The 133738-nt window shown below is 61.4% G+C and overlaps 2 protein-coding genes and 1 non-coding gene across 12 annotated transcripts; 1 reads left to right on the top strand and 2 right to left on the bottom strand.

The window, feature by feature from the left end:
* Positions 1–1167: 1167 nt before the first annotated feature.
* On the top strand, positions 1168–63206 carry ARHGAP23 (Rho GTPase activating protein 23). 6 transcript variants are annotated; one of them, XM_036461386.2, is made up of 24 exons: positions 1168–1307; positions 25459–25620; positions 27131–27158; positions 28067–28162; positions 28326–28404; positions 28555–28609; positions 31340–32510; positions 34029–34184; positions 34375–34486; positions 34645–34702; positions 36272–36415; positions 41144–41458; positions 42693–42754; positions 43017–43147; positions 43953–44074; positions 44432–44587; positions 47907–47985; positions 50958–51031; positions 51245–51334; positions 52178–52303; positions 55315–55356; positions 55851–55947; positions 57966–57997; positions 60811–63206. In XM_036461386.2, exons 1-24 carry the CDS (start codon positions 1245–1247, stop codon positions 61837–61839), a joined length of 4479 nt encoding a protein of 1492 aa, XP_036317279.1. In that variant the 5' UTR covers positions 1168–1244; the 3' UTR covers positions 61840–63206. The 6 variants fall into 6 exon arrangements, with proteins under 6 accessions (XP_036317279.1, XP_045426779.1, XP_045426777.1 ...); XM_045570823.1 differs by having other exon boundaries at positions 28064–28162; positions 41390–41458; XM_045570821.1 differs by having other exon boundaries at positions 28064–28162.
* A 5104-nt stretch (positions 63207–68310) lies between these two features.
* Positions 68311–133148, bottom strand: SRCIN1 (SRC kinase signaling inhibitor 1). 5 transcript variants are annotated; one of them, XM_045570826.1, is made up of 22 exons: positions 132898–133148; positions 123551–123613; positions 108458–108756; positions 105167–105265; positions 98791–98814; positions 94441–94636; positions 93698–93896; positions 93212–93305; positions 91851–92704; positions 90217–90309; positions 89933–89976; positions 89450–89640; positions 88256–88431; positions 83290–83420; positions 82994–83141; positions 82462–82708; positions 81766–82000; positions 80089–80243; positions 79641–79793; positions 78494–78616; positions 72831–72977; positions 68311–68640 (listed from the first exon to the last, which is right to left on the bottom strand). In XM_045570826.1, exons 1-22 carry the CDS (start codon positions 133019–133021, stop codon positions 68506–68508), a joined length of 3930 nt encoding a protein of 1309 aa, XP_045426782.1. In that variant the 5' UTR covers positions 133022–133148; the 3' UTR covers positions 68311–68505. The 5 variants fall into 5 exon arrangements, with proteins under 5 accessions (XP_045426782.1, XP_036317283.1, XP_036317284.1 ...); XM_036461390.2 differs by lacking the exon at positions 78494–78616 and having other exon boundaries at positions 132898–133146; XM_036461391.2 differs by lacking the exons at positions 78494–78616; positions 105167–105265 and having other exon boundaries at positions 98791–98811; positions 132898–133145.
* Positions 84566–84756, bottom strand: LOC118702207. Its single transcript, XR_004982672.1, has one exon. It is a non-coding gene; the product is annotated as a U2 spliceosomal RNA (small nuclear RNA).
* Positions 133149–133738: the final 590 nt, after the last annotated feature.

Genomic DNA, 133738 nt, shown 5'->3' with positions numbered 1-133738 from the left:
ATATAAGATTTAAAAGCAAGTCAGTATCTCCGTCCTCGGGGTCACAGGAGTTGGGATGGCCGTGACCCCTGTCAGAGGCGAGGGGGCGGGGGCTTGGGCCTGGCTGGCTCTCAGGAGCCCGATGGCAGTTGTATGAGGTCTTGCCCCAGAAGGAGTGGGTGATTCCAAAGGATACAGAGTCAGCCTTCCCGCTTCCCTGGCCTGTCTTATCCACATCACACTCCTGTCTGCCTGTAGCCTCTCCCTTCCTTTCTCCATAATCTGCAAACGGCAAGAAGGCTTGGGAGAGAGGTAGGCATGGGCTGTAGGAAAGGGGAGGTAGGAGGGAGGTTAGATAGCAGAGAACACTGCCCCTCAGAAATGAGGGACCGAGGGACTGAGCCTCCAGGCCTGGCCGGAGGGTCTGCTTGGGGACAGAAAGATGAGGGGCTGCTCTTTGGGCCCAGCTCAGAGTGAAGCAGGGCTGCTTGTGCCTGGAGGCCCGAGGGGTCTGGCTCTCACTGCGGCCTGCTGCGGGGAAGGCCTCTGAGCGGCCGGGAGGCCTGAGCCACCGGCCGGCTGGGTGGGCGCCCAGAGGGCTGGGGCGCCTGGCAGCCTCTCTCCTCCAGCCTCTATTCCCGCCTCTGGAAGGGCCTGGGCCCAGACTCGGCCTTGGGAAGGGGGGTGTTCAGCTGAGGGGAGCATGTCCCCCTCCTCCCAAACCCTTGGCCACTTGGGTATCACCATCTCTGTCCTGGTCTCAGCTTCCTTGAGTCTCAGGATGGAACGTTCCCTAAGCTTCTTTCTGTCTTTCCCTCTCCTCTGTCCCAAGTCTTCCATCGCCGTCTCTGACTTTCCTGGCCTCGCTCACGCTTTCTGTGTCTCTGCCTCTGCCTCTGCCTCTGCCTCTGTCCAGCTGCGTCTCTCTCTGCCTCCCTTTCCCTTCTGGCCTCCCTCACTCCCGCTCCATCGGCCAGTTTGTGCCCTGGTCCTCTCTCCCCGGCCGGCACGGGTCGCCGTCTGTTTGGGCCGGTCCCCGGGAGGGCTGGCCCGGACGGTCTCCCCGGGACCACCTCTGGGGCCCAGGCCGAGCTCTGCCCTCCATCCGGCCCCGCTGCCCCCGGCGCCCCGCGGGAGGCGGCGCGTGCGCCCCGTCGGGAGCTGGGGGGGGGGGGGCGGGGGGCGGAGCTCAGAGCGGCCCCGCCCCCGGGTCCCGGCGTGCGCCCCCCACAGCGTCCGGGCCGCAGAGCCGCCGCTGCCGCCCGATGAATGGAGTCGCCTTCTGCCTGGTCGGGATCCCGCCGCGCCCGGAGCCCCGGCCCCCCCAGGTGAGGCGCGGGGTCGGGGCGGGGGGTGGCCCGGGGGCTGCCGGGCGCTGGCGGGGGGCCCGGGGCGCGGCGCCCCTGCTCGGCGGGCACAACCCGGGGCGCGGGGCGCGGGCGCCGGGCACGGCGGGCACGGCTGGCGGGGACGGGACGGGGGGCGGGGGGCGGGGGGCCGGCAGGGGGGCTGGAGAGAGTTGCCCGGGCAGGAGGTCGGGGAGGGGACGGTAGGCCGGGGCGGGCTCGGGGCTGCCAGGGCAGGGGGCAGGGGGCAGGGGGCAGGGGGCACGGGCCGGGCGGCGGTGCCCGGACCCCGGCGGCCGGCCAGGGGGCGGGCGGCCCGCGCCTTTTGTCCGGTTTCCCAGGCGGGGCGCCGCCGCCGCTTCCTCCGCCCGAGTTTTCGTTTTCCGTTGGCGAGGCCCCGGCGCAGCTGGAGCGGGGGGAGGTCCCGGAGCGGGACGCCTGGCCGCGGCGGCCGGACGCCCCCTCCCGCGCCGCACTCGCCCCCGGGGCCCCGGGGAGGAGACCCGGTTCGGGACCCCGGCTGCTCCCGACGCCCGCGGACCGGCTGTGGGTGGGTCCCCGCGGGGCCGGGATTACTCAGCGCCGGCCGCTCTGCTCGGGTCCTTTCATCCGCCAGCTGCGGAGGCCGGGAGGGGCCGGCGGGGCCCGGGTGTCCGTGGGGTCCAGCCCCGCGGCTGAGCCCGGCCGCCCGGTCCCAGAGCTCCGGACAGGCCCTCCCCTGACCCAGCTCCAGGGCTGGACTGTCAGGCCAGGCGGCCCCCGCGGGGAAAAGAAGTTCTCTGGGGGTCTATGTTGGGGTCAGGTCTGGGCTGAGGCCTCCTCCGCTGTTGACGGGGCCGGAGGAAGTGGGGGTGCGCCTCCCAGAGTTGGAGCTGGGGGTCTAGCGCTTTGCAAACTCCAAGCTGCTGAGTGTGTCTCCGGAGCTGGAGGGACGCGTGCTCCCTTCCCCCGGACTCCCCTCCGCCGCTCAGCCAGAGTGCTCCTCATTACAAACTTGAAATTCAGGATGGACAGGGGGTGGGGGTGGAGGTCATTAAGCCTGAGTCTCTTGGATTACACCCCCCCACCACACACACACACACCACCACATGCTTCATCTCCAGTCCTCTGCCATCTCACCCCCACCTTCTCCCGTGGCCTGGCCCGGGGTCCTCCCCTCTGCCAGGGCCACAGGCCCATTCCCAACAGTGGCCCAGCTCTCGCGCTGAGATGCTGTGCTCATCGGCATTCGATGTGAATCTCGATTACATAACGTCATCTCACCTCCAAACCTAACTCAAAGGCCCCAACCTCAGCCTCTTCCACTTGCTCACATGGTGGTTGAGTCCACCATGTGAGCAAGGGGCTAGGAGTTTCCGGTTTCTGCACTCCAGTCTCTCTCTCTGTCTCTCTCTCTGTCTCTCTCTCTGTCTCTCTCTCTCTCTCTCTCTCTCTCTCTCAGAAAGGAAAGGAGAGGGAGATGGAAACATCAATGATGAGAGAGAATCATTGATTGACTGCCTCCTGCATGGCCCCTACTGTAGATTGAGCCCACAACCTGGCATGCGCCCTTGACTGGAACCCAGAACCTTTCAGTCTACAGGTCGATGCTCTATCTACTGAGCCACACCAGCTAGGGCTCCCCAGTCTCCTGATGGGAGCCACACGCTGAGAGCTTTTGGAGGAGGGCGCTATCGGGAAGGTGGCTTTAGAACACCATGGGGGATGGGGCAGGCTTTTGAGGATCCCAGTCCAAGAGAGAGGGCCTGGGCCTGGGGACAAGGCCCTGGGTCTGGGCAGCCTGGGTGTCGTCGGCGGGCCCCCTCCTCAGGCTGACCCTGAGCTCATGGGAAAAGGGAGCAGGAGGCCACTCCGGTCGTCCAGGGGCGCAGCATTTTTGGCGTGAATGGGAGCGGGGGCAAGGGAGGGTGCGGGTACAGAACAGGGCAGTGCAGAAATGGGCAGAGGCACGTATTGCTTCATCCTTCATTGCAGGGATTCTTAGAGGGATCCCCTGGTGTGTGTGGTAAAGAGAGTCCAGAGGAGGAGAATGGAGTAAGTTACAGCAGGAGGGATTGCAGTTAGCTCTTGGGGAGAACTTCCAGGGAAAGGCTTACACACTGCCGCGTCCCAGGCCCGCCTGGGGCATCATGCAGGGAGCTCTCCTCCCCCACAGCGGCTCTGGTAGATTCCGACGGAGCTGGGTTCCAGTGCAGAAATACAGACGGTTCACAGGGGATCAGATATAGTCAAATGAGCATATACATTAGTGCCCCCCAAAATGTGTTTTTAAGGAGGGGGAGTTTCCTTAATAGTACAGCTGGTAGCTAAGACATGGGTAGCAGTTACTCTGGGCCAGCGTTTATATAAATGGCCTCTTTTATTTTTGCAACACAACCACGAGGTGCGGGTACCATCATTCCCATTTTACAGTGGAGGGCACTGAGGCACAGAGAGCTGATAGCTTGAACAAAATCACATCACTCACAGTGGCGGAGCCAGGGTGGGGTCCGGCAATCCGGCTGGAGTCCCTCCTCTCCCCCTGCTGTTCCTCGACTCAGGACCTGCCTTGTCCTGGTGTCATTCGCACCCCAAAGCCGGGTCCATCTTGGACACAACCCAAGGTCAAGGTCAGCCTCTTGGAGCTTGGTTGTTTTTCTTTCAGGCGGGGCAGGGATGGGCGCAAGAGGCCTCAGGGTGACGAGGGCTTAGGTGTCCATGGTTGGTGGGTGGGGAATCAGCTTGTTTACCCCTCTGACCCCCGGGCCCCCCGCCAGCCCAGAGCACTTGGTCACGGTTCGGTTCATTGGTGTTTTCCTGGCCTGTTGGTTCAAAGGTGAGACATTGGCTTGGTCAGGGATTTGGATAAAGCCTGGGCTTAGTTATCCCGCTCTCCCTCCCTCCCCAGAGAGAGCCATGAATAGGGCCTGTGGGAGCTGGCTCTGCCTTTCCCCTCGCGCCCCCACCCCTCCCAACAACCCGCCTTTAGATCCAGGCCCCCCTGTTCCACTTGAAATGGTGCCAGCTCATCAGTAGGGCAGTGCCAGTTCGTGCCAGGCAGGCATCTTCTCCCCACTGCCTCAGTGGGACAGCAGGCTGGGGTGGCCCTGGGACTGGACTCGGGGGCGAGTTTAAAGCCCTGTGGGGAGGGAGCATATTCATCAGCTGTCAGTGTGGGTCAGGACCAGAGGGGTCTTCTCTTTTTAAAAAAATATATTTTATTGATTCTTTACAGAGAGGAAGGGAGAGGGAGAGAGAGTTAGAAACATCAATGAGAGAGAAACATCGATCAGCTGCCTCCTGCGCATTCCCTACCGGGATGTGCCTGCAACCAAGGTACATGCTCTTGACCGGAATCGAACCTGGGACCCTTGAGTCCACAGACCTACGCTCTATCCACTGAGCCGAACCAGTCAGGGCCAGAGGGTCATCTTGTCTCAGTGTGGAAACTGAGGTAGAGAGTGCCCAATGGCAGGCGGCCTGTGAGTGGTGGACTCGGACCCAGGTGCTCCGATTGCCCGGCCCCCAGGCCATGCCTCCCCACGCACCATCGGTTCTGTCCTTCCTGCCCCCCTCGGTGCGGGGTTCTGGGACTGGGCCCAGGAGGGAGAAGGGAGGGCGGAGAGGAGCAAGGACGAGTGGACAATGTGTCCTGTTCATCTCTGTGTCCCTCGTGGCCAGCACAGTGCCTGGCACAGAGCGGGTCCCCATAAATGTTTGTGAAGTGCAGGCCAGGGAGCAGCCTGTCTCTCCTCCCCGCTACCCCTTAGCCTCCCAGGGTACACCGGGCCTCGCTCTGCCCCAGGCATTGTGACATGCGGTCTACAAGTCAGTCTCCCCGACCAGACTGGCATTATTTGAGGGCAAGAAAAATAATAATAGCAACTACTTCCGAAGTGCTTACCACTCTAGGTAGTAGGTGCATTATCATCATCCCATTTGACAGGCAAAGACATTGGCACAAAAAGATTACATGGCTTCCTCATGCCACACAGCTGGTGGCAGGGCTAAGGAGTCGACCCTGCTCTTAACCTCATTCCAGGAAGGCCCAGAGGTGTCCTGTTTATCTTGGTAGCCACAGAGCCTGGCACGCAGTGCTGTTTGTTGACTGACCCAGTGACTGACAAGAGTATGAAAAAACCTCAGAATTTGGTCATCTAACCCCGTGGTCAGCAAACTGCGGCTCATGAGCCACATGCAGCTCCTTGGCCCCTTGAGTGTGGCTCTTTCATAGAATACCACGGCCTGGGCGAGTCTGTTTTGAAGAAATGGCGTTGGAAGAAGTTTAAGTTTAAAAAAATTGGCTCTCAGGAGAAATCTCAGTCGTTGTGCTGTTGACATTTGGCTCTGTGGACTGATGAGTGTGCTGGCCACAGATCTAACCCTGTGGAAGTGGCCGGGATTGGTGTCTTGGGACGGCAGCCGAGAAGTGCATCACCGTGTTCTCTGCGCCAGGAGTGCCTGAGCCAAACCTGGAAAGAAAGGGAGACTCACCCACGCAGGGGCCACTGGGGACCCCAGTCCTCGGGCTTCTCTCTTGCCCTCCCTTCTCCCAGAATTCCAAGGGGACAGTGCTGGGCAGTGGGCACATGGGAAAGGTCTACAGACTGGACTAAAGAAGTCTTTCCTTTTTTCATCTCTCCGGCCCTGACATGTTCAGCTCCATAGTTGGAGAGCCCACGCGTGTTTGGTTTGGGGCAGGGCCGGTCATGGACACCAGTTCTCTCCGCCTCACAGGAAGGGGTGCTCACGGATTTCCAGTCCTAAGCCCTAAGACGGCAGGGTCATCTCCTCCACCTGCTCAGACCTGTGTGCTTCCCCTCTGACTCCCCCTGCTCCCCATGTGCTGGTTTGAATGAACATCAGACTCCATCACTTCATGTACTGACAAAGGCTGGTGGGGGAGCCGGACCGGAAAAAAGAAGACTCCGTGTGGGGTGTGGTCTGCCCCGCATGGCGCCTGGGCACACTGGGAGGAGGTAGGCTGAGTGCCTGGGCCCTGACTTCAGCCTTGCCGAAGTTCAAATTTCAGCCCTACCCCTTGTTCACTCTGTGACCTTGGCCAAGCTCAGTGTTTTGGGCCTCAGTTTTCTTGTCCCTGAAATAATCCCTCCAAAATTGTTTTGGATTAAATGAGGTAATATAGGTAAAGTGGCTGACATCTGTAATCTGCGCTCATAGTAACAACTGTGATTAAACAAACAACCATCAATGGATGGAAATGAGAACAACATACTTTGGGCTCAGTAAAGGGCACCCTCTGTGGTCTGAGTAATCCGAAGACGAAATGAGCTGCCCCTGGAGGTGACAAGGGCCCCAGTCGGAGGAGGTGAGCAAGCCCCGGCTGGACCAGAGAGAATCCAGGCACTGGGTGAGAGGTTGCCTCAGAGAACCTGCCGGGCTCTGCTCTGGGATTAGCGCCGTGTGGTAGGAAATTGGGGACTGGAGAGAGAAATGAGAGGTTCACTGCTGTGCTGGGAGGTTCCTCCGAGGACCGGAGTCCTGGAAGACTTCCTGGAGACGGCGGCCTGTAAGCATGGGCATGGTTCTGATGGGTGGGAGGCCCTTGCAGGCCTGCAAAGGGCTTGGTGGTTGAGGGGCCGTGAGGCTCCAGGACCCTAGTCCTGAAGTCGGCCCCAAGGCTGCCTCACATTCTGGCTACTCAATGGGGCGGGTGTTTGGTGGTGGTGGTGGTGGTGGTCGTGAGGGAGCTGGGAGCTCCCTGTCTCCCCCAGCCCCTAAACGCCCAGTCTCTCTTGGAGGAGGGACCAGGGCTCCTCCCAGTGGCAAAGAGCAAGGGCCTGCAAGGAGCGGAACTGGGGAAAGAAAGACTTCTTATGCCTACTGCGTTTGGGGGCGTCTGGGGTCGGAGGAACAGCGGAGCCTTTGTCCCCAGCCGCGGGAATCTGGCCGAGGAGCCGGCCCTGGGTCTGGCTGGGCTCTCCCAGGCAGGTCCTCTTTGAAGTGACCCTTTCAAAGCTCAGTCTGAACCCCTGGGTGGAGAGACAGCTTGGGGCGGGGTGCAAGGAGGACGGGATGGAAGCAGAGGCGGGGTCTGTGGGCAGCTGCGGGAGGTGTGTGGGCTGGAGGAATGCGGCCAGGCTGGGGCACTGGCAGGAGCTTTGTGGGAGGACGACCAGCCCAGGGTCTTGGCCTCCAGGTGGGGGGTCAGTACCGGGAAGGGCAGAGTTCATTTTGGCCCTGATAAAGGTTCCTTTGGCTCCTGTCATGATTTCTGTCTGATTCTGGGTTCCTAAATTCATAGCTTCTCTCTCTTTTAATATTTTATTGAGTTTTTATAGAGAGGGAGGGAGAGGGAGAGAGTTAGAAACATTGATGAGGTAGAAACATCCATCAGCTGCCTCCTGCACACCCCCTACTGGTGATGCGCCCCCAACCAAGGTACATACCCTTGACCAGAATCGAACCTGGGACCCTTAGTCCACAGGCTGACGCTCTATCCACTGAGCAAACCGGTCAGGGCCTTTCTCTTTTTTTAATTTCCTCAAAGACTGTGAGAGTTCCTTGGGGAGAATGGGGGTGGGGGATGGGAGTGGATGTGGGGCTTAGCCTTGGTAGGAGAATGGGGTAGAGAGCTGAGTCATCAGAGCTTTTCCTGCCCCTGAGAGCCCCCAAAAGGCTGACAGGACGGGCTGAAGTGGAGACTCCCACCCTCCACCACAGAGATTCCATATCTGGATTGTTCTCCAAAAGAGGGAGAGGGGCAGCGGGGGAGGGGGGACAAGAGGGTGGGGAATATGTGGGGGTGAGAGAGGAGTTCCCTAAGAGGAAACAGCTTCAAAAGTTTCAGCTGGTGCCCTGGCTGGTTCGGCTCAGTGGATAGAGAGTGTCAGCCTGTGGACAGAAGGGTCAGCCAGTCAAGGGCACATGCCCAGGTTGCAGGCTCCATCCCCAGTGTGGGGCATGCAGTAGGCAGCAGATCTATGATTCTCTCTCATCATTGATGTTTCTATCTTTCTTCCTCTCCCTTCCTCTCTGAAATCAATAAAAACAAGTTTTTAAAAAAAGTTTCAACTGGAGATAGGCCACCTCTACCTCCCTTCCTCTCCATTTGACTCATGGGGAAACTGAGGCCCAGAGACAGAGGCAGAGGGCGAGGGAGAGGTGAAGCGGGAGGAAGAGGAGGATGGGAGCCAGCTGAGAAGGGAGCACGGGGCGTTGAGTTACAGTCCAAGGGTGGTGGAGAGTCCCCAGTCTCCTGTGACCCCTGTGATTCCGTGGAAGGAGGGTGAGAGGAGTGGGTTTCTGTTAGATTTTGTTTGTTTGTTTGTTGTTGTTTTTTATTGAGGAGTGGACAGTGGAGCCTCTGGCTGCCCAGGTGAGAACCCTGTCCTGATGCTGTTTTCTACACACCAGTCTCTCGGCATCATGGCCTCTCTGTACTTGGGGAGACTCCCCTAAATCTCCCTTCCCTCCTCCCGGGATGTGGCCCTGGTTCCCCTCCCGAGAGGGGGCGGAGGGAGCTGCGGGCCGAGGGCCTGATGGGGCTGAGGCGGGCCTGGTCCTCTCCTGTATCTTGCACTGGCATCTGCAGAGCTGAGCCCTCATTAGTCTAATGAAGCCTTGGTGCTGTGCCCCCTCTGCCCTGCAGCACCTGTGGGGGTGATGGGGCAGCTGAGGTTGGGCCTAGAGACCGGGAGGGGGTGGGATGTCTGTAAGAGGAAGGAGAGCGAGTCAGGAAATGGGGGCCATGCCACAAGGCTAGGGCTGCTGACAGACGGAGGGAGAGGCACACATCTCATCTGGCCAGGGTGGCTCAGTGGGCGAGCATTGACCTATGAACCAGGCGGTCATTTATCCAGGCACATGCCCGGGGTTGCAGGCTCCATCCCCAGTGGGGCCGTGCAGGAGGCAGCTGATCAATGATTCTCTTTCATCACTGAGGCTTCAATCTCTCACTCCCTCTCCCTTCCTCTCTGATAGGAGGGATTCATTGATTGGCTGCCTCCGGTATGCCCCACACTGAGGACTGAGCCTGAAACCCAGGCACATGCCCTGATTGGAACTGAACCCTGACCTCCTGGTTCACAGGTCATGCTCAGCCACTGGGCCACACTTGCCGTGCTGTAATATGTTTGACAGAGGGTGTCAGGAAGTGCTCTGGCTGGGACCGGGTTGGCTCAGTGGATAGAGCGTCGGCCTGCGGACTGAAAGATCCCGGGTTCGATTCCCGTCAAGGGCATGTGCCTTGGTTGCGGGCACATCCCCAGTGGGGGGTGTGCAAGAGGCAGCTGGTCGATGTTTCTCTCTCATCGACGTTTCTAACTCTCTGTCCCTCCCAATTCCTCTCTGTGTAAAATCAATAAAATATATTTTTAAAAAAAGTGCTCTGGACTGGCAGGGTAGATGCAAACCTCAGAACCTGTGGTTACACAATCTTAGTGGGGCTGCTGGGTGGCAGGTAAAACAGAGAAGAACCCCCTGGAGAGCAGGGTTGTCTTTTTCATCCAGATCCCAAGACCCACAGAGAGCCCGAAACTCAGGAAATGAGAGGGCACACGGGAATAATCACCAAGTGAACAAAGGCCGGTTGGCATTAAGATCTGGCTGCTGCCTAGTTTTCCCAGGCACCGAACCTCCAGGCTCTGCAGTCAGGTCCTGCTCCTGCCCCAGGCTGCAATTAGGGTTAGAGAAAGATGGCACTCTGCGGAAGCCGGGCCTGGGAATGTCCTTAATGCTCCTGGGCCACACCCCGTCTCCCAGATAACACTTTCCCTGCACTGTGGGACCCGAGCATCTGGGAGACACTGGCAAGGAAAAGGTCCCAGCGGGGAAGGAAAGGGAGATGTGTGCATCTTTATATATATTTCAGAGAGGATGGGAGAGGGAGTGAGAGATTGAAGCATCAGTGATGAAAGAGAATCATTGATTTTATTAATTTAAGAAAATCCCTTGTGGACCACCAAACTAAGATTTGTTAAGCATCGTGTGGGTGCCAGACCCTCAGCGACCCCAGCCCACGGTTCTGGAATGCAAGAAAAAGGAGTGGGGCTGAGGTTGACTGACTTGTTTGGGGGTACCCAGGGGCAGGGCAGGGCAGGGCTGGGGACTGGGTTTTGGTCTCTAGCCCAGTGTGCTCCCCCCACTGCGGTCACTGGTGAGGAAAGGGGGTCCCCAGGCAGGGCAGGTGCCATTCTGAGGCTGATCTGGCGCTGGGGCGGGCAGAGACGGTGCCTGAGGGTGGCAGGCCCCTGACAGAGAGGGGGCGCGGCCTCCCGGGCACAGGATCGGTGGAATTGGAACCAGGGCCGCTCGGGGCTTGGGAACCGCGGACGCCAGGGAAGCGGAAGAGGGCGGAGGCCCCGCGCTGAGCCGAAGGACAGGGTGGGCGCTCGCTGATCCTGGTTGAGTGCCCATTGGGCACGCGCTCCCAGGCCGGCAAAGACTCGCCAATCAGATACGCCCGCTGCTCCGCATTTGCATGACCACGCCCCCCCTCACTCCGGCCACTCAGGCTTCGCCCCGGAGCCTGCCTCCTCCGGCTCCGCCCCTTTTCAGGCCCCGGGGGCTCCCGGGCTGGCGCGGGAGGCGTTGGGGCGGGAAGAGGGGGCGGGGGCGGGGGCGGGGGGCTGCGGGCGGACGGGCGGACGGGCGGACCGCGCTGCCAGCCTGGCCGCACTATTCATAGCTCAGGGCTGGCGTGGTTCGCATACTTGGCGTTTCTCACGTCTGGCTGGCCCGAAGCTGTCGCCACTTTGCGCTCCTCCCTGCCTCCTCCCTCCTCCCCTTACCCCCTCCTCCCCCTGCTTCCCCCCTACCTTCATCCTCTCTGCCAGTCTCCTAGAAGCCTGGAGTCCGAAGTAGGAAACTGAGGCCGTGAGAAGGGGCGCGCCTTTGGGCCGGGCCTCCCGGGAGAGCCTGGAGGGAAGGAGGCGGTGGCCGGAGCCTGGGCTCTGTGGGCAGACAGACCCCAGACAGACCCACCTGGTCCTGGGCTTGAATCGGAGCTGCCACTCGCTGTGGGACCCTGGCAAGCTCCTTAGCTCGCAGTCCGGAAGTCCACCGTCTGTCCGGGAAGCTTTTCAGAAGTAGTCAAACCGAGACTTAGAGGATAGGGATCCGTCAAGAGAAGGTCAGGGAGGGGAGAGACAAGGTTTTATTCTGGAGAGAGGGGACTGTGGATGTGGTGGGCCAGCCCTGAGTGGACCCCAAGGACTTGGCCAGCTGGACTGAGGGGACCGAGGACTGCAAAGGAGATTGAAGCAGCTCCCCCACTCCCACCCTTATCCTTATTCCAGCACCCCCACTTTCTGGACCTGGTCCCACTGAGGAAGGGGTAGGATGCAAAAAAAAAAAAATTAGATAAAGATCTGAAGCAGCCCAGGCAGACACCTCCCAGAGGCTCGCTCTGAGGAGAAGCTCGCCCATCCCTTCACAGTCAGAAATGGTAGGCCCAGCGCCCACCTTGTGCCAGGAGCCGGGGATCTGACACCAGCAAAGCAGCCGGTGCCTGCCTTCCAGAACTCAGCCCTGGGGTAGGGTAGGAAGAGGGTCAAAATAGCCTCATAAGTTTATAGACTCCAACTCAAGAGTGTGTGAGAGGGGGCAGAGGGGCCAGGCCTGGTTTGGGGCCCAGAGGAGGTGTCTCTGGGGAAGTGACTTTTTTTTCTTTTCTGAGAAATGTAGGGTGGGTAGTAGTTAGTCAGGGTGTGTGTTGGTAAGGCAGGAAGGGAGCTGGGGGAGAGAAACAGCATTCCAGAAACAGCATGTGCAAAGGGCCTGAGGCTGGAAGGGTGCCGGGCCCTCACAGGAACAGGAAGGAGGCCGGGGTAGCTGGAACACAGAGGGAAGGGGTGCGGTGGGTGTGTGCCAGCCTGGAGGCATGTCCCACGGAGTCTGGTGGTCATAATGTTAGAGCAACCAGTCTGGACTGCCAGGGGAGTGATGGCAGCTCGTGGCAGAGCAGTGGACACGGTGAAGTGGAAAACAGAGTTTGCTCTGATGGGTGGAATGGAGGGCTGGGGCCATGTCACCTCCCATTTATCAGTTCCCCAAATGCTTCCCCAGCAACTTTGTCAGGCTGCTAGCCCCAGCTTTATTTTGTAGCTAAAGAAATAAGAAAACCCGAGTGACCTAGCTGGAAAAGGTCACATAGCTGGGAAAGGGCTAGGGCCAGCACCAAGGGCAAGTGTGACCCTTTCTCTCCATGTCCGCCTTCTCGATGCTGGGACAGTGACCTCTCTCTGCTCCTGTGGGCTAGCCCAGCATTTCCTACCTAGCACTCGACTGGGGCTTGGAGGCAAGGGGCCAAGATGGTGTGCGTGCGTGTGTGTGTGTGTGTGTGTGTGTGTGTGAGACAGAGAGAGAGAGAGAGAGAGAGAGAGAGAGAGAGAGAGAGAGAGAGAAGAGGCTGTTCTGCTCTTAAATGAGGTCATGCATCTGCAGCCTGCCTGGCATATAGTAAGGACTCACCAACTATTAATACGGGGCCAGGCAACTGGTGAGGGGTAGGAGCTGGGGCTGAAGGCAATCCCATCTGTCCTCTCCTGACCCCAGAGCCCAGCCCAGAAACCGCCTCAGCTCCCTGATGGGCACGAGCCAGGGGAGGCTGTCCCCGCAGAGCAATCTGTCCCCTCCGCCCTCCCGCTGCCTCCGGGGCATCGTGGACTGGGTGAGGGAGAGGCTCAGCTCCCAGGCGGGGTGGAGGGATGACCTGGGCAGGCTGGGCAGGGCCTGGCTGAGGGGGTGGGTGGTTTCAGGGGTGGGGCTGAGAGCCTCTCTTCAGAGGGAGCCCCGGGTGCCCTGAGGGAGACTTTCGGAATCTGCAGAGGCCTGCCCTGGGAGGAGATGTGGTCTCAGCGTGACTAGGACTGCGCTCTCCCCTGAAAAACAAAACAAAACAAAACAGAACAACAGCGGGTGCACCTGCTGCCTTTGCCCAGGTGGTCAGACAACAGGCAGACATTCATAGGGAGAGCCACTCCCAGAGTCCTCCCCCCCTCCTCCCGGCTCCGCTGAGGTGGGCTGTCTCGGAATGGATGTGATGATCTGGGAGAAGAGTCATTGTGTGCATTCTCCTGCCTCCAGGAGTGACTGCCCTTAACTCCGTCTAAGAGGCTGTAGCCTCTCTCCAGAGCCCCCTGAGCGAAGGGAGAGCCTTCCTAAGGTTCCGCAGCCACCTGCTCCCCTGGAGGAGATGGAGGGGGTGGTCCTGGGTGTGGTTGGGGCTGAGGGGCTTGGAGGATGCCCTGAGGCAGGGTGAGGGAAGGACGGCCGTGGTGTGCTGTGCTGGGCCAGCAGGGGGCTCTGCTGCACACGGGACCTGCCTGCTCTCTGACAGGACCGCCTCCTTCAGGGGGCAGGCATGTTTGTCTTGGAGTGTGCGCCCAGGAGAGCATGTGGGAACAGGAACTGGCCCGTGTGTGCGCACCCGTGTGTGTGTGTATGTTATGGGTGTTTTGTAGGCTTAGCATAGACGTGTGCGCTGTGCGGGGTCAGCCCTCAGGGGGCAGGGACCTCACCTTCGCCCAGCTTTTGTAGGAAAGTTCTCCCAAGGTCCTGACACCACGGGCTAGGGCCTCCCCAGAGTCGGTGCCTCCGACAGGTCAGCCTCTGACAGATGGAGGTCCTCATCGATGCCAAGGACCTACGGCATCAGAGTTCAGACTCCCTGCAGCCCAGAGCTCCCCTGTGCAGGGAGTAGGAGGGCCTCCAAAAGTGACAATCAGGGCTCTGAGAGGCAGGGAGAAGGGTGGGAAGCAGAGGCTGCCAGCTGCCCCGGACAGTCTCTGGGTGGGCTTGCTTCTGGCCCCCAATGGGAGATTTATTCACTTGTTCTATCTGCTTCCAACAAGAGTTTTTTGTTTTTTATTCCCATTTGAATTCTGATCTTGCCATTTTTTTTTATTGCGGTAAAATATATATAACATAAAATATACCTTTTTTTGTTGTTGTTAATCCCTCACCCCCCCCCTCGCAATCACCGCACAGTTGTTCGTGCCAATGAATTCTTTCTCTTTTTTTCTTTTTTGCTCAATCCCTCCACCCACCTCCAGTCCACCCCCATTCCCTGACAGCTGTTAGCCTGCTCTCTGTTTATGAGTTTGTCTCTATTTTGCACGTTAGCTCCGCTGGTTCATCAGATTCCACATACCAGTGGAATGGTACGGTGCTTGTCTTTCTCTGGGCTCGTTTCACTTAGCATAGTGCTCTCCAGGTCCACCCATGCTGCTGCAAAGGGTAAATTTCTCCCTCTCTCTCTCTCTCTCTTTCTCTCTCTCTCTCTCTCTCTCTCTCTCTCTCTCTCTCTCTCTCTCTCTCTCTCTCTCTCTCTCTCTCTCTCTCTCTCTCTCTTTACAGCTGATTAGTATTCTGTTGTGTAAGTGTACCATAGCTGTTTTAGCCGCTCCTGGGCGGATGGGTGCTTGGGGGACCACGTTTTGTTTATCCATTCTTCGATGGATGGACATCTGGGTTGTTTCCACCGCTTGGCTTGTGAGTAACACCGCCTTGAACATGAGTGTGCACATATCTGTTTGAGGCCCTGCTGTCTTATCTTTCGGGTACAGAGGCGAAAGTGGAATTGCTATGTTTAATTTTTTGAGGAACCACCATACTGTTTTCCATAGCAACAGCACCATTTTGCATTCCCACCAGCAATAGCATAAGGGTTCCAATTTCTCCACATTCTCACCATCAACAAATAGCTATTGAGAGCCTACTGTGTGCAAAGCATGCTAGTAACACAAACCTATACCTGAAAGTCCAGTAGCTCCTGTCCTTTCGCAGCTCTCAGCCTGCTGAGGGAGACGCAGGCCATGCCCCTGAGCCGTCGTCTCCCATCTGAGGTGAAAGACATTGGCCGTGACCTCTGGGAGACCCTACACGGGGAATATGGGGCAAAACAAACAAACAAACAAACAAACAACAAACAAAAAAACCCAACCCCGCTGGAGGGCGCTCCCAATCCGAGGGAGGAGGCAGAGGCCCTCTCTGGGGGGAGTCCCAGACAGACCAGAGACCGGAATGGACACATGGAGGCACGCATGGAGGCATGCGGGGCTGCTGAGTGGAGTAAGTCGGGGGTTGGAGAGGGCTTGTGGCCACGCTGGCCTGCAGTTGCCTAGGCAATGGCCCTGCTGTTTACTTTGTGGCTGGCTCTAGACTCACCCTTTTCCTCAAGTGCTCATTTCCCACCGTGGGGAAAGATGCTGCTCTGGCGTCCTCCCTCCTGAGGAGGAAATGGGCTCTCTTGCTGGGAAAGGCCCTGCCAGCCTGGCACTTTTGCCAGGTTCCTTGCCCGCTGAGAGCAGGCCCCGCCCTGGTGTCTCACGTCGCCCACCTCTCCCCACTCCCACAGGACCTACAGGACAGGCGCTGGTCCCTGCCAGGGAAGGGGGCTCCCGAAGGTTCCTCTCAGCTTGGGGAGCATTGGGGCATGTCGGAGCCTGCGGGGGGCTGGCAGGGGGAGGTGGCCGTGATGCCCACATGAGGGGGTTCACCTGGCTCTGGGCAGATCTCCCTGCGGGTCTGCATGTGTCACCGCATCTTTGTGTACCTGTGGCTGAGTTGTCTGCATGTCTCAAAGTGAGTGTGGCTGGGCGTGTGAGACTATGAATATCCAAAAGACAATCCAAACAGCTTGCATTGACCTTGAGGGCACTATTCTAAGTGAAATAAGTCACACAGAGAAAGACAGGTACTATGTGATCTCACTTAGACATGGAATCCTAATAAAAAACACTCCAAACCAAAACCCCACCAAGCTCATAGAGGACGGATTGGCGGTTGCAGAGGCTGGGAACGGGGGCTGGGGGGGGGGGGAGTAAGGGAGTAAGGGGGGTATTGAGGGAGTTGGCCAAATGGTGAAGGAAGTCAAAAGGTACAAACATCCAATTCTAAAGTAAGTCATGGGGATGTAGTGTTCCGCATGGCAACTATCTGTTAATAATACAGTGTTACATATTTGAAATTGCTAAGAGAATAGATCTTAAACGTTCTTATCACAACAACAAAACATTCTGTAACTACAGATGATGACAGACGTTAACCAGACTCATTGTGATCATTTCACAATGCACACACATTTTGAATTATTATGTTGTACATCTGAAACTAATATAATGGTGAATATTAATTATATCACAATAAAATATTTTTTAAAAATATATTTTATTGATTTTGTACAGAGAGGAAGAGAGAGGGATAGAGAGTTAGAAACATCGATGAGAGAGAGTCATCGATCAGCTGCCTCTTGCACACCCTCTACTGGGGATATGCCTGCAACCAAGGTACATGCCCTGGACCAGAATCGAACCCGGGACCTTTCAGATCCCAAGCTGACGCTCTATCTATTGAGCCAAACCGGTTTCAGCACAATAAAATATTTAAAATATATATATATTTATTGATTTCAGAGAAGAAGGAAGAGGGATAGAGAGATAGGAACATCAATGATGAGAGAGAATTGAACCTGGGACCCTTCAAACTACAGGCTGATGCTCTATCTACTGAGCCAAACCAGATAGGGCACAATAAAAGATTTTTGTTTTTAAATAAAGGGAAAACAACAACAAAAATCTTGCATTTATTGAATCCCTACTATGTGCCCAGGGCCTGTGTGTGTGTGAGCTAGAAATTAGTGCCATTCCCATGTGGTCTGTGAGAAACCGAAGCTCAAAGAGATTCAGTGACTGGGGAGGTCTCACAGCCAGAAAGAGGTAGAGGCGAGACTCAGACCTGCCTGCCTCCAGGGCTGCAGACTCATGTGCTCGGCCCTGGACCGCGCTGACACTGAAGAACTAGGTGATACTGATCCTCCTTGAGATGACAGTGATATTTCTGGCACTGCAATTGCTCCCCCGCCTTCTCCTCCACCCCCCCACCCCCCGCCAGCCTTCCTTGGCTCTGGCCCAGTGTAAGGGTGGGAGAGGAGTGTCATGACTACCCCAGCTCAGGGCGAGCTTGGTCCTGGAGGGGAAAGCATGCGTCTGGAGAGACTGAGCTACGCCCTGTCCATGGCCCATACCAAGCGCTCCGGGCCCAGGGGTACCGGCACGCGGAGGGAGAGAGCGGGGAGACTCGCAGGCTTGCCGGGCCGGCTCCTCTGCTCGGCCTGCCGGGGCATGTCAGGATTGTACACAACCGGCGCTGGGAACCAGGCATCTGAGTGGGGCAAAAGGGTGGAGGAGGACCGAGGGGGCAGCTGCCCTTGAACGAGGAGACTGGGTCAGGGGTTGGAGGCCCAGGCGTGGGAGGGCAAGACGCAGTGGGTATGGCATTGCCGGCACGCCTGGGACGGAGGGAACCGGCGGCGGATTCGCTGCCTGGGTGTGAGGCTGTGGGGTGGTTACCGATCGCGTTTGGTGCTATGTGACCGCTGTACGGATGGGGCGAGTTGAAACTTCTGAAGTGCCTGTTCGTTCTCTTGGGGTGGGAGGTACTGTTTGTCTCCTGATCTGGGGCCTACAGAATCGACCCCAAGTCCCTCTCTCTCACTTCACCAGCCCTCCCAAGGTGTCAGTTTTCCCCCTGGTATCCTCTGACCTTGGGCCCCAGGACCCTCTCCTCGTCCTGCTCCTCCAGCCTCAAACACCCTCTGGTTCAAGGGCTGACCCGGGAGGCTCCTGGCCCCACCCTCAAACACACTGTCCTCTCTCCGGGAGAAGAGGCCCCGAGCCCCTGATGAGGCCCCCAGACTCTGTTGATATGGAAGTTTCCATTTGCTCTGGATGAAGGCAGCTGGCTCTGGCCTGACTCTGGACCTGGGGGGCCCCTAACATTTCTCCAGCTGGGGTGCTAATAAGAAGTCTAAGGTGTGCCCTCGTCTTATTCTCCCAGGCGCCCGGCACTGGCACAGCATCTGGCCCACCGTAGACGCTCAGGCACGGCTGTTGAAAGGGTGAACAGGAGGGAAATGGAAACAGGTCTGACTCAGGCTTTAGAACTTGGGGATCCGGTCCCAGCTCAGTAAAAGTGAAGCTTTGAACCAGTCGCTTTTCCTCTTTGTGCCTCAATCTCTACATCTGAAAAACGGGTATTAAAATTTTCCTGGACATCCATTTCTTAGGATAAGGGTCCAATAAGATAAAGCGAAGTGCTCTGAAGCAGTAAGAGATGACTATCTCATTTGGAGAGAAGACTGGATGCCCTCCCCCTGGGAGTGCAGCCCCCAGTACCTGCCCCAGGGACCCTCAGGGAGATAAGGTTGAATGGATTTTGCAAGCTGGTCAAACTAGAGGATGATGGGAGGGCCTGCTCGGCCGGGTCATTCCTGATCAGCGGGGAGGAAGCTGGGGAGGGTGTAGGGAAGGAGGACTCACGCTAGGCAGGAAGGCTTGGAATAGAATCTCAGCTACGCCTGGTATTTCCCAGTCCTTGGCCCCCTCCCCCTCCGCCCTCGGGGGCCCACCCCACATTCCTTTCCCAGAGGAAATGGGGGAGGGGGCCATAAGGCTCCCCAGGGCTGGAGGATCATTTATTCCAACTATGTACACCCTTTGAGGCCCTCCTGTGCACACCCCCCTCCCGAGGTCCCTGAGGACGCCGCTGGGGCTAAGGGGGAGGAGCGTGGGTTTGCGTTGAAGCGGCCTGTTGCCTCCGTTGTGGGCCTTGCTGTCCCTGCCCCGTCAGAGGGCAGGAAACGGGCATCATGTCTGTCTCATGGTTTCCCAGATGTCTACAGCCCTGGACTCAGAACCCCGAGTCACACAGCAGCACCTGTTGGCTATGAGAGGGGAGAGTGACTCCATTTCCTCAGAGCCTGGGGCACAGGGAAAGGAAGTTAGGTGTCTGGAAGGACGTACAGGCTGCGTCCGGACAGCCCCGTGGCCATCGCCCTCTGAGGGGCCACCCAGTCTGCCATGGCTGGCGGACATCTTGGTGCCTCCAGCCGGGCTCCGAGGGCCTGGCCTTTGGGGATGTGACGGGGCTCAGGGTGGGGTGCTGATGGAGATGTCATGAGTTCTGCTCCCTGGACGGAGGGCCTTTCCCGCCCTGCCCCAAGCCCTCCTGACTCAGCGGCCGTGGCAGCCTCACTCTTCCCGTCCGGCTTCCGCCAGGGTGGGGGCGGGGGTCCAGCTCCTGCACAGGGGACCCAGCAAGCAGCAAACAGGAAACAGGAGAACAAAACCGCTCCCTGGCCCCCGCATGCCTCACTCTCACCCTTCTTCCTCCCGTCCTTCTCCCTCCCTCCCTCCTGCTCACCCCTGTGGCCCCCTATTTCTCCTCCCTCCGCCCCAGGACCCTCTCCTCTCTGGCCCCTCCGTGTCACTCCCCCACCTCCCACAGGATCCACCTTCAGAGCTGTCCTTCCTCGGATGGGATAGGAGCCAGCTCTTCTGCTCGTTCTCCCTCTGGGTGGCTGCCTCCCCACACTCCTAGAATGGGCTGGACTGGAGCTGCCTCCGCCCCGCCCCAGCCTCCCTTCTCTGACCGCTGGCGAGAGTTTGGGAGGAAGATCCGACACTGGAGTGAGGGGCCCGGGGTGCTCTTGGGCCTCAGTTTCCTTCTCTGGAAATGGGGTCATAGCAGCGACCCCAGGCCACGGTGAGGGGCTGTGGGGAGAAGCATGCTGTTTGTGGACCGTCAGGTGGGATAGAAATGGAGGCAGCAATTACAGACCGACCAGCCAAGGCCTCTGCCAGCCCCTCCCGGGAAGGGGAAGGGGCGGAGGGAGGGTCTGCCATCAACATGGCTTCCTGTCTGACTCATACGCCAGGGATGGGGTGGGGGCCAGCGTGGAGCCATTGTCAGTGTGGTGGTGGCCCCTCTAGGCAGAGCGAATGGGAAGGGGTCCTGGGGACCCCACAGTGATGGTGGGGGCTCCACCTGTAGCCCTAGGGGGTGTGATGGGAGGGAGGGCTGCTCCCTGTGCGGCGCAGAGTGTGTGCACATGTGTGCGGCTCACGCCTGTATGGAGTGGGCTGGCTGGGTGGTATGTGCATGTCATCTGTCTGCTTTGGTGCGGGTTGTGGGTCTGTGGGGCGTATGCGGGATGGTTTTTTTTTTTTTTTGGGGGGGGTGGTGGTCGGGGTGCTTTTAGGCCACAGTGGGTATGCTTGCAAATGCGTCCCTGTGGGATGTGTGGACCAAACATATATGGGAGGGTGTCCAAAGTGTGTGTGCATACAGAATGGAGCCCACACACAGAGTGTATGTGAGGGGAATGTGTGTTGATGTGTGTTGATGTGTGTTTCTGTGGGGTATATGGACATTGGATGAGTGAACTGTGTGTGTGTGTGTGTGTGTGTGTGTGTGTGTGCGTGGTTGAGAGGGTGTGAGGTCTATGGATGTGTGCATGTAGTGCAGATCTATGTGGGTGGGAGGGTGTATGTATGTGTGCATGTATGTGAGGGCATGTGTACACACGTGGCTGTTTCTGTGTAGGAGGCGGGGTGCAGGGAGCGGTGTGAGGGGGGTGCAGTGGGCGTGGCAGTGGCTGCGGGTGTGTGGGTGTGAGTGGGTGTGAGTGTGGGCTGGGGCGCGGGGAGGGACGGGACGGGCCGCCCCGGAGGGGGAGGCGTCTGCCTGCAGACTCGCTGGCGTGCCCGGGCCTGGCGCCTTCAGCCCGGAGCGCGGGAGGCCGGAGCCGCCCCGCCGTCCTGCCGCCGTCCGCGCGGGCCGGCCGTCCCCTCGGGGCTCCCGGGCCCTGGGCCCGCGGCTCTGGGGGGCGGGCGGGGACCCCCGGGGGCCGCCTGCCACCGGGAGCACCGAGAGCTCCGACCGTGGGGCGCCGAGGAGCGGCCGCCGGCCCCCGGGAGGCGCGCCCCGCTCCGGAAGCCGGGCCGCGGGCGCCATGGGGCCGGGGCCGGGGCTGCCTGCCGGGCGCCGGGGGCCGGCGCTGGCAGCGCGCCGTCGGGGTGGACTGCAGCGCCCCCGAGCCGCGCTGCCTCTGGCTGCCCTGCGGCCGCGGCCACCGCCACGCGCCCGGGCCACGGCGGACCGGGGTGAGCTCCGGGGGGCGGACCGGGGTGAGCTCCGGGGGGCGGGCCGGGGGGGGGGGAGCTCCGGGGGGCGGGCCGGGGGGGGGGCTCCGGGGAGCGGGCGGGGGGGGGCTCCGGGGAGCGGGCCCGGGGGGGGGGCTCTGGGTAGCGGGCCGGGGTGAGCTCCGGGGGGCGGGCCGGGGGAGGGGGGAGCTCCGGGGAGCGGGCCGGGGAGGGGCTCCGGGGGGCGGGCCGGGGGGGGGGGAGCTCCGGGGAGCGGGCCGGGGGGGGGGGAGCGGGGGGCGGGCAGGGGGAGGGGGGAGCTCCGGGGAGCGGGCCGGGGGGGGGGGGCTCCGGGGAGCGGGCCGGGGAGGGGCTCCGGGGAGCGGGCCGGGGGGGGGTTCGGGGGGGCGGGCCGGGGGAGGGGGGAGCTCCGGGGAGCGGGCCGGGGAGCTCTTGGGGGCGGGCCGGGGGAGCTCCGGGGGCCGGGCTGGGGGGAACCTGGGGGGGGCGGGGGGCGGGTGGAGCTCGGGGGGCCGGGAGGGTCAGGCGGGGGAGAGCTCCGGGGAGCGGGCCGGGGTGGGGGCCGGTTGAGCCTCCCGGGGAGCTGGGCAGGGTAGGGGCCACCCACTCCCTGTGATCTCTGAGCTGCGTGCGCCCTGCACCCTGCGTTCCGGGACCAGGGCCCCGGGTGGGGAGGGGGGAGGAGCTGAAAGATGCCTGGGGTTGGGGTGGGGGCTGTGGCTGAGAGCTCTCCCAGGGTGCTGGGAGACAGCGGGCTGGGTGGCGGCCTCCAGGGGCTCAGCCTGCTGGTGTGCAGGCAGCGGGAGGATGGAAGGGACCAGGGCTGTTTGGAGAGATGCCAGGGCATCTGGGTCCTGGGGAGCTGGGGCGGGCAGGGGCCTGGAGCCAAAGGCAGGCAGGAGTGCCATGAATGGAGTGGTGGGCACCCCTGGCTGCCTCCCCCTGGTAGTGGGCTGGACACAGGGGCAGCCTCCTGGTGGGTAAAGGAGGCCTAGGCGGCAGGTGTGAGCGATCTGTGGGTGAGGATGGACAGGTAGGAACGGGGTGGGGGAGGGGACCGTGTTTCTGATGTTGGGGATTGACCCTGCTGGTGGGTGTGAATCACAGTGGGCGCCGTGCCCAGCGGGCGCGCCGTGCTCCCCGCAGTGACCTCTTTATGCTCCTGGGGGCGGAGCAGGACTCCTGGGTCCCGGTTCCTGGGCCTGCTCTGTCTAATTTGCGGCCCTCAGGCGGTCTCCCTTCCTCCAGAGACCGCTGCTATTTCTGTCGCCTCTTTCTTCCCTGGCACGAGGCGGGAACTTTGGGAAACGGGTCTGGGGCCGGAAAGGATGAGTGGTGCCCCCTGATCTCTGTGCCTATTGCAGAGAGCAGAGTTGGGGGTGTGGGCTGTGGGCGTACCCCATCCCAGTCTAACCACCTTCCCGCTTCTCACGGCTGCCTCCTGTCTGCCTCTGCCTTTGCCGTTAGGAGACCCAGCATTGTCCCCGGCCTGGGAGGAGGGAGGAAGTGTGCATGCGTCCTAGCGCAGAAGGAAGGGGACTTCCCAGGGCCGGGCTGTCCGTGGGGCTGCGGGGCGGGCTGTCCGTGGGGCTGCGGGGCGGGCTGTCCGTGGGGCTGCGGGGCGGGCTGCCCGTGGGCTGCGGGGCGGGCTGTCCGTGGGGTTGCAGGGCGGGCTGTCCGTGGGGCTGCAGGTCTCCTCTTCGGGCAGCAGCGTGGTGGCTGTGGCTGTGGCAGCGGTGACCGCCTGCCACTCTCAGGAGCCCGGTTGGAAGAGCGGGGGAAGGGAAAGAGCAGAGGGAGAGGCTGAGATAAGGGTGGGTGCACTGTGCCTGGGCGGGGAGGACAGGAAAGAAGGCGTGCCTCCTGCCCTGGATTACAGGCAGGCCCCCCAGAGGTCGCGCCCCCCCTTCACCCCCGGCAGCTGGCAGCTCCGGCAGGATGTGTGCGGAGGAATGGGGGGCATGCGGGGACCTGTCTCAGCCACTTCTCGTCACTGGGGCAGCTGGTGGCTTAAACCTTAATCCCGGACACCAGCAAACAATGGGCGGAGCGGGCGGAGGGCGTGCAGGGCGGCTGCCACGCGGGAGCGGGCTGGGCTTCGGAAGGAGGGCGATGAGGGTCTATGAGGCCCTCTCCTCCCCATCGGTTCATCGCCCGGTCAGCAGGGATAGAAATCCAAGGGAATTCAGACCTCAGCAGAACTACGGAGCATTTTCCCCTCTGACCCCCACGGGGCTGTGGGTCTGAGTGGGAGCATCCAGGCAATCGCCATAGGTGGAGGGGACGGAGGGCCATCGCTGGACCTCCAACCCCAGGCCGGATCCTAGCTCTTGCTTGGAGCCTTGCGAGGACAGTGTGCTCACAACCTCATCCGGGTAGTTTTCCAGATGTACATGTTAGGATGGTCACCTTGGTCCTCTCGTATCCCCCACCTAACTGTGTCCTCTGGGGCTGCCTCTGTCCTGTTTGTCTTTCACCTTCCCAGCCCCACGCAGAGTTCCTAGCATCGGCCTGGACACTGGCAGGCTTCCTTCCCCCGGATGTGCTCCCGGGGGGTGGATGGACAGATGCTGGAATTTCTTACTATCGGATTCGAGTGGCCAATCTGAGCTTTCTCAAGCTGTTAGACGGGGAGGAAAGGGGGGCTTAACAGTAAAGTGGAAGCTCCTCAACCCAGAACTAGCAGCCTTCCTCCTTCTGCACCCCGCCTCGCCTTCCTCCCCGGTGCCGAGGGGGAGTGAGGGGTGGGAGGACTGTTCCGGGTGGGGATGAAGGAGCTCCTCATCCTCAGAGGGATGAGGTTAGACGGCCCGAGGTGGGGGCTTGAAGACCCCCCAAGAGAGGGCCCATTCTGTTCTTTTAAAAAATATATACTTTGCCAGGACCAGTTTGGCTCAATGGATAGAGCTTCGGCTTAGGGACTGAAGGGCCTCGGGTTTGATTCCAGTCAAGGGCATATACCTTGGTTGCAGGCACATCCCCTGTGGAGGGTGTGCAGGAGGCAGCTGATCGATGACTCTCTCTCATTGATGTTTCTGACTCTCTATCTCTCTCCCTTCCTCTCTTTACAAAAATCAATAAAATATTAAAAAAAAAATATATATATATATATTATTGATTTTTTACAGAGAGGAAGGGAGAGCAACAGAGAGCTAGAAACATCGATGAGAGAGAATCATCCATCAGCTGCCTCCTGCACAACCCCTACTGGGGATGTACCTGCAACCAAGGTACATGCCCTTGACCGGAATCGAACCTGGGACCCTTCAGTCCCCAGGCCGACGCTCTGTCCACTGAGCCAAACGGTTCAGGGCCATTCTGCCCTTGGCTTCCCTTTCTTCCACTCGGCCCCCTGCCTCCCTGTGAACGCATCTCTCCTGTCACTCACTTTCCCTCTGAGTGTCTGAGCAGGGGACTGAGGGAGTCCTCCCTCAGGCACTGTCCGTCCTCTTGTCCCAGAAACAGTCCTGTGTGTCCCCAAACCCTTGCCTCCAGACATGTCATCCTGGGGAATCTCAAGTATTCCAGTGGGTGGGCCAGAGGGCAGCCAAGTGTTCCCCCTCCACCCACTTCCCGGTTTCTCACTCTGCTCCACTGAACCAGCCAGGCCCCCTGGTGGCTCTTAGTCCCCCCCTGCTCCCCTTGCTACTCCTGAAGGCTGTGTGTGGGGGCCAGCCTGTCTGTGCATGTGTATGTCTGCATGTGTGCATGAGACTGATTCTGTGTGGCGGTGTGCACATCTCCGCGAGTCGACATGAGTGCGTGTGTGTACGCCTCTGTGTGTGCACTTTGCACATGAGGGTGCTTGTCTGGGTGTCGCGGTGTGTTCTATGTGCATGAACCCATGTGGACATGTCTGCGTGTGCATACGTGTGCGAGCATGTGTGAGGTTGTGCAGCGGCAGGAACGAGCTCAGACAGCAGCAGGCACCGCGTGTGCAGCGCCGGGCACACAGTAGGTGCTTAGTGAACATTTGGGGAGCTGAACTGAGCCCACACCTGGCTCACTGCAGCGAGTCATTTCTTTGGAGGCAAAGGCGTTACAGGGGATTGAGAGGAAAGGAAGAAGGAAGAAGCGGTTGGGCTGATGAGTGTGAGAGGGGAAGGAAGGCCTGAGGAGGAGGAGGGTGCCTGGAGCCCCATGGACCCGCCTGGTCCCGGTCAGGCCCTCTGGGCTGCGGGAGGCAGGGTGCAGACTTGGGGCTGCGCGTCCCAAGGCCGCTCACTCGCCTCTCCGTGCTCCCACAGCTGCCGCTGGGCCCGAGAGATGGGTGCTCTCCCGGGCGCCCCCTCCCCTGGCAGGGGCCGCGGACCCTGCTGCTGCACAAAAGCCTCCAGGACGGCTTCGGCTTCACCCTGCGCCACTTCATCGTGTACCCGCCCGAGTCCGCCGTGCACTGCAGCCTGAAGGTACGTCCCGCTGGCCCGCCGCCCTCGCCGCCCCAGGAAGCCGAGATGGGGAGAGGAGAGCGCTCTGCAGCGGCCCCTCCTGCACAGCCCTCCTCCTGGGGCCCGGGCGCCTCGTCTCCATCTTCTCAGGAGCAGGCGGGTGGCTGGTTCAGGTGGCCGCCCGGAGGGGAGGGAGCCAGGGTGCCCGCTCACACCTCGGACTCTGGTCTCTGGACGGGGAACAGCCTGCTCGGAGAGATGCAGTCCCGGGACCCCCTTGTCCACTGGCCACTCCTGAGCGGGGTCTGTTGCCCCCTCCCAGCCTGAGCTCTCAGGGAGGCTGTCCTAACACACACCTCTCACCCCCTGCAGCGCCCCGGCCTGGCTCTAGCCCCGGGACAGCTCCTCACTCACGGCACATCTCTGGGCTTCCTCTTCCTGCTCGAACCCGAGGCATTTCTCTGCTTGACCCCTGAGGGCCCTTCTAGCCCTCATAAATGTCAAGGTCTTTGTGTCTAGGAGTCCGCTGCTCAGCCAGCCCGCAGTGTCAGCTGAGAGGAGGGGTCCCTTCAGGCTGGCGTGCCAGAGTCCTGGGTTCCAGCCCTGGCTCTGCATCTGAGTCCAAGCTAGCAGCCCTGGACCAGTCACCTGTCACACGGCTGATCTGCGGGGGGTTTAGATAAGATGGTGCCAGAGGTCGGATCCTGCTCTACACTGCTACCCCTGCCGGCCCCCTGTGTCTGTCTGACCTCCTCTCATTGGTTTCCTCCCCAAATCTAGTGCCCTCCCCCCTCACTCACCAGGATGATCCCAGAGGCCTCCCCAGGGGTCCCCCTTGCCTCGGTTTCTTAGCCCTGAACCCTGATGCTGGAACCCTCTTCTCTAACTGGTATTCTCACACCCACTCTCTCCCACTCAAGCACCTTCACCGACTCCCTCTTTCTCTCATTCAAACTCGAATGCTTCCGCCTGACCTCTGTGGCTTGCTGGTGTTGACTCTCTCCTTCTGCTCAGCTGGTTCAGTGCTGCATGTGCTTGCTTATTTCTGATACCAAGGCCTGCACACTCCACCCCTCACCCAGAATGCCTTCTCCCAGGCCTCAAAGGCCCCTCCCCCAGAGGGACACTAATCAGGCCTGCCCTCCCCTTCTCTAAGAGCCGATAGCCACTGTTTGCACTTGTCATGCCTGCTTATCTGTGTCTGTCTGGGTTCTCTGTGTGTAAGTATGTTTGGTTCGGGCTCCCCAAGGGGAGGGGTGATGGGTCCCCCATGGAAGTGGGGGCTGTCAGTTGGCTGAGATGCTGGCCTGGTGGGAGCAGCGTGAGAGGGAGCTCACGTCTTCGGGGAGTCATGCTGGGACCTGATGTCCCCATGGCCACCCCTCCTGCCCCCGGCGGGGCTATTTGGAGAAGATAAGAGGGTGGGCCGCTGGGTAGGGAGATGGAAGGGGCCCGCCCAGGAGGAGCTGGCCTCCCGCTGGGCTGCTGAGGCCGGGCTGAGGGCCAACCCCCACCTCTCTGTCCCCCTCAGGAGGAAGAGCATGGAGGCCGAGGAGGAGGTAAGGAGCGCCCCTCGCCCTCGACGGCTGTTCCTGTCTTTGTTCTTCTGTGTGGCCGCTCTGGACATCTGCGTGTTCTCTCTCCCTCTCCCCCCCCCCCCCCCCATCTTTTCCCACATTTGTCTCCCTCTGGGCCTTTCCGCTTCACCCTAGAGGTGGCACTGTGAGGACCTATTGATTTCTAAGACCTGGCCCCTCCCTGGAGTCACTCTCAGCCTAGACTGAGGCACACACAGGCTGCAGGGCTGGGGATTGGGGGCTGATGGGGGGGTGCAGCTGGTCAAGGGCTGTCCTCGTGGATACGCCGGCATAAGGGGACCCTGACGTCTTTTCTTTTCCAATGTGAGCCCCTGGCTGCCACCTTTGCTATTTCACTGGGTCCCTCCCTGGCACCTAGGCTCCCAGGGTGTTCAAGGCAGGAGCCACGGGCACGCTCTCTCCCCGAGTCCCCATCCCTGAGGCCCGTGACGGGGGGGGGTGGGCACTGACCCGGAACAGCCCGTTTCTGGTGGAGATGGTGGCAGCAGAGTCGTATTGTGGGGTACAGTGTGATGGCGGGGGTTGTGGGGCCTTTCCGCAGCTCCCCTGGCCTGTGGGTGTGGCTGGGAGTGTCTCCCTGCTGATGTGTCTGCAGGGCTTGATACAGCCTTTCCTCGGGCGCCCTTTCCTTTGTCCTGTGCTATGTGTGTGTGTGTCTGTGTGTGAGTCTGTCTGTCTGTCCCACCAGGGAGTGAGCTAAGGAGGGGAGGAATAATGTCTCCTTTTCTGTCTGGCATCTGGGCCCCTGCGGGCGTGCGGGTCTGTGTATCTGTGTGAGTGTGAGTGTGAGTCTTCTCTGAGTGTGTCCTCTGTGTGTGTAGCTGTGCATGGGTGTGACTTCAGCAGCTAACCTGGCTGATGCTCAGCAGGACCCTCCCCCCGGCACCGCCTGGAGCCCATGGATACCATCTTTGTCAAGAACGTGAAGGACCAGGGCCCCGCCCACAGGGCTGGGCTCCGCACAGGTGAGCTGTCCCAGTTTCCCGCTCCCTGCGCCCTCTGGGTCTCTCCTGCCTACCAGGAGTGAGGAAGGCTCCTGCCGCCCGCTGCCCATCCAAACCCAAACCGGACAGGGGTGCTTAGGTGGGCCTTGGCCTGCTCACACGCGGTCCTGTCCCTTGTCCCCAGGAGACCGGCTGGTGAAGGTGAACGGGGCGAGTGTCATTGGGAAGACCTACTCCCAGGTCATAGCTCTGATTCAGAACAGGTGAGCGCCCTGCCTCCTTCCCCCAGAGTAGCTCTGCCTCTCCCTGAGCCCTGCCCCCACCCCCTCGGCCCCGGGGTGCTGGCGACCAGGATCCCTGTCCTCCCAGACCCCGTGGCCTGGGCGGGCCTGACCCCTGCCCTGTCTCCGCAGCGATGACGCGCTGGAGCTCTCCATCATGCCCCGGGATGAGGACATCCTCCAGCTGGTGAGTCCCCTGCGGCGGCCGGAGCGGCCCTGGGCCCGGGGCAGAGCAGAGAGTGAGGGGGCAGCACAGGCTGGCATTGCCCAATGGGGATGCCAGGCCCGGCCCTGGGCTGGGGCTGGGTGTTGCTTCATTCAGGGCTGCTCTGGGGAGGGGGAGGCGCCAGGCAGGCAGGCAGGATTCCTGCCAGGGTATCTGGAAGGAGAGCGGCCAGACGGGCACGTTTCTGTCCACTCCCAGAAGACTCCTGCTCCCGCCCCTTCTCGCTGCCTGGTCCCACGTGAGTGTGTCCGCACACAGGCACACCCCGCTGTCGTGTGCTCTTGTTCACGCCAGAGCACGCCAGACACACAGCCGCCACATCACCCCTTCATCCACACGCCACCCACCGCGGGACGTGATACACACACACAGTGCACCCAGCACAGCACACCGAGCACACGCCACCACACACACGGCCTCCCCATGCTTCACACATGCTACCACACAGCCCCCCTCAACACACGTGCTCGCACTTCTCACCTCTCACTGACACCACAAACACTTGCTGTTGTCACACACAGATGCCCACAAACATCCCAGCATGCTTCAGTCCAGCCGGGTGCGAGCCTCACCAGCACCGCAGTCACCAAACCCTGCACCAAACCCTCCCCCACGGGCACTCAGCGCGCCTGAGCTCTGCGCCAGGCACCGAGGATACCAGGACACTGCAGGCAGCATATCCTGCACTCACACGTGTACCTGCTAACCCCGCACACTCCACGCTCACATACATGCCCATATACATGCACAGGCTGCCTCTCTCTGTTCCCCCTCCCAGCCTTGACCCAGAGCCCAGGGCTGTCCTCTCTGCCCGGTGTCCGGTGCCCTGGTCTCAGGGATCCCAGCCAGATGGCAGCTTGCTTGCCCCCAAGGTCACTGCCCCCCAAGGGAGGGCTGAGTGCCAAGCCCCAGAGGCCCCGAGAGCCACTGTGCTGGCTTCTGCCCTGGACGTGCTCCCACCATCCCTGCAGTCATCGTGCCCGCTTGGCACCGTGCCCCTCTGGGAACCTCCACCCCCTGACCTCAATTGTCCCCGGGCCCTTCCTGGCGAGGGGGAGGCAAGAATGGGGGCCTAGAGAGGTGTGGGGGCCCCCATCTCAAACACCCTGCCCGTACACCCGACGGCTGAGGCTAGGCGAGCTGTGAGATGGTGCCCCACCTCCAGCCCGGAGGGGGTGACAGGGCAGGGCCTGGGGGCGTGTCCTCCCACTCCCTCTTCAGCTGGGGGGGCCCCCAAGAAACAAGGGGGGCAAGAAAGGAGGAGGGCAGCCACTCAGTCTCCCGCCGGCAGCCCCAGATGTCAGCATCTGGGAGCCTCCGCTGGCCCCCGCAGCCTGTCCGCCGGAGGGTGGGGCGCAGGCATTCCTGTGGTTGGGAGCCAAGGATGAAGGCCAATGGGGCCGCGGCAGCCGCTGACGCCACCGCCGGCGCCGCGAGGCCCCTCCACACCCATCCTTCCCTCCGCCTCCCTCCGCCTCCCGCCTGCCGGAGCCGGTGGGGGCCGCCGGCAGCCGCCGGAGGGGGAGGGCAGGCCGGTGGGGCGCGGAGGCAGGGCTGGCAGAGTGGTCGGAAGGGGTAGCGAGGAGGCGGTGGGGGCGGGGAGGCGGGAGGATGCGGCCGCCGCCCGCCTGATGCGGGCGCCGCCTGCGGAGCCGGCAGGATGGCAGGAAGGAGAGGTAAGGGGGGCTCCGTGTGGGGTGTGGTGTGGCTCCTGTGAGGCATGTGCCCGGTCTAGGGGTGTAGTGATTTGTGTGTGTGTCTCATTGTGTTTGTCTGTCTGTGTTAGTGTGTTTCTGGGTGTGTGTTTTCCTGCGTCTCCTATGGTGTAGCGTGTGTGTGTGTGTGTGTGTGTGTGTGTGTGTGTGCTTATTTGGTTACACCCCCCCCCCCCTTTGATACTCACCCTGAGACAGGCCACCGGGCGGCCTGTCAGGGCCAGGCAGGGTAGGCCCCACTGCTGCTGCCCTGGGGGCTGCCTCCTTTTTTGGCCTGCCCGGGCACCGGCCTGTCACTCCTCAGCAATGCAGCGTCAGCCTCAGCTGCCGAGCCAAATTCCAGGCCTGGGTGGCAAAAGGTGGCCCACGGCCCCTCAGCCCGGCTGGCCCCGCCCCCAGCCTGGCTCAGAGGGAGCGGAGGTGAGCTCGGTCCTCCTCACCCCCCAGCCCCCGGCCAGGCCCGCCCACCTCCCCATCCAGGGGAAGCTGGGACAGCTGGGCTTTCTGGCTGCCTACCACCCCTCCCCCCAGACACACCCCTTAGCGGCTTTCTTCTCTGTCATTTGCCACCTTGACTGGTCTCTGGTGGGACTTCCCGGCTCCGCCCGCCCAGGGGCTGTGGGCACTGTTGGACAAGAGGAAGCAGGGAGGCAGCTGAGGCCAGCAGGGGGGAGGACCCCAGAAAACAGATGTTGGAATGTTTGTGGCTAAAGGCAGTCCTTGTCATAAGTCTTAGAGAAATCCTGGCTCTTTCTCCAGTGTGAGTGTGTGAGTGTGTGTGTGTGTGTGTGTGTGTGCGAGTGTGTTTGTATGTGTGTGTTTGTGTGTGTCTGAGTGTGTGTGACTCTCAAAGGCCTCTTATTTCTGTCCTCCACCCACTGTCTTTGGAGCACCCCCCTGCCCCCAGCACTGCTCCTGCCCGGTCCCTCTCTGTCATCTGAGCTCCGGGGCCGCTCACCTCCTCTGTCCCCGCCAGGCCTACTCGCAGGATGCCTACCTGAAAGGGAACGAGCCGTACTCTGGAGAGGCCCAGAGCATCCCAGAGCCGCCCCCCATCTGCTACCATCGGAAGACATACGCCCCGCCAGCCCGGGTCTCCGCCTGGGCCAGCATGGTGCCTGAGCCCCACTCAGCACTGCCCAGTGACCCCCGGAGCCCTGCTGCCTGGAGCGACCCAGGGCCCCGCGTCCACTCGACTGCCCGCACCCATTCGGACAGCCCTCCTTCGGGGATGAGCCAGCCCCGCCCCAGCCCCGGTGCCTTCCCCCACCTGCCCCCCGAGCCCCAGACACCCCGTGCCTTCCCGGAGCCTGGCGGCCGGGTGCTCCCCAGCAAGCTGGAGTGCCAGCAGGCCCTGTCACACTGGCTGTCCAACCAGGTGCCCCGCCGGGCGGGGGAGAGACGGTGCCACGCCATGCCCCCCCGGGTCCGCAGTGCCTCCCAGGACCGGCTAGAGGACGTGACTGCCCGCCGCCCGTGGCCCTGCTCCACCTCCCAGGGCGCCTTGAGCCAGCTGGGCCAGGAGGGCTGGCACCGAGCGCGCTCAGACGACTACCTGAGCCGGACCACCCACTCCGCCGAGGCGCTGGGGCCGGGCGCCCTGGTGTCACCCCGATTCGAGCGCTGTGGCTGGACGTCCCAGCGTCCATCGGCCCGCACCCCAGCCTGCCCGTCCAGAGACCCCGCCGGGCCGCAGGCTCCAGCCCCGCCTGGTCTGCAGGGCCTGGACGACGCGGGGTACATCGGGTACCGGAGCTACAGTCCCTCCTTCCAGCGCCGGACCGGCCTCCTGCACGCCCTCTCCTTCCGGGACTCGCCCTTCGGAGGACTGCCCACCTTCAGCCTGGCCCAGTCCTCCGCGCCGTTCCTGCCAGAGGCCTCCGAACCACCCAGTACCCGGGGTGCCCGGCCGGAACCCAGCGCCCGGGCCCTGGAGCCGCCCGCCGAGGACCGCCGCGACGAGGTGGTCCTGAGGCAGAAGCCTCCCACCGGCCGCAAGGCCCAGCTCCCCCCCGCGAGGCAGATGGACCGTGGGTTCGGTGACGAGTCCTCAGAGCCAGAGGCCAGCGGGCGCGGGGAGCGCCCGGGCAGGAAGGTGGCCCCTCTGACCACGACGGAAGACTCCCTGGCTTCCATCCCCTTCATCGGTGAGCGATGGTGCAGGGGCTGTCTGCGCGACGTGGTTATCTGTGCCCGGTTGTACCCCACCCGCTTGTCACCACGGGAAAGACTCTGGGTTGGGTGTTGACGGGATCGACCTGTTTCTTTGTCCGTCCATCCATCCATCCAACCATCCATCCATTTTTCTCTTCCTCCCTCCTCTCTTTGCTCAATCATTCATTTCTTTCTTCTTTCCACTCTTCCATCAGCCTTTCCTTTCACCCTTCTTTCCATCCTTCTAGCTTTTCTTTGTTCCTTTCGTTCTTTGTTCTTTCCATCTATCCTCCAACCTTCCACCCATCTAGCAAGTCGTTGTGTCAGGCACTGTGCTGGGCTCCACGCTCTCCTGGAGTGTGCGGTCCCACATGGGGATGTGTGACCCGACAAGACAGTCCCGTGGGACGGGCGTGTGATGGGAGTACAGGGGCCTCTGGGAGACGGAGAAGGGCCTCATAGCCTAGATTGGGATGGTGGCCAAGGAGAGAACCTTCGAGAAAGGAGATTTTGGCTAAGCCTAGAAGGCCGAGAAGGAGTTAGCTGGGGGGAGAGTGTTGAGGGGGAGAGACTGGAGTGTGCAAGGACCTTGAAATGATAGAGTCAGATGCCCTGCCAGGTCAACAGAATGGGCCTGGAGGGACCTTGTCAGGCCAGGGAGTTTGGACTGTATCCTGAGAACCGAGGGAATACGGAAAGTCTGCTGCCTCTAGGACAGATGTTGGACAAGGGAAAGATGGGAGGCCAGGCGACTCCCGGGTCTCTTGCTCGCTGGAGGAAATGGGAGGGAGGAGGGCAGGGAAAGGTTCCAGGTTTGTTGAATCCGAGGCACTTGTGAGGGAGCGGGGTGGGCTGGGCCGGGTCTGGGGGCTTGGGAGAAAGATTGGATGCAAAGTCATGGGACTGGAAGCCGGGGGCTGAGAAATGGAGCCGGGTTCGTGAGCTCACGGCAGGGTAGCCGTGGGAAGGAGGCGAGGAGACCCAGGCCTGCCCCCCAACAGCCAGGCCCCCTCAGCCAGCCTCAGTCTGATGGCAGACACAGCTCAGTGAGCTCCCAGGCGGAGCGGGAGGTAAAGCTTTACTTTCAAAGTGCTCCCGGGCAGAGGGGGGAACAGCCCAGCCTTCAGGGAGCCCTCGCAGCTGAAGCGGGAGACGGTCTTTATCCCCAAGCAGCCCCCAGTCTGGCTGGGGGACACAGCCCCTCCCTCAGGGGCATGGTCTCAGAAGGGCATGGTCTCAGAAGGGCATGGTCTCAGAAGGGCATGGTCTCAGAAGGGTAGCTCAGCCCCTTGCCTGGTGCCCTCGCTGTGCTGGGGAAGGCAGGGGCTGAGCCTCCATGGTAACAGTCTGGTTGGTGGGCCCCCTGGGCTGTGGGCATGTTGTCAGAAGGGCCCTGGAGACCTGAGGGGCCTTGGGAATGTGGTCTGGGCCCAGAGGCGAGCCTGGGGGCGGGGGGACAGGCAGGTTCGGCTCTCTGCCACCTTCACCCACCACTCCCTCCATTCCCGCAGATGAGCCCACCAGCCCCAGCATTGACCTGCAAGCCAAGCACGTCCCCGCCTCCGCTGTGGTCTCCAGTGCCATGAACTCGGCTCCTGTCCTGGGCACCAGCCCATCCTCCCCAACCTTCACCTTTGCCCTCGGCCGCCATTACTCCAAGGACTGCAGTGAGTGCTCCCCACACCCATCCCCACGCTCCCCCTTGCTGCCCAGCCTCCACAGTCTGCGGGGCCTGCTACTGGATGTCTGACCTCCTCCCGCTGGCTCCAGCTCCTGGCCCTGCCCAGAGAGGAGGCCCATGGAGGCGCCCCACCTGCGGCCCCCCTGACCCTTTGGCCCAATGCGGGCGTCTTGCAGGCAGCATCAAGGCTGGCCGCCGCTCCTCCTACCTGCTGGCCATCACCACGGAGCGCTCCAAGTCCTGCGATGACGGGCTCAACACCTTCCGGGACGAGGGCAAGCCTCTCCGGTGAGGACGGGGTGGGTCCGCCCCAGCCGGCTCGCCTGGGCCCCCAGCTCCTCTGCACACCGGGCAGCGAGCCCCGGGCGGCCCTGAGCCTCGGGGCCGGGGTGGCTCAGGTCCCGGCCGTGCTTCCCGCATTCCTCACTCCTGGTCCTTGCTCCCAGGCGCCTGCCGAACCGCGTGCCCAGCCTGCGGATGCTCCGAAGCTTCTTCACCGATGGGGTGAGTGGCGTGTGTGGGGAGGCGAGGGCGTTGGAGTGCCGGGCAGGGCCCTGGCACAGGGTCCCGCCTGTGTCCTCTGCCATATAATGGGCTCCTCTGGCTCCTGCCTTTTCTTTCTCCCCGCCCCGCCCACCCCGCTGTCCACCACGGAACCCACTCTCCTCCGTGGGCTCTGCCATCGCTGAAAGGCACCACGTCCCCTCCCAGCCAAGGCCTTGGCGCTGGTCACTCCCCGTCTAGAATGCCCTTTCCCCAGCCCCCCTCAGCCACAGGGCTCGCTGTTCCAGTGTCTTCAGGTTTCTCTGGGCCTTCCCTGCGATTCCAGCCTCCGCCCCTGACATTCTGTGTCTCCCTTCGCAAGTGTGTCTTTCTCCTTCGCACTTGCCATGTTCGATAGTTTATATATCCAGCTCCTTTCCTGCCGTCTCCCAGCTGGGACGTAAGTTCCATGACGGCAGGATTTTATTTGGTCCGGTCGCTGCTTGGTCTCCATGGGAACCCAAACAGTGCCTGCACTAGGGAGGCACTTGGTCGGTATTTGAGCGTGTCTTCAGAGGACTCTGGAAAGTGGAGGGGGAGGCAGGGGAGCATAAGGTTGAGAATGATGGAGAAGCTAGTTTCCAGCCTCAGAACCTGGGGAAACACGGCCAATTCTGAAATGGCCTCAACTCTTAATGATGGATGGGCTGGAAAGGCCATCTTGATTTCAAACTCCGCCATATTTGGTTCATTTAGCACCTTGCTGTATTTTCACCTGGCTTATTATTTTTTTAAAATACATTTTTTAGGCATATACTCTTGGCCAGAATTGAACCCAGGACCCTTCAGTCCACAGGCCAATGCTCTATATCCATTGCGCCAAACTGGCCAGGGCTGGCTTATTCTTAATATATATATTAAGAATATATATATAATATATTCTGGTGGCAGACACAGCTCAGTGAGCTCCCAGGCGGAGCGGGAGGTAAATATATATATATTGATTTCAGAGAGGAAGGGAGGAGAGAGAGATAGAAACATCAATGATGAGAGAGAATCACTGATTGGGGCTGCCTCCTGCACACCCCCTACAGGAGATCAAGCCCGCAGCCCAGGCCTGTGCCCTTGGCTGGAATCGAACGAGAGCCACCTGGCTTATTCTTTATAACTGCCCCTGCCTGCCTACTTCTCCCTCCGCACGTCATCTCTGGGGCTGGAGTCCTACTGACACCATCATTTCCTCTGTTTAACTCTTTGTGGGCATGACTACCTGCTCCACTCACTCGGTCTTCATTGATGTTCTGACTTCCTCTGTTTATTTAACTCCGTGTTGACACAATTACTCCCTCTGTTTCCTTCATTTCTTCAAGTCTATAAAACCCTGGGTGGCTCCAGGTTGGCTTTTCTGGCGTGGCGAGGCACATGGTCTGCCGTCAGAGCCTTTCCTCCTCTCCGGCTTCCCTAGCACCTGTGCCTCATGACCTCACCCCGAGGCTCAGAGAGGGCGAGCGAGGCCACGAGGCCACACACAGCAGCAGGGCCTGGCACAGGGGGAGCCACCTTACACTGCCCCCTGCTGTCTCGCCGCAGTCCTTGGACAGCTGGGGCACTTCCGAAGATGCCGATGCTCCTTCTAAGCGACATTCGACCTCGGACCTCTCGGACACCGCCTTCAGCGACGTCAGGAGGGAAGGCTGGTTGTATTATAAGCAGGTCCTCACCAACAAGGGGAAGGTAAGATGGCCGGAGGAAGGAGGTGAAGATGAATGGAAGCTGGATCCGCAGACTCTCCGGCTCCTCACCCCGCAGCCTCCGGAGCCAGAGCGAACCGGCTGAGGCTGTAGCAGGCGGGGGAGAGGATAGATGCTGGGAAGAACTTCTGGGGACCCAGTGAACTCATGACAAAGAGGTCTGTTCTGTGGGATGGATCCGATGGCGTTGCGCTCGGGATTCTGACAAAACGGGTCCCAGCGATCCTTGGTTGGCAGATCACCCCCCCCCCCCGCCCCCATGGCCATGAACATTCATAGAAAACGAGGGAGCGCGGGCCAGGCGATTCTCTTAGAGGGGCTGAGGCCCCCAAAGGAAGCAGAGGTCAGCCTTTTCAAGGCCGGCAGAACCTTTAGTCTTTATCCCAAGGGCAATGGCAGCCCCCGGGGCCTCTTTCACGTGGCTCCTGGGGAGTGAGCTAGAGAGGGCCAACGTGGAGGATCGGCTCAGAGCCGCCAGAGAGATCCAGGGGAGCGAGGAAGGGGGCTCGGGCCTGGGGACGGAGGGCGAGGACAGATAACCAGGGTCCGAAGAGGAGAAGGTGGGACCCCGCCCTGTGGAGACTGAACCTCTGTTCCAGGCTGAGGGAGTGGGAGGAGAGGCAGCCCTACTGCTGCCCCCCTCTCCCCCCCACTTCCCCCAGCAGCCCAGGCAGGGCCGAGCAGAGTGTGACCATAACTTGGGCCTGTCTCTCGATGATGAGTTGCTGGGGAAGCTTAGGTGACTCACCTGTCCGTGACTCAATTTCCTCGTCTGTACGTGGAGCTAATCATATTTATTGGTTCCTATGCCTATTGCTAGGGATTAAATGAGATGGATTTACCCAGTGCCTGGCATGGGAGGTGGGGGTGGGGCTGCTGTTCTGCGTATTGCTGGTACTTGAATTTTCCACCCTGCCTCCTAGGGGTCTGTACCTGGAAAGGAGAGAGGCTTTGAGGTCAGACAGACTTAGATTCCTGCCCAGCCACGTATCAGGCATAAGGCTTTGGGCAGAAGGCTCATCTTCTGAGCCCCACTCTTCTGACCTGCAAGATGGAGTCACCTGTGTACCACGCCAAGGGCCGATGTGTCATCAGGCAGGACTGGCTTATCTGTGTCCCCATCCAGCCTGTGGATAATGACTGAGGGCGTGGCCCACCCCGATTCTCAGCGGAGGTTCTCAGGGTTTCGTAGCGAGGGATCCGGGCCAGTCCTGCCCTGCTGGGGTTCATGACGAGCAGGAATAGCTCGGTTGCATAACAGCTACGAGCGCCTGATGTTCATGGTGGGAGCGTCCGGGGCAGTGGCATAGCGTAGGTGACCCTCGCCTCGGAGCGGTGGGTGAGACATGAGGGATGTGTGAGGATCCACCACGCTGGGAGGGGAGAGAGCGGTCTGACCGGGGAGATGCCCTCCTGGATGGTCTGGAGAAAGGTGGGCACCCGGGAGCCAGGGCAAGAGGTGGAAGCCAAGATGGGGGCGTTGGGTGCCTCCTCGGGGGGCCTTGTCGCTCAGGGCAGGCCTTGCCAGGGATGTGAGCGGAGGGTGTGTTGATCCTGTGACAGGAAGAGGCAAGGCCGCTGCTTTGTCCGGGGGAGCGAGGATGTGGGCCCCGACCAGGACCGTGGCAGGGGCTGAGGGGAGGGGACAGTTTAGAGAGACTCGGGGGAAGAGACGCCTGGGCTTGCTGACGGCCGGGAGGTGAGGGAGGCAGGGGGCGGTGGGTAGTGGGACCGTCCCCCGAGCCATGGGCACTGAGGCACAGGTTTGGGGAAAAGAAGCCAACAGGTTGCCCTGGGGTCTTGGGAGTCCAAGGTGGAGGTGTCCTGGGAACAGAGGCTCCGAGGGCGTGGCGCGCAGGATGGAGGTCCCCCGGGGGGGCATTGGTCCGTCAGGAGGTGCTCGGCACCTGCCCCCAGGTTTGAGGGCACAGGGGGAGAGGGCACGAGACAGGCTGCACCTTGAAAGGAATTGGGGGGTGGGATCCAAGGAGGAGAGTCAGCAAGTGGCTGTGGACCAGGGTGACCTCAGAGGGCAGCGGGGCCAGCGGCGTGGCTGACGAAGGGCAGCCAGGTGTAGACAAAGTCTCTGGCCCAGTGTCTGAGCCCCGTGAGGCTTGCACTCCTGCTGCCAGGCGGCCTAGCTTAGCTCTCGGTGGCCCCTGAAGGCCACCCACAGTGTCTCCCGGGCAGGGAGAGGAGCCGGCCCCTTCCTGCTCAGTGACCAGCTCTGGGCAACGGGGGCCTCCACTCCCATCTTGACCAGAACCCCCTCCCCCCAGTCCCGAGGTCCCATGGCCTGGGAGTGAGGAGAGGGCCCTCGAGTCAGCTTCGGGCTCTTGGTCTGTTCAGAGTCTGAGTGCCAGTCAGCTGCCGGCTTCTCCCACAAGCCCAGCCCCTCCTGGGTGCCGCCCCCCCCCCCCCCAATACCCACACACACACCCCAGTCTGTTTCAGAGCATTGACTGTCAGGCAGAGGGGAGAGGGTGTGACATCTCACTGCAGCCACGGACACAGCACTTGCGCTGGATGCGACCTTGGAGGCCAGCTAGTTCCCGCTCGTTTTAGCAGCAGGAAGCGCTGGTGCCAGGGGAGAGGGCTTGACTTGCCCAAGGTCACTAGCTGGTTCTGTCCCAAAGGGCAGAACCTTATCACCACCTCACTTGGATGTTGACATTCTTCTGGAGGGTCCTGCTGTGTCCAGCCCGGGCCCCCAGGTCGGTGGCAGTGGGCAGGGCTGTACTGCTCTGAGCAGCCTCCGGCCAGAGCAAAGGAGCGCAGGCTGAGGTGGAACCCCTGCCCTCAGGTGCTCCGAGGAGGACTCACTCATTTAGTCAGTAAATACTGATGAGCACTTCCCTTGGGTCTGCGGAGGCTCTGGGAGGGGGGTGTGGTCTGAGAGGACAGACACGCTTTCTGCTCTCAGAATCTCACCATAAACCAGAGAATTCAAACAGGGGAATCGAACAGGCTGATGTGACTGCCTCTCCTGCGAGTGGAGGGCTCCTACAGAAAACAGTCATCGGGAAGGTCTCCCGGGGAGGGGGTGTTGTTGACCTTTGAGCTCAGGCCTGCCGGGCGAGAAGGGGGCAGCCACATGAAGCGAGAGAAGGGGCTCCTGGCAGAAGGGGCCTGGCTGCTGGGATGGCTCAGTGGTTTTACCTCAACAGGTGAACCAGGAGTCACGATTTGATTCTCGGTCAGGCCACATGCCCAGGTTGCGTGCTCGGTCCCCAGTACGAGGCCTGCAGGCGGCAGCTGATCAACGATTCTTTCTCATCATTGATGTTCTTATCTCTCTCCCCCTCCCTCTTGGAAATCAATACCAATATATTACTTTATTTTTAAAAAAAGGAGAAGGAACAGTGCAAAGGCCTGGAGACAGGGTGGGCACGGCTTGTCCCTGAAGAGGGCCCTGTGGCTCGGCACAGTGAGGAAGAGGAGGGAGAGGAGATGGGGGGGGGGGGACCAGATCACAGAGTCCTTAGGTTTGATTCCAAGACCCTGGGCGCCCATGAGAGGGTGCGGAGCAGGGGAGATACGCGGTCTCAGTCACATTTCAAACGGCGGCGGCTGCAGCCACTGGGCAGGGAGCGGACTGGGGGAGGTGAGAGCGGAGACGGGGCAGTTTGTGCCATTGTCCAGGCCAGAGGTGCTGATGGCGAGGACAGGTGTTCGCAGGAGGGAGGGAGACGGGATGCCTGGGAAGCAGAAGTGACTTTCTGATAGGCTGGAAGGTGAGGAAAGGGAGGAGTCGAAGGCACCTTTCAGGTTTCTGGCCAACTGGGTCGGTTTCCGGAGCTGGGAAAGACGGGGGCGGCGGGAGAACAGGTTTGATGGTGGAAACCATTGCCCCATATGAGCCTGCACGTGGGGATGCTGCTCAGGGCGGGAGGCGCAGGCCGGGCCGGAGGGACGATGAGTCACCGGGGAAGCACGCAGGGAGAGGAGCCCAGGCCCAGGCCCGGAGCTCCATCCTGAGGGCCGGGTCCCAGCCTCAGCTCTGCTGCCCTTTGGGGCGATGGTTCTGGGTTGTGGTGCTCTCCTGGGCATCGGGGCTGCGTAGCAGCACCCTTGGCCTCTACCCGCTCGCTGCCATAGCCCTTCAGGTGTGACGACCAAACTTGTCTCCAGACAGCTGCAGAGAGGCTGAGGAACGGGCTGAGAAGCTGCTACGCTGGCGCCTGCGTGGCCCTGAAAGTGGCTTTCTGGGAAGGGATGGCGGAGGAGAGGCGGGGAGAGCTAGCGCGGTGGACCGCTGTCGCTGCGAAGGGGAGCACACGTGGGCGAGGAGTGGCTCTGTGAGGATGTACGTCAGGCGGCAATGCTGGGTGGGGCCCAGTGGCCCTCAGACCCCCTCCTGGTTCTCCCAGGCATGGCCAAGGCCAGGTGGGTGTTGACGCTAGTCTCTAAGGATGCTAGTCTCTAAGGATGCTAATCTTTAAGGATGCTATGCTTTAAAAAGAAGGCTTCAGACCCTCTGGGGAGACTGAGAACGACGGTAGGGGAGTCCAGGAAGGTGAGGAGCTGAGCGTTGAGGCCTCTGAGCAGGAGGCAGCCCCAGGTTCCAGCGGAGTGAAGCAGGGGGGCTTCTGCAGGCAATGGGGTGTCTGCAGCTTCCAGCCCGCCCCCTGGCGCGCTCGGGCGGGCGAGCAGCCTGTCCTCTCACACCCTCTCCTCCCCCGTATCTCCTCCCGCTTGTGTCTCCCTGCAGAAAGCGGGCGGCGGCCTGCGCCAGTGGAAGCGGGTGTACGCCGCGCTGCGGGCGCGCTCCCTCTCGCTGAGCAAGGAGCGGCGGGAGCCCGGGCCGGCAGCGGCGGGGGCGGCGGCCGGCGCAGGTGAGGACGAGGCGGCGCCCGTCTGCATCGGCTCCTGCCTGGTGGACATCTCCTACAGCGAGACCAAGAGGAGGCACGTGTTCCGGCTGACCACCGCTGACTTCTGTGAATATCTCTTTCAGGCTGAGGACCGGGATGACATGCTGGGCTGGATCAGAGCGATCCGAGAGAACAGCAGGGCCGAGGGCGAGGTGAGGGCGGGGCCCAGCCCCCACGGGGCCGGGAGGCCAGAGCAGGCCCGGGCCACCCCTCCCCTGCCGTGGCCCTCCCTTCCGCCCGCTGAGCCTCAGTGCCCTCTGCCGTGAAAGGGGCTGGCCGCTGGGCCCCCCTGGGGTTTGGGGTGAGCACGTGGCTCGCCGAGTACCTGCGTCTCCAGGGTGCCGTGGCTGGCAGTGACAATCACTCCAGGAAGGACAGGGATTATTAGCGTTATTAATTATTGCTGTGATCGCAGGCTGTGGCCCAGAGAGGTCAGCTCCAGGCCGGCCTCGGCTCCCCGCTGCAGGTGTGAGTGTGTGTGTGTGTGTGTGTGTTTCCTAAGGAATGCGGTACAGAATGAGGTGTCCTTGTGCCAGGCCTGGGGCTGGCCCTTCTGACAGGACGGGCCTGTCTGCAGGGACATGAACACATTGACCTTGGGAGGAGGCCAAGAGGCCGGGCCTTTGGCAGCAGGCAGCAGGGATCGAGCCAAGGTTTTGGCAGGGACTCTGGAGAATTTGAAAAAAAAAAAAAAATGGTGCCCCTTCCTGGGCAGCTGCTCACCAAGGGCCGGGCTGGTGTTTCCGCTTCACCCGGCCCCTCCCTGGCCCAGTGCCCGCACACAGAATCCGGACACACCTGCCCAAGATGGCCTGAGGCCCGGGCCTGGGGCGGTCTCTGCTGGCTGTCAGTGCTCCGCCTCTTCACAGACCCTCTTTGTTGAGGACACAGCCTCCCCCTCAGCCAGGCTCTGCGCCCCCCCCCCCCCCCCCCCCCCCGGACATTGTCTCTGTCCTCACGGCCGAGGACAGTACCTGGGATCTGGGCCCTGCCCTGGGAGGCCTGGCTGGGCTGCCCCCAGCAAGGCATGGCCAAGGGTTCCAAGCCACTTAGCTGCCTGCCTGGGGCCCCTCTCCTGGGCCTGGGCAGGACTGTGAGGAGTGCTGTGTGCATAGGTCTGCACCCAAACCCTGAGGCTGCCATATTATCCCTCCCCTGTCACTGCTGAGGGGACTGAGGCTCAGAGAAGCAAAGTGGGTTACTCGGGGTCTCACGGCTGGCAAGGGGGCGCCCAGGAGCCCAGGCCTGGCCTTGCTCGCTCCAGGGTCTGTCCTTCCAGCGGGCAGATGGAGGAGAGGGGTGGCGAGGCCGAGGCAGGAGCCGGGGATGAGCTCTGGGCGGGCCGTGCGGGCACTGACCGCGTCTGCACTCTCTTCCCTCCTCCAGGACCCCGGCTGTGCCAACCAAGCTCTGATCAGCAAGAAGCTTAATGATTACCGAAAAGTGAGGTAAGCCCAGCCTCGCGGAGCAGGCCTGGGTCGGGGGGGGGGGGCACTTCCGGCCTAGGTCATCCTCCTGGCTCACCTCCGAGGAGGGCAGCCTCTGGGGACGGGGCGGGGGGTGGGGGAGACAGGGGACTTGCGGCCTCCAGCCCCAGGAGGGAAGGAGGTTTGCTCAGGGATAGAGGGAGGCCCACGGTGGTGGGAGGCCGGGGCGGTGGGTGCTGGGTCACCCGGATGAAGACCCCTCCTTTCCCCTCTTCCTCCGCAGCCATAGCTCTGGGCCCAAAGCCGATTCCTCCCCCAAAGGCTCTCGGGGCCTGGGGGGCCTCAAGTCTGAGTTCCTCAAACAGAGTGTGGCACGCGGCGTCCGGACTCAGGACCAGCCTGCAGGGGGCAAGGGTAGGAGGCGGCTGCTAAGGGGGCGACATGCGTGCGGCTGGGGGCGTGAGGTCAGCTCGTGGGTCTGCAGGGAGCAGAGGGCCAGTGAGTGTGAGTGTGTGTGTGTGTGTGTGTGGCTGTGTGTGCCTGTGAGTGTGTGCGTCTGTGAGTTTAAGTGTGTATGTGGTATATGTGTGTGTGTGCCTGTGTGTGTGTGTTGTGTGCCCGCCTGTGTGTGTGTGTGTGCTGTGTGTGTGTACCTGTGAGTGTGAGTATATATGTGGTGTGTGTGTGTGCCTGTGTGTCTGTGTCTAGGGGTGTGTGTGTGTGTGTGTGCACGCGCGCACCAGGGTTATTGCTGTGTCTGCCCATGTGTGTGTGCCTGTTGGGTCTGGGCTTCTCAGGGTCTCAGGGCTGGAAGGGCCTGGATCCTGATTTCTTCCAAGACCTCCATGCTGGGTAGTCACCCAGTGAGCCTGCTGTGTCCCCTCAGGGCGGAGGCTGGTCTCTGAGGATATAGCCTTTTCCCTCTTCACACTCTCCGGGCTGTTAGAAGTCCTTCCTGTGGGTATACCAGAGTCAGCGCTCCGCCTCCTGTGCTGGCCCCGGAGCCACACAGAGTCCTCACCTAACTCCCGGGCCCCTCTCCACCGGTTAGAGCCCGCTTTCCTTTGGCCTCGCACGTGGTGTATGTTTCCCATCAGCCCTCAGCACCCCAGGGCCTCTCTGAGGGCCCCACGTGTCCAGGCGTGTGCGTGTGGCGGTGAGTGTGGCTGCCACCCCTCCCGGGCCCAGCTCACCCTGCGCTCTCTGCCTCCCCCTCCAGATGACAGTGCTGCTGCCCCCAAAAGCCCCTGGGGCATCAACATCATCAAGAAGAACAAGAAGGCGGCACCCAGGGCATTCGGGATCCGGCTGGAAGAGTGCCAGCCGGCCACGGAGAACCAGGTGGGTCCCCACCACACTGTGGAGCAGCCAGGGGCAGGGGAGACCGAGCGGAAGGGACTTGGAAGCAGCTGTCCACCTGGCCTTACCGGCAGCTGGCGAGGGCGGAGAGGGAGCAGCAGAGCGAGGCCGAGCCCGGAGCCCCGGACCCCTGGCCAGTGCCCCTTCTCAGATCAGGGCAAGGCGTGGGGTTATTCTAGCCCCAGACTGTGGGCAGTGAGGGCCTTCTGTCCCCACAGAAGTCCCTGGCCGCAGCTGGGCCTCGCACTGGCCCCGTCTTGGTCTCCCCACCTCCTCTGGTCCCTGGTGGGGATGCTGCTCTCACCCTCCCTAACCCCCCCCTGTCCTGCCGTGTCCCAGCACGTCCCCCTGATCGTGGCCGCGTGCTGTCGCATCGTGGAGGCACGAGGGCTGGAGTCCACGGGCATCTACCGGGTGCCGGGCAACAACGCAGTGGTGTCCAGCCTGCAGGAGCAGCTCAACCGCGGGCCCGGCGACATCAACCTGCAGGACGAGGTGGGCGTGGCTCGGGGAGCAGCGGGAGGGGGCTGAGGTGGGGTGGGCGTGTCTTGTGTGTTTATGATGCCCTGCAGTGTGCCAGCACTGGGCCAGGGCACCCGGATGGGTATGGCAGGATTGCCCTTGCTGTCCACCCTGGGGGTGGCATCCCCCGGCTGAAGGGAACCAATAGATGCAGTCAGAGCCGGGGAAACCCTGAGACAGAGGTCGGCGGGCAACAGGGGTTTGGGGCCTCCAGAGGGAGTTGCGTTCACTAAAAGCAAGAGCGAGCCAGCCGGGGAAGGGCGTTCCGGGCAGAGGAAGTGCCTGAGCGAAGGCAGGGACTCTGAAGGCTGGTCATCAGTCTACATGCCTTTCCTGGAAAGGGCCAGGGAGTATTTGAGGACTTTGTTATGATACAGTCTCCATTGCATACCTTTCTTCCCTTCCTCCTCCTTTTTTTGTTGTGTTCCCAGCCCCCTCCCCCGCCCCAATGATCCTTTAAAAATATAAAATCCATTCTTAAAATACAAAAAAAAGAAGAAAAAGAAATGAAATCCATTCTTACCTTAAGGGCCATGCGAAGACCGTGGTGGCAGGCCTGGCGTGGAGGCAGGGAGCACACGGTGTTTCCGGAGTGGCCAGCAGGATGGGGGCTGCGGAGGGAGAGGGAGCGGCTGGTCACCGGAGGGGGTCAGGCCACTGACAGCCACACTTGCAGTTTGCAGCAGGGCAGTGGTTCTCGGGCCGTGTTTTCCAGATCTTACGTTTCTCCAGAGGGGCTGGGGAGGCCAGGGCCGGGCCAGGACCCCCGCTCCTCGCTGAACCTCGTTGGGTTTTCACGTAGGGTTTTATTTAACAAGGGGGCGCTGCTGAAAACGCGGCTTTGGGAAACCACGGGTCTGGGCAGTGAAGTCTCACGAGTCACGAATCATGAAACCTCACGTGATCCTCGTGCCCCGGGGAAGGGAAGGGGGAGACGAGACACGTGTGTGGGAAGTCGTGGGCCGGAGGAGAGGCTGGTCTCTCGCTAAGGACCACGGGGACGGGATGCTGCGTGCTGCAGCAGATGGCAGGCTTGAGAGTTTGCATCTTCGAAGGATGAGTCGGAAGGGGCGTGGGTGGCGTTTTCTAAACTCCCAGAGGAGGGTCTGAGCATGGGGGCAGAGAATAGCCCTCACCCCTGGGCGTGGGGAGAGGGAGACGGAGGCTCTTGATGGCTTCACGGAAGCCGTTGACCTTGATCTAATGGGTGATAGGAAGCCTTCGATGGGAGGCATACATGAGAGGGGGCTGGGGAAGAGGACGCCTGAGGAAGGCCCGGAGCAGGGCGTGTGGGAGAGAAATGACTGATCTGTGGGAAGTGGACTCAGTGGTCCTCGGAGAATAAGGAGGGTGGGTGGGAGCAGCTCCGAGGGCTGGCTGCAGAAGAGAGAGGGAGGAGGGGCAAGAAGAGCCAGGAGTCTGAGCTGGGCCTGGGAGTATCTACCCCTGACAGGAACTGGGAAGTAGGACAGGAGAGGGAGGCTGTGGCAGGGAGCGGCCCCACTGGATTTGGGGTGATGATGAGTCACCCACCTGGGGGTGATGGCATAATCAGATCCTAGACCAAGAGTGGACCGGTGAGGGGGCAGGGGTCATGCTGGGGCTTGCAGGTGAGATGATGGAGGGAGCTGCCACGTGGGAAGAGGGTGGGTCTCAGGAGTGCCAGGCCCAGGCCCTGACGGGGGCAGATGGGAGGGGAGTGCAGGTGAGGCTGGGGACGAGGGGTGGGTACCTGCTCAAAGGAAGGGTCAAGAAACACAGGGCCAGGCCTTGGGTTTGGCAGCTGGGAAATGAGAAGAGCCCACGCACCAGGGCCAGGAGGCAGCGGAGGGAAGTGGGCGGTGCTGACTGGGGAGGGGCGAGTGTACACTGCAGCCCATAAGCCGTGGAGAGGAGGGCCCAGCAGGGGGTGGCCAGCCATTGGGTGTGTGGTTTGGCCGTAGATGTCAGCGGGGTCGCTGGTCCATGGGGCGGTGCAGGGCTGGAAGGCAAGCTTTGTGTGGGGGTGACACTGACTCCTGTTGGCGCTGTGGGGAGGGGAGGGGCGGACACGTGGGATGGTCGGGCATGAAGCTCTGGATCCCCTGTAACGAGAGCGCATTTTGTGGAGCGGTATGTCTCTGAATGTGCCTGCTGTTGAGGTGTGTACGTCTGTGTCTGTCTGTGTTGTTTTCTGGGCATGAGTTTCTCCGAGCAGTTCCCATCGAGGAGGTTATCCTAGACTTTGTGCGGGGTGATGGTGCCCCCTGGCGGGAAGAAGGAACAGTGACCCAGCTGTTCCTTCTTGTAGTCAACAACCATTGGTTTAGATCAGGGTTCTTCAACCGCGACACCTTGGACAGAATAACTCTTTGTTGCGGGGGCCGTCCTGCGCATTGGAGGAGGTTTGGCAGCATCCCTGGCCTCCAGCCACTAGGTGCCAATGGCACCCTCAGCCCCACCCACCCCACCCCCACACCCTAGTGTGAAAAACAAAATGGGTCCAGACGTTGCCCGCGTCACCCTGTGTGAGAGCTGCTGACAGAGACCTTTCCGGTGCCAGGCTGACAGAGCTGCGGGGCGATAGGAACACGGGGGGGAATGAGGCAGACACGACCCCTGCCCTCGTGGAGCTGACGGGCAGACGGGCAGGACAAGGAAACAAACGCCCACAGTAATGGCCAGTGGAAGAAGCGGAGTCGGGCCGTGGCAGACGGCAGGGCAGTGGTGACGGTGGCCTCTCTGAGGAGGTGACACTGAGGCAGCCTGAGGGGCTGGGCATTGGAGGGTTGGGGGAGGAGAGCTCTGGGAGGGACCGGCCGGAGACGAAGGCGCCGAGCATGAGCGTGTGCGAGGCCAGGGCAGGGACAAGGAGAGGCGCCCAGGATGCTCTCCGCTGCTGAATGGGGAAACGGGAGCTGGCACTGAGTAGGCACATGGCCGGCCTGTGGGCAGGCTGGCATGGGGAAGGGTTTCCTCCCCTGCCCCTCCCCGGGCCTGAACCAGAGAAGCCTCCGGTACTTCCTGCGGACGGGCCATGTTGGAGCTCACTGGCCGGCTGGAGCAGAGGGCCTGGAGCCGGGTGGTCGGGGGGCTGCTGGGGACTGTTCGCTGCCCCCAGTGAATGGCCTGGGCCCAGGGATCCCTGGTCCGGGCAGAGGTTGGCGTAAGTGGGTTCCAGGGAGGGCTGGGCTGGGCTGGGCTGGGCCTGGGCTCTAGGGCTGGACTAGCATGGAGGCCGGGCACCTGGGGCATGGAGGGTGAGCACCTGGGCTGGGCCAACCTGTAGCCTGATTTCTCTGCCCCTCTCCAGCGCTGGCAAGACCTCAATGTGATCAGCAGCCTGCTCAAGTCCTTCTTCCGGAAGCTGCCTGAGCCTCTTTTCACTGATGGTGAGTAGGGGGTGGGAGTGGAAAAATGGGAGGAAGAGGGACACTCTGACCACTTTTTAAATTGGATTTGTTGGTGTTATTTTGTGGTGTGTGTGTGTGTGTGTGTGTTTTAATACAAAAGAAACATGTGGGTGTGAAAAGCAGGCAGTACAGATACAAACAAACGCAAAGGTCCTGTCCTTCTCCTGCTCTCTCCGAGGTTACGCTAACATTCTCTGAGCATCTCCTCTGTGCCAAGCACTGCTCCCTACAGCAACTCCCCGAGGCAGGCACTCTAGCTCCACTTCACAGAGGAGACTGAGGCACACAGAGGGCAAATGACCTGCCCACGGCCTCACAGGCGGTAAGGGCTGGAGTCAGGATTAGGCCCCAGGCATCTGGCTTCAGGCCCAGCTCTGAGCATCTGCTGAGCTGCTGCTGAACAATGCTGTGTTTCCATCCAGACACATAACAAAGACACACAGGTATTCAGTGGCGGCTGATAAATGTTTAACCTCTGGCTGGGGGGGGGGCGGGGGAGGGACTTAGTCTGTAGTGTTTTTCCAGTTTGCATAAACACTTCCACCAGGCTGATTTCCAGCCGCCATAGACAGGATAGATCCGCTGTGAGCCAGGTGGAGCCAGAGGTGGCCTCGGTAGGACGGGAGGTGACGGCTCTCAGAGCCAGGGGGCGGGCCCCAGCACACTGCTGGTTGGGTTACTCCTGACAAAAGGAGGCTTGTAATTGTGAGATTCATTCATGTCAGCACAAAGAGCTCTTCCTGGTTCTTCTTTTAAATCAGCCGCGTAGAATTTCATAGTCTGGACAGACTATCATTTGTCTAGTCACTCCCCTACCGATGGATATTTCTGTGGCCTCCAATGTCTGCACAGAACACGCTGCAGTGACTTTCCTGGCACGTGTCCCTGCACACCTGCCTCAGTGTCCTCGGGGCAGACTTCTAAGTCCACGGCCCTGGTACACATTTTTTTAAAAAGATATATTTAATTTTTTAATTAGAGTTGACACACCCTATTATGTTACCTTCAGGTGTACATCCTAGTGATTAGACATTTATAAACCTTATGAAGTGATCCCCCCGATAAGTCTAGCACCCACCGGACACCATACATAGTCATTACGGTATTATTGACTATATTCCCTGGGCTGTAATTTGCACCCTGTGACTGTGTTTATAACTGGCAATTTGCACATCCTAATCCCTTCGCTGGTAAACATTTTTGAAGGCTCACGTCAGGTGGCAGTCTGAGAAGGGACCTCGTGCACACCCCCTGAAAGCGAAGGGAACATTAGCCCCCCCCCCCCCCCGCCCCACCATTGGGGATTATTAATATTTTAAACCTTTGCTAGTCGGGGAGGGGGAATGGCATCTCATTGTTGTTTTCATTTTCTTTTCTTTTCTTTTTTTTAAAATATATTTTTATTGATTTTTTTAACAGAGAGAAAGGGAGAGAGATAGAGAGCTAGAAACACCGATGAGAGAGAAACATCGACCAGCTGCCTCCTGCACACCCCCTACCAGGGATGTCCCTGCAACCAAGGTACATGCCCTTGACCGGAATCGAGCCTGGGACCTTTCAGTCCGCAGACCAACGCTCTACCACTGAGCCAAACCGGCCTCGGCTGTTGTTTTCATTTTCGTTTCCCTCATTACTGAGGAGATTAACTGTCTTTTCATTAGTTTATTGGTCTTTTCTATGTCCTTTGTACTTGCCTGTTCAGACTGTGTGCCCATTTTTCTATTGGATTGTCTGTCTTTTTCTCATATGGATTTATAGGAGACACGCTCTTGTACGTTATAGACACGAGTCCTTTGTTAGTTTTTGCAAATGTTGGGGCTGCCATTTGCCTTTGAACCTGAGGTTGGCTCTACTGGGTAGAGAAATCGGAAACAGTTGTTTTAAGTGCAGTCAAAGCTGTTACTCTTTCACGGATTCTGCATCTCATGCTTAAGAAGGCCTTATGATTATGTGACTATTTTCTTATTTTTTCCCCAATATTTTAATATCTTTATACTTGGCTCTGTAATGCAGTTAGATGTGTATTATTTGAACTAGATAGAGACCCCCACCACCACCACCATTAACATAGCTAACGGTCCCAGGGACATTTACTGACGCCTCCGATACAGATGTAAAGGGCCACCCTGGCCGAAACCGGTTTGGCTCAATGGATAGAGCGTCGGCTTGGGGACTGAAAGGTCCCGGGTTCGATTCCGGTCAAGGACATGTACCTTGGTTGCGGGCATATCCCCAGTAGGGGATGTGCAAGAGGCAGCTGATCGATGACTCTCTCTCATCGATGTTTCTAACTCTCTATCTCTCTCTGTTCCTCTCTGTAAAAAAAATCAATAAAATATATTTAAAAATAAAATAAAATAAAGGGCCACCCTGTCACATAGGAAGGACCCACGTGGCCTGTTCTCCTCCTTCCTGGGCCGACCCTGTCAGCCTCCCCGCCCAGCCCCGCTGCTCTCGCTGTATTTGCCTCAGTGTCCGGTGGGCCAACCCCTTCCTCATCATTCTGCCTCCAGAGAACGAGCAGAGGCTCTCCTCATGCCTTTACTCATCCAGATGACGTTTAGAATAAAGTTACCACGTTCCACTTTTAAAAGTTCCCCATGGCCTTCTGAAGGGAGCTGGGGGACTCCTGACGCCGGTGGGGTGGGGTGGACGGGGTGGGGGGGGTGTGTGGAGACTGAAAGGCCCCTCCCTCTGTCTAAGCATTCTCTGAGCATTGGCCTTGTGGTTCCTTGTCCTGGAGGCGGGTGCCGGGACCCCTTTTCCAGGATTGCATGCAGCCCGGACGGCGCACCTCGGCCACCCCCGGTCAGGAGCACGCGGGCGTACAGTGCGGGGTTCGGGCCGTGAACAGAGGCCACGGAGCCCTCCGGAGCTGGAACAGAGCAGGCCTCCCTGCCCTGCAGCCCCAAGCTTCCCCCTTTCTCTAAAGGGTCCCTGGTCTGTTCTAGACAAATACAACGACTTCATCGAGGCCAATCGCATTGAAGACTCGAGGGAGCGGCTGAAAACGCTGCGGAAACTGGTAAGGAGAGAGACACCGTTGGGCAGAGGGCAGACTGGATTGGGAGAGCACCACGGTGCCATTCTCCACTCAGTTTCCCCATCTCTACCAGGGGGGCAGAGAGAGGGTGGATGGCCGAGCCCCTGAGGAATGGCAGTGGGAGCCCCTTTGGGGCGTGATGGACCAGGGAGGCCATGACAGGCTGGTGCCATGCCTCTTCTCTCTCCTGCCCAGATCAGGGACCTCCCAGGACACTACTATGAAACCCTGAAATTCCTCGTGGGCCATCTGAAGACCATTGCTGACCACTCGGAGAAAAACAAGGTGGGTGGAGCTCCATGTTGCGTGTGGGGGCGGGAAGCGTCCCTGGGTCTCCTCAGCATATTTTGAGCTCCTCTGGGTCAGATACTCTCACGCCACTCCCCCCGGCAGTGCTTCTCCCTCGGAACTGCCTCCTGTGGCGATGAAAATCCATCCTCCTGTGGCCCCTCGCTCTGCCCTCTGCGGGGCCAGCGCTGAGAACAAAAACTAGTTTCCCTCTGCCTCTCTCTGGCCCGGCCAGTGTGGCTCAGTGGTTGAGCATCGACCTATGAACCAGGAGATCATGACTGTTGATTACCGGTCAGGGCATATGCCTGGGTTGCTCGATTCCCAGTGTGGGGAAAGCATGAGGCAGGTGATCAATGATTCTCTCTCATCATTGATATTTCTCTCTCTCTCCCTTCCTCTCTGAAATCAATAAAAATATATTTTTAAAAGAAAGAAAAGAAAACCCACCCTCTGATTTAGCTGGAACTTGCATGGCTTTTTCCAAACCACGCCTCGAATATCGTCTGCCTCTGCAGCGGGGCAAGTGTGGGAGCTATAGGATTCCTGTCAGTCCTGAGACAGCCTGGGGACCCTCAGGGGGCTCCCCCAGGACCCCCCTCGGCCAGCACAGTGTGGGCGTGCAGGGTGGGTGCTGCCCATGGCTGCTGGACCTGGGAGTGAGGGGTAACACCTGGCATGTGTTCCCTGTACCAGCACCTCCAGGCCCACGCAAGGGGGCGCTCAGCTCCTAAGCCAGGGACAGCTAGGGATGGAGTCAGGAGGGGCCTGGGGGGCCCAGAGGGAGGGAGACCTGGGGACCAGGGCTATTGACACTGACCTGCTCCCCCCACTGCCCAGATGGAGCCCCGGAACCTGGCCCTGGTCTTCGGGCCGACGCTGGTGAGGACATCGGAGGACAACATGGCCGACATGGTGACCCACATGCCTGACCGATACAAGATCGTGGAGACGCTGATCCAGCATGTAAGCAGCCCCGGCCCCTGGACACACACACACACACACCCCGCGTCTGTTCCTGGGTGCGTGCACACCGGGAAGACTGAGGCGGCTTAAGGAAATGCTGCTGGGAGGGGTATGCCATTCGAGGCCAACAGAATAGGTCCGAGAATTCCCGTCGTCCAGGATTCCCCCGGTCCCCAGCAGAAGCAACAGGAGGCCCCTGAGTTTCCAAGATGCGTGTGAGGGTCAGAGGGCGGAGAAGGGTCAGGGCAGGTGCTACTGGGTTGGAGAGCAGAGGGGTGAGCACAGGGGCACCTTCAGAGAGGCGTCCTTACATAAACCTGCAGAGGGCGCAGGGCGCAGGGCGGGAGCAGAGCTCTGCCCTGTGGGAGGAAATGGTGATGCCGAGGCTGGGGCGGAGCTGGATGGGCAGAGACGGGCATGGCCTGAGGCAGGGCCCTACACTGAGCTGTTTATCTTGGCTGGTCACTCCCTTTTCTTGGCTGCGTGGAGCCCCCGAGGCTGGTTCTGAGGGTTCTGTGATTGTGAAGGATGAGAACCGTGAGTGGCCAGCAGAGGGCCCAGGCGGCCTTGGTCTTCCAGAGCCAAACCCCGGGCAGCAGTGCCCCCTCCTGGGCAGGCGAGGGTTTTCCATGAACCCTCTTAGATGTCCATTTCAAATGTTGGTATGGCCTGTGGTCCTGCCAGCTAATCAGAGGGACTTTAGGGCAGGGAAACCGGATCATATTACCCTGGAGTTCTAGCCACGGCCCTGAGCTGGCTCCCCTGCCCGGGACTCAATCCGTGGACAGCAGGGCTGGAAGTGGCATCAGACCCGTCCTCACATTGCTCAGAGGGGGCGGGAACTGGGGTGTCAAGGAACAGTGAGTGACTTGCCCAGGGTTGCACAGCCAAGTGAAGTCAGCAGAGATGAGCAAACCCAGGTTTTGCAAATCACCAACCAGCTCACACGTGTTTGCCAACTCGTATGGAGCTCAAAGGAAGACCTGGTCCAGTTGTCACTCAGCACACATGGTGGTACCTACCATGCGTGCACTGGCATTTCTCAGCTTGGCACTAGTGACCGTTAGGGGCCAGGTCACTCATTGATCACCCCCCACTGGGGATGGAGCCCCCAACCTGGGCATGTGCCCTGACCGGGAATCATACCGTGACCTCCTGGCTCATAGGTCGACCTCAACCCCTGAGCCACGCCGGCCGGGCTGTGTGTTTAACTTGCAATCAGTGAGCTTAGCTCATATACTTCATTGTCACTTTTGTACTTTTAGGACTTGTTTCTGTTATGCAATCTTCTTCTGTTAACCACATTTTCACTTTATTTCCTTTTTTGGTCTGTCCTACCTTGCTCTGACTGGGTTGATTTTCCTTTTCCTGATATTAAAATGATACGATTTATAAAATCCACATACAATTATAAAGTTCAGCCAAAACCGGTTCGGCTCAGTGGATAGAGCGTTGGCCTGCGGACTGAAAGGTCCCAGGTTCAATTCCCGTCAAGGGCATGTACCTTGGTTAAGGGCACATCCCCAGTAGGGGTTGTGCAGGAGGCAGCTAATTGATGTTTCTCATCGATGTTTCTATCCCTCTCCCTTTCTGTAAAAAAATCAATAAAATATTTTTTTAAATTATAAAGTCCATCCTTATGTTTAGTTATCACTGTCAATTTCTAAACCTTCCCAGTCTTCCATGCCTTCCTTCCACCACACCTAAAAGCCAACTACTTAGTGTCCTTCCACCTGTCACTGGTTTCTACCTCTGAATTTGAATTCCAGATCGTAATGAATACACTTGATACATTTGATAACAACGGACTTTTCTATGCTACTACCCATCCTTATTTCTCAAAGCTTAGTGCTCACTCTGGATTCATTTCTTTACTTGCTCCTATACTCAGAGAGTTTAGCAGGGTATAAAATTCTAGGTTCAAAGTTCCTGCAGCTCTGGCTCGGTTGGTTGGAGTGTCATCCTTATACCCAAAAGGCTGCAGGTTCACTTCCCACTCAGGGCACATACGCAGGTTGCAGGTTCCATCCCCAGGTGGAGTGAGTACGGGAAACAGCTGATCTATGTTTCTCTCTAACATCTCCCTCCCTCTCTCCCTTCATTCCTCTCTAAAGTCAATAAAAAACATTTCCTCAGATGGGGATTAAAAAAATTCTTGCATTTGTAGCCCAACAAATTATTTCAATTCACTTGTTGTGCCTGTTGCTACTGAAAGTTTTAGTTACAGCTGATACTTGCTCATTTGTAAGCAGTCTGTTTTTGTTTTTTAGAAAACTTCTAGAGTTTTACCTTTAAGATTCTCAAATTTCACAAGATATATCTAAGAGTGGAATTTATGGCTTCAGTTTCTATAGCGTTGGCATTTATGAGAAGCCTCTTGCCTGCCTGCCCCTCAGGGACCCTCCCGACACCTCCCGGGCTCCCCCAATTGTAAGAGCGGAGCCCAGGGCTGGTGTGGGGGTACTGGGCACTAGCAGGCCTGGAGGGCCTCCTCCCTGCAGTGGACCTGGTTGGCCCCACGCCCACTGCTGCCCCGCTTCTGGCTTGCAGTGGGAAGCCACCATCGCGATGTGCACTGGTCAGTGTTTAGGGAAAGACGGGCAAAGAGAGAAGCTGTCCCCCAGCACCCATCAGTCTCCGCTGCGACCCTCTCTCTCCCTCTCTCTCTCTCTCTCTCTCTCTCTCTCTCTCTCTCTCTCTCTCTCTCTCTCTCTCTCGTCTGCATGTCCCTCCCATGCTGGGGTGCCATCTTGTCTTCCCCCAAGGGTTTCTCATGGTCTGTGGATCCGGGTTCCAGAACCTGTCAACCTCAGCCCTCTGGCAACCGGGCCAGCCTGGGGTTTGCTGAGAAGAGGGGGGCCCTTGCCTCTTGGTGCCCCTCCTGTCCCGTCCCATCCCATCCGGCGCCTGAGTGGGTGCTCCTGACTGAGCAGGCCGGGAGCTGTGTCTGCCTGTCTCCCTCCAGCCCCTTCCCACGCTGATTGCGTCACTTCCTTTTGTCTCCTCTGCAGTCGGACTGGTTCTTCAGTGATGACGAAGACAAGGGCGAGAGAGTAAGTGGTACAGAGGGCAGGAGGCGGGGGGAGGAATCCGGTCTGAGGCGGGCCCTCGTCCCAGGCTGGGGTGGGGGAAGCAGGAGTCCAGCGGGAGAAGGTCCCTGCCTGCAGCCTCCCCCTCTGACGGAGGAACAGACCCTTCTCCTCAGGAGCTCCCACGCTGACTGATGGGGACACATCGCTGCCGCCGGGAGTTCTCGGTCTGGTGGGAGGGGGGGTCACAGGCTCCTCTGCAGAAACAGAGCCCAGTAGCAGAGGCAGCCCCCGCCTTTCAGTCTGCGGCGGAGACACAGCTCCTGCCTTCAGCGGAGGGAGCAGCTCAGGACTCGGGGGCTCAGTCAAGCTGTTGGGGAAAGTCCAACGGAGACACGCTGGCCTCTCAAGAGTGCCCGGTGAGAGGGAGACAGCCAGTGCCCCGTGAGCCGGCCCATGGAGGAGACTGCGCCCTGCCCTTCGGGACCAGGGCATGGGGCTGACCCTTCTCTCTGCAGACCCCGGTGGACGAGAAGGAGCCCCAGTCAGTGCCCAACATCGAGTATCTCCTGCCCAACATTGGCCGGACAGTGCCCCCCGGTGACCCAGGCCCGGGTGAGTGCAGGGTCCTGGGAGGGGGAGGGGGAGGGTGGGCTCTGCATTCCTGAGGGTCCCCGATGCCCCTGTCCCGGATGCCCGGCCAGAGGCCCGGCCTCCCTGCTCCTGCCCCGCGGGACCCTCCCCTGCCCCCACGATGGGGAAGGGGCCCTCTGGAGGCCCAGCCTGCCTGCGTGCCCCCCTCCTCATCTGCTCAGCGCCACACACACACACACACACACCCGCCAAGGGCTGGGTAGGAGTTTGTTCACCCTCCTTCACTGGTCTCTTTCCTGAGCTTTTTATTTCTCATGGGCTGTGTCCTTCTGGGCATGTTTCTCTTTTTAATTTTTCTTCCTTTTCTCCTTGCACCCCTCCATCCCTCCTCCCTTCTCTCCCTCTGCTCTCCTCCCACCCCGATCCTTTTCCTTCTCTCCCCCACCTCCTCCAGCGGACCTGTTGGAGATTTAAAGGGTACAGTGTGCTCGCTGCTCGGTCACTAACAGCGGCGGGTGACTATAAGAAGGCTGGGCAGGCCGAGGGGCCGGCGGGGACAGTCAGGCTGTGAGGGCCTCACCCTGACATGCCAGTCACCCATGAGGGTTAACCACCCCATCCCAGTCCCCTCCCACCCGGAAGGCCCTTCTCCAGGGAAGGGAGGCGCTTGCTGGGGCCAGATCCGCCCCCTGGCCAGGGAGTCTGGCTGCCCTCCCGATGATCCCCATCCCCAGGCCTCTCTCTGTGCCCAGCCGGCCACGTCTGGCTATCCGGGCAGGGGCAGCTTCTCTCCGGCACCAGGGACACCACCTTTCAGAAGCCTCTGTGGCCGTAGCTCCCGCCTCCATCTCCTTCAAGCACTGACCCTCTCTGCTTCTGAACCCAGAGTCCCCGGCCACTCAGCCCGAGTCCTGTTTGCAGGCCTTCGGCCTTCTCATGGCCAAGCAGCCTCAGACCAAGGACTGCCCAGTCGCTCTGGGCTCCAGCCACGGACTCCTCCCACCTGGGAGCGAGCTGACCCTGGTGCTTAGACGGGTCCTGTCTCTGAGGGGTCCTGTCTCTGACAGGAGGTGCATCACAGCTCCCTCAGCTGCAGGAGGCAGGCGGGGAGGGCCCAGGCGACATGGGGGGGGGGAGTAGGGTTAGGGAGCCCTCGTCTCTTCTAGTCACCCGCCGCCACTCCCTGCCCTGTGGTGTGTCGCTGTGTGGTCAGCACATCTGCTCTTCTCACCGTGTGCGGGTGGGCTGGGGGAGACCGCTAACCTGCTTGCCAGAGAGTGTGGATTAACCGCACTGCCCACTGCCCACTGCCCCTCGGACCAGACGGCCGTGGGTCAGCCCGCTCCCTCCCCGTGCTGGAGAAGACGCTGCCAGGGCTTGTTTCTGGTCCCTTCTCCTCCCCTGTCCAAGTCCATGGAGGTAATAGTGACTCTACGCTCCTTCCTCACGCTGGTTACCGACGAGGGCCTCACGCCTGGAGGTGGAACCCGGCACGGCTCCAGCCCCCAGGCCGCTCCACCCCCCCGGGTCCCACCCGCTTCGTGTCGGCCCCTGTATTCGGCCATTCATTCTCATGGTCCTCTCGTGTCCTGCAAGTGGGGGTGAGGGTGACTGTCAGGCACCCTCCTCTCGGCACCGTGTGGTCTCCATGCTCCAGAGCATCTGTGATTTGCTGTGTCTCACTGTCGTGGTGTCGTGGACTGCATCTGATCCTGGGCATTTTCTCTCCAGTGCTTCACAGTAACCGGGAGGTGGGGGAGCGGAACAGGTCCCCCGAAAGCCCCTCTTGCCCTTAACCCTGGGCAAACGAGGTGCCAGTGGCTGGCAGCCTGATGGCCCTTCCTGCCTCACCAGGAAGTGGTGACTGACATCCCTCCCTGCTCGCCCCCCTCCCATCGGAAACGGCCCCAGAGGCCTAGCGCTCCTGGGGCCTCTGAGCTCCCTGGTTGCTGAAGCCTTTGAAGAGGGAATCGCGTTCACAAGTCTCAGCTGCTCTTGCCCCGATCCAACGTTCCTTTTCCTTTCTCTTTGCACCGCAGATCCCACCACCTGTGCTTCAGCCAAGTCCAAGGTAAGTGCCAAGGCGGTTCTGCAGGCTTTATCCCAGGACAGGGCAGCCCCCGTGACTTTTCGGTCAAGGGAACTGGGGGGATTGCAAGTAGACCCCGAGGGAAGCTGATGGTCAGTGGGAAGGAAGAGAGGAAGCACTGATGTCCGAGATAGGAAGAGAGGAAGCACTGATGTCCGTGACCGTTACCGGCGAGGCATCTGGTGTAGTGAAGGATCTGGCTGGGAGGCAGTGTTAGAAGCCCTGGGTTTGAATTCTGGCTCCACTTGGTAGCTTCGGGGCCCTGGGCAAGTTACTTAACCTCTTTCCGATCCTCAGCTGTAAATGATGGCTGCTGTTTATCCCCATCAATGGTGTTAACAGTTAACACGTGTCCCATATAACAATGTTTAAGGTCTTCGGAGAGCCCAAAGCAAGCAGAAGGAAGGAAATAATAAAGATAAGAGCAGAAATCAGAGAGATTGAAAACAATTGAGAAAAATCAATAAAACTAAAGCTGGTTCTTTGAACCAGACCTCACAGCCAGCTACTCGCCCGCTCCAGCCTGCCCTGGGAGACAGAACCTGGCGGGCGAGGCTGCTGCCCGGGGCACACCCTGCCCTGGTGAGATCAGAGCTGGACGGGGGAGATTAGAGCTCGATGGCCAGGGGCATGTTAGTCAGCTCAGGCTGCTGCACACAGCACCGCAGGTTCATTTTCTCACAGTGCTGGAGGCTAGGTCCGAATGAAACCCAGGCGTTAGCATGGCAGGTTCTGGCGAGAGCGTTCTTCCTGGCCGGCAGGTGGCTGCCTTCTCCGTGCCCTCGGGCACAGACCGAGAGCGAGAGGGCTCTGTGGTGTCTGTTCTTTCGGGAGCACTAATGTCACCTGAGGGCCCCTCCCTCAAGGCTCTTCCAAAGCTCGTCAGTGGAATCAGTGAAATAGCGGCTGGCTGAACTGGGCTCATTTCTGTCGGGTCTTTAAGAGCTGGCTGGGTCCCACTGAGCCCACGGTGCCCGACAGAGCAGGCACTGAGTGTGTCAGGTGAGTGCACTGCGGAGGTGCCTGTGCCTGCCACCTCTGGGGACGGGGTGCTCAGTCCATCCCAGACTTCTGTGGCAGAGAAGGTCATGGCAGTCGCCTGAATCTAGCTCCTTCCCCCTCCACCCATTGAACCTGCCAGCCTTCTGGTTTCCCACAGCCTCTCCTTCAGGTCAATCCACTGGCCTCTGCACCCACTGGAAGTGACCATTCTGCCCTCGTTACTTCCGTAATTACTTGGATGAGAGGGTAACTTGGTCGGATGGTCCTCCTGGCCTCTCAGGTTTCTGAGAAAATGGCCAAGACAGGAAGGGGCACCGGCCAGCAGGTGTCTCAGACTGATCACTGCAGTGCTGCCATGTCCCAGAGCCCCAGGTGCCTTCTGGAACCGTGCAGTGTGGGCAGCCGTGGCCCAGGACCACCACCTGTGAATCCCGAATCCCTGACAAGCTCCGCTTCCTTAGAACTGACGGATGTGAGAGAGAATGCACAGGATGAGCGGCCACCCCGCCATCTCTGTGTCTCACTCATTGCTACAGGATGGCGGGAACGGGTGGCCTGTGAGGTGGTGTCCAGGGGCACGTCACTGCAGCCCAGCAGGGGGTCACTCCCAGCGTCTGCTTCCTGTGTTGGGGGAGCTCCACTCGCCCATTTGCTCGTTCCCTTAGCACCTGTTATTTGTTGAGCACCTGCTGTGTGCCAGGCGTCATGGATGCAAGCACGAGCCATTGGCCTAGCTTGCTCTAAAGAACTCAGACTTTTATGCAGATGGTGTGGAAGCAAAGCTATTCTGATGTGAAAGGAGCGGGTACAGGTGTATCCTCAGAGGGCTGTGGCGGGGATGGGGAGCGGCTGGCCCCAGGCCACATAAGCCCCGCACAATCATTTGGTCTGGCCCTGCCACGCCATCAGGGGTGCCTTAACCAAACGTCTGGCCAAGGACAGCAGGCTAGTTTTTAAGTTGGTAATTTTATGACGTTACAGATATCCAAACGGTCCTTGGCAGAGAAAGGTGTCCCCCCCGGGCTGTGGGAACAGAGGACTCACCAGCTCACAGGAAGGGCTGGGAGTGGCTGCACGAGGGACCCTGACTGAGGGGGCCCAGCAGGAGCAGTAAGAGCTCATCCAGCAAACAGGGCCCAGCTCCTGTGCGGCAGCAGCGCTGGCCTTTGGAGTGACCCCGGTTAAGGCGTGTTGGGGTTGGGCGCTGGGGACAAGGCCGGATGCAGCCAGTGAGGTGCGGTGGGAAAGGGAAGTGACGAGCAGGTTGTCCTGGAGAGGCCTGTACTCACGGAGGGGGTGGAAAGGCAGGTTTCCCAGGGGGATGCCAGAGGGAGGGGAGGCGGTGGGGGCTGTGGTTAGAGAACAGTCCCTGCCAGGATCTGGGGATTATAACCCAGGACAGCCTATGTGCAGTGGGTTCAGACTGTCCAGTATTACTCACTGTTGAGACTATTGTCACCAGAGCTGTGTCTAAAAGGGTTTATCTAGCGCTGCATGTGGAGCACGGAACGGAAGTTGGGGGGGGGGGGGGGCGCTAGGCCAGCACCCAGCCCACAGGAAAGAGTTGAGAGTCTGGATTAAGGCCGGAAGGGGTGCCGGGAAGGCTTCGGGGGACGGGGAGGGCGGATAGGGGCGCTCCAGCCCGGACAGCAGCCCCGGGGGCGGTGCAGGGTGCCTGTGGGGTTGGCATCCTGGTGGCACGCGGAAGGCGCTGAGGCCTCCTGCCTGGGGCTGCGGGGGGGGGGGGGACACAGCGCTGGGCACCTCCTGAACACTGACCCTTCTCCCCCCAGGGCTCCTGGGCCCCCAAGAAGGAGCCTTACGCCCGGGAGATGCTGGCGATCTCCTTCATCTCGGCCGTCAACCGCAAGCGGAAGAAGCGGCGGGAGGCGCGGGGGCTGGGCAGCAGCACGGACGACGACTCGGAGCAGGAGGCGCTCAAGCCGGGGGCGCCGCCGCCCGCGCCCCGCGCCCCGGACCCGCCGGAGGGGCCGCCGCCGGGCGCCGCCGCCCAGGAGGGCCCCGCGGCCGCGCGGGAGGAGCGGCCGGCCGCGGACACGCGCTCCATCGTGTCGGGCTACTCCACGCTGTCCACCATGGACCGCAGCGTGTGCTCGGGCGCGGGCGGGCGGCGGCCGGGCGCCGGGGACGAGGCGGACGACGAGCGCAGCGAGCTGAGCCACGTGGAGACGGACACGGAGGGCGGCGCGGGCCCCGGGGGCCGCCTGGCGCGCCGGCCCTCCTTCACCTCGCACCACCTCATGCCCTGCGACACCCTGGCGCGCCGCCGCCTGGCCCGGGGCCGCGCCGACGGCGGCGGCGGGGAGGGCGCGGGCGCCGGGCGGGGCGCGCCCCGCGCCGCGGAGCCGCCGGGCTCGGCCTCGTCCAGCAGCCAGGAGTCGCTGCGCCCCCCGGCGGCCGCCGCGGGCACGGCCCTGGGCGCGCGGCCCTCGCGCCTGGAGGCCCTGCGCCTGCGCCTGCGCGGCACCGCCGACGACATGGCCGTGCGGCTGCGGCGGCCGCTGTCGCCCGAGACGCGCCGGCGCCGGAGCAGCTGGCGGCGCCACACGGTGGTGGTGCAGAGCCCGCTCACCGACCTCAACTTCAACGAGTGGAAGGAGCTGGGCGGAGGGCGCCCCCCGGAGGCCGCGGGCCCGCGGGCGCACAGCGACAACAAGGACTCGGGCCTCAGCAGCCTGGAGTCCACCAAGGCGCGCGCGCCCGCCTCGTCCGCCGCCTCGCTGCCGCCCGGGGAGCCGGGGGCCCTGCAGGGCCAGGCCCCGCGCCGCCCGGCCGCCGCCCGCCTCCACCAGTGTCTGTGACCACCCCCCACCCCACCGCTCCCCACGACTCGGCGCCCCGGGAGACAGGCGTGTCCTCCGGCGGGCACCCCTCTTCTGCTCCCCTGGGCGCGGGGGCCGCGTCTCCGCCTCCGGTCTGAGCCGGGAATTGGGAGGGAGGGGCAGAGAGTGGGTGGGAGGAAGAGGCTGCTGGGGTCTGTGACCCGGTAAAAGGCAGAGTGCGCCCCTATGGGCCTCTCTGTGTCTGCACTTACAGACCCTGGGGTGTGGATAGGGAACCCCAAGGCTCAGACCACAGGAAAGACACTGGGTGATGCTGGTTCTCCCCTTCCTCCCTCTGCCCCACCCCCGCCCGTTAGCTCCTCCCTCCTAGCTAAGGGGGTGGGGCGGGGGTTGTGTATGTGTCTGGGGAGAGGGGGTATAAGGTGTTGGTGTCCATGGGAGGGGTGTTGTGTATGCAAGTGTGTGTATCGATAGTCACTGTCCACAGGTGTTTCCAGTAGCGACTCCTGCCAGCCCGGCTTCCCCCGTCTCCCCAGCCCTACCAGGGCTCCTGCCCTCGGCACACACACGGGTCCGTCCCCCGATGCTTTTCAGAGCCAGAGAAGGGGGTTGGGGCCACTCCACAGAGGCAGGACTCACTCGCACCAGGTTTACTCCCCCACCTACCTTTTGGCAAACTAAATCACACACACGCACGCACACACACACACCCAACAGCGCTTTGACCATGGGGAGCTGCCTATTCCCTTAATAGGGGCCAGGGTCCCTCCCCTATAGACCTCCCTTCCCTCTCTGTTCTTCCAGCTGTGCCTGCTTCTTCCACAACTCAGGCACACAAACCCCACCTTCTGCCCTTTGGGAGTTAGTAAAACATCCCCAGTCTCCTCTCTCTGTCTCTCTCTCTCTCTCTCACACACACACACACACATACACACACTAATTTATGGGGTCTGAGCTGGGCTGGTCCTTCAGGATGGGCGAGACCCAGCCCCCTGTCCACCTCCCTCCCCCAGGCCTCCCGCACACGCCCTCACTCATTCCAGGGAAGCTGTGGGGGGCTGTGACCCCTCCTGCCACACCTCAGTCTTCTTGGTTTATGCAAAGATTTGCTGTAGATTTTCCCCCCCCCCCGCCTTTTATTGTAAATATTGTCTCTAAATGTGTAACATATTATAAAGAATTTATAAGGATTTTTAAAGCTGTTCTGCTCATTTAAAGGAGTGTTGTAACCGTGTTGGATAAGCCTCTGGCCCCACGTCCGCATGTCTCCTCTCTGTCTCGGACACACCTGTCTAGGCAACAACTAAGAGTTCCTGCTTCCAAAAAGTTCTGTCTTAAAAGTATAGTCTATATCTTGGAAATAAATGGCCTTCCTTGAGGCACAAGTCAGATGTCTCACTTGTTCTGGAGGGAGGAGGGGGCCAGCGGAGGTGGGGACAGTGAGGGTTAGGGGGCGGGCCAGGTGGTGGCAGAGTGGAGGCAGATCTCTTCCTCCTGGGATTTGTGGGCGTCTTGTCCTGGGAGCCGAGCATGAGTGGTGGCAGGAGCACAGAATACAAGCTGGGAGGCAGGCGATGGAGGTTCCCATGCCTCTGTGGGAATGCAGAGGGCGGGTGCACAGACTCCTTCCTTCTCAGACCTGCCCGGACCTTCAGAATGGTCCAGAGGTGCTGCTATAACCCCACAAACAGTGGGTTCAGTGCTGCCTGTCACTACTTGAGCCAATTCAGCAGAGACAGGGTTGAATTATGAGTGTTTATTCCAATACTGCCGTAGAATGGGAGAGCAGCAGGGTATCCACAAAAATTTATCTGGATCAGAGGTCAGGAATGAAACTTGAAGTTCAAAGGTCAAGGATCAGAGTATTGATAGTTAAAGTTCAGGAGCCAGAGATCAAGAGTTAAGGGTCAGAAGTCACAGGTCAAAGTGCATGAGGTCAAAGACTATGGGTTAAGGGTTAGGGTCATTAGTATTAGTCAATGGTCAAGGGCATGGGTCAGGGTTGAGGGTCACAGTCATAGGTTGAAGCGCCAGGTGTCCAAGTTCAGAGGTCAAATGGGGTCAGAGGTCAAGGGTCAAAGTTGGTTTGCAGGTCAAGGGTCAGAGGTCTAGGGTTATAGAATGGGTTAGGGTTCCTGTTGTCAAGGATCAAGGATCAAGGGTTACGGTCAAAGGTCATGTGTCAAAGTTTGGTGACCAAGGTTGAAAGTCTGGGGTCAAGTGTCAAAGATCATCAAATCTCAGGGGGTCTGAGGTCTAGGGTTATGGTGAGGGTTATGATTGTTAGGGGGTCTAATTCAAGGGTCATAATAGGGTCAGGGGTCAGAGGTTAAACATCAGGGGGGTCTGAGGTTGAGGTCAAAGGTCAGCTGTTGAGGGTCATGGGTCAAAAGTCAACATTCAGGAGTCAAGGGTCAAAGTGTCAAGTACCTAAGATCAGGGTGGTCAAGGGTCAAAGATCAATGGCTAAGGGTAAAAAGTTAGAGGTCAAAGTGCATAGTGTCATAGACTAGGGCTATTGCTAGAGGTTCAGGGTTAAGGTTGTTAAGGTTGTTAGGGTAATCAAGGGTCAAATGTCAAGGTTTATCACCAAAGGTCAAGGTTCAGGGGGGTCAATGTACAGAGGTCAATATTTATCATTCAGATATCAAGGGTCAGGGGGCAAAGGTCAGCAGTTAGGGAATCAGGTGTCAGGGTTCTAAGGTCAAACTTGTGGCCAGCGGGCAAGGAGGCATGGTCTAAGGCTGGTCTATTGGGGGTAGGAATCCCAATAATACCACAGACCTCAGTGAAGCAGGAAAATGCCTAACGGCAGTTTTGAGGACCTTTAGAACATGCTGGAACAGTGGTGCAGCCTTCAGAATTCCAAACCTAAAAAGCCCCATCGGGACATCTGGCCCACGCAAAGGTGGGGCAGGCTGGACTCTGCTGTAATAACCGGACGGGTTCAGGCAGCTTGCTGGCTATAGGGTCAGGGTCCAGGGCCCCCACTCAATCAGAACCAAGGATAAATCTCCTCTCAGGGTCCTTCAGAGGAGAATGGGGGAAGTGGAGCCAGTAGGCCTTGGCGGAGGAGAAGGCCGAAACGCACCAGGATGGGGGCTGGAACTCCGCCAGCAGACAGTGTGTTTCAAATCGTGGGTTTTGACCCATTGAAAGGTCATGAAATCAATTTATTGTGACTGAAATGTTTAGAATTTAACAGGAAACACCAGAGTGCACTGTGTAAGTGCTGTGTCACTGTGTGGGTGTTTGTGTGTGTACTGGGTTTGGGGTCAGGTAAGCTGCATTCTAATCCTCACTGCGCCTTCCTGGCTGTGTGACTGAGCCAGGCCTCTGACATCTCTGGCTGTCACCCACAGGGGTCAGCAGTGCCAATAGCGACCTCTCCGATGGCGATGGCGGTGGAGATGTTCCTCTCCAGCTCCCGAGGCTGGTCTCAGGGCCTTGGGGGCAGCCCCCCGGGTGTTTCTGCCCCGCCTCCTCTGAGCCTTGCCTGTGGGGCAGTTGGCTACCAGGACCCCCCTCCTCTGCCCCACCCAGCCCTGCACCTCCAGGGCGAAGCTGAGAAATAATGAGACGGCAGCCTAGAGGAAGGAGATCCAGGAGAGGAAAAAGAAACAAGTTTTATTTAAGCCCCAAACACTCGGCTAGAAAAACCGAAAGAGGAGAGCAGGGAAGTGGGGAGAAGAGAAAGGACATTAAAAAAGAGAGACAGAGAAAACACAGCAACCCTTTTCCATTTAGAAATTGTCAAGTTACACTGACAGAGGTCACAGAATATCCACAGAAGCCATCACTGCTACACCAACACGGGCCCTACGGGGTGGAGCGGGCAGGGGAGGGGCCAGGGCTCGCCCCGGGGGCCCACCTGGGACCCCTCTCCGAGCCCGAAGCTCCTGGGGGAACAGCATATCGTGGAAGGGGCGGGAGGGGACGCCCCCGTGTGATATCATAGCACATGGCGGGGGCCGGGAGGGCAGGTACAGAGCCCCCCCAGACAGTTTAGTTCTCTCTTGGTCAAGCACACACGATGGACAGAGCAGCGAGGCGCATGCAGCTGGGGGTGGGAGTGGGGGCAGGGAAGCATTGACGTGCTGTGGGCTTTGAGAGGCTGAGGGGCTGGGGACTGGGGAGGGCGGCCAGAGCAAGTGGTGCAGGGATGATGGAAGAGTTCATCACACAGGCACGTCCACACGCCTGGGTCTACACGCATTCGCACGCTCCCACACGGGTCACGTGCACCTCCATGGACACCCCTCTGTCCACACCTATGTGGCCCACATACATACAGTCTCTTGCAGCTACTCATATCACACGTGCTCTCGTCTGCAAAGCTCTTCCACATCGATGTGCAGGAGGGCATGTGGCGAAGCCCAAGCAGGTTACACGTACCCACATGCACACACCTCCCCGCAGACGGGGGGCAGTAACTCACACCCGTGCACACACGCTTCCCACCACGCACAGGGGTAAGCGGATTTGTGCAATGTACACGGACATGCAGGCTGTGCACCATGCCACGCAAATGCCTCTCAGCCCGTGATGTGCAGGAGCCGGAGTGAAAGGAAGATGGGAATCCCGCTGGGCCCCGCGTGAGCAGGTGGGGCGGGCCCAGGGTCCCCTCCCTCTGTCTTCTGGGGTATGGGCACGTCCCCCTGGCCCCCACGCCCCACAAAAGGGACATTCGACTCAGGACAATGACGGTGGGGCACACATTCAGGTCCCAGGGCTGAGGGTGGGAGGTGAGGGCCAGTGAGAAGTCGCGAGCGGAAGAGTTGTCGAGTGGGAGGGAGGAGGGGCACCACTCCCCCTCCCCTCCCAGGTCAGGGGTCTCCGTACAGCCAAGTCAGACCACACCGTGTCACTGGACCACAGAAGCCACGCCACGTGCCCGCCCACCAGCCCCCCTCCCCCGCCAAAACAGCGGCCAGGGAGAGAATGCCATGGTTTTCTTTTCTTTTTTTTTTTCTTTTTTAAATATTTATATATATTTATATTACGTATATTATATATATATAATATGTAAATATATTTTTAAAACAATATAAAATGTTAAGACACTTCACTTAAATGTAAAGAGTTGCCTGCAATTAAAAGTAATTGCATCATTTATGAGGTCCTTTTTTTTTTTTTTTTTCCTATTTTCCAGGTTTTGTGTTTTTTTCAGGAGGGATCTTTTCCCCCCTCTTCTTTTGTTCTTTTTCAAAAAGGCTTACTTGCCTTTGTACAAAAATGATCCAAAGCTAGAAAACAAGAATGAATTAAAAACAAAACAAAACAAAAAAAAAACACAAAAGAGAAATGAAGAAACACAACCCAGTGTTCCCTCCCTCCACCCCTCAGCAGCTCCCCCGGGGGAGGACCTTCCCACCGGCCGGGCCCAGAGGCACCGCCTCCAGTGGCTCCTACCATCTGTGCTTCACTTGGGGAGACTCAGCCCAGCCCTCCCGCCCCTGCACGTACCCCACTTTGTGCTCCAGACAGAACCCCTGCTCCCTGGGGATGCACTCCGTCCTCCTCCTCCTCCTCCTCCCCTGTCCATCCATCTCCCAGCTGGACCCAGGGCTGAGAACCAAAACTAGTTTCCCTCCAGGCAGGTGTCCGCAGGTGGGGGCCCTCAGACCTCAAAGAGGATGGCTGAAGGTCAAATCACCCTGCCCCTGGGGTCAGAGCCATCCTCACTGCTCCCACCAGCCTCCTCTGTATCCCATTTCCCTCCCACCCTCCAGGCCTCCACATCTAATCACCGAGGCCCTTCACCCCTGCCCGCCCCGCCCCCTGAAATAAGTTAATGCCATTTAAAGTGCTAACTTAGGAAACTAAAAGTACCAAACACCCCTCCGCTGGGCTGCCGGCTCCCGAGGCAGTGTCCCCAGAGGCAGGCTGTCCGCTCACCCCACCAATGTCCACAGCCAACAGTCCACAGGGCGCCTTCCTCCCCTCGGTGCAGGCCAGGCGGCCCCTCGTCGCGGGAAGGGGGTCCCAGAAAGCCAAGTCCTCTCCGCGGACACAGATCCCACGGCCCCACGTACCCCACACCCACCCGGAGGCCCCTCCAACGCCGAGGCCCCTCCGAGCACCAGCATCTTGACTCCGGGCCCACCAGGGAGCAGAGAAACAGCCGCGTCCAGAGTTCAGTCACGTGAAAGCTGGGACAGTGGGGCGCCTCCAGGGCCAGAGTCTGCCCGGGGCCCCTTTCCCGGCCTGGAGGGGTTGGTCCGACGTCCAGCTTCCGGAGGAGGGAGAGCAGCGGCTCGCGGCTCCAGGTCCGGTGGCTCAGAGTTTGTGTGGAGAGCTCTTAGGAAGTTGGGGGGGGGGGGGAGGAGGACGGGGAAGGTACAGGAACTTCAGGATGGACTTGGACAGAAGAGCGGACAAAGAGAAAAGGGAGGGAAGATGATAGGAAGTGGGCCATCTTAGAACAGGAAGTCAAAGGGGAAGGCGGTGTGTTTTGGATCTTCGTTTTACTGTTTTGCTTTTTATTAAAAAAAAAAAAGAAGAAGAAGAATTAAAAGTGAATCGTTTTTTAAAAAACCAAAAACACCAGCAGGGGGTGGGGAGAGAGAAGTGAGGAGGGCCACACGGGCAGCCCTCCCCGGGGTCTGAGGATGGAGGGGGGAGGGGGTGGAGATGGAGGGGATCGGGGAGGGGGCGAGCGGGGGTGGAGGCGGGAGGGGGCCTCTAGAAGGAGATGGAAGAATTCCTTGCCCCAAACGAAGTCAATACGGGGATAGAGGTTCTGGAAGCCGAGGGCTTTTCTGAGACAGGGCTTGAGGTCTCATTCGACCCGCTCATCTCTTTAGATGGTTTAGTGGCCTGGAACACAAACAGGGGTCAGGGGTCAGAGAGAGGAAGGGAGAGCCTGCATGCTGGCCCCCAGCCGAAGCTTTAAAGTAGGAAAAACCTCCACATAGCCGAGAGAAAAGCAACTGCAGAAGGAAGAAACCATCTGAAGAGAGTGGTCCCTTTGAGATGGGCTGGGGGGGGGGGGCACAGCAGGGCAGAAGGGGGCACAGAGCTGGACCGAAGGGCCTGGGCACGGGGGTGGGGATACAGGTCCGAGGTTACTGAGAGGAAAGCGAGAGGGTGGGACAGAGAGACCAGAGATGGCACCAGGGCCAGCAGACGGGGAGACAGGTGGGGAAGAGGACAGGGGAGGGAGGGAGGAGAAATGAAGTGTTAGCGGCCGCAGGCGCATGCCCTCAGAGCGGTCAGGGAGCGAGCAGGGAGGGAGCAGGTGGGCTCGCAGTCGCGACCCCGCCAGGGGCCCTTCCTGCTCAGCAGAAGGCTGATTCTAAGCTAAGGTGACCAGGCGTCCCGCTTTTGGCGGGACAGTCCCGATTTTTAACAATTTGTCCCGCGTCCCGCTGCATTTTTAAAAAGTCCCGTTTGGTCACCTTATTCCAGTGTTTCCCAACCTTCTCTCATGATGAGAATCACCTGGTGGAGTTGTTAAAACACAGATTCCTGAATCCCAACTAAGAAGTGCTAAACTAGAATTTTTGGGAACATATAGGTAAAATTGCATATCTAACTTAGTGCTCTGTATATAAAATCTGTCTTAGAGCACTAGTTAAGTATACAATTTTACCTATATGTTCCCAAAAATTCTAGTTTAGCACTTCTTAGTTGGGATTCAGGAATCTGTGTTTTAACAACTCCACCAGGTGATTCTCATCATGAGATAAGGTTGGGAAACACTGCCTTATTCTAAGCAGAAGGGGTGGCACCTGAGGAGTGAGCTGGTCCTCCCCATCCACCTGACCCCCGACCCGGAAGGAAAAGGCATTGGCTGCAGTGAGCCTCACTCCCAGCTGCTTCCTGCACAGCTGCTTCCCCGGCTTGGAGCTGGGCCTGAGGAAGGGCGCTCACTTCTGGGACCATGTCTGATGGTTAGAAACAGCCCCATCCCTTCCCGCCTCCAGCAACTCCCTGCAGCTCCCTGGAGGTTTGTCTGCATCACCTCCACCTCCAGGGGAGGATGTGGGGCGAATGCAGAGCCCCGGGCCGGCTCCAGAACCCCCCTCTGGTGTGGGCTCCGGGGCCTGCACAGTAGGCAGGCGCCTCGGCTGAACCCGCTGCACATGGCAGAGAGGGCCCCTGGGTTAGGGCCACACGCCGGCCGGGCCTCCTCCGGTCCCTCCTGGCCTGGCTTAGCTTCTAGCGTGACAGCCTGTTTATTGATAAAGAAGACAGAAAGGAAGAGGATGGAAACAGAGCCGTGGCCGGTGGCCAGAGACCTCCTGCCGGCTAGGTCTGCGCGGGGTCAGTCTGTTTCCCACGACCTGTCTGACAGCCAGCGGCCGGGTCAGCTCTCTCAGAGGCCTTGCCCCCAGCAGCCTGGAAGGGAAATGAGATGGCAGGCCGCCTGACCGCGGACAGAGCCCGCCCTTGCTGCTGGTGATCCTTTCTGCCCCCCCCCGCCCCAGCCCCCAGCGGCTTATTCACCGGGGTTTGCTCACCACCCTGCAGGCTACAGGCTACCCCCCACTCAAGACACATTCCCCCTGTGGGTCTCCCGCCCCCTCCTCTGCTGTGGCCGCCCGTTCCTTACTCAGAGGGCTCCGGCCACAGGATCCTCCCGTTCACTCAGGCCTTTGCCCAGAGCCAGGTGCCAGGCATCGCCCCTGGTTGGCCACCGGGAGCTCTCCCACTCCGTCACTTACCCAGGGCTCCCGTCGGGCCCGCCCCTCCCCCTTCCCCATTTACAGTTCTTTCTCCCGTGTCCCCCGCGTCTCTCCACATCTCCCCGAGTCCCGGGCCAGCTGTTTGATTCCCTTCTGGCTGTCCTCTTTGTTCTCAACGCATCTCTAGTTAAAAGCTTTTCTCTGTTCCTTCCTTTTAGCACTTGTCAAAAGCCTCCACCTGTGTCTATTCTGAGCTTCGGTCTTTAAAACCTGCCTTCCCGCTCGGGCCTCTACTTGGCTCCTGCATTCACTCACACTCACTCACACACACACACACACACACTCACTCACACTCACTCACACACACACACACACACACTCACTCACACTCACACACACACACACACACACACACACGCCCTCTCTCACAGTGCAGGGTGCAGGACCTCCAAACATGGGTGCTTGGCAGTCACATGGGTGGGATGCCCCCACCCCAGCCCCACCCCCTGCCAACCTCTTCCTCACGGAGCCCTCAGACAGCTGCTCAGGGAGCCTGGGTTCCGTCGAGCTCTCTCGGCCACAGTCCCTCAGGAGACTGGCTGCAGCCGCTGCCACCATCCACTCCCTGAAGCTGAGGGAGTGCGTCCAGCGGTGCCCGTGGCCTTGCCCTGTGCTGCTCAGAGTCCTGAGGCGATACAGCTGCTGTCTATGAGGCTCCTGCCGCCTGCACTCCCCCAGCCAGTCCTTCCCTGTTGCTCCCAATTACGCCCGGAGGAGCGGGCATGGTCACCTGTGCGCCCGCCAGGCACCTCCCAGGTGTCGGGCGTTCCGCTGGGGGGTGGGGGAGGGGCTGGGACTGTTAGGCTGAGCCCTGCCCCCTCCTCCTCCTGAGGGACGCGGACTGGCAGCCCCTCTGTGCCCACACGCTGACCTGTCCCTCCACTCGGTCCCCGTGCAGGTGCAGGTCATCCTGACGCAGCAACCCTGCTGGCACCGCCGCCAGGACCATCCCCGGTGCCCCCTACCCGCTGCCCACAAGCCCTTCTTCCTTGCTATGTGCCCCCCCACACCCAGGGAGGTCCAGCTTTCTGCTCTCACTAGTCCCTGGGTACCTCAACATCCCTGTGCTTCCCCTCCGCCCTCTGGGGGTCCCTTCATTGCAGTCCGTTCATCTGAGCCATCGGAGCGACGCCGTGGGTGTCAGTTCCCAGCCCTCGGCGAGGAGGGGTGTCCCCAGGCTCACAGGGGCACCCAGACCCGGGTCCCTGCACCCCTGGGGATCTGGCCGCCGTGCCATCCCTGGGTCCTGAGCACAGCATCCAAGGGGTTTTTCTCGATCGTGTCTCTGGTTTCTCTGTAGCACCGGCACCTCTGTACCATCTCAGAACCCCCATGTCCCGACTTCGGGGTTCCTGGGTGCCAGTCCTGGCTCTCATCCACCTGGCTCTGCACCCCTGTGAGTCCCTTTCCGTCCCGGACCTGTCCCCTCAGCTGTAAAGGAGGCGGCTGGACCCACCCATTTCTAACCTCCGGCCCCTGAGCCTAGAACCTTCTGTATGTCACAGCATCTGGACATTTCGCAGCCCCAGCACCCAGAACAGGCCTGGCATCCAGGACCTGCTGAGAAATAGTCCCCGAACCAAACCCGGGCCCTAATGGCCTCTCATCCAATGGCAGACACCTGGCCCGGCACACACCTCCCAGGTGTTCCGCTTTCCACCGGGCACCATGGGGCAGAAACGCCCACGGCGAGGTCAACTCTACACCCCACGCCTGCGAGCCAAATCTGGAACACTCCTGCCCCTCCTTCCCATCTGGGGTGAAGTCTCTCCCGCCCAGCCCGCCCCCCAATCCGATGCCCACAGGAACACACTGAAGCCCAAGCACCAGACTGAGCTGCAAGTACAAGCTGGCTTCTCCCTCAGCTGGGAGACGGCCCGGGAGCTCAGAGGGAGGCTGACATGAGATTTGGGGGCGGGGGTCCCCACAGAGCAGGCAGATGTGAGAGTGGAGAGAAGGCAGTGGGGAAGAGGGGAGTGGCAGGAGATTAAGGAGCATCAAAGTCCCCCCTCCCCCACCCCAGGGAGGGCCAGGTCTTAGAAGGACCCCATCTCTGGGGCTGGTGGGGACAGGAAGCAGCTGGGGAGAGGGCCTCTCTCTGGCCCTGCGTGAAGGCCGGGGCCAGGGAGGGGCCTGGCTGCAACCCCAGCTTCTCACCCAGACCCAGAGGAGAGGGGATGGCTCCAGGGGCCGCTGGGCATCGGGTGGGAAGGTGACCACAGGGACAGTGGCAGGAGGTGGCCGCACAGCACGGCGGGGGCGGGGGCGGGGGCGGGACTGGCCGGGGCCAAGGTCCTGTTCCCACGGCGCCCACCTTACCTGCTGCTGGGCCTGGATCCGCATGTACTCGGCCCTCTGCTTGCCATGCTTGCTCTTGTCGGGGCTGCCGGCCTGGCCCTGGGCCGCCTTCAGCCTAGAGGCCCCTGGAGTCACCACCTTCATGGGCGGCACGCTGCCTCCGCCGCTCTGAGGGGAGAGGAGCAGGCTCAGGTTGGGGGGCACGGGGTGGAGTGTGTGGAAACAGGAGCCCCAGGCACTGGGCGGGGTCCAGACCTCTTCACTGGGCCCAGGAGAGCCTCCCGGGACTCAGGGCCACTCTCTGAGGAGAGGTGACAGGGTACCTGCTAGGTCCCTCACCACTCTGCTCCCCAGTGAGAACTCTTGGGTGGTTTCCTTGGATAGCCCAGAGGCAGCTGGCACGCCCTGGGGGAGCCGCTTCTAACATGAGAGCTCCTAGTCACACCCCACTCCCAGCAAGGGCCCCGTCCTGAGCCCAGGAGAACAGGCCTGAGATGGGGGGGTGGGGGGACCATCTTTATAATGGCAGCCCCAGGCCCACATCTCCTCCCAGTGGGGGGATGGGGGTGCAGTCTCCCCAGAGATGGGCCGGTCCAGCCCCCTTGAGCCCCTCGAGGCCCCAGGCCTGCCCAGGAGGGCCCTGGGCGTCCAGAGGCGCAGGCAGAGAACCACAGAGACAGAAAGAGTCACACAGGGGTGGGGAGGGGGGAGGGGACAGAGGGCGAACGCTTTATTTGTGGGTTTACAGATACAGAGCAGAGGAGAGGCCCTGGTCCCTGCCAGGCCCCGATGGGCTGGTCCCTGGGGAGGCCAGCTTCCCAGCCTCCTCGGGCCCAGCCAGGAGCGTGGCAGGAGCGGAGAGAAGGCCAGCGGGAGGAGGGGGCCGTGTGGGTGCTCCTGCAGCCCCCAACTCCCTCCAGCTCTGAAGACGGAGAGGCCGGAGCACGAGGGCAGGAGAGGAGGACAGGGGAGGAGGCAGCCACCTTGGGCCTGGGGGGCGGGGGAGGGAGGCTGCCGGGGGGCCTCTCGGCGGGGGCCGTGCCCATCTGGCTCAGCGTGGCTTCCAGCTCCCGCAGCGTCTCTTCCAGGCTGTCCCTCCGCCGGGTGGCGGCGCCCCGCCCTGGGCAGCCGAGGCCGGCCCCGGGCTGGCCCTCACAGGTCCCGCTGCCAGGCTGCGCGTCGTGTGCAGAGCCCTCGGGGGTCGCCTCTGGGGGCGTCTCGGCAGAGGAGGGCTCCTGAGTCCCGTCTGGGGCTGGTCCCCGAGAACAGGGGGCCCTGGCTGCTCCCTCTTCTGCACGGTGGCCCCCCGGCCCCTGCCTCCTCAGAGGGGTCCCTGCCTGCTCGGGCCTCGGGCCGCTGCTGGGCCCGGAAGCCTCGGCCACCAGCTCCGGCGGGGCCCTCCCACTGCCGACCAGGGTCCGGGGCCTCGGGACGGGGGTCGCTCTGGGACCCGGTTCCCCGAGCCTGGCCTCCGGTGGGGAGGGAGGGTCGGGGGCACACTCCGTCAGGACGATCCGGGGGATGCGCAAGGCCCTGGCGCCCGGGGCCGCCTGGGGGGAGAAGAGAGAGGAGGGAGAACATGGTCCCTGCACACCAAGCCACCGGAGCCGAGATAGGGGTTCGACGATGGGTCAGCCCAGCCCCTTTCTCCCACAGAGGGGGAAACTGAGGCAGGGGAGGGGCCTGAGTCAGCCGGCAATTAGAGGCAACGCTGGGACAGGAAGTCAGGCCTCTTCCCAACGCACCTCCCGTCCCCGCCTCCTGGCAGAGATGCCAGGTTACCTAGGAGCTCAGACACAAGCTGACTCCTCCGTACCCATGAGTCCTGGGAGGAGCAGCTCTCCCAGGCACTCCCCGGGGTTGGCCTCGCTGTGTCACCACACAGCACTGTGCGGGGCGGGCAGAGAGCCAGTGAGCTCAGGTGGGCATGGCCCAGCGCAGGGCCTGGCGCCCTGCGGGTGCTGATCAGCACCAGCTCTCCTGCTGGATCGAACTGGAGGACGGAGGCCAGCGGCCTGGGTGGGTGGAGACCGGATGTCGGCCTCTGGCCTCAGAGGGTCGGGCTCTCATCCTCGTCTCAGGCCAGAGACTGCCGGTCCCTCCACCCCCAACGTTCTGAACTTCCTCCCAGGGTTTCCCCGCCAGGCGGGGGCGGGGGAGCTCGGTGGGACCAAGTCCCTCTGCTGCACACACACGGGCTCGGGCGAAGCCTGAGCCCCCGTTTCGGTGTGAGCGCCCCTCGCTGTGGCTCTGGAGGGGCCACAGAGACCCCCCAAACTGAGTGAGCCCTGGTCTAAATCTGAGCGCCAGCTTCGTGCCAGGCTCTGTCACACGTTCGCCTTCCCCTTTAATCCCCAACGTAACCCACCACCTGGCTCTCATCTGCTTCACAAGGTAGAAACCAAGGGGGGGGGGGTGTCATGTGACTCACTCAAGGGTCATGTGACTTCACTCATAGTGGCAGCACCAGGACTTGAACCCAGGTAGTCTGGCTCCAAGTCCAGTGCTCTTTCCACTCAAAGGAGCCACAGGGAACATTTGGGGGTGGGGCAGCAGGGTTCCACAGCCTCCCTCCCACCAGCCCTGCCACCTGCTTACCTGAAGATGGGGGTGCAGACTAGGAAGGCAGAGAGGGTGACCCATGCCTGCCCGGCTCCACTGCCCGATGGTGCCTCGGGATGCAGAGGTGAGCGGGCCCCAAAGGCCCGGGGAGGGGCTTTGCCCGCTGGGCCCCTCCCGAATTGGCCCCGAGCCAGCAAGGGGCAGGGGCTGGGTGCCGAGGGCACAGCCCTCTGGGGGCAGCCCTCATCCCCAGACGGCTCCTCGTTCGCTCTGTGTCCATCCTGTACCCAGCAGACAGCACTGTCCACCCATCTGGTGCCTGTCTGCTCCCGTGGCCAGGGAGACGAAGCACCACCAGGCCTCGAGCCAGGCCGGAATCAGCGGGGGCCAGCACGGAGCCCACTGTGGGCCCAGCGAGCCAGCAGGCGGGCGAGCCTGTGCGACTGGATGGGAGGCTGCCGCTCAGCGCGGAGGCCCTTCGGCCCCAGTGACTGAGCAGAGGGAGCGATGCCCCGCCCACCCTCCGGGTCGCCCTCCCGAGGCGCAGGCCCCAGGGGTGCAGACAGCCAGTCCACCCCCAGGTTCCCGAGAGAGAGAGAGAGAGAGAGAGAGAGAGAGAGAGAGAGAGAGAGAGAGAGAGAAGGGAGTGAGTGCAGCGGGATAGCAGCAAGGACCAGAGTTAGAAAGAAGGACGTCCGGAATGCAGAAAGACACGGAGCCAGCAGTCAAGGAAGAAGGGGGTGGGCGTCTTCCATTCCAAGCTCCCTGACCAAGAGGGCAAGATGGGGCCACGGGCCTGAGCGGGCCTCGAACCACACCAGGTACCAGACCTCTGTGGGGAAATGAAACCCCGCCGGGCACAGGCAGCAGGGGAGGGGGACAGGAGGCCGCGGGGGAGGGGGACAGGAGGCCGCGGGGGAGGGGGACAGGAGGCCGCGGGGGGGGGACAGGGAGGCCGCGGGGGGAGGGGGACAGGGAGGCCGCGGGGAGGGGACAGGAGGCCGCAGGAGGGGGACAGGAGGCCGCGGGGGAGGGGGACAGGAGGCCGCAGGGAGGGGAAACAAAAAAGGGGGGGGAACAGAGCCGCGGGGAGGGGGACAGAGGGACGGCCGCGGGGGAGGGGACAGGGACAGGAGGCCGCGGGGGAGGGGGACAGGAGGCCGCAGGAGGGGGACAGGAGGCCGCGGGGGAGGGGGACAGGAGGCCGCGGGGGAGGGGGACAGGAGGCCGCGGGGGAGGGGGACAGGAGGCAGCGGGGGAGGGGGACAGGAGGCCGCGGGAGGGGGACAGGAGGCCGCGGGGGAGGGGACAGGAGGACCGCAGGGAGGGGACAGGGAGGCCGCGCGTGGAGGGGGACAGGAGGGCCAGCGGGGGATAGGGGGAAGGAGGGCGCAGGGGAGGTGGACAGGAGGCCGCGGGGGAGGGGGGACAGGAGGCCGCGCGGGGAGGGGTACAGGAGGCCGCGGGGGAGGGGGAAGGAGGCAGCGGCAGGGGGAGGGGGACAGGAGTGCCGCGGGGGAGGGGGGACAGGAGGCCGCGCGGGGGAGGTGGACAGGAGGGCCGCGGGGGAGGGGACAGGAGGGCCGCGGGGGGAGGGGGGACAGGAGGCCCGCGGGGGAGGGGGACAGGAGGCAGCAGGGAGGGGGACAGGAGGGGTCGCGGGGGGGAGGGGACAGGAGGCCGCGGGAGGGGGACAGGAGGTCGCAGGGGAGGGGACAGGCAGCGCAGGAGGGGGACAGGAGGCGCGGGGGAGGGGGACAGGAGGCCGCGGGGGAGGGGGACAGGAGGCCGCGGGGGAGGGGGACAGGAGGCCGCGGGGGAGGGGGACAGGAGGCCGCGGGGGAGGGGGACAGGAGGCCGCGGGGGAGGGGGACAGGAGGCCGGGGGGAGGGGGACAGGAGGCCGCGGGGGAGGGGGACAGGAGGCAGCAGGAGGGGGACAGGAGGCCGCGGGGGAGGGGGACAGGAGGCAGCGGGGGAGGGGGACAGGAGGCCGCGGGGGAGGGGGACAGGAGGCCGCGGGGGAGGGGGACAGGAGGCGGGGAGGGGGCCAGGAGGCGCGGGGGAGGGGGACAGGAGGCCGTGGGAGGGGGACAGGAGGCCCGGGGGGGAGGGACAGGAGGCCGCGGGGAGTGGCGACAGGAGGCCGTGGGGGAGGAGGGGGACAGAGGGCAGCATGAGGGGGAAGGAGCCGGGGGGGGGGGGTGGGAGGGGGATGGGACCGGGGCCGCAGGAAGGGGGACAGGAGGCCGCGGGGGGAGGGGGACAGGAGGGCAGCGGGGGAGGGAGGACAGGAGGCTTTGTTGGGAGGGGGGACAGGGAGGCCGGGGGGGGGAGGGGGACAGGAGGCAGCGGGAGGGGGACAGGAGGCCGCGGGGGGGGGGGGGACAGGAGGCAGCAGGGGAGGGAGCGTGGCGGAGACTTGTCAGGTTCTGAGTTGGACTTAAAGTAAGGTGACCAGACGTCCCGCTTTTTAACAATTTGTCCCACGTCCCGCGGCATTTTTAAAAAGTTCCGCTAGAGACCGGTTTGGCTCAGTGGTAGAGCATTGGTCTGCGGACTGAAGGGTCCCAGATTCGATTACGGCCAAGGGCATGTGCCTTGGTTGCGGGCACATCCCCAGTAGGGGGTGTGCAAGAGGCAGCTGATGGATGTTTCTCTCTCATCGATGTTTCTAACTCTCTATCCCTCTCTTCCTCTCTGTAAAAAATCAATAAAATATATATATTTTTAAAGTCCCGACTTTTGGAAAGAATCTTAACTTAAAGTCATCTAGTGATTGGACCGAGACAACACCCAGACTGCGGCCAGACCTCACTCAGGCCGCAGATTGGGACAAAATGCCCAGACCACCAGGGCCGACCCGAATGGAGCCTGCAGGAAGAGGCAGGCCCAGGGGCCTCTGGCTGCAGGGCTGCTGGAGTCCAGGGATGGAAGGAAGGGCTGTGCACCGGTCCTGGGAGGGGAGAGGGGGAAGGGGGAGTCCAGGAGGCAGAGGCTGGGGCAGTGGTGGGGACCGGGGATGTGACTGGCATCTTAGCAGGTGAGCGTGACAGGTGCAGAGAGGAAGCTGTGGAGGCCCAGGCAGAAGGAGCGCCGTGAGAGGTGGGGGCGGCCTGTTACCTTCCATGTGGGGCCTGGGGCTGAGCCCCCGGGGGGCCCTGAGTCCTGGGGGGGCAGCAAGGTAGGGATCGGCTGGCGGCAGGGCGTGGGGGGGAGGGGAGCCACTGAGCTTCTCTCAAACACCTGGGGAGCAGAAAGTGGGGGAACGTTTGGAGGAGGCGCGCAGGGAGGACAGTGGGGTGCTGGCCCATGGCTCAGGCACCTGGGAAGTGGGGCCTGGGCTGGCCCTGGGATCCCAGCTCTACTCCTTGGCCCCCCACAACAGTCACTGGCCACTCTGCCCTCCCATGTGTCTCGCCTCCAGAATCCCTGGGGGCCCAGGGCTTCCGGCCACTCAGAGAGGGAGGGGGCTGGGAGCACGGGGTCCGAGTGACGTGGGCCTAAGGGCATTAAATGTTCAGAGAGCATTCAAGGGTGGTGGTCTCAGAGCACGGGGGGGGGGGGGGGGGGGGGGGCGCGGTCTCAGGACAGTTGGGGGTGGTTCTCAAAGACTGAAATCAAAAACCTTTCCCGGCCAGTGTGGCTCAGTGGTTGAGCATTAACCCACGAACCAGGAGGTCACAGTTCGATTCCTGGTCAGGGCACAAGCCCAGGTTTGGGGCTCATCCCCAGTAGAGGGCGTGCAGGAGGCAGCTGATCCATGATTCTCTCTCATCATTGATGTTTCCATCTCTCTCCCTCTCCCTTCCTCTCTTTGAAATCAATAAAAACATATAAAAATATTTTTTAGCCAAAACCGGTTTGGCTCAATGGATAGAGCATCAGCCTGGGGATCGAAAGGTCCCAGGTTCAATTCCGGTCAAGGGCATGTACATCGGTTGCGGGCACATCTCCAGAAGCGGGTGTGCAAGAGGCAGCTGATCGATGATTCTCTCCCATCGATGTTTCTAACTCTCTATCCCTCTCTCTTCCTCTCTGTAAAAAAATCAATAAAAATATGTTTAAAAAATAATAATAATTTTTAAATACCCAAACCTGCAAGGAGAGACTTTAGATACCCCCCCCCCCCCGACACTCACACACTTTACAATGGAGAGAAAAACTGAGGCAACCTCTTGGGGTCCCGAACAGGCCGGCACCCAGCGGGAAGCCCGAGAGTCCGCCCCCCGTCCCGGTGCAGCCCTCCCGCGGGCCGGCCCTGACGCACCTCCAGCTCCGCGATGATGCGGTCCTCGTCGTCCTCGTCCTTGATGGCGGAGGCCATGATGGGCGGGGTGGAGGCGGGGCGGGCCACCTCGGACACCGTCCGGCGCAGCTTCACCTGGGGCTTCTGCACCTCCAGCTCCTCGGACTCGGCCTTCTGCAAGGCCCGGCCCCGTCAGGACCAGGCTCCGCCCGCCTCCCGCGTCCGCTCCCCTGCCAGGCTCCGGCGGCTCTAGACCATCTCCCACCCGCCCTGGCTCCTCCCGTCCTCCCAGGGGGGGCCCCTGCCCCTGGGGGAGCCCACGCCAGACGTGGGGTCCCTGTTGGCCGCCTTCTCCCCCCCCTCCACTTCCTCTGAGAGGGGGGACCGCCCGGAGCGTCTCTGGAGGCCCCTCAGGCACCCCCCCCGCCCCCCAGCTCAGCCCCCGCAGCCCCAGCCCGGGGGGTGGTACCTTGATGAAAGTGGAGTCCTTCTTGCTGGTGACCACCACCTCCCCGGTGCGCGTGGTGGTCAGGCCGTGGGAGGAGGGGAAGCTCCGGCGGGGAGGGGGCGGCGGGGGCGACTTGGAGGGCTTCTCCGTGCGATACCGGGGCACCGTCAGCTCGTCTGCAGCAGCCAAGGGGCGGCGGTCAGGGGCCCGGGCCACCTCTGGCTCTCAGGGGAGTGACCTCGCTTCCCCCTCCAGGCAGGAGGGGAAAGGACAGGGGCTCCTCCTCCTCCTCTCCCACCTCCCCCTGCAATCCGGCCCCTGGCCCCATCACCCCTCATCCCTCCAGACTCAGCATGGGGTGCATGGACCAGCAGCAGCAGCCGCGGAGCACCTGGGAGCTCGTTGGAAATGCAGAGGCTTAGGCCCCGCCCAGAGCCGCCGGGTCAGGAGCCAGAGGGGGGCAGGTCCTCAGGGGATGTCAGGTGCGCATTCGCGTTGGAGAAATGCTGTTGTGCTTCACCCCTTTCCCACCCGCCCGCAGCCTGGCCCTGCCCGCCGGGCTGCCCCCTAATTTCCCTCGTGGTGGGGACAGTTTCCAGGGCAACGTGCAGAAAAGCCACTCACACCTGGCATTTCTCTGCCTTTGACCCTCCGTGGCTCCCATTCCCCAAATCCTCATCCGCCCTCCTATCCCAGCACCCTCTGCACCTGCCCATCGCTCAGCCTCAGCTTGCCACGCCCCTGCCTGGACCCGCCGGACCCTCCAGGCGTGGGCACACGCCGTGTCCTCTCCCCAGGGTGCCCGCACTCCCTGGCCAGGGAAGCACCTCCTTGTTCTTAAGACCCCAATGGGGAGAGCCCTCCCACGGGGAGCCCTTCCTGGCCCCCCCCCCCAGGGCTCCTCGGGGACAGCTCAGCACCAAGCTCACCCCCACCACACACTCAGCACCACATCCTACGTCTGCGTTACACACCCGCCCAGGACAGAGGGCGGGCGGGCCCCACTGAGCCGAGTGCCCTCGTCTAAAGGGTGGAATTACCACTGGGGGCGTCACAAAATTGTAAGAATTAATATGTAGGAAGCGTTTGGGGCGGTTCTTGTCACGTAGTAAGTGCTTGATAAACATACGTGTGAGTATCAGTCCCCCACGAAATGTTAAGCTCCTGAAAAGCAAGCAGTGTCTTATTCCTTATTCCCTGCACCTAGCGCACAGTAGGTGCCTGGCAAATACGTGTGTGGCAGGAATGAATGAATGAATGATGGCCGTCCTTTCTGATTCGGATTTGTGCCTCCCCTGTGAGCTCCCAGGCTGGGGTCGGGGGCTGGGAGCACAGGAACCGTGTCTGTACCGATCGGCGATGTACCCTATGCCAGCATAGCCTGGCTCCGGGCATGTGCTGGGTCAGAGGTACCGACAGAGGGCTCGCTGCCTGGGTTTGCTCTTCCTCCCTGCGTGGTCCCCTCAGCAGCTGTCATGGCAACGGGGAAGCCCTGGATGGGTCCAGCTCCAGCCCAGACTCTGCGCCTCCTTCAGCGGCTGAGGGTCAGGCTGCCGACGTCCCAGCACCCCCTTCTCCGACAGCCCGATCACAGCATTCTCACTCCCCCGCGCTGCCCCCATCAGCCTGAGGGCTTCTGACAACGGGGCTTCCCTTCTCTGGGCTCCCCACCCGCCCCATCTCCCATCTTCCTCGTACCTGAGCCCCTCCGTCCACTGGGTTCGGTGCGGGGGGCTGCCTTCTGGCCGTGGGGGGCCTTGGCGGGCTTGTGGTCAGGGGTCGGGGCGGGGCCCGGGTGCGCCTTGCTCGCACAGTCCAGGTCGGGGATGGCCTTCAGCAGCTCCGCCTGTGTCTCCTCCAGCAGCCGGTTGATGTCCTTGGCGCTGTACTGGGTGAGGGCCGCCCGCTTCTCCTCCCAGTCCCGCTCCGCAGCCTTAAGAGGAGGGGGCAGGAGTCAGGGCTACAGCGGCCGCCCCGCTCCTGGGCCTCTGGGGCCCAGCCCCTCCCCCCAGGCACACATGCCAGGGATGGTAAAGGAAGCCGCCCGTGTGGCCCAGCCCCCAGGAGACCCGAGAACGTCCCCTTGAAAATGACAGTCTTTCCCCAAGTCTGGAACGCTACCTTCTTTATAGACTACTCTCCTCGAGATATACTTAGACCTGTTCCGGGACATTCTCTTTCCTTTCACTGACCGCATAGTCTATGCTGGTGCTAACGCCACACTGCTTTAGCGATGATGGCTTTAGGATATGTTTTCCCGACTAGCAGGCTGAATGTCATCCTCAGTCAGTATGCTTCTCAGGCCTCCTCCTTCCCCAGGAAAGGTTTCCCATGACGACCAGGCCGGTGGGAAGAGCGTGTGAGCCTGGCGGACCCCTCTCCCGGGCCCCGTACCTCGACAGGCACAGCCTTGTCCACGCTCCTCCTGCCGAGAGCGTCCAGGCCTTTGGTGGGGTTGCCCCCCTTGGGGGCGGGCGGGGCTCCCTCCGCGGGTCCGCTCAGCTCGTGGAGGGTCAGCGGGGGGCTGGGGGGGGGCATCTCAAAGTCCAAGCTCTTGTTGAAGTCGGTCTCGGCCGTCACCTTCTTAGGGGACTGACTCAGGAGGTTGTTGGGGGGCGGCCACACACCCTCGTCCACTTGCCTGGGGTCGGAGGAGGTAGAAGCGGCTGTGAGACCAGCTGGGGGGGGGGGCGTGGAGGGGAAGCCTGGCCTGAGGGAGGCGGGGTGTAGGGAGGGCTCTGGGGTCTTGCAGGACCGAGGCGAGGGCCTGGGGAGGAATGCCTGCAGCCAGACAAGCCTCTGACAAGTCAGAGCTGCGGTGTAGCCCCAGTTGGACGTCAATGGCCTTTAAAAGGGGAGTCCGGACAAGGGGCCGGTGTGTGCCCCCCGTGGGAGGTCAGAGGTCAGAGGCCAGGGGTGGGATGACCTTCGGATCTGGGCCAGCGTGTCCGTGACCCCGCGGCAGCGCTTGAGCAGCCCGTCCAGGCGCTGGGGCTCCTCCTTCAGGAACTTCACGGCCTCCACCTCCACGCGCAGCACGACCCGCATCTTGCTCTGGAGGCCTGGGAAGTGAGCTGGGGGCACCGGGAGGGGTGCGCTGAGCGGGAGCAGCTCAGAGGACGGGGAGGAAAGGGCAGTGCTTAGACGGAGGGGAGGGGCGGGGGGGGGCAGCAGGGACGCCCACCTGGACCACGTGCCGCACCCCCCGGCCCCCAGGCTCACCCTTGAGCTCGGTCAGCGTCTCCCCGAGCTGCTTCAGCACCAGCGCCTTCTCCTCCAGCTCGGGCCCGGGCACCAGCCGGTGGTTGTGGGAGACGTCCCTCTGGATCTTCTCCACCGCCTTCTCCAGGTCACTGCGCCACAGAGAGACCCCCTCAGCCCCTCTGGCCCCAGCCCGGCCCCCCTGAAACGGGGCAGCTGGGAAGCAACCCGGCCACCAGGCAGATCCAAATGAAAAGCCATCCGCCAGGCCATGTGCCCCAGGGAAGTCGGAAATGCCAGATCTCAGGGCCCCGGCACCTCCTTGCGAAGTCCTGGTGTTAGCCACACCAGCTCCACTCTCCCTCCCTGCACCGCGCGCCTCCCGTCCTCACGCTGGCTGCCGAGGAGGCCTCGGAGAGCTTGGCAGCCTTTCAGAGCCAGAGGCAGCCGCCCGGGCCCCGAGGTGGCTCTGCCGTGTCCACCTACCTTTTCTCAAATGATCCAGGCGCTCGGCCTCTTCCTTTGAGGACAAAAGTGCTTTTGCTTTTCAAGGGCTGATGCTGAGCCTGTGCCGCTTCAAACCCCCTTCTTTCTCAAATGTAAATCAGACCAGGCCGCCACCCCTGTGCGGAACCTTAGGTGGATCCCATCGAGCTGAGGCTGAAAGCCAAGCTCTCCCAGGCAGTCCTCAGAGAAGGGCATAAGGGGAGCAGGTGGAAATTTGCCTCCAGAGTCAGACAGACCCAGTCCCAGCTCTGCCCACCCCCGAGGCGTACTCTCCACAGGCCTCAGCCTCTCATCCAGAATATGGGGGTGGGAAGTTCCTTCCTCCTGGGGCCAAGGCAACCATTAAATCAGCGAATGCAGCCGGGAAAGGGGAGGCATGGGGGTCAGGCCCTGGGAACTGATCTTCTTTTCCTTCAGCCACATCTCTTGTTCTTCTCTCTCTCTCTCTCTCTCTCTCTCTCTCTCTATCTCTCTTTTAAAAAATATATTTTTATTGATTTCAGAGAGGAAGGGAGAGGGAAAGAGACACAGAAACATCAATGATGAGAGAATCATTGACTGGCTGCCTCCTGCACGTCCCCCACTGGGGATCAAGCCACACCCAGGCGTGTGCCCTTGACCGGAATCGAACCTGAGACCCTTTAGCCTGTAGGCTGATGCTCTATCCACTGAGGCAAACCAGCTAGGGCTATTTTTATCTCTCTTGCTTCTGTTTAAAACCATCCAGAACTTCTCTGAGTCCTTGGATGTGCTGCCCTCTCTGAGCTGTGTGTGTGTGTGTGTGTGTGTGTGTGTGTGTACTGTTACCGGAGGTACTGCAATACCGGGTCGATGCGTGGAGTGGACGGAGCAAGCTCCAATTCCATCTCCCCGCTCCCAAAATCCTTTTAATATACTGTCCTTGGATAGAGGACATATCAGATATTACACTGATAAGAACAGATACTACACTTGATCTTAGCCAAAAGGCTGAGAAGTGATCTCTGGGCTATTTTAATGCCATTTCCTCTGCTTAGAATACACACACACACACACACACACACACTCACACACTCCCACAGACCTGTGTGCACATACACATACACATGTGACTAATACACTTGTTCTCGGGTCTCAATGGGAACCTGTCCTCTACTCCTTCCACTTGAGATTAGGGGTCTGCATCTAGACACCCACCTCCCCCGGCCTCTGGGGCTCCCGTTGGCTGGACTGTGCAGCATCAGGCAGGCACAGCCATGCCTTCTGGCGCCGTAGCCGAGGCCCAGCACCTGGCAGGGTGCCTGGAGCAGAACAGCTTTCTAATAAATAATTGTGGACTGAATAATTAAGTGAAAGAAAAAAACTGTTGATCTCAGTGGGACCTGCAAAAAGAACTTAAAGGGAAAAAAAAGAGAAAAAAAAGGGAACAAGAAAGAACGAACTGCTGCCCGGGTAGGTCACCTCAATTCTGTGCTCGAGTCGCTGACATCCCTGACCCACATGCGGGAATTTACACGCGTCCCTGCCGGATCCCATCTGCGGGATGTCAGCTCCACCATCCAAGCGGAAACAGCTTGCGAATCTCAGTCCTACCACCCAGCACATTTGCTCGCCCTCAAAGCCCTGCCATCAGCAAATCTGATCAGCAGCCTTTGCCATCTTCATCCCACGCGTGGGTACCAGACAGACCGCGCCGGGGCCCAGGGTGAGCTCCTGTGACTCAGCATGTCGGGGACGCGCTAGCGTGTCTGAGTGCTTCTTACACGCCCGGGGCACGCTCCGCCCTTCCCTCCCATGGTCTGATCGCCGTGAGGTTCAGCCTTTTCATCTCATGGCACATAGAAGCCAATTACTGTAATGCTGTGGCACACCAACCAATACATTATTTTGCCAATAATAGATATTGGCAAAAAATAGATATAATTTTGATCCATTCGCTCGGGATGGCTATTTTGTGATGGCTGTTGTCATTTTTTTTATTTGACAATCTAAGGGGAAAGAAGTCAGCTCTTGCTGACTGAAGAGTCTCGAGTTCGATTCCCGGTCAAGGAATGTGTGGGAGGCAGCCAATCAATGTGTCTCTCTCACATCAGTATTTCCCTCCCTCTCTCTTCCCCTTCCACTCTCTCTAAAAATCAATGGGAAAAATATCCCCAGGTGAGGATTAACAACACAACAAAACAAACCAAATGTAAGTCCATGCCCCTGACTAAATGGCCAGGTATTGCGTGCTTTAAAAATTCTTGCAGCACACGGGTTGGAAATTGCTGCCTTATTTAATTCTCACAACAAACCCTGTGAGTGGGACCCATTATTATGTCCAATCTACACAGAGACAAACGGCATAGACACCAGACTTCATTTCCCAGCCTCCCTGGCAGCCGGAGGTGGCCACAGACTGAGGCTTAGCCAGAGGCATGGGAGTGACAGGGGCTCACGCTGTCTCCAGAACTCCCCGCGTAAGCTCCCCCGTGCCCTTTCCCCTTCACGCTGGCAGAAAGACAATGACCCTGTGGATGATTTTAGAAGGCACATATGGAAGATGGCGAAACCTCCATCAGCCCAGGTCCCGGGATGCCTACGTGAAGAGGGCCATCCCACTAACCCACCCAATACTGTTCCAGGAGGAAGAAAGACACGTCTATTACTTTTGAACCATTATAGGACTAAAAAGAGGCTCCGGGACATTATGCAGCTTATCCTACAGCTATTTTGTGGCGAAGCAGGACCTACTCATGTCTGACTTCAGCCACTGGTTCCACTGCATCTCACTCCCACACTGTATTGGCCTTCACTTCCTGCAAGAGGCCAGGGCAAGAAGGGGCAGAGGGAAGCCAAGCGGGAGCACCTGCACCAGGGTGAGGAGGGGCCTGGCCCCCTCATGCCTGGGGAGGCTCCGGGAGCCGGGCAGGGAGGGCCCTCCTGGCCAAGCCGGAGTCCCTGCAGGCCTGGTGTGCAGCTCTGCCAGGCACCACCCCAAAAAGGCAGGAACCCCCTTCACAGTGGGTGGAGAGACCTGCCGGAAGCAATCTATCTTCCCCCAAGCTCTCGCAAGTGAGCGGCGGAATAGGTTTGCTAACGGGGGGCGGGGGGAGGGGGTTCTGTGTGTGGAGAGACGAGGGCCCCCGGGAAGCTGAGGACCAGACACTCATGTGACAAAGGCTTACATCCTTCCTTTCACTTCTCCTTCCTCCGTGCTTCGTTACTTCCTTTGATTTTCCTTTAATGTTTCAATAAAGTCTGGGGGGTTTTTTTTTTTGTTTTTTTTTTTTTTAATTCCAACCCAGCTCCTATGAGGTGAGTGAACAGAGGCAAGGAGAGAACAGGAAAGTCAGGTCACCGAACTCTCCGGGTTGGGCAGCTGCCCCATCTACGTGGAGGTGGCACCTGAGTGGTCCCCAAGCTCTCACACCCGGAGCGATGGGTGGCCGCAGCCAGCTCCTTTCCAAGTGGGGCGGCCCCTTATTGCATCTCAGCCTCGAGGGCGTGGGGGTCTTTGCACAGGTGCCACGAGGCTGGGTGGGCCCAAGGCTGAGGAGCAGGGGACTTCTCAGGAGCCCCTTGCAAGAGGCGCAATCCAATACGACTCGGTGAGGACTCTGGCCTCCTCTGAGCAGCGTCTCCCAGCTCCCTGGGTTGCTGTCCAGTTGAACCCACGCCCCCCCGGAAAGAACTGCAAAAGCCTTACTACCTGGCACCGATGAGGAAGCCACAGCACACCGGCCACACAGCCTCTCGGTGCTGGGGCAGGACCCCCTGTGCCCTGTGCCATCATGGCGGCCAGAGCAGCGCCTCTGACTGACGCGGGAAGGCGGCGAGGGGTGGGGCGCTCGCACGGCGGACCGACAGTGAAAGGTAGCTTCTCCCTTCACCGGTGCCAGACAATCGAATCTTGGCCAGACAGCCATTTGCTAAATTTGGTTCAAAGACTGTCTCCTGTTAACTCTTCCACATCTAAGCATTTGGGGGTGGGGTGTTCTCTATCCCTCATTCCTTCTGGAAAAGCCAGAGCTGTGCTGAGAGGGGAGGAGGGTTTTCCCTTGGCTATTCCTGGCCTCCGAGATTAGGGAGTTGGGATGCTGGCCACTGGAGCCGGTCAGCACCAAGCTGACCAAGCTAGCAACACCTGCTCCTCCACCTGGATCCTCTACCGGGGGGGTCAAGTGCACACGTCACAGGCCAGGATGAAAGCAGACAGACGGCGGAGCGGAAGCAGGCAGCTGGCCACGTGAAAGCTAGGCTGCGGGCCACGGGGTATGCAGACTGTGGACCATTAGGAAGAAAGACCATAGCAAAAGCAGGCAGGACGCCAGAAAAAAGAAGAACTTGGGAATTGCGCCAGATGGCCAAAGGTTTGTGGGTCACAGAGAAATCAGGCCACGCAGGAGAAGGAGAGCAGACTTCGGAACAGACCAACGTCATCTGTGATGGGTTGCGCGCCTGCCCGGGCCAGCCAGCCAGCCTCCCCCCAGCCCTCCCTCCCCCCCTCCACCAGCCTCACTTCAGCTGCTGGGTGATGAGCTCCTCGTCGTTGAGGTAGCGCAGCCGCTCCTCCTCCACCAGGGTGCGCTGTCGCTGCAGCGGGTCCTCGTGCCGCCGCGCCGCCTCGGAGACGCGCATGCTCAGCTCCGCCTCCGTGCCCTTCAGCAGCGCGCGCAGCGACTCGAGGTTCTGCAGCTGTCGGGGCAGATGGACCGATGGACCGGGGCGGGAGGGGATGGAGGGAGGCACGCATCAGGGAAGAGGGCCGGGACGAGGCAGGCAGAGGACAGCCCCAGGCCGGGCGCGCGGGCGGGCTCCGCAGCATAGGCGGCTGCTCGGCTGCGGCCGTGAGCAGCAGCGAAAGGCTGGGATGGTGGGCGGTGCGGGGCAGAAGCCGAGGGCTAAGTTCTGGGGAACAGCGGCAGGGGGAGAGAGAGGCATGGGGGGCCGTGGGGAGAGGGGTGCTGAGTGGCCCAAGCAGAGGTGCGGCTGCATGACCGTGAACGTGAGCAGCGGCGAAGCGGTGGGATGGTGGGGGGCGGAGGACAAGGTTACTGTGCTGGGTAGAGACAGAGGCAAGGAGAACGGGGGCATTTGGGGGACAAGGAGCGGCCCTATGTAGGGCCCTGCCGACCATGGCTGTGGCTTCGATTGGACTCAAGCACTGGGGTTTGATAGCGTTTCCGTGGCTGGAACGGGTCGGCTAACTTAACCCTCGAACCCAGTTCTCTAAGGCCTAGTTGGGGCAATAGTGGGGGTGGGCGAGATCTTATCTGATGCCCAGATGGCAACTCTCTGCCCCCCTCCAGCCTGTCTCTGCTCATTAGCCTCACCTGACGGGCTCTGGGGCCTCTGGAGGAGCGGGCACAGCGATGCCAGGCACCTGGCTGGGGGGCCATCTGCCAGCGGGGCAGGGTGGGGGAGGGGAAAGGGGGCCTGGGGCATCCTTGAGTATTAGGCTCCATGGGCTGGAGGGGAGTTCCAGGAGTGCGGTAAAAATTCAGAGATGGGGAGGACGGGCTCAGAGACGGGATGGAGCTTCGTCAGGGCACAGAGATTCATTGAGGGGCAAGGGGAAGGGGAGAGGCGGTCGGAGAGGGGCCCAGTGATTGGCAGGAACTCCATAGAGAAAGTAGGGGATGGGGCCTCCGGGGAAAAGTTTGGGTACCAGTGGGTGGGCTCTGACGGGGCAGGGCCTGGGAGGGGGCGGTACCTGGAGCTTCCGCAGCTGCTGGAGCTGGCCCCGCAGGTCGCTGGTGCTGCTCTGGAGGCCGCGCAGGTGCAGCTGCATCTGCAAACGGCTGATGGCGGGGGGCTGCCCCGCGGGGGTGCTGCTGGCGGGGGGTGGGGGAGGGCCGGACACTGGGGTGGCCCCGCTGCTCCGGCTGCCTGACCCGCCACAGGCTGCAGAGGGGCCGTGAGGACGGAAGAACAAACCGTGAGCTCGGAGGGGCTGAGGCAAGGTCTCACACACACACACACACACACACACACACACACACACACGCGCGCGCAGTAGCGACAGAGGCACGTGGCTCTGGCTCCCTGCCCCAGATGGCAGTCAGCCCTCCTGTGGGGAGTCAGGGCAGACTTCTTGGGCTACTCATTTTCCTTTCAAGCCCGACGATATAGTATTGCTTACAGATTGGTAATGTGAAGCTCGGATAGTTCAAGGGGAGGAGGGAAGGTCACTCACGTGCTGAGGGCGTGGCTGCTCCATTGGAGCCTTCGATCTTCTCGCTGTGGCACAGGGAAAAGACGGCCATCAGAGGGTCCAGGCCGGCCCCACGCTGGGTGAGACCTGAACATCCTCTCCAGACCCCTGAGCTCAGGGTGGAGCCCCGGAGAGGAAGGGACGGACTCACACCCAGAGTCACACGGGGAGACACGGGCACAGCTGAGCCCCGGGCCCCTGCTGCCCACGGTTCCCTCCCTCTCGCCCCAACCGCGGGCCCCGCCTGGTGCCGGGAGACGCCTCACCTGGGGGTCTCGGGCTCCGCGCCTCGGAGCAGGGCGCTCTGCACCAGGCCTGTGAGGCTGGCGATCTGCTTCTCCATGGCCTCCATGCGCTCCCTGAGGAGGACGGTGGCTTTGAGCAAACCCTCGTGCAGGCAGGGGGTCCCTCTGACCGTGACTGAGGTTAATCATTAGAGGAAATACTGTTCCCTCCAGCCACCAGCACACAGACAATTCAAAGGCCCCCACACCTGAGGACCAAGCCCCCCATCGGACAAGGACCCCCTCCCTCTGCAGTCTCATCTCTCACCAGGGGCTCCCATGGCCCCACCCTGCCTCTCAGTGCCTCCACGTGTCTTCCCCTTGCCTGGTAGGTCCTCCTCTAAACGCCGTCCCAGAGCCCCCAGCAGGGGAGGAACTGATGTACACCCTCCCACGAGAAGTACACCCATTTTTTTTTCAAGATAATATTTTTTATTTAAAGATATTTGAGCCCTAACCAGTTTGGCTCAGTGGATAGAGCATCAGCCTGCGGACTGAAAGGTCCCAGGTTAGATTCTGGTCAAGGGCATGTACCTTGGTTGCAGGCACATCCCCAGTAGGGGGTGTGCAGGAGGCAGCTGACCCATGTCTGATGTTTCTAACTATCTCCCTTCCTCTCTGTAAAAAAAATCAATAAAATATATTTTAAAAATAAAAATATAGATATTTGAGCTTTCTAATAAAATACTTTTCCTTTTGATTATTTATAGTTTTGTTGGTGCTTTTAAATGTGCTTTTTTTTAGTACACGTGTTTTTTTTTTAATTTTTTAAAAATATATTTTTATTGACCTCAGAGAGCAAGGGAGAGGGGAGAGATTGAAACATCAATAATGAGAGAGAATCATCAACTAGCTGCCTTCTGCACACCCCCTACTGGGGATTAAGCCCGCAACCCCAGCATATGCCCTTGGCCGCAATCGAACCTGGGACTTTTCAGCCCACAGGCCAACACTCTATCCACAGGGCCAAACCAGCTGGGGCAGTACACGCATTTTTTTTTTTAATGTGTCTTCCCCACTAAACAGGACAGAACAGGGTTTACCCAACTTGGCATTGACAGTGTCCGGTGCACTGCCTGGCACACAGGCCACAGATGAGCTGTGTGAATGCAAACCACTCTCGCCTCCCAGCAGCACTGCCTGGGAGCCGCGGGGGACAGGCCCGTGCCCTGGTCATCTCCTCCAGCAAGAAGGAGCTGCATGCTGAGCGAGAGTTCCCCCCATCGGAGGGAGGCCGCCTAACGGAATGCACCTCCTCCCCATCCCCGTTCCTTCCCAGCACCCCTCCCGGTGAGCTTCAGCAGGCCCCGTGCTGGACAGCTCTCAGCTGCTGCTCCGGTTCGGGCCCGGAAAGGCTCTGAAAACCGGCGCAGGGGACGAATGCACACCCGGGTCTCCAGAGTCCTTAGACAGGGCCCTGTGTCCACCCTGAGTCCTTGTAGGCAGAAGGCCCTGCCGCTTCCATAGACTCTGGCGACACCCCTAGACCACCCCAGGTCTAAAAGGACTCCAGAGTCCAGAGCACACCCCTCCGCAGGCTGCAGTGCCCTCTCCACCCCCCATACCCTCCCTACCCCACCCAACCCCCGGCCTGAGGCCTCGCCAGCTCCCCTTACCTGGTCTCTGTGTCCTTCGCCGGCGCGGGCGGCCCGAACCCCACGAGCGGGCGCTCCCCGGGGCCGGGGAAGAGCTCCGGAGGGGGCACCCCGGCGGCGGCGGCCCCGGCGCTGCGGGCCTTGCCCCCGGGGCTCTCGGCGAAGACGGAGGAGGAGCCCGAGTCCTTGCGGAAGGACTGGCGGACCGGCGAGCCGCGGCTGGGGGGCCCCGAGTAGGGGCTGTGCGGCGGCGGGGGGCCCCCGGGGGGCGCGGCCACGTCGCTCAGCTTCTGGGGGGACGAGGGCGGCAGGCGGAAGCCGTAGGCGTCGCCGTAGAGCGGCCCGGCGCCGCCCGCCGCCTTGAACAGCGAGTCCTCCAGGTCGGACTGCAGCGCGGCGGCCGAGTAGGTGCTGAGCGAGCGCACCGAGCCGCGCTTGTACAGCCCGCCGGCGCCCGGGTAGGCGAACGGGTCCCCGGCGGCCGCGGCCAGGCTCAGGCGGCCCTCGTGCAGCAGCCCGTAGGGGTCGGCGTAGAGGCCCTCGCCCTTCACCAGCATCACGCCGCCCGCCTTGCCCGCCAGGTCCTCGTCCGGCTTCACGTCGCGCCGCTCCAGGATGGCGCTGGGGCTGGGGCTCACGCCCTGCGCGCCGGGGCCGCCGCCCAGCCGCTCGGCCGCGTGGTGCACCGGGGAGCCCGCGTACGAGGGCGGGCGCCCCCCGGCGGCGGCGTACGAGAGCCGCGAGCGCGACGGCGAGCCCGACGGCAGCCCCGACGGCAGCCCGGGCGGCGAGCCGGACGCCAGGTGCGGCGCGGGCGACAGGTTGTTGAGGCGCCGCGTGGGGGACGACTCCCTGGACGCGTACACCATCTCCCTCTGCGGGGGAGAGATGGGGAGCCCCACGGGGCTGGTCAAACCGGGGGTCCCTGCTGGAGGAACCGGTATCCCCCCCTCTCCCTCTGACACTTAGGAAGCCCCTTCTGCCCTCTGCCTTCCCTCCATCCTGCTGCCCCTGGGGCCTCTCCCTCTCCGGGGCTCCCAGATAGGGGAAGAAGGGGCACCCGAGGTACCACCCGCAGCCCCATGGGAGGGCAGGAGGGGGGAAGCCCAACCGGATGGAGCGGTTCCTGGAAGAGTCCTCTAGAATAGCGGGGGGCCTGATGGAGAAATCCTGAGCGGATGGAGGGGGGGGCGCTCAAAGGGGAAAGGAGGGACTCCTCCATGGCCCCGCAATCAATAGAGGCCCCCTCTGCCTCAGTCTCTGTGTTCCTTTCTCCAAAGCGGGCCCTGGTCCCTGATGTCAAGGGATGGTGCTCCTGGGCCCCATCTGCCCAGCCTTCCCCCCCCCCCCCCCCCCCGTGCCCTGGGCAACCCCATCCATACCCGGAGGTCCCCGTTGGTGAGGTGTGAGCCAGGGAAGGCGGCATAGAGCGGCTCCTTCCTGTAGATCTTGATAATACTGCGGTCCTGGATGTCCCTGCAGGGCGGGAGGAGGTTCAGAAGTCACCACCCCCCAGCCCTGTGCGCAGGAGAGGCAGCTACTCCAGGGAGAGGGGCCGGGAGCCCCGACCCCTTCCAAACCCCTTGCTCAGTGGCTCTTCGGCCACCCAGCAGCCTCCATCCAGGGGCTCGCAGCCAGGGTCCCGTTAGCTCAGGATTCAGAGGGGAGGAGTGGGGCTGAGATGGCTGAGGCCGAGCAGGGGGTGGGGCGCGGAGAGGAAGGGCTGGCTCTGGGTGAGGTCAGCAGGGGGCTAAGGCGTGGCCTTCCCAGTCACACCCGCCACCGAGGAGAAGTCCCATAAGTCCCGGGCAGTCCACCCATCCCCCCCCCCCCCCCCCGCCCCGCCTCGCTCCCGGGGCCTCGCCCACCGGACGTCCTCCAGCTCATAGAAGACGTTGCGGGCCTCGTCCTTGATGAGGATGGCGGTGTTGGGCGACTTGAGCATGCCCATGGTGAGCTTCTGCGGGAACATGTGCGCGATGAGCGCGTGCAGCGTGTCCAGGCTGCTGACCTCGTGCGTGATGTGCACGCGCCGCGTCTCCTCCCCGAACTGCAGGAATAGCACCCCTGCGGGGGAGGCGCCGTCAGTGTCCGCGCCGCCGCCGCCTCCGCGCCGCCCGCCGGGGGCGCCAGGGGGGCCTGCGGGGGCCCCGCTGGCCCCGCAGCGGCAGGGCCTGAGGCCCGCGCCCGCGCCCGCCCCGGGGTGCAGGTGCACCCAGGCGCTCCGCATGCTGCGGCCTCCCCAGGCACCTCCTCGGGCCCAAGCAGCCTGGAGCCTAGGCCAGGAAATGGAATGGGGGCGGGAGCAGGAGGGACCGAAACTGAGGGAGAGGGAGAGGGCTAAAGGGGGGGGGGGGCAGGGATGCTGAGGGGTGGGAGAGGTGATGGAGAGGCGAGGGGAGAGAGCTGGAAGAAGGCGGGGAAGAGAAACCAGGAGGGAGAGGCTCTGAGGGGAGGAGGTCGCTGGGTGGAGGGATGGGGCGGGAGGCAGAGGCTTCTAGGAAGATGGCTGCAGAGAGCTGAATGGTCCAGGTCTGGGAGCAGAGGGCTGCAGGGCTAGCGGAGCAGAGGGAGGAGCCACGGGCGGAGGAGGATGGGCGGCGGGCGGTACCTGGTGAGCGCAGCTTGCTCTGGCTGGCAGATCGGGAGAGGGGCAGGCTCTGCCGGAAGCGGTTCATCCTACTGAAGCCCAGAGGCAGCTCGGCCTCCGACATGGTCTCCAGCGACTCAGCGGAGGCGTAGGACAGCTTGGCCGCCTGGTCTGCCAGCCCCGGCTGGGCTCCCTGAGTGTGGCGCGAGCTGCGGGTCTGCAGGGGCAAGGCGGGTGAGAGGGACGGAGCAAGCAACCTCCGCTCTGCCCGCTGCCCCCGCCCAGGTCCCAGGCAAACGCCTCCTCCCCCCCAGCCAGCGACAGACACACACAGGAAGGCCTCCTGGATTCCAGGCTCGGCTCTGTGGCTGCAGGGGAGTTCCCAGCCTCTCGGGGCCTGGGCCTCCCGGGACACCCCGCGGGGAAGGAGTGGGCCCAGGACGCGAGCACCCTGGGAAGCCACAGAGAAACCATCTGAGCCGGAGCCGTGGGCACGCCTGCTATTTTAAGCTCCCAAAGAACAACAACAACACAGATTTGTCACCGAGGTGAGTGAGCAGCAGCATCATTGAGCAAATTGGGGCATTAGTTCCAGACATTAATTAAGCGGCAGGTTGGGGAGCGGCGGATTTATCCTTTGTGGCTTAGAGGGTTGGGCTGGGGCAGGAGGCAGGGCCCAGGGAGAAAGCAAGATCTAGGGACCCCAGGATCCCAGCTCAGGGGGGTGGGGTATGGGCCCTCACCCACCTGTGCACAATGTCCACGGGGTTACTGGGAAAACCATCCCAAACCCCCCAAAGCCAGTTGGACCCCGGTTTCAAACAGATGTCCTGCCTATTACGTGCAGTGTGCATGCTAAGCCTTATGTGATCCGCACGCATACATGGCATAAGTGCTAGGCCTCAGCCCCTCCCTGTAAGGCACATGCTGCCACCCAGCCAACCGGCCGGCCTTCCCCAGACACCTCCCCTGGAGCCCAGCAGAGCAGCCTCTTGTCCCACAGCGTCAGCTGAGGGGAACGCCTGTGTGGTCCCTCTGTCCGTGGGGAAGGAGTCCCCACCCCCCACCCCCCGATTCCTGTTGCACCCAAAGAACCTGCTTTCAGGGCTGTCACTCAGCCACCGCTCCTGCCACTCTGCCTCCGCCCCTCCCCTCAAGCCTGGTCGTTGTCAGAAGCTCATTTACTTGAGGGAGAAAGATAATCTGATCGACATCATTCCATGTTAGGTTGCACGACAGACATATATGAACTATCCATACATGAGTTATCAGGAAAAAGTCATTTTGCACAATTCTGTTTCTATAAAATCCACTACCTATTTTAAACAAAACAACACTCAGAACGATGAACGTTGGCTATCGGCATTGAGACAGCGTCCCCTCTGATGAGTCTGCGAGTCGCCCTCCGCCAGGGCCGTGCTAACCTCCTCAGCGCCCTTCATTCACAGTGCGAGTGTATGTGCTGCTGAAGGGCGCAGTCTCTTTTTACTTTACACATTTTCTGCTGGGCAAAGTTTGCACAATCAGAATAATCATTTTTATAATTAATAAAAAACACACAACACACTAAAAGTACCTCTAAAAAGGGACCATTTATTCTCCTCCCCAGCCCTCTTCTGCCCCAAATCCTGATCAACCCCTAATTAATCTCCATCTTCATATTAACTCAATTTAATGTACCAAGTGGATTAGCCCTCTTGACACGAGAGAGCATCTTCCTCTGACGGGCAGTGTGCCCAGCTGTCCCTCACGTGGCCTCAAGGATGGGGAGGACACGTCTGGAGACCTCAGGGGGCCTCACGGACAAGGCCTTCACCAGTGGGTGGGCGTGGGTCTGCGGAAGAGGAGGGCAGTGTGAGAACTAGGTGGGGGGAGGCGGGCAGAGATGCCTGTGCCAGGACTGATTTGGGCTGACCACCAGTGCAGCCGGTGCCCTTCTCTCTCACCTCAGCCCTGAGGCAGTGTGGAGAGCCATGTCTGGTCTGGTGGTCATGAGGTTGCCAGGCAACGGCAAGGTCAGTGGTTGCCAGGCTGGTGTGGGTGGATGAGGGGCGACGGAGTTCAGGCGGAATGAGCAGTTGGCAGGGATGAAGAAAAAGGGGTGGTTTGGGGAGGGGCACTCTGAGGTGCCAGGAAGAAGATGGAACAGGGGCTAGAATGAAGGGGATCCTAGAGACAGCTGACTCCTGAGAAGGCAAGACCCTGGCCAGGGGGGCCTGCCCCCCAGTTCCTGTCTCCATCCTGGCCCCGCGAGCACCTTTCTAGTCTCACCGCCCTTGCAGATAACCCTCTGGAGAAGAGAGAAAGCCTGTGTGCACTGCTCTCCGTCCCCAGGGTGGGGACAGGGCAGCGAAAAGGGAGACATCCAGAAGGACTTCCCGATGAGGAGGGAGATGGCAAGAAAACACAACAGTCATTCCAGCAGAGCTTCCCAGAGGCTGGAGCGGCTCCAGAGAGCCAGGCTCCTGGTCTGAGGTCAGGGGGAGGGGACCTTGAGTGAGGCCGTCAGACTAGGATCGGAGGCTCCCAGAACTCTCCAGCCTGGGGCAGAATCATTTGGGAACTTTTTTTTTATTTTTTATTCCTTACTAATTTTTTTAATATATATTTTATTGATTTTACACAGAGAGGAATTGAGAGGGACAGAGAGTTAGAAACGTCGATGAGAGAGTAACATTGACCAGCTGCCTCTTACACACACCCCACTGGGGATGTGCCCGCAACCAAGGTACATGCCCTTGACCGGAATCGAACCTGGGACCTTTCAGTCCACAGGCTAACGTTCTATCCACTGAGCCAAACCGGTCCTGGCTCCTTACTAATTTTTTTAAAATATATATATTTTATTGATTTCAGAGAGAAGGGAGAGGGAGAGAGAGATAGAAACATCAATGATGAGAGGGAATCATTGATTGGCTGCCCCCTGCACTCCCACACTGAGGATGGAGCCCACACCCTGGGTATATGCTCTGGCCTCCTGGTTCATAGGTAGACCCTCAGCCATGCTCAACCACTGAGCCACACCAACTGGGCTACTTATTGACGAGAGAGAGAGAGAGAGAGAGAGAGAGAGAGAGAGAGAGAGAGAGAGGTTGAATTCTTGTTCCACTTATGCATGCATTCATTGGTTGATTCCTGTATGTTCCTTGGCATATTGAGACGACGCTCTAACCGACTGAGCTACCCGGCCAGTGCTTCACTTGGGAACTTTTAAAAAACACTTTTGAGGTCCCCACATTCACTGAATCAGAATCTCTGAGGGTTGGGGCCTGGGGTTCAAGATTTTTTTGCAAGTCCCCAAGGTGATTCTGATTGGGGACTCAAGTGGCATCCATGATTCTCACAATGAGGTAAGCTACCATGTGGGGCTCCCTCGGAGCCAGGGGCTGTGCTTGGGACGTGCAGAACCTCATTTCTTCTCTCTGCACTACGGCTCTACGACGCAGATGCTGTGCCATTTTACAGAGGAGAAACCGAGGCCCATAGGGAACTTGCCTCAGGTCACCTAGCTAGTCAGTAGCCGCCTGGAATTCACCACCAGGGGGTCTGGCTCTCGGATTAAACCACTACACGCTGCTGTCCCCTCCAGAAAGGCCATGACTCTGTTCCATGACTCTCTGGTTCAAGGACGTCTCCACCTGGGAGAACGCATGCCAACAAGATGCTTGGGACAAGCAGACACTGGGGAGTGTGGGGTGGATACTCCCCGCCCCCGTCATGACCTGAGGGGCTGGAGACTGGGTCGCAAGCATCAGTCTACCTGGTTGGCTCTGGGCCTTGGTGCCAGGAAAGATGGCAGAAGCACCCAGGGGGGCTCTCCCAGGGCCGTAGGGTACCCTTGGAGGGGCAGACAGCTCCTCCACTGTGGGCAGCCCCGTCTCTCCAAAGGAGGCAGAAAGACACCCATCCCTGAGCTCAGCCTTCCATGTGGGCAACAGGTTTGGGGGTGCAGGACTGTGAGGCTCTTGCCTGGCACTGGCCAGCTCCCCACAGAGGGAAGTAAGAACAGGATGAGGGGCCCATCTTAGTCACAGGCCTCGCTGGAAGATGGAGTTTCAGGATCTGTGGTCAGAGAACAGCCCCCCCCCACACACACACAAGATGATGGGGTCCAGGCCCAGCCTCAGAGCCAGCGGTCCTGGCCTGGGAAAGCCTGAGGATCCCCAACTCAGACCCCCGTCAGGGGCGGCCCAAATTCCAGCACCAAACCCCGAGTCTCTCAAAGCAGCAGCCGCAGCCTGCACCCCAAAGCCCTCCGCCCGCACCAGAAGGTCCCGTGCAGTCGCACACCCCTGTGCAAAGCGTGTGCAGGGAGGGGGGGGGGGGAGGGCACATGCAGTTGTCATGGAAGCAGAAGCACCCCACACTGACCTTGAAACTCCAGTAGTTTGGCTGCTGATGGAAATAAGAGAAGAGATGGTTATGATGGGGTTGGGAGGGGAGAGGAGGGCAGGGGCGGGTTAGAGACCTTCGGCGCTCAGCATCCTGCCCTGGGACAGGGGCCCTCCCCCCTCCCAGGGGCAGAAAGGAAGCTATGCCTGTGTGCACCCCATTCTCTACTGAGACCCAGGACGGCCCTGGGCGGGCTCTGGGCCTGCTGGTGGGGGAGGGGAGGACCCGTCCAGGTGTTTACAAGCCCAGCATTCTGTCCTCAGAGAGGTAGGATGGAGAAAGGCGCCGATGACATGACCGTGGTATGGGGAACCCAGGAGACCCTGACAGAGAGGAACTGGAGCTGCAGGCCAGGGAAGACTTCCCGGAAGAGGTGGCATGTAAGCTAGGTCTTGAGAAACGAGTAGCTCCGATTGGATAAAGGGATGCTGAGCAGAGGGGACAGCATGGGCAAGTGCCCGGGCCAGGCGAGAGGAGAGTGTGTGGAGGGAGGAGTCCACTGTCCAGTCCGGCTGAGGTGCATGGTCTGGGAAAGTAGCAGATTAGGCCACAAAGAGGGGGCTGGGGCCAGATGAGGGGGCTTAAATGCTGAACAAAATGTTGTAGATTTAACAGGGCGGATGAGCGAAGACGTTTGAGTGAAGCACCATGAGGTCAGACCTGGACCCCAGGAAGGTTGATGGGGCAGGTAGTGGAGGGAGCCCCAAGACCAAGGCCAGGGTAGGGAGGTCTGTCAACATGATAGACCTGGATGGTAGAGGAAGATGGACAGGTGCCAGTCACCTTCCAGCACTGAGCAATGGGAGGGAGCTGGGGCAAGGGGGAGCATGGGCAATGCCCTGTGGCCAGACAGACGAAAGAGGAGGGCTCCCTGAACCTCTAAAATGGGTGAGGGCTCAGATTCCTCTTCATCTGCAATAACCTGGGGTCGCCCTGCCTCCCCTGGAGGCCAGAGGCCATTTCGGATCACTAAGGACAGGAGGGAGTGGCCAGGGGGCCTGGCTAGCTCTTGGCAAAGCTGAAGGCCCCTGCTGACCGGTGCCAGCCTCAGCAGGAAGACAAGAGGCAGCAGATGGCCTGGCCCTGGGGTGCCTGGCACCAGCAAACAAGATTCCCCAAGCCTCAGAGCCACTGGCAGAGAGGCGGGACGCTGAGGGCCCCCCATGGGAGGAGAAAACAACATGGGGGCATCCTGGGCCATCGGAATGCTTTGGAGACAGAGAGGGGCTGCGCGGAGGGGCCTTCCTGGAACGGAGGCTTGCCCTGAGTTAGACCTTTAGGGCGGAGGGTGGATAATGAGGTTCGCTCTCCAGGCCCACCCCATCTGAGCCACAATCCCCAGCTCTCCTTTTGGCATTGGCTCTTGCAAAAAAAAAAAAAAAAAAGTAACATGGCAGGCAGGGGAAGGGAACAACAAAGGCTGTGCCCTCGCCAGTGCCGGGAACCATCTATGGACACATGCCACCCCCATCCGTGCCAGGGGGTGCCCACAGGAGCTGAGGGGAGGCGGGGCTGGAGGAACAGGCTCCTGCCATAGCTGCCTGCAGCTTTGGGAAGGGGAGGGGCCCTCGGAGCCAGGCAGAGGGCACAGGAAGGTTTGTGATGAAAGTCGTGTTTGCAGCCTCAGGGATGATGGACGGGTCTGCAGCGAAGGCCGCTGTCCCTCACCCACCACCATTACCCTGTGCCCACGGGGCCCCCCGCAGCACCCGGCAACACGCAGGCCCCACGCTGAGCCCATGCACAGGCTCCAGAAGGACGTCACCGCAAGCACATCCAGAGCAACAACACCCCCCCCCCCCAAATAGACACACACATCCCTCCGTGGTCAGAACAAGCAAACTCAGAGGCAGAGCTATGTGTCCATAGACACCCCCACTCCTACACACTCCAGTCACACACAGAGACACCGCCACCATCCACATACCCCCCCCAATGTCCCCGGCAGGGCCACATGGCCCACTCATGTATGTGTGCGGACACACACCAGATGCAGAAACACAGGAAGCAGGACGCACACGTACAAAGAGAGTCGCATCCCTCCTTCCCCTCGCCAGCGAGGTCAGGGCCCTCGGCCACCATCCCGTGCCTGAGATGTCCCAAACGTGATGTGTCCGGTGGGTGTGCTCCCCGTTCAAAAGAGGCAGAAGGTGGCCCCCTCCATTCGGCCCCCCATGTCAGCACATCCAAGTCAGTGGGTGCCGATGGCTGGGGCCCACCTCGTGCCTCTGGGAGGGAGACAGGGCTGGGACCTGCCCGCAGCCACACTGGCTATGCCCTCAACACGGGCCTACCTCGGGGTCCCAAGGCTAGGCACATCCATGGGGCAGTCAGACCTGCAAGAGAGGGGTGACAAGCTGGGGCCAGTGCCAAGGACTGAGTGGCATCGGCCAAGAAGCCAAGCAAGTCCCACTAGAGGGTAAAGATGGGAGAGCTGCCCTGACCGGTTTGGCTCACTGGATAGAGCGTCGGCCTGAGGACTGAAGGGTCCCAGGTTCGATTCCAGTCATGGGCATGTACCTTGGTTGCAGGCACATCCCCAGTAGGGGGTGTGCAGGAGGCAGCTGATTGATGTTTCTAACTCTCTATCCCGCTCCCTTCCTCTGTAGAAAAAAATCAATAAAAAAAAAATATATATATATTTTTAAAAGATGGGAGAGTTGCGTTGTTTGTGCTTGGCGAACTTGGGGTGAGGCTACCATCCCCGTCCCGGCACTCGGGGCTCTGCCTGCCCAGCACGCTGGCTGGCTCCTGCCCATCCTCCTCTGGGAAGTGGGAGGAGTGATCCTCTTCCACGGGGGCCCCATCGGGAACGAGACTGTCTCCTGGCAACTCAGTGTCCTTAGAGGGAGGGCCATAGGGGGGTCCTTGGGGATGCTGTCTCTTCCTGGGGTGTGAAGCCCGTGGGACAGACAGCCTTGGGTGACGAGCAGAGGGCCCCTCCCCGTTCACTCACGTGGGTTCTCCCCACCCAACCTGCAGCACCTTGGCCGCCTCCCCCTTCTCCTGCCATGCCCATCACTGTGCCTGGGACAGAGCAGGCCCTCAACAAACATCTGACCATGAATCAATGCCAGAACGGGGCCAGCCCAGGGAGGAGGGGGATGTCTCTGAATCCTCTCCTCTGGCACCTCTCCCTCCATCTCCTGGTACCCAGCTCTGCTCAGCCTCTGGGCCCTTCCCCTGGGGGTGTCCCAACACAACCCCCCCTCCCCGGGAGGAGGGCAGAGGACAGCTAGGGCCCAGGACAGGTGGGGCTCCCCAGCCCAAGCCAAAACCTCCAGTACCCCTCGTCCAGGGGTCTCCCTCCCAGCAGACCGTGAGAAGGCCAAATAACGGGTTGAGTAGGGAGACCCTGCACGGCCAATCAGAGCAGGAAAGGCTGGCGCAGGGGCCAGGGAGCTGTTATCAGGGGATAACCCAGAGCCCCCGCCACTTTCTAGGGACAAGGCTCTCAGAACCGGGGACGGGGGCTGCCCGAGGACCCAAGGAAGCAAGGCCAGGGCGTCCTCAGACCCCCTGGAGAGGAGAGAAAACACAGCTTCCTCCCCCTGGAAGGTGGGGGTTAACGCCCTCCCTCCCCGCCCTGGGGGTCCTCAGTGGGGTTCCTCCTGTCCCTGGCAGCTGCTCCCCGCTCTCCGCTGCTCGGGAGAGGGAGCGGCTGTGCCCCCTGGGAGCCTCAGCCCCGCCAGGCAGCTGAGGTCCCGCCTCCCGGGCAGATGGCCCCTGCATGCTCGGCGAGTGCCTGACCCCTCCTTGACCTCCAGCCCCTACCGCATCCTCCAGGGAGGGCGGACCACCCATAGGTCTCACCCGGCTCCTCGCTCTCCGGCTCCGCTGCACCGGGCACACACCCACCTCCAGCTCCTGGGAGCACGGTCCCCGCAACAGCCGCCCCCCAGGCCGGGGCCCCCGAACCCCCCCGCGGGCGCCCCTCCCAGCGCGACGCACATGCATGACCCTCCCCTCGGTGCGGCCCCCCCCCACTCCTGTCCTAACCCTTCCCATGCAGAGTGTGTGTGTGTGTGTGTGTGTGTGTGTGTGTGTGTGTGTAGGGAGGGGAGGAGGGGGGAGGGTGGGAGGGACGTGCGCGGGGGGGAGGGGGCCGAGGTGCACCCCCGGGAAGGTTATGACTTCCCGCGGCTGGGGGAGGGGGCGCCCAGGGCATTTTGGGGTGGGGGGCCCGGCCCACGCCAGAGGCTGCAAACCCGATGGGGGGGGTGGGAAGAGAAGGGGGCGTTTCTCAGGGATCGGGAACCGCAGCGGCCTCCGCAACCCCACCCCCGACGGCCCCCCCCGCAGCCTCGGAGCGCCCCCCCCTCCGCCCCCCATCTCCGCGTCCTCGCTCCCCGCATCGCCCGCGGCGGCGGCCCCGACCCCCGCAGCCGCTGCGCTGCGCTTACCTGCGGCCACAGGTGTATGCGCGGGGGGGGGCCCAGCCCCGGGTTCCGCGTCCGGCCGGGGAGGGAGGGAGGGCGGCCCTACTCCCACCCGCCCGGCTCTCCCGCCCCCGGCCGCCGCCGCAGCCGCCGCCGGTGCCCTTTGCTGCAGTGCGAGCGCCGCCGCCGCGGAGCGGGCCGGGCCCGGTCGCCTCGGTAACCGCGACTCCACCTGGCGGCGCGCGCGGCCCCGCGCATCCCTGCCCTCCCCGCGCGCCCGCGGGCGCAGCCCCGCCAGGAGCCGCGGAGGCTGCGGCGGCGGCGCTGGGTCACCCGATCCGCCGGCCCTCCGCCCGGAGCCGGGACTCGGGTTGCAGCAGCGGGAGGCGGGGGGAGAGCCGGCCCAGTGGGAGCGGGGGAGGGGCTGCGGGCGGATTCCAGCCTCTGCCCGGGCCCCAGGGTCCTCGCCAGGCCCCGCCGCCGCAGGTCTGGGTCGGGGGGAGGGAATGTCCTGCGCCCTGACCCCCACCCAGTGAGCTCACAGCCTCCCCCACCGGGGCGCTGGCACCGTGGCCTTCGGTGCTACCAGCCTCCCCGATGCTTTCTGATCCTGCCCGGCTGGGTGACTGGCGTTTGCTGAACTCCGGTCCTGCCTTCACCCAAGGGGCCTCAGGCGCCGCCGTGGGCATTGGAAGCCTTTGATATTCGCTAAATATCCAGTGATGACAGCATCCTGGGCACAGCCCTTTTCTCAGAGACCCCAAGGTTCTGGGGCGAGGGTCCTTCACGCTCTCCTTCCTTCCTCGTCAGAGGCAGAGGTGGGCAGGCCGGGAACCCCTCGTCTTGGGACAGCTGAGCTCACCAAGTCCCACTCTCTCCTCTTCCTCACCCCAACCCCGTCCAACCGGGGACACCCCGTGTAGGGAGGCCTCTGCATGCCCGAGGCACAGCCTGTGTGTCCTCTGCCTCATCGCCGTCCCTCTTCCAGCCCCACGTTGGCCTCCACGCGCACTTGGCCACACAGGACACGTCTGTCCCACTTGCCATGCAGCCTTGGGGGCAGACCCATCTTTGTTCCCCGAAGTTCCGTCAAGATGGGGCGGGATGCCAGGAAGGGACGCGGGCTGGATGCCCTGTGAGGGATGCCAAGACATGCCAACCTGTTACGAGACTCAAGTTCACTCAGCTAAATGGGTCGGTGCCCCGGAGCCTTGTCCCTCCCCAGGTGGTCACCTTTTTCCTTCTAATTCTTACAAGAGTCAAGGCTTGCTGTGAGCTACCCGCTGGCTCCCCTGCCTCTGGCCCTGCTGCCGCCTAACGCTGAACGCCAAGTCCAAACCCTTCCTCCTGGCAACTCTGTCTCCCGGACCCCTCCGCCCCGTTGGGTCCCCGGATGCCTGGCTTCCTCCCGTAGCCGTGTTCTGGCCTGAGCTGAGAGCCCGCGCCTGCCTCCGTGTGCCCCCGTCTCAGAGAAGGTCCATCTTCTGCACACATGCCCAGCTGCCAGCATCCTCTTAACTCCGTGAAACTAAGCCCTGAGCGTGGCGAGAAGGGTGGGAGAGAGACCTCGTGAAGGACTCCCTGATGATGAGGCCTCAGGGAGGGTGGGTCTGCTCAGAGATGGGAGGGTTGGGTGGGGGTGGGGCAGGGCCTAAGACTCCGGGGGAAGGGGACCCCTGTTTAAAGAAGAAAAGGACACAAAAATGTTTGCAAAACCTGAGTATTCCCCCTCAAAAAGTTCCTTCCCAAAGCCAAACCTTGGCACAGGTCTGGAGCGGGAGTGATAGGAACTAGGCAACCAGGGGAGTGAAAACAGGGTGTAAGGGTCTCCTGGAAATGGGAGGCTCCTGCCTAAGAGAAAGGGATGCAAAATAAAACTCCTCAATACCCCCTTCCAAAAAAAAAAAAAAAAAAAAATCCTCCCCAAAGCCAGACTCCGCCATGGGCTTGGGTTGGGGTGGAGGCGGGTGACTCACCTGGGCCGGCTGGCCAGCCCCGGAGGGGGCGGAGTCGCCATGGAGGTGGGAGCAGAGGGAGCTGAGAAGGCACACGGGGTCCACGGTCCAGCCGCCAACCTGTGTGTGCGAAGGGGGGACACCCCATTAGGGGGAGCGGGCAGGAGCCGCTGGGGGCTGAGGCGGGGCAGGAGGGCATTCTCTCACGCTGAGGAGGGACCGTCCCTTAGGGAGGCAGGGGGCGGGGTCTCTGAGAGCCCATGGTCTGTGTCTGCGTGTTTCCCACCTCCTGTCAGACTTGGGGCTCCCTAGGCCTAAGGGAGAAGCTTCCCCGTCAGATTTCCTGAGGTCCTTTTCTCGCCTCTCGGCCACCTCCTGCACACTCTGCCGGGGAGCTGCTCCTCACTTCTCCTCTCCTGCGGTTCTTCATTCCCTCCTCACTGAGGATATCACTTCCTACCCCACAGAGATGAGAGGTCCTCACCCAGCGAGCCTCTTACCCCACCCCGCCTTTCTCCTGGCCTTCACAGGGAGACCGACTCTTCTCCCACCTCAAGGCCACACCACATCTGCCACCTCAAAGCCCATCCCCTCTGATTCCTCCAGGACTTTCTCCCATGCCCTCTCAGCCCTCAGCGTCTTCACATTCTCCCATTTCATTCACTCCACAAACGTTTGCTGAGCCAGCACTCCGCGGAGGCACTGGCCAGCGGACCGGCTGCAGGTCCCACCCACGTGCACTCCCAGGGAGGGAATGGATGAGTTGATGGACAAAGGAATGAATCTGAGAGCGAATGGCCGTGCTTTGATTCATTTCCTACATGTTTACTGAGTGCCACCTCACCGCCAAAGAACATGCCAGACACGGACAAGGCCCTCAAACTCGCCCACATCTCCTGCAGGCCTGCTGCCCCCTGTGGCCACCACCTTGGCTGCCTCCATCTTTTTTTCTGGCAGAACCTCCCCAGCCGGTCTGCAGCCAAGGATCCTGTCCCTTCACCACCTCTGATGGCCTCTGAAAGTGGCCATTGGCTCACCACACCTCAAGAAATGAGCTTTCAACCCCCTCTGGACCCAAGTGTCCTGGCCAGTCCCCATGGCCATTTCTTTCCCATCCCTCCTGCTGGCCTGCCTCCTCTCCCTCAGGTGCAGAGCTGTTCCAGGTCCCCCTTCTCCAACTGCCATGGCCCCTTCCCTCTCAGACTCCGCTCTGCCTCGGTGGCCAGGCTACGCACCAGGCCCCATTCCCATTCTGACTCAATCCTACTCAACCCTTCTCCTGAAGCTGTGGTCCCTTTAGAGTCTTGAGCTGTACACAGTGTTGAAATGACATCCTGTGAACACCCTACCCACTCCTCCAACTCTTCTCTCTGTTCCTGTCTGCACTCCAAACCTCCCTCCCAGTTCTCTCATTTCTCTCAAGGCACCAACATCTCCCCGTCACCAGGGTTTTTCTGTCTTTGCCTTCTAGACCAAGGCAGCCAACAAGTCTTGTTCAGTCTTCTTCCCAACCCCCCTCCCCATCTTTTCCCTTCGTCCTCCATGACACACTCTTCTTCCTCTCCTTCTCCTGCCTCCAGCCACCCTTTTGTCCCCTCCTATTCACCCTGAACAACAACCACAGCCCTTCTAGCGACTACCACCTGGCCCCACTTTTCCAGTCTGCCCATCCCTCCTGACCACCCAGCCGTCTGCACCAGCCAGGGGGACCTCTGTGCCAGTCCCCAATCCAGCTCTGCTCAAGCCTATGCTCCCCCCCGCTTCCCAGCAACCTTGTAAAGCACCTTTCTCCTTCTGGTGCCTCCTCAGTCCTCTTTCACCCGTCTGCACAGAGTTTAGGTGCCTCCTCCTCCAGGAAGCTTTCCCTGATGACCCCCCTCCTCCACACCCTCTCCCAATGACTGTACTCCCCATATAAGTTTAACCATCCCTTCACCCCATCTAGATCACAAAGGCCCCTACTTCCTCTTCCCAAGCCAGAGCAAACAGAGGGGACCCACAAGGGGGGGGGGTCCCTGAGAGTGGAGACCACATCTCCTTCGTCTGCTACTCTCCCTATTCCAGTCAGAACTCTGCTAAAAGCAAAGCCAGGCAGAACCGGAGGTGACATCAGGGGACAGATAAGGGGATGCATCCCGATCCCTGCAGTGAGGATGGGGGTGGGGACACACACTTCCCCGGCCACTCCCAGCGGTGCCTGGAAAGGGGGGACAGAGCAGGGGAGTAGGGACTGACACCCCAAGGCTGGACGGGGAGGAGGCTGATGGCACGGAGCCCCCTCCCCGTGGTCCCTTCCTCCACAGTGGACAGCGCCTGAGCCTCGCAGCCATCCGGGCACCGCACCCACGCGGAACTGTGAGCAGAAGGCTAGTCCCAAGAGCGGACTTTCCTACCGACGAGAAGGTCCGGTTTGGAGAGAGAGATGCGTCCAGGAACCCGAGGATATGGCAGAGGCTGACGAAGGAAGCACCCGGCCCCTCTGCCCCCCATATAGAAAAGAGAGCAGACAGGCCCCGACCAGAGGCAGGAGCCCCACCCTCCTCTGAGCCTCATTCATTGATGGCAGGAGAGAAACCAGGGCACCTCCCCAGCCGGTCTGCAGCCAAGGATCCTGTCCCTTCACCACCTCTGATCGCCTCTGAAAGTGGCCATTGGCTCACCACACCTCAAGAAATGAGCTCTCAACCCCCTCTGGACCCAAGTGTCCTGGCCAGTCCCCATGGCCATTTCTCTTCCCATCCCTCCTGCTGGCCTGCCTCCTCTCCCTCAGGTGCAGAGCTGTTCCAGGTCCCCCTTCCCCAACGGCCATGGCCCCTGGGGAAGGATGGGGTGGGTGGGGAGGTACGAGCCCCCAGGAGTTGAGGGCGCTGTTCCCACCAGGCCCGGGGCACATCCGATCCAGCCCATGGAGGTTCCCACCGGGCCATCTCACAGAGGTGCGCACCCCAAGCCCCTGCTCCACCGCAGGACGGACCCTCAGGTTCGGAACAGTCAGCCCCCAGGGTGTCCCCTCTCCCTTCCCCACGGCGCCCTTGACCTCCGAGGCCGGCCTTCCTGCCCTCTGCCCCGTCCCACAGCCTGAGCCGGTGCAGGCAGAGGCCTGGAGGCTGAGGCCCCTCCTCCCCCTCCTCCCCAGGCTCCAGAAAAGGCCACCAGGGGCCATTGCCCCCCTCTCCAGCTCTTCCCCCTCGGCCCCAGCCCCAGCCCCTCTCAGAATGGGAATGAGCCTGGGGGCAGGGGAGCGCGGGCCAGACGCTCCCCCGCTGGCCCCCGCCCCGCCCCGCGCGCCCCGCCAGCCCCCGCGCCGCTCACCTGCTCGCGGATGCGGTCCTGCTGGCCGCGCAGCGCCAGGGCGTGCTGCGGGTACTTGCTCTTCAGGTGGTCCATGAAGGCATCGCGCTTGCGCTCGGCGTCCGCCTTCTGCAGCCCGCTGAGCGCCTCCAGGCTCTGGGCGGCGATCACCGTGTGCCGGCGCTCGGACGTGTGCACCAGCCCCACGTTGGAGAAGCGCCGGCCGCCGCCGCCCCCCGCCCCGCCCCCCAGGGTCCGGTACTCCCGCGGGTACTCGGCATCGTCCGCAGACAGCATGGGGGGGCTGCTCCGCTCCGGATCTGCGGGGGAGGGAGAGGGCACACGGCGGGGTCACCACGCGCCCGCCCGGCCTGGGGCTGCCCGCCCAGGCCTGGCCTCAGGAGTCCCTACGGGGAGGGGCGGGGCGGCCGAGCCTGGGAGGGCAGAGAGGTGAGGGGTGAGGCCGGGGCCCAGCCCCAACTAGAGGACAGAAGGGGCAGAAGTGGGGCTGGGGGAAAGGGAGCATGGGAGAGGGAGGGCAGGGCCCAGCTTCTTGCTCTCCTGCGGGGTATGGAGGGATGACTGCAGGTGAGGTCCTGTCCTTTAAGGCCAAAGAGGGTCTGGAAGCGGAGGAGGGGGGGTCCCCTTTCTCCTTCTTAAAGGTGGTTGGCATGGGTGAGGGAAGGGGCTTCCTTTGAGGCGCTTGCTGACCGGTTAGAAAGGCGCCCCCTGGGCAGGTGGGGGTGGCAGCCTCCTCCCTCAGACTAGCATGTCCCCACACTCTTGTCTGGGGGTTCACTTGGAAAGGGGCCAGAAGTAGGACCCATAGGAGCGGGGCGTGACGGGGCTTCCCAAGGAGACAGAGGCCCAGGGCCTGAGACAGGGGACCCTCCTTCCCGTCCCTTCCCGGAGACAGACAGGCGGACAGACAGGAGAGGCTGGGCACAGAGCGGACAGGGAGGGGCGGTGGGTTTGGGATACACTCAAAGGAAAAAGAAAGCAGACAGAACAGCTCAAGCCCCCCTCCTGGGACCCTCCCCTCTCTTTCTTCCGTCTCCCCTCCCAACACACACACACACACACACACACACACACACGGTCAAGACCCACAGGGACAAAGGACAGTACAGAAACGAGAAAAGAGGCCGGGGGTTGAGGTCCCAGACGGAGCTCCGAATCCCTTCCCCACGTGTTCCCCAGCCCTGAGCCCCTGGCCTCCCCAGGCCGGGCCCTGCAGACTCCCACCCTGAGGTCCCCATGTTGGCCTTCCCGCAGCCCAGCAGGGGGCAGGGGTTCCAGGGGGCCCAGGGGCGGCAGGACTGCTGCGGCTCACCTCGGCCATATTCCTGGGCATAAAATACATGGCCCTCCCCACCCCCAGAAGTCAATACACTGTGAGACGGACACGCACACCCCCAACCTCACAACCAACCAGCCTCAAAACAGTACCCCCCCAAAATACAGCCTTGGTCTGGGGATGTCAGACACTGCAACAGACACATGTACCCCCCTCAAGGGGCCGACTTGAAGGGAACCCGGCCAGATTCCATCCAGCCCAGCCCCTCAGCCCCCTCCCTCCACACACCAGGGTTCACCAGGCCTGCTGCCAGGCCTCCGTCACCCCCTGTGCACCGAAGGCGGGGGGAGGAGACTCGGCCACCTTTCAGGAAAAGCCACCCCTCACCCCACACACACACTAGCGCCCCACTGGGCTATGGCAGAGGCAGGTAGATCTGGGGGTCAGAGCCCAAGAGGACCCACCGCCTCACACCAAAACCAAGCGAGAACCGGCTTCCGCGGACACAGATTTCTGCAGCGTCCACGGGTCTGCCTGATGGCCATCATCTCAACCCATGCGTCTCCCAGGACCCCCCCGTCAGGGGCTGTTACTGTGGTCCCATTTCAGAGATGGGGCTACTGAGGTCACAGAAGTCAGTGCCATGACCAGAGGCCAGATTTGACCCCAATCCCTACTAGGTTCTCCCTCCCCCTCCCACCACATTTTCCTGACATGTGACGATTGCTTATTGATGGAACACAGACACACACACAGACACTGCCTCCCTGCCAGGTGCTCTTTCTTGTTTACCTGATGTCTCCCCTGGCACTGGGTCTGGGGTCTTTCCCTCCTTCTCCCCCTGGGCATCTGTCCCTCTCACCACACTCACCCTGTTGTGCTCCCCAAAGTGAGGTCCAGATACACAAGAGATGACTTTGGGAGGAGCACTGTTTTATACTTTATCTAGAGGCCCGGTGCAGGGATTCGTGCACTGGAGGGATTCCTCGGCCTGGCCTGCACCCTCTCGCAATCCGGGACCCCTCAGGGGATGTCAGACTGCTGGTTTCTGTCCAATCCCCGCAGGACAGGCTGAGGGACCCCCACTGGTGCACAAATCCATGCACTGGTCCTCTAGTATGCATATAGGATCTTTAATCTCTTCCTGTCCTCCCCATTCCTCCTTTCCCTCTGAGATTCACTAGTTTGTTCCGTGTTTCCATGCCTGTGCATTGAGTGTCTGTCCCCTGGTGGCCAGTGTGCATCATAGCTACCAGTCATACAGTCGAACGGTTGCTCAGGCTTTTATATAGACAGATAATTTTATCTTTATTTGCATAAAGATTAGGAAAACCCCAACTAGAAGGTCCAACCACTGATTTCATGAATAGCATTGTTAGGGGTGGCAGAGAGAGGTTTCCTTTCAAGCACATTTAAAATTTATTTAAGTTCCAAGTGAGCTAATGAAAACGAAAACCGTATTGAGTTAACACAGCGCAAAGGTTCCCTGACAGGGAGGGAATTCATGACGATGGCTCCTGACTGAGCGAGGCTGGCACCCGGACCCAGTACCTACCCTTCAGGAGCCGGTGGCCACCCTGGAAGGCCAGTGAATGTGGGTGATTATTATCACCCTAATAATCACCTGAAGGAATAGCCCAACCAGACTCAGGGGGCTGAACCTCCTGTGGCCCTAACCCCCTCACCCTCAGCACCAGCGGGCGGTTTGCAACCTCATCGCGTGCAACGGAGCAGGAGGCGGCCTCTGAGGCCTGGACCCTGGCCACCCGTAGCCCTCTCTTGGCCCAGGCGGGAGCAGACCCTTCCACGGCCTTGCTGCTGGAACCGGCTCTGGAGTCCCGCCCAGCTCTGCCTGAGCCGCAGGGCCCGGGGGGGCCCGGGCCCTCCCAGAGCTCCGGGCACACACAGGCGCGCTGGGCCAGGTTTCCAACTGCCGTGTGCCCTCCGGGGCCCAGAGAGCTGCCCTTCCTGATCCGAAGACAGACACTAGCTGGGGGAGAGGAGAGGCCCCCGCAAAACCCAGGCGCCCTAGCTCCCTTCCCGTGCATGTCCCCTCCTTCCTGCAGGGCCCCGGGGGACGGGGGGGGGGAGGGCTGGCCTGCGCTTCTGGGCTGAGGGGCCTTCCTGTTACTCTTCTTTTTTTTTATTTTAGTATATTTTATTGATTTTTTTACAGAGAGGAAGAGAGAGGGATAGAAAGCTAGAAACATCGATGAGAGAGAAACATCGATCAGCTGCCTCTTGCACATCCCCTACTGGGGATGTGCCCACAACCAAGGTACATGCCAGGTACATGCCCTTGACCGGAATCGAACCTGGGATCTTTCAGTCCGAAGGTTGACGTTCTATCCACTGAGCTAAACCGGTTTTGGCTTTCCTGTTACTCTGAGGAGAAGGCCCCTGGGAGCTGGGGCCCCGAAGTGAGAGCACCACAGGAAAATCCCAGGCCGGGGCCACCAGGTATGGAGTCAGCTCCTTCCCTGAGGGACCCTGGGTCAGGGTTAGCCATTCATGTACTTATCCGGTCTGTCCACAGGTCTGTCCCCCGCCTCCTCCCTCGGGGAGCCTGGGGCACTCACCTGTAGAATGGGACATTAACCTCTAATCCCTGAGTGCGGAGCTGGAGAGACGTGGAGGAGGAAGTACATTGTTTTGCATTAAAGACGTTCCTGGCACAGGAATGGGCCCTAGCAGGACAGCCTTCCCATGTCCTCACTCCTGACCTGCTGCCGCCGACACCAGTGCTCACAGCCTCCCGAGCCCTCCCCGGGCTGAGCAGCCGGCGACAGCCTGGGAGATCAATTCCAATCTAGCCAGCTCAGGCCCGGGGGCCGCAGCCCTGAGCAGACGGGTGTTTCCTGTTCAGTGACCGGGAAGGGATGGGGTGAGCGATCTGTCCAGGCAGGGGTCCTGGGGGGATCGGGGAGGCCTTGAGGGAGAAAGCAGGACTGAGTCCTATAGTGCCGGGACACAGGCATCGGAGGACTCTGGTGGAAAGGCAGTCAGAGCTGTGAGGGAAGGGGAAGATTTGCGAGGAGGGCAGCCAAGCTGGGGGACACGGGGGAAGGGGCAGGCTCTTGGGACTGAAAGTCTCTGAGGGGTGGAGGTTGGGGAGCCTGAGAGATAAGGCTGGAGGGTTCGCTGGCTCTCCAAGGACCCTCCGTGCACAAGGCCCACCATGATTTTTGAGTCAGAGATTCCAGCTACAGGGAAGATGCCCGGGACTGGTGAAATCCAGCCCAGAATAAGGGGAAGGGAAGTGTGGGGAAGGGAGTTCTGGTCACCCTCCGCTCAGCCCTCACAGCCTGGGCAAGAGCGGAGGGAACAGGCCGAGCCTGGGGTGATCAGGAAGAGGTGGGCGCCCCCCAGTGGCGGCTTCAGAAAAGGGCGCAGGGAAGAGGGCCACGCTGTTATTTGTTCCACCAATCCCAACTTTCATGTTTATTTATGAGCCTGATTTATTTTTATTCTCCGCTGCATTCTATTACATGAGATCACCGTAGCTCATGATGAGAATTAAGAGTCCCCGCGTCTTAGTGACACCGTCTGGGAAGCCATCAAGCCCGGCCCCACCTGCATCTTTACCCAGATGCCACCGTTTCCTCTGGCCGCCCATGGGCGATGTTCACACATGACATCATCTTCAGAGGAACGTGGGGAAGAGAGGAGGGGGAGGGGGAGGGGAGAAGAGAGAGGAAGGGGAGAGGGGAGAGAGCAGAGCAAAGCTACCAACTACGGGAGAGAGAAAAGGACTCTGGGGCCCCTGTTTCGAGGACTCCAAGCTCAAGACCTGGGGTTCAGGTCCCTGTCTCCCTCTCCCTGGAGGGGGGAGGCTGGTCAAGGCCCCTCCCCTGGGGAGCCGAGAGGCCTCACAGGTGTGTCCCCTCCCCATGGCCTGGGCAGAGGTAGGGGGAAGCCCAGCTCAGGAAGCCCCAGGGCCTGGCCAGACCCAGGGAGGCCCGCAGGCAGGGCGAAGGGAGGCGTGCGGGGAGATGGCCGGGAGGCGGAGGGCCTGGCGCAGACCCCACAGGGCCCTGCCCACACACACGCACGTGCAGCTCGAGGCTGCCCGGTCCCACTGCCTGTAGCCAGAGCAAGAGGAGCCCGAGTCACCCAGGAGGAGCCCCGAGGCGGCTGCCACCATCCATTGTGCCTGACAACTTCATCCGGCAGGTGCCCACTGCGCTCAGGAAGCGCCGTGTGCTGGGAGGTCAGAGGCCGGAGGCCAGAGGTCAAGCTTGGCCGAGGCTCCAGGCGGCACCTGGACCAGGTGAGGGGATCACCCCTTGCCCCACCCGCTGTCTTTGGGGGCCCCGGCTCTGGGCTGCCGTGTGCCCAGGCCCCTCCGTCCCCGCTGCCTGCCTGTGGGTCCTTGGAACAGAAGCCCATCTGTGCCTGCTTGCTAAAACCATCTCTTCCACCCCGTGCCACCGCATCCGAAGTCATTTTCCGGGCAATTGCCTTTCTGTAAACACTCCTGTGTAATATGCCCCCCAAACGGCTAATGCCCAACGCCCTGTTGGGTCTCCCTGTCACTCCAGCCCGAGCCTCAGGGGTGGGGGTGGGCAGGAGGGGAGGGGCCCTCAGAGAGGACGAGGCAGCCGGACTGAGAACGAGGGGCAGGGCTTCATGTCTGGCACCTGGCACGGAGGGGCTACAGAAACCCCTCACCTGCCGCCCCCCCCAGGTTTCCACGTCCCCCACCAGCCCAGCACTGCCTCCCCCCACTGTGTCAGCCCCCCAGGAGAGCCTGTGCGGGCGGGAGGGGAGGCAGAGGGGATGGGGAAGGGGAGCGCAGGGAGGGAGGCCTGGGTGGAAAGGCGCTGACTGAAAAGTCGGGAGGAAATGGCCGGACGATAAAGGTGACTTCCTGGTGCCTGAGAGCAAGCTGTCATCACGGGGTCCCCAGGGAAGGCCGGCTCCCGCCCCCCGAAGTGAGGACAGAGAAATGGGAAGAGGCCAGAGAAGACCCATCTCCCCAGAGGGACCTCTCACTGTCTGGGCACCGCAGCGGTGGGGGAGGCGGCCAGGCACAAGGGCATCAGAGGCCGCCCTCCCCAGCGCCGGCACTAATCTGCAGAGCCCCCGGGCAGGGCCTGGCACAGGCCGGTTCTCGCAGTGCAGCAAGGGAAACTGAGGCCCCGGAGGTGGAGGGATTTAGGGAGAGTCACCGTGTGGACTCCCTTCCTCAGAGCGGGGGGTGGGGGGGTGGGGGTGGGGGGTAGGGTGGAGGACAGGGAATAGGGCTGCGGCCTGTGACCCTCCCGCCTCTCCCACCCCATGCCCGGAGGCCCTGCTCCCCCAGCCCCGGGGAAGCTGGGTGTCTGGACCCAGTGGGAGAGGCCCGCCCTGCCAGTCACAGCGCCACGCAGGCAGGAAAATACAAGCCAATTTGCGCAGATTTAAAACCCACGGAAGGCCACTTAGTGGGTAAACGAGTTGGAATCTAATTAAAGGACCTTGCAGGGCCGGGGAGGGAGCACTCACCTGCCCGGGAGGAGCTGTTGCATGGGAAGTGGGGGGGGGGGGGATCAGGGCGGAGCTCCCAGTAGGCTTCTGGGCTTTCCCCAGGGAGAGAATCGGAGGGGGTGTTGGTGCCCTGGGGTGTGGGCACTGTCCCTGCCAGATGCTGCCTCTGCCAGCCTCTCCCTCTCCCCGTCCCCAGGCTGGCGCTGTCTGCTGGCTCTGTGCACCTGCTCGGAGCCAGCACCCCCGGGGCAGGGCTTCTCCACTCAGGTGGGTGCATCCCATCTCCCCAGAGGGGCCCCCACTCCCTGGGCACCACAGGGGTGGGCTCAGCAGGCAGGGCACAGGGCACCAGAGGAGGGTGGTCCCTGGCTGGTGACACACGTTCCGCCCGTCAGACCAGGGACTCACCGAGGACAGAGCCTTGCCTCCTGCTCAGAGCAGGGCCTGTGCCCCTCGATGGGGGCGATGAGGTAAGGCCCCCGTTTACCTCTTTAGACTGGGGGCTCCCACTACCTCGGGCCTCCTTGATGGCAGTGATGCCACTCTGAGCAGATCGGATGGCCATGCCCCGTGGGGCGAGGTGAGCGGACCCACAAGCCAGGTGAGGAGCAGGCTGGCCTGGCTCTGCAGGGCTGTGGGGTTCCAGCTCCTTCTCCCTATGGCCCTGTCTGCCTCTCCCCATGGGGCACGGGCGCCCTCTGACCTCCCTCTCATCTCCGAGGCAGGAAGCGCGGTGTCCGGAGGCCGCTCTGCTCGCCTCTCTCTGTCTTGGAAACCGAGCTCCGCTCTCCCTCCTGCCAAACGCCCGCAGAGCGCACAAGGACCGGTCAGAGCCGGCCATGGGACCCGGCGTCCCGGCCCCAGCGACAAGGGTGTTCCTGCTCACGATGTCACTTCCCAGAAAGCAACTGCCAAGGAGCCTCCCCTGGCGGCAGGCCCCTGGAGGGCACAGACCAGCAGCCCCTCAGGAGGACTCAGCAGCGACAGGAAAACAGCCACAGAGCCCTGGGCCCAAAGGAGAGCGTGCTGGGGGTCACAGCCCGCCACACCCCTCAGAAATCAGGGCACACACACCTCCACACACACCCCCGCGGGGTGTCCTGACCACACTCTTCAGAAACGACGCTGCTCCTTGCAAATGAGCCAACCAGCGGGCCTTGGAGCAGAATTTCAGAAACACAGGCTCCCTCTTCTGCCCGCACACCTGCCGGGGCAGACCAAGCCCTGACATCACCAGACCCCGGGATGGGGGACAAGAGAGCTCTGTTCCAGCCCAGCTCTGCGACCTTGAGCAGGTCAGCAGCCTGTCTGCGCTCCGGGCCGCTGGTTGGTTTTGGTTTTGGTTTTAAAGCCAGGAGTACAGACAGGAGCCCAGGCCGCGCACTGCACTGAGGGCGGCACCGGCCTCGGGAGCCGGGGGGGGGGGGGGGGGGGCAGTTCCTGATCTCCCCGATGGCCCAACTTCCTCCCCCTCCACAGTCAGAATGTGACCAGACCCAGCACTGTGGGGGTTGGTTTTCGGCTCCTAATGAAGAAGATCTGGCCAACTGGCTTCCCGGGCGGGGAGGGGGCGGGCCGCAGAGGGAGCAGGTCACCCCTGTCTGAAGCCTCTGCTGGGGAAGCTGGGAGCGGCTGGCCGGTGCCCTGCCGGCCGCACAGCTCCTGGGAGAGGCAGCGGAGAGGAGCAGGCCGCAGGGAGGGGAGGAGGGAGTGCCCGTGCGTGGGAAGAGGGAGGGAGGGAGGTGCAGGTCCTCCCAGTTCTGCCCCCTCTCCAAGGAGGCTGCCAGCGCTCCTTCTGGGCCGGAGGGGGGCGGGGGAGCTACAGCCAGGGCGGCGGGAGAGGGAGAGGGGCCTTTACTGCATCCCTCAACCTGCCCGAGGGAGGGACCTTGTCCCCACGGGAACAGACCCCGGTCTGTTGGAAGGGAGGGGTAGGAGGCCCACGCACCCCTCACCCCCACAGGGAAGTGCTGCCAGCGCCCAGCGATCAGCCAGGCCTCTCAATGTGGAGCAGGCGCCGCCTCAGCCACACCCCGGGGTCAGGCTCCCTCGGAGGCCCGGTCTCTGCCAGCACCCACACAGCTGGCCAGGGTCCTGCTGCCTCCCGGTCCCCGCACACGCTCAGTTGCTCACACACACAGGCACACATGTGTGTTGCCTCACACGCCACCTATCGTCACCCTTGGGCACGGTGGCACCTGCCCGCCTGCCGGGCACATGCTCACCTTCTATGCACAGTCCCCTCCACAAGCATCTACATTCAGAGGGCCACCCCCAGGCCTGGGGGGGCTGGGGCTACGGCACAGACGCACCCCACCCCCCGACTCACCACTCTGCCATCTGCTCTCAGATGCTACAGGACAGACGAGGCGTGTGCCCATGCACAGGTGCCACCTACATTTAAGGCGCCCAGAGAGGTGGCAGCGCGTCTGGGAGCTCCATCCAGCGCCAGGCCAATGCCTCCGCAGCTGGCGTGCAAGACCGCAGCGACCCCGTTAACCCGCGGAAGGCAGCTGCCTCGGCCCCTCTCCTGCGCTGCCAAGTTCAGAGTTTCTTTCCCGGAGTGTTTACGTTCTGTCTCAAAATAGACGGATGGGCCCACTGACCTCCAGGCCACTCCACTCTGACCCCTGTCCAACCAACAAGGCAATGCCGAGGCCTGGGCGGCCCCTCCCGGCCTGGCCTGGCCTGGCCCCAGCGCACGGGGTTCCTCTGCAGACGCTCCGCTCCCCCCGCAGGCCGAGGGCCCGGCCTGCCCCTGGCTGCTCCACCTGCCGCTGAGGGTGAAGGGCAGGCTCAGGCTCAGCTCCGGCGAGTTACTCCGCGGCCCACCAGCCGCCCGCGAAGGGAGGCGTCAAGGTTCGAGCCGCGAGAGACCGCGGGAAGCAGAGGCAGGAGGAGGCTCGGGGAATCTCCTGCCCGCTGCCGGGGCCAGGCCGACCTGGGCAGCCCGATCCGAGCAAGGGCGTCTTTCAGAAGCTCTCCCTGTGGTCGAACCTCCCCGGGGCCCGGGACCCAGGCCGGGGGGGCACAGGTGGGAGGCAGTCTCCCCTCCCAACTTTCCGCAAACGACCGAAACCTACACCTCCTCTCCCCCTCCCCTGCCCCCGCCCACAGTCATGACACTTCAGGCCCTGGCCAGGCTGCTTGCCCCGTCCCACAGGGAGGAAGCGGGGCTTCAGGGAGGGGTGGGCGACGTGTCCAACGTCAGAGTTGAGCCGAATCTCAACTGGGGGTTCTCACACAGACCCCTCCTTTCCCTGCACCCTGCCGCCCTGGGGAAGGTGCTGGTTCTGCCACCACAGCCTTCGCCCCAGCCAGTGAGCCAGAGCCCCTGGCGTCTCCTCCTCCGCCCAGCTCCGTGGGAGGGGAGCACGCAGACAGCTCTCCGCCCTGAACGCAGGGGCCCTTGGCCCCACCGGCTCCGAGAGCCACAGGGACTCCTCCCCGCCAGCCACCGCTGAGGTGGGGGTGCGGTGGGGCGCAGAGCTGTCCCAGGGCTGCTTTGGCCACCCAGGCCTGAAAGAACCCCTGGGGAGCCTCCCGTTCCCCGGCCTCTTCTCCCTCCTCAGCCGGGCACCGTCCTCCCCGTGTCAGGGACACCGGGCAGCCAGGGCTTGGATTCCTCCCGGACCGGAGACTCCGATCACGGGGGTGGGGGAGCCAGCACTGTGTCCGTGGCCCTCACAGGGGGACATGACCTTGTCCCGTGGAGGACGATGGAGGGTCCTGACCCACATGTTCTCCGCTGAGCCCAATACCCCTCTCTGCACGGCCTGCTGCTGTCCCCGTGCCCAGCCCTCTGCACTGCCCTCTGCTGTCACCACCCCTCTTAGCTGGTGGCCTCAAACCGACTCCAGTGATCCAGCTGATGGCTGAGCCGCCCAGGTGACCCCTTTCCGGCCTGTCCTCGCCAGCCCTGCCCTGCCCCCCGCAGGTGTGCCAGGGAAGGGAAATGCCCAGAGCGTGCACAGCCTTGCTCTGGGACCGGAATGTCCCTTCCTCGCCTCCTGCTCCTCACTCTCGGGCCTCCCCTCCCCTCAGGCCTCGGGGGCCAACGGGACTCCCGCTGCCCGGCGTGGGTGGCTCTCCCGGGAGGTCAGCTGGCCCTGCCCGCTCCTTCCAGGCACTGCCATCGGCCCCAGCGCCTGGCCTTGCGAAGGTGAGCCAAGGAGTCTGCTCCGGGTCCTAGCCCCTTCCTAACGGCTGTGCCCCTCGCCGCCCCAGCAAGGCAGGTCCAAGCTCCAGGCACCAGAGTGTGCCCAGGAGTCTGAGTGGGCAGGCTGCTCCGCCCATCACTCTCCCCGGATGCCCGTTCCAGCTGCCAGCCATCCCGGGGGAGATCGCCCAGCCACATGGTGAGAGCTGGAAAACCACAGCCCACAGACACTCTCTGAGGCACGTTAACCCCACAGTGCTCCCTCCCTGCCACCCACTTCCTCCTCCTCCTCCCCCATGCGGCCCTGCCCCGCTGCCAGAGGGCCCAGATTTGGACTGAGAGGCTCCCCATCCCCCCTAACTGTGCCCCGTGTCTGTATCCCCTGCTCTCACGGCGGCTAATTCTGGCGTCTCATCAGACAGTAATTACGGGGGAATCAGCAGCACTGTCATCGCTGCCGCTCGGCACCTGTCACCACGCCACCATCCCCGGGCGGCTGGGATGAGACCGGAAGCGGAGGGAGGAGGGGTGCACTGGGGTGAGGGGCACCTACCCCCTCCTGGCCTCTGCAGCCCCCACCTCCTTCAACCCTCCCTACCCACAGGCACGCAATGCATGCCAACCAGCGGGCTACTAGCCTCTCTGTCACCCAGGGCGGGCACCGCATGCATGTGTCATGTGTCCCATGTACACACACACACACACATGCACCCATGACCCAACGAAGTGGGAAGGACACAGCAAGCCTAGGCTCAAATCTTGCCTCGGCCGGTTCCCAAGCCCATGGCCCTGCACAAGTCATTGTACTTCCGGCTGCCCATTTCCTCAGCAGCAGATCCGGGGACGCGGTGTCTGCCTTGGGAAGATGGGGAGAGATACGTAGGTACCGTGCGTCTCCAGCGCAGTGCCTGGCACATGTACGGTCACGTAGTCCCTCGGCAAACGGTTAGTTACACATCCACTGCGTGCTGGGCCGTGGGTGAGGATAGATCAACCACAGGTCAGCAAGGAGCACACGCGGGCCGCCCGGAGACGCGGGCATTTTGTTTGGCAGGTGGTGTTTGGTTTTGTTTCCTTTGGATTTGAATGCGGTGAAGGGGCACACGTGGTCTCGTCCTCACCACAGCCCCCCCCCCCCCACTCCCTACCGTCCTCGCCCACTGCTTCATCGCGTCTTGCCCCCAGAGTGCCCTGGTCTGGCAGCCTCCTGTCTCCAGAACCAACGGCCACGCACAAAGGCCTGGCAACAGCTGGAGGAGCGCAGGGGGCCCCGGCCGAGGTGGTCCGGGAGGGGCCCTGCAGGGGGTGCTGGCTGAGGGAGGAGCAGGGGTGGGAGGGGGCGATGGGAGGGGGCTCCGGGAAGAGGAGTGACAGTAGCAAAGGCTCCTGGGGACAAAGCTGTCCCGGGAGGTCCGTCCTGCGGCGAGGTCCCCAGGCCCCTGGGGTGGGCACCTCCCACCTCTCCAGAGCCCCCAGAGCCCCCAGAATGCTCCCCTGGGCGGCCTTACTGGTGGAGCGATGCTGTAAGACCACCCCCGTCTCCCCGCCCAGCCGCTGAGTCACTCCCGGTCCCCCTGGCGGAACAGAACTCTGCCGGGACCAAAAGCAGGTCTGCCTATGGGAACTCTCTGATGTCCAGTCCCCCTCCCCCTCCCCGCCTCCCCCGGAGTCTCCCCAGGGACAGAGCCAGGAATGGGGCCGGGGGAGGAGGAGGAGGAGGTGAATCTCAGGTTAATTTTCAGGGCACAGACCCTGCCGATGGGAGCACAGACGTGAGGGAGGCGCCCCGCTCTGCATAGGCGTGAGGGACGGAGGCCAGATCGGAGAAAGGTGGGAGGAGGAGGCAGAGGAGGGCTGAGGCTGCAGGGAGGGCTTATCTGTGTGACCTTGGGCACAGTACTGAGCCCTCTGGTCCGCCCCCTCCCCTGTCCATGCAACAAGGGCACGGCGCTCCCAGGATGGCCGTGACGGTGAAATGAGCTGACCCGTGGACAGAGCTTCATGTGGCGTCTGCGGCTCACACGCTATGGGTCGTTAGAATTTGCATTATCACCAGGGAGGACTTTCCCCCCCAGACTCAGCAACAACTACATGAGCCCCCACCCCTTGCCAACCCTCCACCCTCCACCCCCTTCTCTCTCAGAGCCCATGGAGGGAGCTGTCTCTTATAGCCGAAACCAGCGTCAGCACGGAGGGCCGGACCCCACTATGTCCGCCTCCTCGGACGCCTCCCCGCCCCCACCCCAGGCGTCACTCTAACCATCCTCCACAGCCCTGTCCAACCCCCACCCCTGTCCCCTCCCCCGGGTGGAAGAGAGGACCTGTTGCTAGCCCTCTTTACAGACGCAGGAAGTAAGTCTTGAGAGGTATGGAGCCCCTGCCTGTGGGAATATTCCAGAAGGCGAGGGAGGGGTGCAGGAGGGGAGCATTCAGGCCTACGGGCCGGCCGAGGTCTCCGGTCACTCCGGCCTTCTCCTGGCAACAGCCTGGGACAGGGGAGGGAGGGAGCACGCTGGTGCTCTTGCAGGAAAACGGCGACTTTAATTAAGAGGCAGACAAACGAGCGCTCTGCATTCTGTCTCCGAGCGAAGTTATTAAAAAGCCATCGCAGCGGCGGCGGAGGCAGCCCTGGTGGCAAGGAGGGCTGCCTCCCCGGGCTGCCTGCTCCGCTTGGGGCCAGAGCGTCCTGCAGGGAGCTGGCAAGATCTGGAGGACATGGAGTGTGCGCACAGGCAGCCAAGATGGGGATTCTGCAGCCTCTTTCCCAAAGTGTGGGCCGGGCAGCACCCATACGGTGCGCAGGGCACCGCCTGCCGGGCCCCGGGGCAGGGCAGGGCCAGGGAGGAGGGACGGAAAGGGAGCCAGCCATTGGGCAGCCCCTGCTTTTCCTTTCCTCTCAGCGGTGAGCCCGGGAGGGGTTCTCGCACCGCTGACGCGAGAACACGGAGGCGAGGAAGGGACAGCCGTCTGTCCCCGGCCACGCAGCGAGGAAAGCGTGTCACTGCGGTCTGCAGCCCGGGCCAGGCTGACTCTCACGGGCAGGACTGCGGGCTGCTGGTCCTGGCACAGAAGTGGGGGGTGGGCTCCCCCAGCCTGGGCTCTCAGAGGCCCTCTGAAGTGGCCTCCGTCCTGGCCACCAAGGACGTGAGGGCACTTGGTCCCAGCGTGCTTGGTGGGGCGTCATCGGGTCACGGACACTCTACGAGGACACAATAGGGGTGTCGAACTCAATCAGAGAAGGGGCCAAAATCTAAAATCCAGCCTAAATGGCGGGCCGAATGGTTTACTGAACAGTCATAAACTGTCATTGTGATGGAAACGCAGCGGAGTGCAGTGATGACAGCGCGGTGCGGGCCACATTGCAAGGCCTGGCGGGACGGATTTGGCCCGCGGGCCTTGTGTTTGACACATGTGCTCTACGAGGACACAACGGACGGAGCATCTGCCAGCAGGGGGAGCAGGGGCGGGTGGGGCATCAGTGGACGCAGAGCCATGGCCCTGGGATGGGGCGGGCACTCTACAGTCGGCTGGCCAGGCCCAGGCCCAGGCCCCACAGCTGGCGACTCAGACAATCCCTTCAACGCTATCGGCTCTCCTGTCCCGGCCACTGTTAGGCTCCGAGCCCAGCCCGGTGCCTGGTGCAGAGAAGGCACTCAGTAACTCTTTTTGAACAAATGAGTGGATGAATGAACGAAGGAATGAACAAAGGACTGAAGAAAGGAAATGAGATCTCAGGTTCTCAAGTGTCTATACACCGAACAAAGACAGAGAGAGGTCAGACGAGGTCCCATCTTCTCCCGCCCCCTGCCTTATAGCCGTGGCCGGATCACGGGCTTCCTTCCCTCAGGAGAAGGGCCCCTTGCTCCTGACGCCCCTACCCCCACCCCCCGGCCTCCAGTCCCCTCGGCAGAGGGCTCCTGTCTCCTCTGCCCTCCCCCGTTACATGGAAGCTCTGCCACACACGCTAACTCACAGGCACACGCATGCACACGGACACGTCCTCTACCACTACCAGGCAAGGTGCCCTCCCCAGGGTCAGGTCTCTGCTGTCCCCTCCCCTGGCAAAGGTCTGGGCCCACCAGGGACGGCCCCCTCCCCCATTTCCGGCCCCCTAGGCGGGGGAGGGGCACTGGCTGAGGAGCAGTGGGAGTGGGAGGGCGGGAGCCTCCCTCCCTCCGGGCTTACCCACCTGGAGACTTTAAGCAGAGGGAGCAGAGTCCTGGAGACTTCCCTCCCGCTGCACGCTGGAGCCCTGGGTGAGGGACAGGAAAGGAGGAAAGTCGTGAATGAATGCCCAGCGCTGGGGGAGAGGAGCTGGAGAGAGGAAGGGGCAGGGGCAGGGCTCCCAAGGTGGGCTGGGCAGGGGCCTTGGGCCATGGGAGACCCGGGGGCCGGGACAGCCAGGCAGAGCCTTCGGGGCTGTCTCTCCGGAGGTCCCTGGGGACTGAGGGGGAAGGCAGGCTAAAATTCGGGTGTTGGAGGAAGCACAGGGGCTGAGGGAGCAGACAGGTGGGAGACAGACAGGAGGACAGACAGCTGGACGACACGGGAAACACGGGGCCTCCAGAATGAGGCTGCCAGGACAGACAGCCTACAAGCTGGTCCTCCTCCCAGCAATGGGACAGACTCTCTCTCTCCTGGGATGCCCACACCGGACCCTACATGAGGGCTCATCTGCCTCCCGAACCAAAGTCACCCTGATCTGGAAGGTGGGTGGGGTCCGAGTCAGAGAGGCCTGCTGTCCTTACTCTGCTGACAGCCCTCTCCCAGCCCGGGACCCCCGTCTGCCCCACTCAGCCCCTCGCCCTGAGGAAGGTCCCTCCCCTGACTGTCACCCAGGACACAGGCACTTATTTCACACCAGCAAGCAGTCACACACTGTGAGGGGAGCTGCGCAGGGAAATGCACCCCGGCCCCAGCCGCCCGGAGTCTCACCTCTGCCCTACGCCCCGCCTGACCCTCCAACTGCCTCTTCTCACCCCCCAGGGCGGGCCTCCTCACTGTCCTCTGCCTCCCTCATGCTGCCAGCGTCACCCCCGATTCCACGGTTCCACTCTCTGCCGATACAGTCACCGGTGGTCCCCTGTAGCCTGAAAATATTCCCTGGAAAATTCCAGAAACAAACGACGCATGCGTTGTCCATCATGCGCCTCCCTGAGCAGCAGGACGAAGTCTCGAGCCCTCTGTCTGTCCCGCCTAAACCGTGACTTGGCCCTTTGTCCGGGGTTCCCGCCCTGGGTGCTCCCCGCCCCGGTCCCGTTATCGGGTCCACGGCCCCCGTATCGCAGAGCTGGCGCGCACATAATCCTTATTTTACTCAATGAAGGCCCCAAAGTCATTCTTTTACAGGGAGTCGTTACGTTTTATTATTAGTGATGAGGGTTAATTTCTTACTGTGCCCAATTTATAAACTGCACTTTACCATAGGTGTGGGTAAGAAGGGGGGAAAGGTCAGACATCCAGGGTTTGGTACTCTCCGCAGGCTCAGGCACCTGCTGGGAGGATGGCTGGGTCTGTCTATCGCCTCTGATCCGGGCGCAGGAAGCATTAAGACCAATCCTACCTGCAGACCCTGTCGCCCGGCACCCCCTTGGGCACAGCCCGCACTTGGCCGGCCCAGGCCCATCCGTACCCACATCACGTCTGGCACTAAGCACTTGCAGAGCCTCCTGCCAATCTCACGGCTCCAATTTCCCCACCGATTACCCGGGACACAGGCGTCCCCGGGGAGAAACAACTGTCGCATCCAGATGCTGAGACAGTGACGAGACGAGGGGGAGAAATCAGGAATGCTCACTCACACGCCTGGCCCCAGAGGCCTCCTGGGTGAGGCAGCGGGGGCTGCGCCTGGGGCGTGGGCGGAGGGCCGCTGGGCGGGGGGGGAGTGTAGACTCAGGGGGGCTGGCTTCCTTCTCACCTCCAGCAGTAAGTGGCGGCTCCAGGGGCCTGGCCCCGGACAGGCCGAGATCTAAACCCCAATCTGGTTTCCTCACAGAAGCCCATTGCTCCAGGGAGCATAGTCTCCCATTCAATCATTCAGTCGGACAGAGAGGAGGAAGAGGAAGGCAGAGAAATTAGTACTTATTGAAGGTTTGCCGGGTGCCAGGACCTGGGCCTGTGACACCGCGTTTAATCCTGGTTCCCATGCAGGGAGGAAACCGCCATGATCGGCGCCGATGTACGGAGGAGGGCCCTGAGCTTCCGGGGGTGGAGTGGGTCGGGGCTGGGATGCCAGCCCGGATCTGTCTGGCTCCAGAGCCGGAGCCCGTGACCACCGAACTAAACCGCCTCCCGTCCATTCTCCCCAGGCCTGGCTACCTCCCACGCAGTGCCCTCTGGGAAGTTCTGCTTAAAGTCTAACTTCTTTCCATCCCATGCGTTAGGATAAACTATTTCTTTTTTAAAAATATATATACTTTTTATTGATTTTTTTACAGAGAGGAAGGAAGAGGAGTAGAGAGTTAGAAACATCGATGAGAGAGAAACATCGATCAGCTGCCTCTTCCACACCGCCTTCTGGGGATGTGCCTGCCACCAAGGTACACGCCCTTGACCGGAATCAAACCTGGGACCCTTCGGTCCGCAGGCTGACACTCTATCCACCGAGCCAAACCGGTTTCAGCTGGATAAACTATTTCTTAAGGACAATAGTGGAAGCGAAGGCTCTGCTTCCGTCTCGTTCTGCTTTATCGTAGGGGTGGGAGGCAGAGGATTCAAATCCTGAGCTGCTGGTGGGCCAGAGACCAGGGGAAGGAGGCGAGCTGCCAGGTTCAGAAGAAGTGGGTCCGGGATTTCCTGAGCTTCATCGTTCAGTGACTCCTGGCTCTCCAGGCGCCTCTCTTGCCCCCCACCTCCATCATAGAGAGGCTCAGGAAGCCGCTCCAGGCCTTCTTGTTTTAACATCCAGAACCCCCTGAGCACCCTGAGGAGGTGGGGGTTCTGGATGTTAAACATAACAGACACAACCGAGCTCCACAGCTTAAAAAGTCGGGGGGCGCCCTGGCTGGTTTGGCTCAGTGGATAGAGCATCGGCCTGCGGGCTGAAGGGTCCTAGGTTGGATTCTGGTCAAGGGCATGTACCTTGGTTGCGGGCACATCCCCGGTGGGGGGTGTGCAAGAGGCAGCTGATCGATGATTCTCTCTCATCGATGTTTCTAACTTTCTATCCCTCTCTCTTCCTATCTGTAAAAAATCAATAAAATATATTAAAAAAAAAAAAAAGTGCTGAAACCGGTTTGGCTCAGTGGATAGAACCGGCCTGCGGACTGAAAGGTCCTGGATTTGATTCCGGTTGCGGGCACATCCCCGGTGCCGGGTGTGCAAGAGGCAGCTGATCGATGATTCTCTCTCATCGATGTTTCTAACTCTCTATCCCTCTCTCTTCATCTGTGTAAAAAATCAATAAAATATATTTTTTAAAATAATAAAAAAGTCAGGGGCTGGCAAGTCCTAAGATCCCTCACTTTTCCTCAGAGCCCTACCTTTCAACTTAAGAGGCTACAACAAGAATGGGGATTCATCAAGCCAGCCTGCCACTGAGCGGGGGGACAGAGTAGGCGGGAGACAGCCAGGACTGCATGCGGAGAGGCTGGGCGTGTCTGCAAGGGCCTCGGAACGCCTGCCCAGTGAGCAGGGATCCTTAATTCTTCCCCAAAGAGGCAGATGCAGTGCCTGGGGTGATACTGCAGAGGCCCATGTGTCTGCAATTACCCTGCACCCTGGGTGGCGGAACCCCCTCCACCTCCTAAGCTCTGCACAAACCTCTTTAGCGAGGGCCTCTCCGTGGGCCCCTGGGTCTGGGCCTCTGGCGTGCTCTGTGGCCGGGGTGAAAAAGAAGCCAGTGGCCAGTCACGGGGGTGTTTGTGGAGGCGTACGAAAACCCAGCTCCTTTCCAATCTTACACGACTCCACACCGGGACATGCAGGCAACTGGGCCACGTGGCTGAGGCTATCGGGAACCTGGGAGCCGGAGGTGCCTCAGTGGAATAAAACGCGATCTGGATCATAGTTGCTGGCTGGAATGGAGTGTGCCGAGGTAGTGCTGCAGGGGCGGGAGGAAAACAGCTAGCTTATGTTCAGATGGTAGCTGAATCCTAGAGCCACTCCCTTATCTGTCCTCCAGGCTGAGAGGACGGATTTAGGCAAGGTGTGCCTTCGGAGCAGGAGGGGCTGTCTGTAAGGGTGTGTGTGTGTGTGACCATCTGTATGTGTGTGAGCGTGTGTGCGTGTGTGAGCATGTGTGTGTGTGAGCGTGTGTGCGTGTGTGTGTGAGCGTGTGAGCATGTGTGAGCATGTGTGTGTGTGTGAGTGTGAGCATGTGTGTGTGCATGTGTGTGTGTGAGCATGAGTGCATACACACATGTGCATCAATATTCTCTTGGGCCAAATTTCCATTTTCCTGCTTCAGCCGGAGCTGAGGAGCATTGTTCCCGCCCTCCGTGGGGACAGGCTTGTATTATCTCAGGGGAGAGGAGGTGCGTGCAACCTGTGACAGCCGGCAGGGGCTCTGGAGATTCCCCAGTCCCACCTGCCCTTCTCACACAAGGACAGGGAGGACGGGGCCGCCTCACTTCCCCCGTGTGACAGCGGGAAGGGCGGGGACACGCTGACCCCGTCCAGTGCTCTCTCTCTGCACGCCCTTCACCTCGCTAGCCTTGGGGATCCGAGGGTGGCTTCCCTGCCCTCTTCTTTTCCCCAAACCCCTCTCCACCATGGCCCCTTGTGCTCTGCCCATAGCCACAGCCATAGAGGTTCAACCGAGCTCCTCAGGTCACCTCAAAGGTCACGCCCAACCTAGCCTGCTCAGGTCAAAGGTCACGCCAACCAACCACCTGCCCTAGCCTACTACGCTCATACACACCCAACACTGAGGAAGAAGATGCAGAAATACGACCAGAGCTCCCCAGGCCGGAGCGGCCACCCCGCACACACCACCACCACCGCGAGGCTCTCCTCCCGGCCTAACCGCCATCCCTCCCCGCAGCGTGGGCCTGCCTCCTCCCCAGCTGGGCTGCGCAGAGAGAGGGGGCGGGGAGGAGAACAGGCCCTCCTGTCTGCCCGGCAGCAGCAGGGAGGACCAGGGCAGGGTGTCCCCGGGTGGCTGGGCCCTGAGCCTGTGTGTGCGTGCGTGGGGCGCGAGGGGTGCAGGGAGGAGCGGAAGACTGAGTGTGGCAGAAACCGCTCTTCCGGGCATGGTCCCGCCAACGCCTCGTGCCCCGTAAAATCCCAACGCTCAGGCTCAGGGGAGGGTCTTCTCAGGGTTCCCACACCTGCACCGACTACTGCGTGTTTGTTATGTGCCAGGCACGGTGCTGGACATTCTTACCTATTATTTCATTTCATTTTCACAACAACGCCACGGCCTGAAACTAATCTTCCCCGGGCCAGTCCCTCCCTGAGACTAACTCTAGCCTGGTCCCTCCGGCCGCACCTCCTCAGGCCCAGTTCTCTGTGGCAGTGACGGGCATTTTCGCTCCTGTCTTCAGAAATCCCCGCCCCCCCCCCCGCCCCGAGTTACTCAGTGGCCCCACATCACCTTCTCCAGGCACCAGCCTTTCCCCCAGTGTTTTCCCCCTGCGATGGGCATTACAGGGGCGAAGGGCACGGAGGCAGGACGAGGGTCTGGGACCGGGGTACCGGCCTATGCCGGACGTCGATGGAGCATGTGCCAGGGAGCTGGGAGGAGGCCCTGAGGACAGGCCCCAGGAGATCGGGGAAGAACTGAGAGCAGAGGCTCTCGCTCCCTCCTTCCCTGGTGACATGTGACCTCTGCCGCGTGGTAACTAGGCAGGACCCAGGGATGCACAGATCCGGTTCTCTCCCGGTGACCATCTCTTAGGTCCAGGCTCCGACCCACACACCCAGAGCCCCGGGGGCCGAGCAGAAGTGGGCAGGGGTGCGAGGCCGCAGGACTTGCCCTGGGCTGTGGGTGGGAGCTGAAGCCTGAGGATGAACTCTTACGCCTCGCTCAGCTCCCGGCATCCAGAGGGTACGCAGGCCTCCTGGTACAGAAGGGAGACTCCCAAGGCCCTCTGCCAGCCTCCTGGGCTGCCACACACCCTGTGGTAGCCATGGGCAACGTGAGGGAGTGTCCACACCGCGTGGCTTTCCTGTTTGGACCTTTTAGGGCAAAAAAGGATGAGGGCAGGGATCCCCTCCACTAGGGTCTTCCCCCCTCCAGCCTCCAGCAGGCGGGAACACAGGGGCCAGACCCACCTCCCCAGAGACTGCTCAGGCCTCGGCTTCCACCCATTGGGAGACTCTGGCAGGGAAAGCGTGAGCCAATGGGCAAGGGGACAGGGAGTGGTGGGTGGGACTCTGGTCCCGGTGGGTGGCACCCTCTCCCTTCCAGCAGGCATCATTAAGATATGCAAAGCATATGCAAATCACCCAGAGGACAGACACGACTCTGGTGGAATGTCAGAGGAGACCTTGAAGATGATCCAGCCCATACCTCCTCCTTTCCCAGGTGAGGAACGGAGGCCCCACCAGAAAGGGACTTGCTCAAGGTCATCCAGACACTCGGTAACGAGGGAGGAGCCTGGGAGGTCTTGAATCGGTCCAGTGATCTTTCCTTGGCTGTCTTTTCTTTCTTGGGGGGTGGGGGGTGGCAAAGGGAGCTCAGGGTCTCGATGGGGCTCCCGGGAGGCCTACGAAAACCCCACCTTCCTGCCTCTGAGCCTGGAGATGGTGTAGAGGGTGTGAGGGGAACAGAAGGCAGAGATGCCCGGGAGAGCGGGTGACCAGACGGGCAGAGGGGCCAGAAGCCGGAGGCATTGCTTTCCTGCAGCTGCGCAGCAGAAGGCAGCCGACCCGGAGTGTCTGAAGCCCAAAGTCAGGGCAAGGTGCCTGCTGCGGGCGGGAGGGGATGAGGCCCGTCCGGCACACATCCCCCAGGCCCAGCAGGCCCCTCTGCCGGCCTCCGAGGACTGCACCTGACCGGCCGTAATAAACCCAGGCCCTTCCCTGGCGGCTGCCGCCTTCCCACCTCCAGCTTGGCTTCTCCGCCTTCCAGACGGTCCTCGAAAGCAGGACCCGGGCTGGGGAAAGGAAGGCAGGCAGAGGAGAGGAGCCAGCCTGCGGGAAAAGGGGGAGACTGAGGAGCAGAGGGGGAGACAGCATGAAGGGCAGAGCAGGAGAAGCGGCAGAGGGAGGGGAGGTCACGAGGAAGGAAGTCGGGGAGACTGAGGGGCATGGCGGGGACTGTGGGAGCAGCGAAGCAGAGAGGGGAGGGCAGAGCTGGAGCCTGGCTGTGGGGCGCAGGAACCCCGTGGAGGCCTGAGGCTTCCTGGCAGGAGTTGGGGACCATGCCCCTGCCCCTCTGCCCGCCTCCCCAGCAACTCTCCAGGCTGCCAGGAAATCAGTCCTCCCTCTTCTGCCTTCTCCCCTCCCTCTTTCCATCCCTTTCTTTCTCCTCCCTCCCTCTCCCCTTCTGGAGGGGGAGAGGGGGGGCAGACCAGCCTGCTTCCTCGCCAAATCCAAAGCCTTCATCTCTGCTTTTCAGAGCCGGGAATGAAAGAGGGGGAGGCGAGCGCGGCCCTCAAACCCGCTGACGGCCAGATTTTTATTATCTCTGCTCCAATAGGCCCTAGGACGTCAACAAGGGAATCTTCAAAGAGCATCTCAGCGGCTCAGTGGAGCCTGCACCTGCCCTGGCCCCCTCACGGCAGGTAGGCAGGCAGCCAGAGCTTGGGGGGCACAATCTGTCCCCCAGCTCCCACCCAGCCCAGCGACCAGATCCGAGGCTGCCAGGAGCCTCACCCCCAGCCTCTGTGCCCAGGCAGCCGGGCTCCACGGCCAGACCCGGGGCCGCTGGGCCGCAGGGACAGTCTCTGCCCCCCTCCGGACCGCGGGGGCACCAGCGGAGGAAGAAATCAGATCTGCTTGCCAGGCGGAGGAGATAAGTGCTTGGGATTCCTAGAAAGAGAAGCTTTTGTGGCAAGCCCTAGATTCCTCCACTTGATCCTCCCCCTGAACCGTCTGCCTGCCCCACACCCACAGACCCCGCCGTGGCCTCCTGGCGCCCCCTCCCAGAAGCCCTCCCAACCACAGCTGCCCCTCGAACCCTGAGCCCGGGGCCCACTGCTCAGGACGATCCTGGAGCCTCGTCCAAACCCTCCACTCCACCTGCCTTCTCTCCCCAAGACCGAACCTGGGGTGGGGGTGGGGCCACGATAAACCTGGTCCTTCAGAAAACCCTCTCCCTCCTCAGCTCAGCTTTGCCAGAGACAGCCAAGGCTGGCATTGGGCAGATGGCCACCAGAACCCAATCCCAGCCCCCACCCCACCCCACCCCACCCCGGCTCTGACCACACCATTGCGATCAATGCCCGAAGCCAAAGAAAGAATCAATGGTTCTAATGAAACCCTTTTTCCAGGTCCCTGGCCAGAGCGAGAGAGAACGAGCACCTGAGCTCTGCCTCCCAGCACCCAGCCCTGCTTCCCGGGAGTCCGGTCTTCAAGGCCCCGGAACCCCACATTCGGCAATGAGGCAAGCAGCCAGCCTGGAGTCGGGCATCTCACGCCCAGGGACCCTTCCCCTAGGGGAGCTCCCCCTCCACGCTCAGCACTGCCCGGGGACCGCAGCGGCTTCGCCCAGATCCCCAGAGCGCACGGGACCCGAGTCTCCATCCCAGCCCAAGGGTCGTCCTGGTGATAACGGAGCATCATGGCAAGGGCAGAAGAAGCGGGGCTGGAGGGGCACTAGACAAAGACCCTCCTGTCCCCAAGGAGGGGTGGCAGAAAGCCAGGGCAAAGCCTTTGCATGCTCTGCCAGCAGGGCCTGGGTGCCAGGCAGTCTGGGGTGTGTGTGTGTGGAGGGGGAATCTTATTCTTGGAAGCCCCTCCCCTGAGGCCCATAGCTCTCTCCCCCAGCCCTTGCCTGTACACCCGGCCATCCGCTAAGTTTCTGCCCCAGCGGCTCTCCGCTTGCCTGGAGCCCTCCTTCCCAGGTGAATGCCGGCCCAGACACTGGCCCACAGGAGCCCTGACACCGACCGGCAAACAGCAGAAACGCTCACCCACCAGCCATAACTGCCCTCCACGGACCTCCACACGCACAGCCTCGCCAGAAACCACCACCGTCACCGCTGCCACCAATCATGACAGAGCCTTATGTTTCCACAGTGACCGTCTCCTTCGAACGCATCACCCATTCTTCAAGATCACCAACAGAGATACGGAAGGGAATGAGGGAAACTGAGGCACGGGGTCAGACAGCAAGGCGGTTTGGCTCAAGGTCACCCAGACCAAGATGCCCACAGCTGCACACACGGTCCCAAGTGCTCCCACCCCCAAGCCAAAACAGTCAGACCCGCAGCCTGCCGGTCTGGTCCGGGCCACTCCACCGGCTTCGCAAACAAACAGTCGCTCCAGCATCTTCTGGAAGGCTGCAGCCAGGAGCCCTCAGCCCGGGGGACCCACTTCCTTCCCTCCGAGTTGGGGGCTGCAAGACCGCCTGGGCTCACAGCCTCGAGGGAGAGGGACAGGCAGGCCAGGCCGGGTCCCCCTCCTGGCACAGTCCCCGCGCCTGCTCACCTGGCTCCCTCCGGCCCCCGGGGTCCTTGGGTCCGGCCTCCTCCCGGGGAGGCCGGGCGCTGCCCTCGGCGGTCCTCTCCCACCAGGCCAGGGCGAAGCGCCGCAGGCACTGCCAGGGCTGCATGGGGAGGCCGGGCGGGGTGCTCGCACCAGCAGCCGCTGACACCGCGCGGGCCCTGCCAGCCGAGCTGCGGAGGCTCCCGGCCGGCCCGCTCGGCTGCCACCAGCATCCTGCTGCCCCCCACCGACGGGACTGGGAGCCGGGCCGGGAGCCTCTGACGTAGCAGGGGGTGCGTGGGAGGGGGGGGAACCTGGCACGTCCCCTCCCCAGCCCCGCCTCTGCCCCACAGCCTCCGGCGGCCCCTAACGCCGCACTAACCCTGGCCGCTCTGCCCAGCTGGGGGCGCCCTCCTGCCCTCTCCAGGGGAAGGGCTTCGGATCCAACAGCCTCTCCCCGACCCCTCCTTCCCAGGGCCCCTCCCTGCCGGCCCGCTGAGCCGGGAGCCGGTCCTCAGTTTCTGCCACTGCCGCCTGGGCTCCGAGGTCTCCAGGGCCGGGGCCTCAAGGGGAGGGGGGAGGGGGGCGGGGAGTACAGGCTTGTATCCTGGCAACGCAGCCAACACCAGAATGCACCCGTCCCCTTCCTTCCCTGGGGGGCCGGCTACAGCGCCACCCCCCCCCAGTGCACCCCCCCATCCTGGGACCCGAGGAAGAGGCCTCGGATGCTCCTCCACTTCGCCAGCGCCTCCGCCTCCTTTCACCTCCTCTTCCTCCCGCCGGGATGGTCCCCTCCCCTCCCCCACTGTCCTCAGCATCCCTCCCTCCTGCTCTCTCCCCTCCC

This window comes from Pipistrellus kuhlii, unplaced genomic scaffold (genome assembly GCF_014108245.1).
Source record: "Pipistrellus kuhlii isolate mPipKuh1 unplaced genomic scaffold, mPipKuh1.p scaffold_m20_p_37, whole genome shotgun sequence".
NCBI classification, from domain to species: Eukaryota; Metazoa; Chordata; class Mammalia; order Chiroptera; family Vespertilionidae; genus Pipistrellus; species Pipistrellus kuhlii.
The sequence above is the reverse complement of the archived record's forward strand: the minus strand, read 5'-3'. Positions and strand labels throughout refer to the sequence as shown.

Bases quoted from the DNA above. Each gene is read 5' to 3' on its own strand.
- SRCIN1 (XM_045570826.1), bottom strand. From the start codon at position 133,021: ATGCAGCCCTGGCAGTGCCTGCGGCGCTTCGCCCTGGCCTGGTGGGAG. The intron at 89,977-90,216 runs GTGAGGCGTCTC...CCTGTGCCACAG, and splicing joins GCGGAGCCCGAGACCCCCAG to CGAGAAGATCGAAGGCTCCA. The intron at 88,432-89,449 runs GTACCGCCCCCT...CTGCCCCGACAG, and splicing joins AGCAGCTGCGGAAGCTCCAG to CTGCAGAACCTCGAGTCGCT.
- ARHGAP23 (XM_045570821.1), top strand. From the start codon at position 1,245: ATGAATGGAGTCGCCTTCTGCCTGGTCGGGATCCCGCCGCGCCCGGAG. The intron at 1,308-25,458 runs GTGAGGCGCGGG...GTGCTCCCACAG, and splicing joins CGGAGCCCCGGCCCCCCCAG to CTGCCGCTGGGCCCGAGAGA. The intron at 28,405-28,554 runs GTGAGCGCCCTG...CTGTCTCCGCAG, and splicing joins ATAGCTCTGATTCAGAACAG to CGATGACGCGCTGGAGCTCT.